The 144,179-nt window shown below is 42.7% G+C and overlaps 1 protein-coding gene and 1 pseudogene across 20 annotated transcripts; both read left to right on the top strand.

Moving 5' to 3' along the window:
* The first annotated feature begins 47,284 nt into the window (after positions 1-47,284).
* On the top strand, positions 47,285-127,259 carry BACH1 (BTB domain and CNC homolog 1). 20 transcript variants are annotated; one of them, XM_069578149.1, is made up of 8 exons: positions 47,285-47,456; positions 74,349-74,642; positions 78,187-79,524; positions 81,180-81,386; positions 89,817-90,024; positions 90,421-90,590; positions 90,929-91,759; positions 92,267-93,657. In XM_069578149.1, exons 2-6 carry the CDS (start codon positions 74,409-74,411, stop codon positions 90,477-90,479), a joined length of 2,046 nt encoding a protein of 681 aa, XP_069434250.1. In that variant the 5' UTR covers positions 47,285-47,456; positions 74,349-74,408; the 3' UTR covers positions 90,480-90,590; positions 90,929-91,759; positions 92,267-93,657. The 20 variants fall into 20 exon arrangements, with proteins under 20 accessions (XP_069434250.1, XP_069434239.1, XP_069434169.1 ...); XM_069578138.1 differs by having other exon boundaries at positions 90,421-90,834; XM_069578068.1 differs by having other exon boundaries at positions 89,817-90,339.
* On the top strand, positions 126,672-126,762 carry LOC138431499 (U6 spliceosomal RNA; annotated as a pseudogene).
* Positions 127,260-144,179: the final 16,920 nt, after the last annotated feature.

The raw sequence follows: 144,179 nt of genomic DNA, 5'->3' as shown, positions 1-144,179 counted from the left end.
AAGAGTCGGACAACTGAGCACGTATGAATTCTTAATAAAAGTTTTAAAAACACCTTTTTACCTAAATTGCAACATGAACAAAATACAGTTTTGAAGATTTTTCAAAGGAAATAACCCTCATAAAAATATTTCATATTTATTGGAGTTTATTTCCTTAAATTTTTTTCTTTAACCCTACTGCTGTCTTTGTGAAGTATGAAGGAAGAAAATATTCTCTTTTTCCCAAGGACTTTAGACTGAAGGACTTTAGAATGAGATGTAGTGGAAAAAAATGTAGACTTCGGAATTGGACTGAGGCTTTACACTTGACTTTGATACTTCAAGTACTTTGGGGAAAGCGTCTAAATGATACCCTCGACCCTCAACTGTAATGGGAGATAATCCCATTTCCTTTGCAGGATATAAAAATTAAAGCAACAAGACACCATATGAAGAATATCAATCTCAGAGCCTAGTGCACAGGAGATGTTCAGTAAATGTTGGTCCTTCCACTGTGCTTCCTTTTGTAGCCACGCTTATCTCACTAACACAGATATTCCAGGGGGAATGAGGATGAAGCACAAAGCAAAGATGCAAAGAGCTAGTCCTGTTTTTTGACCTCTGATCAGGAACTAAGATCCCACATGCTGTGAGGTGTGGCCAAAAAACAAACGAACAAGAAGCAAAAAAACCCCACAAATGCGGTGTGACGGCCCACAGAGCGCGGGGGGCTGTGATGGTGCACATAGCGCGGCCCAGAGGAGCTGCCTCACGGCTGAGGTCAGGGGCGGTGGCTGGCAGGAGCTACCCCCGCACCCGAGGTCAGGGGAGCCAGCCGGAAGGAGCTGCGCCACATCTGAGGTCAGGGGCGGTGGCCCGGAGGAGCTATCCCCCACCAGAGGCCAGGGGCAGTGGCTGGGAGGAGCAAACCCATGTCCAAGGAGCGGTGGATGCACGGGGGGCGCAGGAGGGCCTAGAAGACCTACTCCATGTTCAAAGTCAGGAGGGGCGGCAGTGAGGAGATAACCCTTGTCCAAGGTAAGAGAAACCCAAGTAAGATGGTAGGTGTTGCAAGGGAATTAGAGGGCAGACACACTGAAACCATACTCACAGAAAACTAATCAATCTAATCACACTAGGACCACAGCCTTGTCTAACTCAGTGAAACTAAGCCATGCCCTGTGGGGCTACCCAAGATGGGTGGGTCATGGTGGAGAGGTCTGACAGAATGTGGTCCACTGGAGAAGGGAATGGCAAACCACTTCGGTATTCTTGCCTTGAGAACCCCATGAACAGTATGAAAAAGCAAAATGATAGGATACTGAAAGAGGAACTCCCCAGGTCAGTAGGTGCCCATATACTACTGGGGATCAGTGGAGAAATAACTCCAGAAAGAATGAAGGGATGGAGCCAAAGAAAAAACAATACCCAGCTGTGGATGTGACTGGTGATAGAAGCAAGGTCTGATGCTATAAAGAGCAATATTGCATAGGAACCTGGAATGTCAGGTCCATGAATCAAGGCAAATTGGAAGTGGTCAAACAGGAGATGGCAAGAGTGCACGTTGCCATTCTAGGAATCAGTGAACTAAAATGGACTGGAATGGGTGAATTTATCTCAGATGACCATTATATCTACTACTGCAGGCAGGAATCCCTCAGAAGAAATGGAGTAGCCACCATGGTCAACAAAAGAGTCTGAAATGCAGTACTTGGATGCAATCTCAAAAATGACCGAATGATCTCTGTTCATTTCCAAGGCAAACCATTCAATATCACAGTAATCTAAGTCTATGCCCCAACCAGTAACGCTGAAGAAGCTGAAGTTGAATGGTTCTATGAAGACCTACAAACCTTTTAGAACACACACCCAAAAAAGATGTCCTTTTCATTATAGGGGACTGGAATGCAAAAGTAGGAAGTCAAGAAACACCTGGAGTAACAGGCAAATTTGGCCTTGGAATGTGGAATGAAGCAGGGCAAAGACTAATAGAGTTTTGCCAAGAAAATGCACTGGTCATAGCCAACACCCTCTTCCAACAACACAAGAGAAGACTCTACACATGGACATCACCAGATGGTCAACACTGAAATCAGACTGATTATCTTCTTTGCAGCCAAAGTTGAAGAAGCTCTATACAGTCAACAAAAACAAGACGGGGAGCTGACTGTGGCTTAGATCGTGAACTCCTTATTGCCAAATTCAGACTGAAATTGAAGAAAGTAGGGAAAACCGCTAGACCATTCAGGTATGACCTAAATCAAATCCCTTATGATAATACAGCAGAAGGAAGAAATAGATTTAAGGGACTAGATCTGATAGATAGAGTGCCTGATGAACTACGGAATGAAGTTCGTGACATTGTACAGGAGACAGGGATCAAGACCATCCCCATGAAAAGAAATTCAAAAAAGCAAAATGGCTGTCTGGGGAGGCCTTACAAATAGCTGTGAAAAGAAGAGAAGTGAAAAGCAAAGGAGAAAAGGAAAGATATGAGCATCTGAATGCAGAGTTCCAAAGAATAGCAAGAAGAGATAAGAAAGCCTTCTTCAGGGATCAATGCAAAGAAATAGGGAAACAACAAAATGGGAAAGACTAGAGATCTCTTCAAGAAAATTAGAGATACCAAGGGAACATTTCATGCAAAGATGGGCTCGATGAAGGACAGAAATGGTATGGACGTAAGAGAAGCAGAAGATATTAAGAAGAGGTGGCAAGAATATACAGAAGAACTGTACAAAAGATCTTCATGGCCAAGATAATCACGATGGTGTGATCACTCACCTAGAGCCAGACATCCTGGAATGTGAAGTCAAGTGGACCTTAGAAAGCATCACTACAAACAAAGCTAGTGGAGGTGATGAAATTCCAGTGTAACTATTTCAAATCCTGAAAGATGATGCTGTGAAAGTGCTGCACTCAATATGCCAGCAAATTTGGAAACCTCAGCAGTGGCCACAGGACTGGAAAAGGTCAATATTCATTCCAATCCCAAAGAAAGGCGATGCCAAAGAATGCTCACACTACCGCACAGTTGCACTCATCTCACATGCTAGTAAAGTAATGCTCAAAATTCTCCAAGCCAAGCTTCAGCAATACGTGAACCATGAACTTCCTGATGTTCAAGCTGGCTTTAGAAAAGGCAGAGGAACCAGAGATCAAATTGCCAACATCTGCTGGATCATCGAAAAAGCAAGAGAGTTCCAGAAAAACATCTACTTCTGCATAATTGACTATGCCAAAGCCTTTGACTGTGTGGCTCCCAATAAACTGTGGAAAATTCTGAAAGAGATGAGAATACCAGACTACCTGATCTGCCTCTTGAGAAATTTGTATGCAGGTTAGGAAGCAACAGTTAGAACTGGACATGGAACAACAGACTGGTTCCAAATAGGAAAAGGAGTATGTCAAGGCTGTATATTGTCACCGTGCTTATTTAACTTCTATGCAGAGTACATCATGAGAAACACTGGGCTGGAAGAAGCACAAGCTGGAATCAAGATTGCTGGGAGAAATATCAATAACTTCAGATATGCAGATGACACCACCCTTATGGCAGAAAATGAAGAGGAACTAAAAAGCCTCTTGATGAAAGTGAAAATGAAAAGTGAAAAAGTTGGCTTAAAGCTCAACATTCAGAAAATGAAGATCATGGCATCTGGTCCCATCACTTCATGGGAAATAGATGGGGAAACTGTGGAAACAGCGTCAGACTTTATTTTTCTGGGCTCCAAAATCACTGCAGATGGTGACTGCAGCCATGAAATTAAAAGACGCTTACTCCTTGGAAGAAAAGTTATGACCAACCTAGACAGCATATTCAAAAGCAGAGACATTACTTTGCCGACTAAGATCTGTCTAGTCAAGGCTATGGTTTTTCCTGTCATAATGTATGGATGTGAGAGTTGGACTGTGAAGAAGGCTGAGAGCCAAAGAATTGATGCTTTTGAAGTGTGGTGTTGGAGAAGACTCTTGAGAGTCCCTTGGACTGCAAGGAGATCCAACCAGTCCATTCTGAAGGAGATCAGCCCTGGGATTTCTTTGGAAGGACTGATGCTAAAGCTGAAGCTCCAGTACTTTGGCCACCTCATGCAAAGAGTTGACTCATTGGAAAAGACTCTGATGCTGGGAGGGATTGGGGGTAGGAGGAGAAGGGGACGACCGAGGATGAGATGGCTGGATGGCATCACTGACTCAATGAATGTGGATCTGAGTGAACTCCAGGAGTTGGTGATGGACAGGGAGGCCTGGCATGCTGCGATTCATGGGGTCGCAAAGAGTCGGACACGACTGAGTGACTGAACTGAACTGAACTTATGAAACAGACAACTAATGGGAACCTACCGTATAGGACGGGGAGTTCTGCTCAGTCCTCTGTGATGACCCAAATGAGAAGGAAACTTAAAAAAATGGGAGTACATGTATATGTATCACTGATTTACTTTGTTGTGCAGCAGGAAACTAACATAACATTGTAAAACAACTATACTTCAGCAAAAATAACAACAATAACAGTAATAAAGAAGATATTATAAAAGATAAAAAACAGCTAGTCCTGTTGTGACCATTTATACAGAAAGTGATGCTGTGCAGTATTTACACATGTGGAACATCTCAAACCAACATAATTTACTAAGCATTTAAAATATAGTTCCAATCTAGAAAGATGTTGCTGATGAATTTATTTGCAGGGCAGCAATGTAGAAACAGATATAGGAAACAGGCTTACGGACATGGTGGGAGAGGAGGGAAGGGAGGAAGGAGAGGGTGGCACGTATGGAGAGAGGTAACACGGAAACTTACATTGCCATATGTAAAATAGATACCAGTGGGAATTTGCTGTATGACTCAGGAAACTCAAACAGGGGCTCTATATCAACCTAGAGGGCTGGGATGGGGAGGGAGGTGGGAGGGAGGTTCAACAGGGAAGGCGCAAATGTATACCTATGGCTGATTCACGTTGATATTTGGCAGGAAACGACAAAATTCTGTAAAGCAATTATCCTTCAATTAAATTAAATAAATAAATTAAAAAAGATAAAATACAATTTCAAAAGTGTAGGAGGGAAGAGACATGGATGCTAGAGGATGAGGCAAACCCAGGGCTCGTGACTGATTTCAGGAATTCTGTTTTCTTCTGAAATGAGTCAATGGAAGGTGGAATTAAATTTATGTAATCGGAGTAGCTGGAATTTGGGTGCAGCCTCCTGGCACGTGTTTATCCTGCGCTTCAATTTCTGGAGGCTATGCCTACGTGATTTTACCTGTTATAAACCTCAAATCAATCATCTCTCTCTTTTTTAATTGAAGCAAATTGTGCAATCCTTTCTTCTTTGTTTTCATTAGGGTTTCTTCTACTTTATCCCTAGTAGGAAAAACTGATCCCTTGAGATTTCCTCTGGGATATGATTATTTGCAGCGACTACAGTTTGATGAATTCTTGATGATTTCCTCCAAATTTATCCTCTTTTTTTTTTTATCCTTGAATACAATCCCTTTGTTCTTGACTGCTTTTCTCTTAGATGCTTTTGAGTAATTAAATACACCCATGGTGTGTATGTGCTACAAATATTGTTCATTACATTTAGTATTTGTGGTTCATTATTTCTGTGTGTCCTAGCGTTACATCACAAAGTAATAATCTGCCACTTCTTGTTACCTCCAGCACAGTCAGTTCAGCTCAGACTGTTAAAATCTTTTGCTCCGATGACCATATCGGCCTCCTAGCTGTTCTCGTTGGTCCTCACTCGCCAGTCTTTTAACACATGTAAGCCAGAGCAATCTACTTTAGAGGAGAAAATGCTCTTATTTGCTCAGTATCTTTTAAGGGCATCCTCAGATTCAGGGAGCATGATCTGGCCTCTGCCTGGGTTTCCTGCCACTCTCGTGCATGTTCACCTTTATTCTATGTCCTGGTTACCCTGTCCACTTAAGAATCACCTTTAGACTTTTTATCTTCCTCTCTCACCTCCTGCTCTCTGCCCCTGTAATTCTCTCTGCCTTGGGAAGCTCACCCTTAGCCCGCAGTTTCTTTTTTTCCTGCTTGTTCAAAACCCCATGTCTCGCTGGGGACTTTATCTCATGTCCTCCAGAATGGGTTATGCGATTTTTCATCAATCCCTTTGGCTGTGCCTGTCATGACATCGTACTCCTTTCAAATTATTTGACTGCCCCATCAAAGCAGAGGCCCTGCCTTAGGAGGTGCTTTCATGCTCAGTGGCTTCAGTCATGTCAGACTCTTCGTGACCCCATGGACTGTAGCCCTCCAGGTTCCTCTGTCCATGGGATTCTCCAGGCAAGACTAGCATAGTGGGTTGCCATTTCCTTCTCCAGGAGATCTCTACCCAGGGATCGAACCTGAGTCTTCTGCATTGCAGGAAGCCTGCCTTATGAGGTAGGCACCAAATCAATATGTGCTACATGACTGAGTCAATGAATGAAGACAGTGCCTGGAGGCAGTGTGGACCAGTGGGTAAGGAAGAGGGTAAAGCCAGACCAGAGTCTGGCTCCTGGCTCCATCCTAACTAGGCATGTGATCTATAGCAAGTTAAGTCACCTAAGTTTCTTAGTAAAATAGGGATAAGAATAGGAAACATCTGGTCAGATTATTGTAACCATTAGATGTTAACAGGTGTAAACAGAATGGTAAGGGCCCAGGATGTTTTAAGTTAGTTTTATTTATTATTCCCTAGCTTTCTTCTTGGAGAAGGCAATGGCACCCCACTCCAGTACTCTTGCCTGGAAAATCCCATGGACAGAGGAGCCTGGTGGGCTGCAGTCCATGGGGTCGCTAAGAGTCAGACATGACTGAGTGACTTCACTTTCACTTTTCACTTTCATGCATTGGGGAAGGAAATGGCAACCCACTCCAGTGTTCTTGCCGGGAGAATCCCAGGGACAGGGGAGCCTGGTGGGCTGCCGTCTATGGGGTCGCACAGAGTCGGACACGACTGAAGCAACTTAGCAGCAGCAGCAGCTTTCTTCTGGCAACTTAGTAGCCAAAGTAGAAGACCCAGCTTCTCTGTGGTCTATCAGGAATTGTCTATTTAGCTCTGGAAGAGTTCACGAGACCTGATGTATAAAATGTTGGATTTCTACAACGTAGAATGCTGCAAATGATTAACTGTAACATATGATGTTGATGTTGTATATTATAATTGAATATTGTAATTGTGAAGAAGGTATGTCATATCTTTGCTTAAACCACAAGAATACTGGAGTGGTTTGCCATTCCCTCCTCCAGGGGACTGCGTTTTGTCAGAACTCTTCACTATGACCTGTCTATCTTGGGTGGCCCTGCACAGCATGGCTCATAACTTCATTGAGTTACTCAAGCCTTTTGAGCACAACAAGGCTGTGATCCATGAAGGGGAAGTTTTAATACATACTGGTTAAATATGCTGTAAGGAATTAGGATCTACCATAAGCCAAACTATAGTAATGCAGTCTTGATGGCAGAAAGAGGTATATACTAGGGGTCTTTCTCTTATTTGAGATACTGATCAAAACTTGGCTAGAGGAAGCTACAGAATTTTTCAGATGTGAAACACTGATGAAGTCTTAGAGGAAAACTGTTAGGGAGCTCATAAACTGGAGAGAGATCGTGTTTCACTGAAGTCAGTGGTGATGGTGTGACTAATATTTCTTGTTTCAGTGCATGGAGAAATGAGAGACAAAGGAGAGAGAGAGGCAAGGAGGGGAGGACAGAAGGAAGGAGAGAGAAAGAGAGACATGGAAAGAATATTTTCATCACGAAGTATAGAATCTAACTACAAACCAGAGTTTTTAAGGTGATCAAAGGTTGGCTGAAACTGCTTGTCAAGTCTCTGAACACAAAGATGCCAAGAAGACAGATAGGCTTCGGAAAACTCGTTCTCCAAATTAAGAGATTCAGCACAAATTTGAATTGCTTAAACCAGAGGGAGGAAAGAAAAATAGAATTCAGTTCAGCAATGATTCAGAAATGTTAGAGGTTAGTAACTGAGATAACTATACCTAGGTAATAATATCAATGATATTGAATGTTTGAGTGTAATGTTCTTTAAAATGTATATCTTGGTTATTTTGGAAAAAAAATCAAGAAAATGAAAATAATATGCTATTACATTGTCTTGGGCTTAGTTATGTCTGTCTGTAGGAAACAGCTTTTTCAATGGGAAGGCAGTGTTCAATAGAACACCAGCTCCTAGAATGAACAAGTAAGAAATTCTGTACTTGCCTTGAGGCAGGGTTGGGCAGTGGTTAAAGGCACTGCAGTAGGATGTCCTGGGTTTGCATTTTACTGCAAGCCAATGAATTAAAAGGATGCTTCAACTTCATTAATGATACATTTATAAAACTAAGCCCAAAAATATACTGAGTTTTGTACGTATCATAATTGTGATGATCTCTAAGAATGGAAACAGTGAGAGACTTTATTTTTGGGGGCTTCAAAATCACTACAGATAGTGACCACAGCAGTGAAATTAAAAGACACTTGTTCCTTGGAAGAAAAGCTATCACCAACCTAGACAGTATATTAAAAAGCAGAGACATTACTTTACCAACAAAAGTCCATCTAGTCAAAGCTGTGGTTTTTCCAGTAGTCATGTATGGATGTGAAAGTTGGGCTATAAAGAAAGCTGAGCACCGAAAAATTGATGCTTTTGAACTGTGGTGTTGGAGAAGACTCTTGATATTCCCTTGGACTGTAAGGAGATTCAACCAGTCAATCCTAAAGGAAATCAGTCCTGAATATTCATTGGAAGGACTGATGCTGAAGCTGAAACTCCAATACTTTGGCCACCTGATGCAAAGAGCTGACACATTAGAAAAGAAACTGGTGCTGGGAAAGATTGAGGGCAGGAGGAGAAGGGGACGACAGAGGATGAGATGGTTGGATGGCATCAGTGGCTAGACGGACATGAGTTTGAGCAAGCTCCGGGAGTTGGTGATGACAGGGAAGCCTGGTGGGCTGCAGTCCATGGGGTCACAAAGAGTTGGACATGACTGAGCGATTGAACTGAGCTGAACTATCTATTTAATAGAAGTTTAAAGCCTGTGTAACTATTTAGGAATTGAGCAGGCATTTAAGCCAGATTGGTCCACACCTCGTAGCCACTCTCCCACTGATGTCTGCATTTCCAAAGGAGGCTATGCAGACTTTAGTATGAGGCGGTCTTAGAAAACTATTCTTCTGTTCAACCTCTGGTTTCCAGGTTTTGTATTTGGAGAACCTGATTAAGAAATTCATGGTATATTTAGTTATAGTGTTAGTGCTCAGTACGCAGTCTTGTCCAACTCTTTGAGACCCCATGGACTGTAGCCCACCAGGCTCCTCTGTCCATGGGCTTTCCCAGGCAAGGATACTGGAGTGGGTTGCCATTTCCATCTCCACGTCTCCTGCATTTCCTGCATTGGCAGTGCCACCTGGGCAGGCATATATACTTATAGTTTGTCCCAAAGGCAAGTATATACTTTCATTAAAGTAAGTTTCATTAATGAAATTATGTCTTTCTTGGGATTTCATGATAATATCTGTTCATTAAATATTCTCACCACAGAGTGTAATACACATCACATTCAAATACATTGGGCTTCCCTGATAGCGCAGATGGTAAAGAATCTGAGACCTGGTTTCAATCCCTGGGTTGGGAAGATCCTTGGAGCAGGGCATGGCAACCCACTCCAGTATTCTTACCTGGAGAATCCCAGAGAATCCCTCTGTCCCTGGGGGCTACAGTCCATGGGGTCCCAAAGGGTCAGACACAACTGATAGACCAAGCACAGCACATTCAAACAGGCACAAAACTGTTAGCAACAACTATTTAAGAGGTAAACTGAATACATTTTAACAAGTCAAAAACTTATTGATGTAAATCCTAGACATTTTGGTTTGAAACAAAGCTTAAAAGTCTAAAACAGTTTTCCAACAAAGTCTGAAACAATTCAAAAGTTAGGATTGCCTTAAGGAGCTTGGAGTTGACAACAGCAACAAAACCCACCATGCCAACCCCAGACCCTCCTCTGAAGTATGTGTTTTCGAAGTGGAAGAATAGGCATTGTTTGGAATTTCCCCAGGTAATTCTAATGGGCAGTCAGGGCTGAGACTCTGGTCTAAAGGAAAAGCAGGAGCTCATAATTGAACAGGACAATAAATATTTGCTGAAGTAAATACACAGGGCTAGAAAACAAAATCAAAACCCGTATCTGTCAGGCATTCATTAGAATCCTCCTTTGATCTTGAATTCTCTTCAGTTGCTTTTTACTTCCCTCAGATACTTGTCTCTTAACAGCAGAGGCCACTCCGGTCTTATTTCCTCACTTCTCAACCCCTCTAAAGCCAGCAACCATGATTTCCACCCTCCTGAACCTTAACTTACTGAGCCTCTATCAATATATCATCAATACATTATGCATAATAGCATAACCAAAACATAATATATGATAATATCAATATATATTTCACAACTACCTGAAAACTTCCCAGGTGGCACAGTGGTAAGGAAGCAGCCTGCCAGGGCAAGGGACTCAGGAGACACACGTTCAATCCCTAAGTCGGGAAGATCCCCTGGAGAAGGGAATGGCAATCCACTCCAGTATCCTTGCCTGGGAAATCCCATAGACAGAGGAGCCTGAAGAGTCCATGGGGTCTCAAAGAGTCAGGCATGACTGAGCAACTGAGCACATACTTGAAAACTGCTATGGGTCATAAGTTGTACTATATTTTTAAAACAAAACTTTATTCAGACTTCCTTACTTAAAAAAAATTATTTGATTTAGGTTGTGCTGGGTCTTTGTTGCCGCGAGGGCCACTCTCTAGTTGCGGTGTGTGGGTTTCTCACTTCAGTAGCTTCTCTTGTTGCAGAGCATGGGTTCTAGGTCGTGGGCTCAGTGGTTGTGGTTCCCGGGCTCTCGAGCACAGGCTCTATAGTTGTGGTGCACAGACTAAGTTGCTCCACAGCAGCTGGGAGCATCAGTGTCATCTGAGAGTTGGCTGGAAAGAGAGAAGCTTGGCAACCACCCAGGCCTACCGCAGAATCAGAATCTGCACTTCCACGTGACTGCTCCCCAGGTGACTTGTGTGTACAGTAAAGCTTGACAGCAGGTTTCTGTTGCTTAGTGGCCAGGATTCATTTTTTTCTCTTCCCTTTCTGATGCGTGCACACATTCTTACACACACACGCTGCTTATATATATAAATATATATAAATATAAAAATATATATATAAATATATATATTTATATATATAAATAAAAAGATATATATATAAAAGGATAATGTAGACTTTGCCTTTTGAAATATCATGTTATAAAATAAAAACATTCCTGCTTTATTTGCAGTGTATTTTCAGAAACTTCATCCTTTAAAAACAGTACTTTGTCATAGGTCTAATGATATAATTGGAGGTTAAATTGCTGATTCAACTTGAAATGACTCATAGCTCTGAGTAAAATCATCATAAAAGAAAGGCTGTAAGTAAAATTTCTATAGGCCTCTTTAAAATATGCAATTTAATGCTTCAATTCCAATTAAAATATACCATAACATTAATTATATAAAGAACTTCAATTTGCTGCAAAATATGTAGTATATAGAAATGACTCCAACATAAATTTGCTCTAAATTAGTATGCCAATTATAAGCATTATTTAAGCATTTAATTAAATGACTGTTCTCATTTTGAAGGGAAGAGTTATAATTTTCCAGATCACTTTAAAAAAACATCCAATTTTATTTATGTTTATACAATGTTATTTTTTTCCCCTGAGGAAAATTCCCTATAATAAGTAATGTTCAGAGTCAAACCAATTACTTAAGGGTTATTAGAAATGACTACTTAGAATATAGAAACATTATTTCAGGAAAGATTTGTGGCTTGTTTCTTACCAAAATCATTTAGAAAACTGAAAACTACCCAACATCTCTCATCTTTGCACTGCCTACTCCCCAGTTTCCTCTGAGCTTTCATGTAAAAAAAGACAAAAGCCACTGGGCAAAAAGAAGTACCAAGGTACTATGTCATGTAAGAGCTAGCTAGACAGTCATCAGTGAGAGGAATCCCCTCAACCCAGTTTCCCCAGGACTTCCCCTGTCTGTCTAGCACTGACTATCCCAAACCCCAGGAACCCTCTCTGTCCCTGGAAAATTGGAATGATGGGTTGCTCAAAGTTGTGAGCAACCTAGACAGCATATTAAAAAGCAGAGGCATTACTTTGCCAACAAAGGTTCATCTAGTCAAAGCTATGATTTTTCCAGTAGTCATGTATGGATGTGAGACTTGGACTAGAAAGAAAGCTGAACACTGAAAAATTGATGCTTTTGAACTGTGGTGTTGGAGAAGACTCTTGAGAGTCCCTTGGACTGCAAGGAGATCCAACCAATTCATCCTAAAGGAAATCAGTCCTGGGTGTTCACTGGAAGGTCTGATGTTGAAGCTGAAACTCCAGTACTTTGGCCACCTGATGTGAAGAACTGATTCATTTGAAAAGACCTGATGCTGGGAAAGATTGAAGGCAGGAGGAGAAGGGGACAACAGAGGATGAGATGGCTGGATGGCATCACCAACTCAATAGACATGAGTTTGGGTAAACTTTGGAAGTTGGTGATGGACAGGGAGTCTTGGAGTGCTACAGTTCACGGGGTTGCAAAGCAACTGAACTAAACTGAACTGAAATCACTTAAAAATAAAACTAAAAATGAATTTCAACACTACAATTATAAAATTGTGAGCACAATATTGTATTTTATTTTGTTACTTTCAGTGAAAACCCCCAAAGAGTTAAAATTCAATATCGAATAGTACAGATTATAATTTAAAAGTATCAAAAGAATAGAACAGATATTGGGGGAAAAGTATAGAAATTGCCATCCCCTTCTTACCTTTCTTAATACTGTGGTGTAGCCTGTTTGAGAGAAAGATAAGAAAAGAAAGCAAAAAAAAAAAAAAAAGCATAATACTAACTATTCACCAGACCACTGGGCTCCAAGCTAGAGGTAAACTAAGAAAATATTAGAGAGTCCAGTTTTAGCTAGTTTGCCAAAAACTTAAAAAAAAAAGCAACTCAGCTTTACTCATATGTAGTGGGCTTTCTTGGTGGCTCAGTGGTAAAGGATCCGCCTGACAATGCAGGAGACTTGGGTTTGATTCCTGGGTTGGGAAGATCCCCTGGAGAAGGGAATGGCAGTCCACTCCAGTATTCTTGCCTGGGACATCCTATGGACAGAGGAGCCTGGAGGGCTACAGTCTATGGGGTCACAAGGAGTCATACAAGACTGAATATGACCATGAACACTATACAGGTTAATACCACAGAAGTTCCTGGCTCAAGTTTTGCCAAAGTAATTAAAAGATGTATTGAAGATGGCACACATCACTGAGTTTTCCTGTAAAGATAAGTGGCAGTTAGAATCATGCTATTTAGCAGACTTTTGACAAACACACACACTTAACTTGTCTCTTCAAAGTAAATATGACATTTCTACATTATGAAAGTGTTTTTCAAAAGAAATGTGTGATATGAAAAAAAGTCTTTTGAAACAGTTTAAAAACATTTCCAATGTGAAATTATTTTATCCCCCAAATAGTGAGATCACACAAGAAAATCCAAGACACACCCACCACTAAATAGTGCTTATTAAATGGAAGTACACACACTTATGAACATGTTAGTAAGAACAGATTAACACAATATAAATATGTCACATGATTTCATATTATCAATTGTGCTCAAACATCAGTGATAAAAATATTATTTATATTGGAGCAAAATGGTTATATTTTTGGAGTAATGGCAAAAAATTACATGAAATATCAAACTTCAAATGAAATTTGGAATTTGTACCATGTTCCCAGCCTTGGTAAGAAGGGTTGGGAAGAAAGTGTAAGAGGGACTACTGCATGTCCAATTTCTTATCATGGGCACATTAAAAAAATGTTTGAAGGAGTTGTCTGGTGGTCCAGTGTTTAAGACTTCAAGCTTGCTTCCATTGCAAGGGGCACGAGTTTGATCCCTGGTCAGCACTCTAAGAATCCACATGTCTCAAGGTGGCAAGACCAAAAAAATAAATTAAAAAAAGAAGTTTAAAATTAAAAAAAAATTTGAGTTTTACTGTTGCCCTGTAAGGAGTTATCATGACATTTATATAATAATAATATCTTAGAATTGCTCTTTAATTGTTTTAGATATGATTTTTCTTCTCATTTAGATTGTGTTCTTCTCCAAGACAGGGCTATATTTCTCACTTGCTTTTAAGGAAAATATTAAGGTCATAGCAATTTCTAATTAAAAAAAAGAAAGTCTTGAATAGCTGTTGAATGTTTTATGTGTTACTAGTTCCGAAGAATAGCAAGAAGAAATAAGAAAGCCTTCTTCAGCGATCAATGCAAAGAAATAGAGGAAAAGAACAGAATAGGAAAGACTAGAGATCTCCTCAAGAAAATAAGAGATACCAAGGGAACATTTCATGCAAAGATGGGCTCAATAAAGGACAGAAATGGTATGGACCTAACAGAAGCAGAAGATATTAAGAAGAGGTGGCAAGAATACACAGAAGAACTGTACAAAAAAAATCTTCACGACCCAGATAATCACGATGGTGTGATCACTCACCTAGAGCCAGACATCCTGGAATGTGAAGTCAAGTGGGCCTTAGAAAGCATCACTAAGAACAAAGCTAGTGGAGGTGACAGAATTCCAGTTGAGCTATTTCAAATCCTGGAAGATGATGCTGTGAAAGTGCTGCACTCAATATGCCAGCAAATTTGGAAAACTCAGCAGTGGCCACAGGACTGGAAAAGGTCAGTTTTCATTCCAATCCCAAAGAAAGGCAATGCCAAAGAATGTTCAAACTACCACACAGTTGCACTCATCTCACATGCTAGTAAAGCAATGCTCAAAATTCTCCAAGCCAGGCTTCAGCAATACGTGAACCATGAACTTCTTGATATTCAAGCTAGTTTTAGAAAACGCAGAGGAACCAGAGATCAAATTTCCAACATCCGCCGGATCATGGGAAAAGCAAGAGAGTTCCAAAAAAACATCTATTTCTGCTTTATTGACTATGCCAAAGCCTTTGACTGTGTGGATCACAATAAACTGTGGAAAATTCTGAGAGAGATGGGAATACCAGACCACCTGACCTGCCTCTTGAGAAATCTGTATGCAGGGCAGGAAGCAACAGTTAGAACTGGACATGGAACAACAGACTGGTTCCCAATAGGAAGAGGAGTAAGTCAAGGATGTATATTGTCACCCTGCTGTATATTGTCACCCTGCTTATTTAAATTCTATGCAGAGTACATCATGAGAAATGCTGGACTGGAAGAAACACAAGCTGGAATCAAGATTGCCAGGAGAAATATTAATAACCTCAGATATGCAGATGACACCACCCTTATGGCAGAAAGTGAAGAGGAACTAAAAAGCCTCTTGATGAAAGTGAAAGAGAAGAGTGAAAATGTTGGCTTAAAGCTCAACATTCAGAAAATGAAGATCATGGTATCCGGTCCCATCACTTCATGGGAAATAGATGGGGAAACAGTGGAAACAGTGTCAGACTTTATTTTTGGGGGCTCCAAAATCACTACAGATGGTGACTGCAGCCATGAAATTAAAAGACGCTTACTCCTTGGAAGAAAAGTTATGACCAACCTGATAGTATATTCAAAAGCAGAGACATTACTTTGCCAACTAAGTTCCATCTAGTCAAGGCTATGGTTTTTCCAGTAGTCATGTATGGATGTGAGAGTTGGACTGTGAAGAAGGCTGAGCGCCGAAGAATTGATGCGTTTGAACTGTGGTGTTGGAGAAGACTCTTGAGAGTCCCTTGGACTGCAAGGAGATCCAACCAGTCCATTCTAAAGGAGATCAGCCCTGGGATTTCTTTGGAAGGAATGATGCTAAAGCTGAAGCTCCAGTACTTTGGCCACCTCATGCGAAGAGTTGACTCATTGGAAAAGACTCTGATGCTGGGAGGGATTGGGGGCAGGAGGAGAAGGGGATGCCAGAGGATGAGATGGCTGGATGGCATCACTGACTCAATGAATGTGAGTCTGAGTGAACTCCGGGAGTTGGTGATGGACAGGGAGGCCTGGCGTGCTGCGATTCATGGGGTCGCAAAGAGTCGGACATGCCTGAGTGACTGAACTGAACTGAACTGAGTGGGCATATATACAGATGTTATCACTTTGGAAAATAGACTGGTATTATCTATTAATGCTGAATTAATACATCTATCAGGTAACCTGGCCGTTTACCTTTAGGAATATATCCAAGAGAAGCTTGCCTGTATATGATGAGCAAGGTAAGAATTCTCTGTAAGAATATTCCTGGCAGTATTGTTCACAATAGCGAAAGCCTGGAAACAGCCCCAGTGCTCAACAGGAGAGTGGATTAAAGAACTATTGTATAACCACACAATAGAATATTATATAGCATTCTTAACTAATAAAATGCTGCAATACTTAAAACAGGATAAATACCACAAATGTAATATCAAGTAGAAAATACCAAGTGCCAAGAGATTCGGAGAAGGCAATGGCACCCCACTCCAGTACTCTTGCCTGGAAAATTCCGTGGACCGAGGAGCCTGGTGGGCTGCAGTCCATGGGGTTGCTGAGGGTCGCACACGACTGAGTGACTTCACTTTCACTTTTCACTTGCATGCATTGGAGAAGGAAATGGCAACCCACTTCAGGGTTCTTGCCTGGAGAATCCCAGGGATGGGGGAGCCTGGTGGGCTGCCATCTATGGGGTCGCACAGAGTCGTACATGACTGAAGCGACTTAGCAGCAGCAGCAGCAGCAGCAGCAGCAAAGAGATTATCTACAGCATGCTATCATTTTTAAAAATAAAGGTGAAAACAAAATGAAGTATATATGTGTTAGAAATACATACAGATTAAAAGTTAAAAAATACTGTTGAATGTAACATAATTTTAAAACTGATTTTTTTCATGTAGTACTATATTAGCACTGGATTTTTTTTTTGGTAAATTAATTTATGTATTTTAATTGGAGGCTAATTACTTTACCATATTGTAGTGGGTTTTGCCATGCATTGACATGAATCAGCCATGGGTGTACATGTGTTCCCCATCCTGAACCCCCCTCCCGCCTCTCTCCCCATCCCATCTCTCAGGATCATCTCAGAACACCTGTCTCATGCACGGAACCTGGCCTGGTGATCTGTTTCACATATGGTAATATACATGTTACAATCTCTCAAACCATCCCACCCTCGCCTTCTCCCACAGAGTCCAAAAGTCTGTTCTTTGTATCTGTGGGAAGGCAAACTAGCTCAGCATTAGATTTTACTTAAGGTTCGTGGTTGGCAGCCTCGAAGATGATCCCTAATGATCCACAGCTCTTCATGCTCATGTTCTTTTGCAGTCTTCTCCCACTTTGATTAGGATGGTATTGTGCAACCTACAGGATGTTGTGAAATAGGCGTGTGTGACTGCTGAGGCTAGATTATAAAAACAATGTGGCTTCTGTCCTGCTCTCTTGGATGGCTCACCTTTGGGGGAAGTAGCCCCCTAAATGCTATGTCATGAGGATATTCCAGCCGTCCATGGAGAATTCCAGAATTGGAGCATATGAAGCTTCTTGCCAAGAAATAGTAGTAGGTGAGTGAACCATCTTGGAAAAAATCCTAACCCTCATCCAAGCCTTTAAATGTGACTGTGACGCTGGACACTATCTGGACTACAGCTTCAGGAGAAATCATCTGCCAGGACCCCAACTAACTGCTCCCAAAGTCCTGACCTACAGAGACTGTGTGATAATAAATGGTTATTGCTATGATGAGCTGCTGTGATTTACAGTAATTTGTTCACAACAATATACGCCTGATATGAAGTTAACTAGTTATTATTCTTTTAAGCCCTTGCTTCCTGTGTTGTTTTTTTTCATACCGAGCACCTGGTGTTCACATATTAATAATGAGTTGTTTCAAAATACCTCTTGCTTTGTTATGTTTATAAACATTATGTTCATAGTTTATAAACATTATTCAAATATTTCAATATGACAATGAGTTTAATTTCTGTACAACAGATGAAGGAAACAAAAGGATTTAGATTAAATATCTGACTATAACATAATTACCTTTCCTTTAGCCATTTAAAAATTCTATTAAAAAGAAACAAAAGGCTTCAACATTTTTCAGCTAGAATGGCTACAAATTATTGGAATTGTACTTTTAGTGAATACTCCTAAAGGGTTTTCTGTTTCTCATGTTTCAAACTGATTGCTTAATACCTCTAGATTATCCATGGTTCTGCCTTACCAGAAGTCTTGGTTTCTAGAAATTATTTATATAATGAATAATAGCTGGCATTTTTTGAGCACTCACCAGGGGTAGAGATTGTGCTAAGCCCTAAAGACTCATCTCTTTATTTAATTAGAAGGATGAGAAGAGCTAGACCTACAGAAAGGAAGAAACATTATCCAGAAGCCAGGATCAAATAAAAGATGCATGCCATACAATAATGTAATTAACCTCCAATTAAAATAAATTTATTAAAAAAAGACGCATGTCAAATTATGTTATTTGTTTTCTTTATTTTTTATGGCTCCTTGAAAGGCATTTATACTGCTCCATAAAAATATATTTAATTTTATATTTCATTTTTCTTAATTGAAATACTTGGAAACATTTTGTCACTTAGCAGGAAGTTCACTAAGTTTAAAATGTATTTCACTATAACTAGTAATTTGTAGTTTATATTTTAAAAATTATCTTTACAATGCTAATATTTTTTCATATACTGTGAAAGTTCAAGTTTTATTTTAGCATGGTAAAGAGTAAATTTCTTAAAGATTATTAATCAGCAGCGGATAGGGAAGCCTGGCGTGCTGCAGTCCATGGGGTCACAAAGAGTCGGACATGACTGAGCAACTGAACTGAACTGAACTGAGTCAGCAAAGAAGAGATAAAGGACTGCCTTGAGGGTAATGCCATTTAGGGTGAGATAATAGTAGGTGAATCTGCCTGCAATGCAGGAGGCCTGAGTTCGATTCCTGGGTTACAAAGATCCCTGGAGAAGGAAGTGGCAACCCACTCAAGTATTCTTGCCTGAAGAATCCCATGGATAGAGGAGCCTGGCAGACTATAGTCCATGGGGTTGCAAGAGTCGGACACAACTTAGCAACTACACCACCACCACCAATAGTAGGTGTAAAAGCACAGAGCTGATTGTCTCTATAGTAGCAATAAACTGAAAAGTAAAATAAAAAATAATACCATTTATAATACCATCAAGTGTCATAATACAGAAAGAATAAATTTGATGAAATGTGTATGAGACAATCGATTTTTGGCTATTAATCCTGTACTCTGTGACCTCACTAAATTTATTGATTACAAAATGTATTTCTGTATTTATTTTTGGCTGTTCTGTGTCTTCGTCGCTGCTCAGGCTTTTCTCTAGTGATGAGTGGGGGCTGCTCTCTAGTTGCGGTGTGGGCTTCTCATTGCAGGGGCTTCTCTTATTGCAGAGCACGGGCCCTGCAGTGAGAGGGCTTCGCTAGCTGCAGCTCCCAGGCTCTAGAGCAGGCTCAACAGTTGTGGCACGTGGGCTTAGTTGATCCATGGCACATGAGATCCTCCTGGACCAGGGACTGAACCTGCGTCTCCAGCATTGGCAGGCAGATTCTTTACCACTGAGCCACCAGGAAAGTCCTACATTTATTCATTAATTTGGGGAAGCTAAATTTTTTTTTCTTATCTTTCTCTATATAGAAAGAAAGTGAAATTGCTCAGTTCAGTTCAGTCGCTCAGTCATGTCTGACTCTTTGAGACCCCATGAATCGCAGAACGCCAGGCCTCCCTGTCCATCACCAACTCCCGGAGTTCACTCAGACTCAGGCCATCGAGTCAGTGATGCCATCCAGCCATCTCATCCTCGGTCGTCCCCTTCTCCTCCTGCCCCCAGTCCCTCCCAGCTTCAGAGTCTGTTCCAATAAGTCAACTCTTCGCATGAGGTGGCCAAATTACTGGAGTTTCAGCTTTAGCATCATTCCTTCCAAAGAAATCCCAGGGCTGATCTCCTTCAGAATGGACTGGTTGGATCTGCTTGCAGTAGTCATGTCCAACTCTGTGTGACCACATGGACTGTAGCCTGCCAGGCTCCTCTCTGTCCATGGGATTTTTCCAGGCAAGAATACTGGAGTGGGTTGCCATTTCCTTTTCCAGGGGATCTTCTTCCTGACTCAGGGATCAAACCTGGGTCTCTTGCATTGCAGGAAAACTCTTTACCATCTGAGCCACCAGGGAAGGTCTTCTCTACATAAAAAGCATGGTAACTGTTAACATTTTAAGTCTATCCATTTTTTATTCCTTTTGTTTATTTTTCTTGCTTTATTGAACTGGTATATTGTAAACTACAAACCATTGCAGTGAAATACTGAAATATATTTAAGTAAATATGAAATATGTCATGTTCATGTATTGCAAAATTCAAGATTAAGCTATCACTTATCCCCAGAAATGATCTATAGACTTAACACTATTCAGAATAAAATTTCAGAGTGCTTTAAACACTTTTCTTTTACATTCTAAAATTCTTATGTACTGTAAAGGACCAAGAATAGCCAAACAGTTCTGAAAAAGAAGAAAAGCATTGGAGAGTTTACATACTTGATTTTAAAATGCACTTTAAAGCTACCATAATTGAAATAGTGTAATATCAGTGTAAGGATAGACCTAAAGAACTGAAGGAGAGAATAGCCTAGAAATTGTTCCACTGTTATATGGTAATTCTTGACAAAATGCCAAGCCAAATCAATGGGGGAAATAATTTCAATAATTGATGTGGAAAATTTGGATATCTATATGGGGAAAAAGGGTTTCCCTGGTGGCTCAGACAATAAAGAATCTGCCTGCAATGCAGGAGACCAGGATTTGATCCCTGGGTCAGGAAGATCCCCTGGAGAAGGGAATGGCAGTCCATGCTAGTATTCTTGCCTGGAGAATGCCATCGGCAGAGGAGCCCCCATGGGTTACAGTCCATGGGGTCGCAAAGAGTTGGACACAACTGAGTGACTAACACACACACGGGGAAAAAATTAACCTTGATCTCTACCTCATGCCATCCACAAAAATCTATTTAAGATGGAAAATAGACCCCAATGTAAAAGCTAAGATGATAAAACTTCTCGAAGAGATAAAGGAAAAAACAGCTTCATGATTTTGCTGTTGGCATAGATTTCTAAGATGAGAATCAAAAAACACTAATCATAAAAAGAAAAACTGATAGATTGGACTTCAGAATAATACACCAACTAAAAAAAAAAATTAAAAGGCAAACTACAGACAAGACTGGAATCAAATGTTCTCTCTCTCTCTTGCTCTTACATCCAGAAAACAAAAAGAACTCTTAGACATCAACAATAAAAGAATAAATAATCAATAGGCAATGGGCAGGACTTGAAAAAATACTACAGAAAAGAAAATATGAGGATGGCAAACAGACACTTGAAATGGTGAAAAAATTACTATTGGTTGTCACTGAAATGGAAATACATCGCAATGTTTAATAGATTGACAGTATTAAGTATTGGAGGGGATATGTAGCAAATGAAATGCTCATACATTGCTGATGGAAGTGTAAAATGTTACAAAACTTTGAAAAAGTTTGGCAAGTTTGGCAATTTCTTATAAAGTTGTATATACACCTACCCTATTCCCAGAAATTCCATTAGAGAATAAGGGAGCTAAAAATATATATCTACCAAAAAAAAATGTATAGGAATATTTATCGTAGCTTTATCTACAGCCTCCCTGCTGGCTCAGATAACAAAGAATCTGCCTGCAATGCGGGAGACCTGGGTTCAATCCCTGGGTTGGGAAGATGCCCTGGAGAAGGGAACGGCTACCCACTCCAGTATTCTTGCCTGGAGAATTCCACGGACAGAGGAACCTGGCAGGCTACAGTCCATGGGGTTGCAAAGAGTCGGACACGACTGAGCAATTTTCACTTCACTATTTACAACAGTGCAAAACTGAAGCAACCCAAAGGTCTTTCAACAGGTGAACAGATAAACAAATCGTGTTTCAGCCATACAAATGTATACTCAGCAATAAATTGAATGAGTTATTCTCACACACATTAACATCGTTGAATCTACTTTCTTGTTCCTTTACATAAGGCTTAAGATCAGACAAAATTAAGCTGTGATAACAGAAGTCTGATCAGTGTTGCCTGGAAGAGGAGGACAAGGTAAAAGAGCATGAGGACTTTTCTGACATGCTGGAAATGTTGTAAACTGTTGGCATTACCCATGTGCATACATTGTCAAAAAATCATAGGACTGCACACTTAAAATCTGTGCCTTGCATAAATTTTACCTCCTTAAAGTTGATTGACCAAAACCAAACTCAATTAAGAGATTGAAAGGCAAGCCACAGGATGAAGGGAAAAAACAAACAAACAAAAAACTGGACAAAGACATATGCCCAGAATAACATACCTGAAAAAAAATCTTCTTAGGACCCCAGAAGAAAAATTCAGATAATTCAATAGAAAATAACAAAAGACTAAAATAAAACCTTATAATAGGACTTTGAATGGTGAATATATTTATGAAATGGGATTAACATCATGAAAATGCAACTTAAAATCACAAAGAAATATCATTACAAGACTACCAGAATGGGTAAAACTTTAAAAATGGACAATGCCAAGTGTTTCGATGGATGTGAAGCAATTGAAACGCTTATGCATCACTAGTAGGAATGTGCATTTAACAACCATTTTGGAAAATTGTTAGGCAGTATCTACTAACTCTGAGCATTTGCATTCCCTTTGACTTAGCAATTCTACTTTTAGGTGTATACTCAATACAAATGTGTTTATTCATTCACCAGAAAACTTTACACATTTGTTCATAGTAACTTTACTCATAATAGCCTCAAAGTAGAAACACCCCACATGCCCACCAACAGTAAAATTAATACATGGCAAATAGATGGGGAAACAATGAAAACAGTGACAGACTTTATTTTGGGGGGCTCCAAAATCACTGCAGATGGCGACTGCAGCCATGAAATTAAAAGACTCTTACTTCTTGGAAGGAAAGTTATGACCAACCTAGACAGCATATTCAAACACAGAGACATTACTTTGCCAACAAAAGTCCATCTAGTCAAAGCTATGGTTTTACCAGTAGTCATGTATGAATGTGAGAGTTAGACTATAAAGAAAGCTGAGCACCAAAGAATTGATGCTTTTGAACTGTGGTGTTGGAGAAGACTCTTGAGAGTCCCCTGGACTGCAAGGAGATCCAACCAGTCCATTCTAAAGGAAATCAGTCCTGAATATTCATCAGAAGGCCTGATGCTGAAGCTGAAACTCCAATGAGTTTGAGTAAACTCTGGGAGTTGGTGATGGACATGGAGGCCTGGCATGCTGCAGTCCACAGGGTCGCAAAGAGTCAGACAAGATTGAGTGACTGAACTGAACTGAACTGAACTGAATGAAATATGTAAATTACAGCTATTTCTAATAACAGGGACACATTTTGCAGAAATAGCATAAAGGTTAATAAGCCAGATACATGATTGTATACCATACAGTCTCGCTTATACGTGATTCAAAAAACAGGCAAAATTTATGGTGTTAGTTTAGGAAAGAGGTAATTATTGGGAGGTGACACCAAGAATTCATCTGGGGTCCTGGAAAAATTTTATATATTGATCTAGATGGTGGTTATATACGTGTATTCAGTTCGTCTGATCTTTTCAAGTTTTGCTTTCAAGATTTGTTAAGTGAGACAAGAGCAGTCTTTAGCTTTCCTTGTAGCTCAGTCGGTAAAAAATCTGCCTGCAGTGCAGGAAATCTTTGGGTTGGGAAGATGCCCTGGAGAAGGAAATGGCAACCCACTCTAATAACCTTGCCTGGAAAATCTCATGGACAAGAGGAGACTGGTGGGCTGCAGTCTATGCGGTCACAAAGAGTCGGGCATGACTGAGCAACTAACACTTACTTACTTACCTACTGAGGCAATAACTTCCTGAGTGCTCTACTCAAGGCCCCACGAATTATGAGATTTTCTCCTCGGGCCTGTAGAAAACTGAACTATTCTCAGTCCTGCATGAGGTTCAGTATTTGCTCCTTTTGCTCCTTGTGGGTGGCTTTCCCCCATCCTCCAGCATTTTCCTCGCAGGCATGCCCCGACCATTACTAAGCTGAGGACTTGATGGTGACTATATGTAGATTACTGGAGTTCTCTCTCTGTATAGCTCCCTGCCTTCAGCATTCTGCGCAATGAGTTCCAGCTGGCTTGGTTTCTCCAGCCTACCTCCCTGCAGCTCCATCTCCACAACTCATGTTGACCATGAGGCTCCACCTACGGTGATGCTTTCTAGGTAGTAGTCTGGGGCACACGTGGGCCTCATCTTGTGTGTTTCTCCCCTCTCAGTTAGCACTGTCCTATGTTGTCAGAATCCAACGTCTAAAAGCCATGGTTTCATAATGTTTTCAGGTTTCGTGGTTGTTTCTGGTGGGAGGGTAAATCTTGTCTCTGTCTTTCCATCTCGGTCATAAGCAGAAATCCAGATGCCTTCTTCTGCAAATGTTTTTGTTTCCTTTCTGCTTTCCTTTGAAAGAATGTAGAGAGTAACTTGTCTCATCCTTTTCCCATTGGCAGCCTCATAAGCTTTACATATTCCTATTTAAGAATAAGCAGTAAACAGGCCACACCTATGTGACTTTCTTCCCTGGGGAACCAAAGGAGGTGTACCTTGCATTTCTAGTATCTCCTATCATTGAATTCTATCTGTGTGACTGATACTACTTTCTGAAAGAATGTTTAGTTATCTCATTCCTTTTTTGTTTTCAGTGCCTTTTCAGGTGCTCCCAATACTATCTGATTGAAATACTGAATTTACACTGATGGAGTGGCTAAGAGTACAGATGCTGGCTTCAGTCAGGGTTGGATCAAAGTCCTGCCTCAATGATCCAATAACAGTAACATGCTTTGGTCTCTTAATACCTGGGCAGGCACTGGGTTGAGGGCTTTAACAGGAATTATTTCCCTTAATTCTCAAGACAGTGATACCTAATACCAAAGTTGGTATTATAATTAGAAGTTGCAAAATGGTGATCAGGAGTTGAAATGCCTGTGCTGAATCCTGGCATTACGCCTTACTAATTTTGTATTATTGGAGGAGGCGTTTAACCTCATGGAGTTGCTCTGAGGAATATAAGAGAAAAAAATAAATGAGATGTTTAGCACACTGATTGGTACATACAAGTGCTCAATAAAGGGTGACTAGTTGTATTATTTTTCTGTGAAATGTTGAAAATAAAAGGGATGTTACTTTATAACATTCAGAGATTTTTTTGAAACTCAGTAAAGTGGCCATGAGAATGTACTTCCTAGACCTTGAGCTGCACAGCATTATCTGCAATGGCGCAAAGGTCTCATCTGTGAAGCTTTGAAATGTGAAGATACCTTTGTTCAAGACCACACTTCCCATGGGCTGCTCCTGCCAGTGATGGAGTGTAGAGGGGAATACTAAGGTAAACCTATTCATGGAACCACGAGCCTCCTACCCGTGTCAGTTGAGGGATATCCTGATGGCTTCATTGAACCGTCATTAGACTGTACCACATTTCTAGAACACCTCTATGCAAGTTTCTCTCCTGCTCTCCTTTGCTCGAGGTCAGGCTTTTGAAGAGTTATGACTCTGCTAGTCTCTTCTGTTCATGGGGTTCTCAAGGGAAGAGTGGTTGCAAAATGCTGGTTGCAAAAGAGTGGTTCAGCAAAATGCTGAAGTGGTTTGCCAGTGCCTTCTCCAGTGGACCATATTTTGTCAGGACTCTCCATCATGACCTGTCCATCTCGGGTGGCCCTACACAACATGGTTCATAGTTCATTGAGTTAGGCAAGGGTGTGATCCATCGCAATCAGTTTGGTTAGTTTTCTGTGATTGCAGTTTTCATTCTGTCTGCCCTCGGATGGATGAGGATAAGAGGTCTGTGCAAGCTTCCTGATGGGAGGGAATGGCTGTGGGGAAACTGATGTCTTGTTCTGGTGGGCAAGGCCACCAGATTCAGTTTAGGTCAGTTGCTCAGTTGTGTCAGACTCTTTGCAACCCCATGAACTGCAGCAAGCCCACTTGCTCAGTAAGGCCATTGGATTAAGTATTTAATCCAATATTCTGCTGATGGGTGGGGCTGTTTTCCCTCCTTATAGTTTGGACTGAGGTGAAAGGCATAGGAGAAAAGGAAAGATACACCCATCTGAATGCAGAGTTCCAAAGAATAGCAAGGAGAGATAATAAAGCCTTTTTAAGTGAACAATGCAAAGAAATAGAGGAAAACATTAGAATGGGGAAGACTGAGATCTCTTCAAGAAAATTAGAGATACCAAGGGAACATTTCATGCAAAGAGTCAACACGACTGAGCAATGGAACTGACTGAAGGGAATACTTCATGCTAAGATAGGCACAATAAAGGACAGAAAAGGTATAGACCTAACAGATGCAGAAGATATTAAGAAGAGGTGGCAAGAATACACAGAAAAACTATACAAAAAAGATCTTAATGACTCAGATAACCACAATGGTGTGACCACTCACCCAGAGCCAGACATCCTGGAGCATGAAGTCATGTGGACTTTAGGAAGCATCACTTCAAACAAGGCTAGTGGAGGTGATAGAATTCCAGCTGAGCTATTCCAAATCCCGAAAGATAATACTGTTCAAGTGCTGCACTCAATATGTCAGCAAATTTGGAAAACTCAGCAGTGGCCATAGGAATGGAAAAGGTCAGTTTTCATTTCAATCCCAAAGAAGGGCAATATCAAAGAATGTTCAAGCTACCACACAATTGCACTCATTTCACATGCTAGCAAAATAATGCTCAAAATCCTTCAAGCTAGGTTTCAGCTGTGAGTGAACTGAGAACTTCAAGATGTACAAGCTGGATTTAGGAAAGGCAGAGGAACAAGAGATCAAATTGCCAACATCTGTTAGATCATTGAAAAAGCAAGAGAATTCCATAAAAACATCTACTTCTGCTTCACTGATGATGCTAAAGCCTTTGACTGTATGGATCACAACAAACTGTGGAAAATTCTTAAAAAGATGGGAATACCAGACCACCTGACCTGTCTCTTGAGAAATCTGTATGCAGGTCAAGAAACAACAGTTAGAGCAGGACATGGAACAGATTGGTTCCAAATTGGGAAAAGAGTATGTCAAGACTGTATATTGTCATCCTGCTTATTTAACTTCTATGCGGAATATATCATATGAAATGCTGGGCTGGATGAAGCACAAGATGCAATTAAGATTGCCGGGAAAAATGTCAATAACCTCAGATATGCAGATGACACCACCCTTATGGCAGAAAGTGAAGAACTAAAGAGCCTCTTGATGAAGGTGAAAGGGAAGAGTGGAACGCTGGCTTAAAACTTAACATTCAAAAAATGAAAATCATGGCATCTGGTTCCATCACTTAATGGCAAATAATGGGGAAACAAACGAAACAGTGACAGACTATTTTCTTGGGCTCCAGAATCACTGTGGATGGTGACTGCAGCCATGAAATTAAAAGACTCTTGCTCCTTGGAAGAAAAGTTAGGACCAACCTAAACAGCATATTAAAAAGCAGACACATTACTTTGCCCACAAAGGTCCATTTAGTCAATATAGTCCATATAGTCCCCATGGACTATAGCCTACCAGATTCTTCCATCCATGGAATTTTCCAGGCAAGTGGGTTGCATTTCTTTCTCCAGGGGATCTTCCCAAACCAGGGACTGAACCCTGGTCTCCCGCATTGCAGGCAGATTCTTTACTGTCTGAGCCACCACCCTGGTGGCTAAATAGAAGCCCTAAATAGAAGCACTTGTTTCCACTTGGTTTCAAACTGAGGACTTCTCACAAGTTAGGCAAGCATGATGACCACTACACAATGGAAACTCACAAAAGTGAAAGTGAAAGTCCCTCAGTCGTGTCCAACTCTGTGACCCCATGGCCTATACAGTCCATGGAATTCTCCAGACCAGAATAATGGAGTGGAGATTCCCTTCTCCAGGGGATCTTCCTAACCCAGGGATTGAACCCATGTCTCCCACATTGCACGGGGATTCTTTCCAGTAGTAATGTACGGATGTGAGAGCTGGACAATGAAAAGGCTGAGCTCCAAATAATTGATGCCTTCAAACTGTGATGCTGGAAAAGACTTGTAAGAGTCCCTTGGATAGCAAGGAGATCATACCAGTCAATCCTAAAGGAAATCAACCCTGAACATTCATTGGAAGGACTGATGCTGCAGCTGAAGGTTCAATACTTTGGCCACCTGATGTGAAGAACTGACTCACTGGAAAGAACCCTGATGCTGGGAAAGATTGAAGGGAGGAGGAGAAGGGGACAGCAGAAGATGAGATGGGTGGATGGCATCACTGACAAAACGGACATGAGTTTAAGCAAGCTCTGGGAGTTGGTGATGAACAGGGAACCCTGGCATGCTGTAGTCCATGGGGTTGAAAAGAGTCAGCCATGACTGAGCAAATGAACAACAAGTCTCTGCTGGCTCTCTCCTTGCTTCTTTTCACATAGGCATTCCTCCTGATTGAATAGCTGCATGTTTAAGCTCATCTTGGAGTCTGCTTTTTGGAGGGCCTGTACGGACTCACTTGAGTTCATGTTTGATTTACCCTGGTAATTATTCTAATCACAACTTGCAGAGAGTTTTTCCTGACCCCAAATCTCAGGAAATGGTCTCTATGGTTCTCCTTAGAAGTTCTCTCCATTCTTCCAATGGTTCCTTTGACTTCATCCCTTAATTTCCCTCCATATTTTAACATTGAGATTCCCCTCCCCTCAAAATACATCATTTTCTGATTTTTCTTCTTGCTAGTTATACTTAGTAGACCAGTCTCCATCTGCTCCCTTTTCTCTCTCTCCTGGAAAGGTGTTTTTTTTTGTTTGTTTGTTTTTTTACTTTATTTTACTTTACAATACTGTATTGGTTTTGCCATACATTGACATGAATCCGCCACGGGTGTACATGAGTTCCCAATCCTGAACCCCCCTCCCACTTCCCACCCCATATCATCTCTCTGGATCATCCCCGTGCATCAGCCCCAAGCATCCTGTATCCAGGAAAGTTTTAATTGCCATCCTTTAGTAGACTGTTCAGTGGGGTCTGCTTCCTATACCTTTATACCTTCTCAACTTAGAAAAAATCTTGTGATTGAAGAATTTTATTTCTCAGCATGTTTCTCTTCCATTGTCTCAAAGAGTTGAAAGGGTTTACACTTGGGAAAACAGGCACATTTATTTCTTCATCTTTACTATTTTTATGTAAAGACATGCACATATGTTAACATAATTGATTTCCACTTAAAGCTTACCATTTGCTGTAAACTGTAGAAAAGAAGCTTGTCTTCTAAAAAATACAGCAGACACATAATTGATAAAATAGAAAATTCCCATGGGAGGAAAATTATCTTAAAATAAGATAATTATTATGTGATTGAATATCCCAATTATGCTTTTCTTTGATAACAGCCAAATATATATATTAAAATTTTTTTATTAAAGGATAATTGCTGTACAGAATTTTATTGTTTTCTGTCAAACCTCAACATGAATCAGTCATAGGTATACATACATCTCCTCCCTTTTGAACGTTCCTCCCATCTCCCTTCCCATCCCACCCACCCCTCTAGGTTGATACAGAGCCCCTGTTTGAGTTTCCTGAGCCATACAGCGAATACCTGTTGGCTATCTATTTTACATATGGTAATGTAAGTTTCCATGTTACTCTTTTCATACATCTCACCCTCTCCTCCTCTCTCCACATGTCCATACGTCTATTCTCTATGTCTATTTCTCCACTGCTGCCCTCAAAATAAATTCTTCAGTACCATTTTTCTGGATTCCGTATATGTGCATTAGAATACGATATTTATCTTTCTTTTTCTGACTCACTTCACTCTGTATAATAGGTTCTAGATTCATCCACCTCATCAGAACTGACTCAAATGCATTCCTTTTTATGGCTGAGTAGTATTCCATTGTGTATATGTACCACAGCTTCTTTATCCGTTCATCTGTCGATGGACATCTAGGTTGCTTCCATGTTCTAGCTATCGTAAATTGTGCTGCAATGAACAATGGGATACATGTGTCTTTTTCAATTTTGGTTTCCTCAGGGTTTATTGCTGGGTCATATGGTGGTTTTATTCCTAGTTTTGTAAGGAATCTCCATACTGCCTTCCATAGTGGCTGTATCAATTTACATTCCCACCAACAGTGCAAGAGCATTCCCTTTCCTCCACACCCTCTCCAGTGTTTATTATTTGTAGACTTTTTGATGATGGCCATTCTGACTGGTGTGAGGCGATATCTCATTGTAGTTTTGAGTTGCATTTCTCTAACAATGAGCGATGTTGAACATCTTTTCATATGTTTGTTAGCCATCTGTTTTCTTCTTTGGAGAAATGTCTGTTTAGGTCTTTTCCCCACTTTTTGGTTGGGTTGTTTGTTTTTCTGGCATTGAGTTGTATGAGCTGCTTGTATATTTTGGAAATTAATCCTTTGTCAGTTTTTAATTTGCCATTATTTTCTCCCATTCTGAGGGTTGTCTTTTCACCTTGCTTAGTTTCCTTTGCTGTGTAAAAGCTTTTGAATTTAATCAAGCCCCACTTGTTTACTTTTGTTTTTATCTCTGTTACCCTAGGAGGTGGGTCATAGAGGATCTTGCTTTGATTTATGTCATTGAATGTTCTGCCTATGTTTTCCTCTAAGCTTTATAGTTTCTGGTATTACATTTAGGTTTTTAATGCATTTTGAATTTATCTTTGTGTATGGTGTTAGGAAGTGTTCTAATTTTGTTATTTTACATGTAGCTATCCAGGTTTCTCAACGTCATTTATTGAAGAGGCTGTCTTTGCCCCATTGTATATCCTTGCCGCCAATGTCAAAAGTAAGGTACCCATAGGTGCATGGGTTTATTTCTGGGTTTTCTATCTTGTTCCATTGGTCTATATTTCTGATTTTGTGTCAGTACCATACTGTCTTGATGACTGTACTTTGTAATATAATCTGAAGTCAGGAAGGTTGATTCCTCCAGCTTCATTCCTCTTTCTCAAGACTGCTTTGGCTATTCCAGGTCTTTTGTGTTTCCATATGAATTGTGAAACTTTTGTCCTAGTTCTGTGAAAAATGCCATTGGTAATTTGATAGAGATCACATTGAATCTGTAGATTGTGTTTGGTAGTATAGTCATTTTCACAATATTGATTCTTCCTACCCAGGAACATGGAATATCTCTCCATCTGTTTATGTCATTTTTGATCTCTTTCATTAGTGTCTTACAATTTTATGTGTACAGTTCTTTTGTCTCCTTAGGTAAGTTTATTCCTAGATATTTAATTCTTTTTGTTTCAATGGTGAATGGGATTGATTCCTTAATTTCTCTTTCTGATTTTTCATTGTTAGTATGTAGAAACGCAAGTGATTTCTGTGTATTGATTTTGTATCCTGCAACTTTGCTAAATTCACTGATTAGCTCTAGTAATTTTCTTATAGTATCTTTAGGGTTCTCTATGTACAGTACCATGCCATCTGCAAACAGTGAGAGCTTTATTTCTTCTTTTCCAATCTGGATGCCTTTTATTTCTTTTTCTTCTCTAATTGCTGTAGCTAGGACTTCCAGAATTATGCTGAATAACAGTGATGAAAGTGGACACCCTTGTCCATGATCTTAGGGGGAATGATTTCAGTTTTTCACCACTGAGAATAATTTTGCTGTAGGCTTATCATATATAGCCTTTACTATGTTGATGTAGGTTCCTTATATGTCCATATTTTAAAGAATTTTATTATAAATGGGTGCTGAATTTTGTCAAAGGCTTTTTCTGCATCTATTGAGATTATCACATGGTTTTTATCTGTCAATTTGTTAATATGCTGTGTAACATTGATTTATTTGCTTGTATTGAAGAATCCTTGAATGCCTGGAATAAACCCAACTTGATCATGATGTATGAGCTTTTTGATGTGTTGCTGAACTCTGTTTGCTAAAATTTTGTTGAGGATTTTTGCATCTATGGCCACCAGTGATATTGGCCTGATTTGTGTGTTGCCTTTGTCTGGTTTTGGTGTCAGGGTGATGCTGGCCTTGTAAAATGAGTTTGGAAGTGTTCCTTCCTCTGCAATTTTTTGAAACAGTTTTAGAAGGGTAGACATTAGCTATTCTCTAAATGTTTGATAGAATTCTCCAGTGAAGCCATCTGGTCCTGGACTTTTGATTTTGGGGAGATTTTTGGTCACAGCTTTAATTTCAGTGCTGGTAGTTGGGTTATTCTAGAAATAATTTCTATTTCTTCCTGGTTCAGTCTTGGAAGATTGAACTTTTCTAAGGATATGTCCATTTCTTCCAGGTTATCCATTTTATCGCCATATAGTTGTTCTAATAGTCTCTTATAATCCTTTGTATTTCTGCATTGTCTGTTGTAACCTCTCCCTTTTCATTTCTAATTTTGTTCATTTGATTCTTCTCTCTTTTTTCTTGATAAGTCTGGCTAAAGGTTTGTCAATTTTGTTTATCTTCTCAAAGAACCATCTTTTAGTTTTATTAATCTTTACTACTGTTTCTTTCCTTTCTTTTTCATTTATTTCTGCTAGGATGTTTACAATTTCTTTCCTTCTACTAATTTTGGGGTTTTTTTACTCTTCATTTTCCAGTTGTTTTAGGTGTAAAGTGAGGGTGTTTTTCTTGTTTCTTGAGGTAGGATTGTATTGCTATAAACTTCCCTCTTAGAACTGCTTTTGCTGCATCCCATAGGTTTTGAGTTGTCGTATTTTCATTGTCATTTGTTTCTAGAAAATTTTTGATTTCCCTTTTGATTTCTTCACTAACCTGTTGGTTATTTAGAAATGTGTTTTTTAAACTCCATGTGTTTGTGTTTTGTTGCAGGTTTTTTCTTGTAATTGATATCTAGTCTCATAGCATTGTGGTTGGAGAAGATGCTTGATACAATTTCAATTTTCTTAAATTTTTTGAGGTTTGATTTGTGACCCAAGATGTGGTCTATCCTGGAGAATATTCCATGTGCACTTGAGAAGAAGGTGTATTCTTCTGCGTTCGGATGGAATGTCCTGAAGATATCAGTGAGATCCATCTCATCTAATGAATGATTTAAGACTTGTGTTTCTTTATTAATTTTCTGTTTTGATGATCTGTCCATTGGTGTGAGTGGGGTGTTAAAGTCTCCTACTATTATTGTGTTACTGTTAATTTCTCCTTTTATGTCTGTTATTGTTTGTCTTATGTATTGAGGTGCTTCTCTGTTGGGTGCATAGATATTCACAATCTTATGTCTTCCTCTTAGATTGATCCCTTGATCATTATGTAGTGTCCTCCCTTATCTCTTGTAATCTTCTTTAAAATCTAATCTTGTCTGATATGAAGATTGCTACTCCAGCTTTCTTTTGCTTCCCATTTGCATGGAATATATTTTTCTGTCCTCTCACTTTCAGTTTATATGTGTCTTGAGGTTTGAAGTGGGTTTCTTGTAGACAACATATATATGGGTTTTGTTTTTCAGGCAAATAATAATTAAAATAATGAAATATACACACATATATATACACTCATGAGTAAAGTCAACACAGTCCAACAAAAATAATGTACAATAGATTGACCCGGCAAACAAAGGAAATAAATTATTTTCACAAGTTAAGAACAAAACTAACTAAAGCACAAACTGGAAAACAAAACTAAAGCAAGGTGCGAAGTGGGGATTAGAGCAATGAAAGCAAAACTAACAAATATGCTGAGAGGAAATGAAAGAAAGAAAAGAAAGTAAGAATAGATATGTAAAGTTAAATAGAGGTGGATGAAGAAGATTTTTGTACATTAAAGATTAACTGCAAGGGGAAAAGAACAGTAGGAAAGGCAAACGAAGGAATAAATGTAGAAAAAATATAAAAGGTTTAAAATAATTGAAAGTTAAAATTATAGAAAAGAGAAAAGAAGAAAAAAGTGAAAGAAAAAAGGAAAACTTCACAGAATAGCAAAAGCCCAATGTAGATGCAAAGGTTTATAACAACAATAAAAAGTGTGACTGACTACACATATATATACTTATATACCCATAAGCAAAATCAAAATAGCCCAACAAAAATAAAGTACAATAGATTAGCCCAGTGAACAAAGGAAACAAAAATTATATCTGCCAGTATAAAACTAACTAAAGCACAAACTGGAAAACAAAATTAAAGCAAGGTGCCGATTGGGGAATAAAGCAATGAAAATAGAACTAACAAATATGTTGAGAGGAAAGAAAAGAAAGAAAGAATAGATATGTAAAGTTAAACAGAGGTAGATGAAGAAGATTTATATATATTAAAGATTAACGGCAAGGGTGAACAAACGGTAGGAAAAGCAAACAAAGGAATAAATGTAAAAATAAAATAATTGATTAAAAAAATTAAAATTAAAAAAAGAGAAAAGAAAAAAAAAGGCAAACTCCGCAGAACTGCAAAAGTCCAACATAGAGGCAGAAGTTTATAACAACAATAAAAAATGTGACTGAGACAAAAAAAAGAAAAAAAAGCTCAAAAGCTTAATTATTTTCAAAGTGCCAATAAAATCGACAACTACAACAGAGAGGGGGGTGAAGGAAAAGAAAAGAAAAAAATCTAAAAGAATCTACGGAACAAGTCAAAATGTAAGAATAATAAATGTTTTTCTTGAGCTGCTGCTGTCAGAGTCCTTTCCCTCCCTGGGAGTCACAGTCCACCTCACCTCCCTAGGATGCCCTCTAACACTGTGCTGATCTCTGGACCTGTTGTGTGGGCTGCTCAGATTCTAATCTGGTCCTGTTCCTCTGTGTTCTTGCCTCCAGTGTCCACTGCTATCTGAACTACTGCGTTTTCTTTTGTGGGTGCTCTCAATGACCTTTTATATATTCCATAGACACAGAGTCTGCCTAGTTGATCGTGCAGATTTATTCTGCAGCTTATACAACTGGTGGGAGGGTTTTGGGTCTTCTTCCTTAGTCACACTGCCCCTGGGTTTCAACTGTGGTTTCATTTCCACTTCTGCATGTGGGTCGTCCACTGGGGTTTGCTTCTGAGGCTGCCCTGGAGGACTTGGCTTTACCCCTATGAGGGCCAGGTGTGGAGGTGGTGCAGCTGCTTGGCTCACAGAGGTTCTGGCAGCACCAGCCACTCAGGGGAGTTGGTGGCTCAGGTAGCAATATAGCGCTATAGCAATATAGTGCTCTTGAAGGCTATGGCAACCCGTATTGGCCAATATGCTCCAGTATTCTTGCCTGGAGAACCCCTCTCCCTGACAGAGAAGCCTGGCAGGCTACAGTCCACAGGGGTGCAAAGAGTCGGACACGACTAAAGCGACCCTGTATGCATAGATGCAAGGCTTTTGTTTTGCCTGTAGCAGCTCTGCCCCAGTGAGAGCAGAGTGTGAAGGTGACGCAGCTGCTTGGCTTTTGGGGACCCTGGGGGTGCCAAGTGCACAGAACATGGACTGCCTCCACCACAAGAGTTATGGAGCTATCAGAGTCTTTTTTCAAGCCTCTTGTAGCTGTCGATCAGGAGCCCTCTTTGGCCGGACTTTCTCTGTAGCTCTGCCTGTTCAGGTACTTAGAGAGTTTCCTTGCCTGGGGTCCTTCTCTGTTTTTCCGTGTGTCAGGCACACAAAGGGCCCCCCCTGGCTGGGGTCCTATTCTGTAGATCAGTGCATCAAGCACTTCAGGGAGCACCCTGGTTGGGGTCCTACTCTGTAGTTCAGTGCATCAGGCGTTTTTGTGGGGCCAGCATCTCTATTGTTCAGCTACCAGTGCTGGCATGTGGGGCTGCTGCTGCTGCTGCTAAGTCGCTTCAGTTGTGTCCGACTCTGTGCGACCCCATAGACAACAGCCCATCAGGCTCCCCCGTCCCTGGGATTCTCCAGGCAAGAACACTGGAGTAGGTTGCCATTTGCTTCTCCAATGCATGCAAGTGAAAAGTGAAAGTGAAGTCACTGAGTCATGTCCAACTCTCAGAGACCCCATGGACCGAAGCTTACCAGGCTCCTCCGTCCATGGGATTTTCCAGGCAAGAGTACTGGAGTGGGGTGCCATTGCCTTCTCCTGGCGTGTGGGGAGACAGAGGCTATGGTGATGATTCCACCCTCTACGCTGACTCAGCAGTATCGCCTTGCTTCCATAGCTGCCCGGCTTTCCTCCACAGGCATTTCCCACCACAATCTCCTCCCTCACATCCCCTCAATCCAGCTCCCCATAGTCAACAGCCACCCTCGCTCCACAAGGAGCATGATTGCTCCGCAATCCCTAAACTCCAGCTCCCAGCCGCTACATCTTCCAGGGGATCTGTGTTTCTGTCCGGGATATGCATGGCTGTGTAAGGACTGTCTGATTCTCATCGTATTTAGGCTGCCATGCATGGATCAGCTCTTTCACTCTCACCCTTAGATGTTTCTCTTCTGACTCAGACAATTGCTCTCGTGTGTGGGTTGGACCCCTGGTTCAGTTCCCCCACCCGCCAAGGGCACCTTCTAACACTCCTGTTTTTCTTTCTAGTTCCTTCCTCCTATCAAGTTTTGCGTTGGTCTATATATTCTCTTCCACTGGTCAGGCACTCCTGCCCGCTCTCAGCTGGTGTTCTGCATGCACTTCTGTGTCTGAAGGTGTATTCCTGATGTATCAGGAATCCCTCCCAGCATCAGGGTATATGCTATCTAGGTTGGTCATAGCTTTTCTTCCAAGGAGCAAGTCTCTTTTAACTTCATGGCTGCAGGCACCATCTGCAGTGATTTTGGAGCCCCCCAAAATAAAGTCTGTCACTGTTTCCACTGTTCCCCATCTATTTGCCATATGAAGTGATGGGAGCAGATGCCTTCATCTTAGTTTTCTGAATGTTGAGTTTTAAGTCAACATTTTCACTCTCCTCTTTCACTTTCATCAAGAGCCTTTTCACGTTGTGCCATAAGGGTAGTGTCATCTGCATATCTGAAGTTATTGATATTTCTCCCAGCAACCTTGATTCCATCTTGTGCTTCATCCAGCCCTGAATTTTGCATGATGTACTCGGCATGTAAGTTAAACAAGCAAAGTGACAATATACAGCCTTGATGTACTCCTTTACCCAGTTGGAACCAGTTTGTTGTTCCATGTCCGGTTCTAACTGTTGCTTCCTGACTTGCATACACAATTCGCAGGAGGCAGGTCAGATGGTCTGGTATTCCCATCTCTTAAAAAATTTTCCACAGTTTGTTGTGATCCACAAAGTCAAAGTCTGGCACAGTTAATAGAGCAGAAGTAGATGTTTTTCTGGAACTGTCTTGCTTGTTTGATGATCCAGTGGATGTTGACAATTTGGTCTCTGGTTCCTCTGCCTTTTCTAAATGCAGTTTGAACATCTGGGAGTTCACAGGTTCAGGTACTGTTGAAACCCGGCTTGGAGAATTTTGAGCATTACTTTGCCAGTGTGTGAGATGAGTGCAGCTGTGCAGTAGTTTGAGCGTTCTTTGGCATTGCCTGTCTTTGGGATTGGAATGAAAACTGACCTTTTCCAGTCCTGCGGCCACTGCTGAGTTTTCCAAATTTGCTGGCATATTGGATTTGAAATAGCTCAACTGAATTCCATCACCTGCACTAGTTGTGTTCGTAGTAACACTTCCTAAGTCCCACTTGACTTCACATTCCAGGATGTCTGGCTCTAGGTGAGTGATCACACCATCGTGGTTATGTGGGTTGTGAAGATCTTTTTTTGTGTAGTTCTTCTGTGTATTCTTGCCACCTCATCCTAATATCTTCTGCAGCTCCACACCATTTCTGTCCTTTATTGTGCTCCTCTTTGCATGAAATGTTCCCTTGGTATCTCTAATTTTCTTGAAGAGATCTCTAGTCTTTCTTATTCTATTGTTCCCCTCTATTTCTTTGCATTGATCACTGAGGAAGGCTTTCTTATATGTCCTTGCTATTCTTTGGAACTCTGCATTCAAACAGGTATATCTTTCCTTTTCTCTTTGCCTTTCACTTCTCTTATTTTCTTAGCTATTTGTAAGGCCTCCCCAGACAGCCATTTTGCCTTTTTGCATTTCTTTCTCTTTGGGATGGTCTTGGTCACTGCCTCCTATAGAATGTCATGAATCTCCATCCATAGTCCTTCAGGCACTCTGTCTATCAGATCTAATCCTTTGAATCTATTTGTCACTTCCACTGTATAATCGTAAGAGATTTGATTTAGGCCATACCTGAATGGTCTAATGGTTTTTCCCTACTTTCTTCAATTTAAGTCTAAATTTTGCAATAAGGAGTTCATGATCTGAGCCATAGTCAGTTTCCTGTCTTGTTTTTGCTGACTGGTATACAGTTTCTCCATTTTTGGCTGCAAAGAATATAATCAATCTGAGTTTGGTATTGACCATCTGGTGATGTCTATATGTAGAATCATCTCTGGTGTTGTTGGCAGAAGGTGTTTGCTATGACCAGTGCATTCTCTTGGCAAAACTCTGTTCACTACCTATTTACTGAATAGGAAACATTAGTTCCCAAAAGCTGTGCCAGCTCCTGGCCGTAATTCTGAATTGGTCTCTGTCAGTATCCTGCTATTTTGCATCTAATGCCCCTCAATTGCTTTTCCTGACTGCATCACAGTTCTTTAAGTGGCATAGCTCCTCCTAGGTATAGCTTCCAATTTTCTTCTATTTACTGCTACTTTCCTGTCGAAATGCATTTCAACCCCACACACCATGAGTATTTTTATAAGTTTATTCTTACTAGAGTAATTGTGATTGTCCTTAAAGGCAGCTTGATGTACTTGTCCTTTGAAGCAATTTTTATTTTAACAGATAACTTCTGAATGTGCAAAACCTTTATCATCCCCAAATTAATCTCCAAGGGATTTCAGACACCAAATAGAGAAGTACAACGGGCAAAACTTGATCTCTCTGGATCTGGTAACAGAAGTATGGATTTTGCCTATTAAAGATGATAAAAAAAAAGTCTATGTTTATTTTTGCTTCCTTTCTATGGCAAATCATGTGGTGCTTGCACATGGTTTTATGCTTGACTTCTCATTGCTAAGGATAAAGAATTAAACTATATTAGAGCTTGTTTTGGGAAACCCATGGGGCACATGTAGTTAATTAGAGATATGCCCTAGGTTTCCTTTCCTCATTTATCCTAAGGGATATAAAACACATCCCAATAGAGTTTCTTCTGGAAATCTTATTTAGCCAGGAGGCAATTTTTTTTTTTTTAATGTTCTCATCAGTTTAAATGGATGCTTTTAGAATGCTAAACTTAATATTAATTCTAAAGTTTCCTTTTACTTAGGAAAAAATTCTCAAATTATTAGTGTGAAAAGACATTTTGTTTGACTAAATGTGATTCAACATCTCCTAATTCTTATAGCTTCATGGCATAGATGTGGATTGCCAGGGTCCAGCCTCAGCAGAGTCCAGGGATACCCTCAGGATGAATGGTGTTGGCAACGGAATGAATGATATGGGGAGACCAAGCTTCAGTGAGTGAGGCCTGTCACTTTATTTTCAGAGGGAGCTTTTATACCCTGAGTTGTACATTGAGCAAAGTGAAAAATGCAGAGTCATGCAGAGTCAGCTCAACATTCCATCAGTATTAACTTTTATCAATACCAGGTTTCTTCCTGCATACCGTTTCATAAACAAGGGTCTTATTTTTTTGTACATTATCTTCTGGCCCGGAAGCCTGTTGACATTTTATGACCCCTTTTTGATAAAGGTTGGTTAGCTAGAACACTTACTTTCCCTTGAAATGTTTTTTCTTACATTCCTTAGCCTGTGTCACCCTTAAAGTACAGAGTTACATTTTTATGGAACAAAGTTTCAGTGGGTGACAGCAAAGAAAGAACTTATTAATTCAAAGTCTAATGTTGCTAATGCTAAGGCTACTACTTGTTTTTTCTACATCCTAACTATATGCACTCCCAGGAACACAACGGATAAGGGATGTGGGAACTTGGCAGCAAGCATTGGCTCAACAATGTTGTAGGAGTCTGGATAAACCTGCCAAATAAGCTAGAATGCTAACGGGTTTTGAATTGAAATACTCCTTTCATGCCCAGAAGATTTATCAACTAGAGCCCTAAGTTGATTTTCTCCAAGAAAGGTGGTCAAGGATAGCCCCATGTTAATGCCAGAAGAGTTGGTGAAAGGCATAACATAGTAGACAGTAGACAGACAGATTTTGGTTTGGGGTAGATGCTCAAGCAGGTTCAGGGAGTCCCTCGAGTCCTGATCCGCCTTGCCTGTCAGGTCTCTTCTGTATGAGCTTGTCATGGGTGGGATCTCCCGTGCTGGCTCCCGGCAGTGGATTTCTTTATTTTGGCTGCAGTAAGTTGATATGCTTCTTTCAATTCTTATAATCTAACTGCAATGCAGACTTTGATGGTTCAGTTATAAAATGCATATTAAAAGAGGAAGAGTTTCAATTATCAAAATAATTCCCTACAATTCCGTATGCTTCTCAACGTTTTTGAGGAGCTAAAATCCATTGTTCTGAACAATTTTAACTTCCTTCTTGCCCCTCTTGGGCAACCGTCGCACATTTTAGAAGAGCTATTTCCTGGAATTTTATCAGAGAACTTTTACTGACTTAACTGCACCTCTCTTTTCTTATTTGTGACCTAGTTATACCTAAGAGGATATGGCAATCCAGAAGTCAATAATGATACTCTGCAATTTCATAATGAAATCGATTTTTTGTCCTTTTAGTACTCTCAACACAATCATACTACTCTTCACTGCCATTTGTTGGCTAGCTTTCGGGGTCATATGCATAGTTTGCATATGATCATAACAACTTATTCATTCCCACATAACTTAGGATATGTGACTTAAGGGTTCTCAGGATGTGCTTCAAACAGAGTAGTATGGGGGACCTGGCAAAGCCTGGAAATAAAGAAAAGTTATCCGTTAAGGCTGCCTTTGGCTTCATTGAATCGACACTCAACTCTACAAGCCTGACTGAATAGGGTTTTTTTTTTTTTCTGGTATGATAAGAAGAGTGAACCCCACAACCGGGACTGGTCAGCTGCTCAAGAAAACTGCCAAGGACTTGAGCTTTTTACTAGCTTCCTGGTCTGCTATCCTTAGAGTGTGGTTCTCATCTTCAGGGATGAAAGAAAAGAGCCCCACCTCCAATCACTCAAGGCAGGGAAGGCACAAGGCAAAACTGCACATTGGCTGATTTGGTCTTCTGTTATCAGAAAAGTAAGTGCTTTCATGGAACTTCTACTGAGTGTATACACACTTTTATCTGGTTGACCAAGACCTAGGTCACAGGGCTATGGGAGTCTGGGGTGGTGTTTTCAAGTGTTTTTAAGTGCACATTCAATCAGAATTCCCTGGTGGCTCAGAGGGTAAAGCATCTGCCTGCAATGAGGGAGACCAGGGTTCGATTCCTGGGTTGAGATGATCTCCTGGAGAAGGAAATGGCAACCCACTCCAGTATTCTTGCCTGGAGAATCCCATGGATGGGGGATCCTGGTAGGTTACAGTCCGCAGGGTTGCAAAGAGTCAGACATGACTGAGCGACTTCATTTTCAACCAAAATAGAAAGAAGAAGGGGTGATGGATATTGGGTAGACAACTAGCCGTGTCCGCCAAACAGGGATTTAGGGAAAGAGAAGTGAGTGGTTGACATAGTGTCCCTGATCTAAAGCTCACTAGCAACGAATACAAAGAGAGTTCTTGTGAAGTAGGGGACTTGGGACAGGTCACCCTGGGCTTTACCTTGTCACACTCAGTAGAATTCTATACTTGCAGACAGAAAACCTGAACTCTACTCCTCTCAGTGACTCTGTCTTTAACACTCACTCACTCGAAGCTGTAGAGGCAGGAAGACAATCAGAAAGATTATTTATTAGTTTATGATGAGAATATTGCCAACAAACATACCAACTGTTGATGCTCACTAGTGAAATAATCTTTCCCCATAGGTAGATGTATATGTGAAGCAAATCATTTGAATGAAATCAAAAGGCGATGTAAATAGGATGACTTTGGTGGCTAACCTAGTGGAACTAAGACACGGTAGCCTTTAGCTCCCCATCCTCCCCACGACCTGTATGTAACAGTACCTGGGAATAAAATACAATTTTCCTCACCTGAGAGAAAGTAGAGTGTTCCTATGAAAGCTTTCATAAGCTGAAATGGCATAAAGTTAACAGTGGAAACAGTGTCAGACTTTACTTTTCTGGGCTCCAAAATCACTGCAGATGGTGATTGCAACCATGAAATTAAAAGATACTTACTCCTTGGAAGGAAAGTTATGACCAACCTAGATAGCATATTCAAAAGCAGAGACATTACTCTGCCAACAAAGGTCCATCTAGTCAAGGCTGTGGTTTTTCTAGTAGTCATGTATGGATGTGAGAGTTGGACTATAAAGAAAGCTGAGTGCTGAAGAATTGATGCTTTTGAACTGTGGTGTTGGAGAAGACTCTTGAGAGTCCCTTCGACTGCAACAACATCCAACCAGTCCATTCTAAAGGAGGTCAGTCCTGGGTGTTCTCTGGAAGGAATGATGCTAAAGCTGAAACTCCAGTACTTTGGCCACCTCATGCGAAGAGTTGACTCATTGGAAAAGACTCTGATGCTGGGAGGGATTGGGGGCAGGAGGAGAAGGGGACAACAGAGGATGAGATGGCTGGATGGCATCACTGACTTGGATGTGAGTTTGAGTGAACTCCGGGAGTTCGTGATGGACAGGGAGGCCTGGCATGCTGCAATTCATGGGGTCGAAGAGTCGGACACGACTGAGCGACTGAACTGACTGAACAGACTAAGAAGTAATTACCTTCGGATATATATTGCTAATGAATGCTCAAAATAAATTGAGATAAAACACAGATGCTCGGATACAATTCAGAGCTGTGGCAACCTAACACTGAGATGCTGAGTGCAGCTCTCAGGGGGTGAGCTGGGTGGCGCCACTCTTGGCGCACAGGATGTGCGCTGCCTCTATAAAATAAAAGTGTTAGTTCCTTAGTCGTGTCTGACTCTTTGCGACCCCATGGACTATACCGTCTGCCAGGTTCCTCTCTCTGTGGAATTCTCCAGGGAAGAACACTGGAGTGAGTAGCCGTTCCCTTCTCCAGGGGATCTTTGGGACCCAGGGATCGAACCCGGAAATCCTGCATGGCAGGCAGAATCTTTACTGTCTAAGCCACCAGGGCAGCCCTGCCTCTAGGAAGGCTCACTGCAAAACCAAGTGTTAGTCGCTCAGGCCGGCTCTTTGGGACCCCATGGACTGCAGCCTGCCAGGTTCCTCTGAAAGCTGAATGCTATTTTCACCTTTTTTCCGTAAAAATAAAAACCTTCTTCAGATTTCTTTTGGTTAGTAAAACTAAGTACTCATGCAGGTGTTCTGTAAAAATCAAAGTGGTATAAAGCGGACTTTTGAAAATCAGGAGATACCTGTCACCGCGCCCTTGGCTGACGCGCCCTCTCCCTCACACCCCAGTGCCAGCATGTGTTGCCTGTGTTTGCGTTTCTGGCTCCCCTCTTCTTGGCTTCAGATTTTGATGAGTTCCTCTTTTTGACAGTTACATTCTTTCCTTGTATGTGTTTAATATATTCACTCTGGTTATCCCCAAGACTCAACCTGGTGAATAAATCTGGGGACTGGGAGGAAACAGATAGGAAATGGACAGCAGTGCACCCTGAGGCTCAGAGAAGGCGATGGCACCCCACTCCAGTCCTCTTGCCTGGAATATCCCATGGGCGGAGGAGCCTGGTGGGCTGCACTCCATGGGGCAGCTAAGAGTCAGACACGACTGAACGACTTCCCTTTCACTTTTCACTTGCATGCATTGGAGAAGGAAATGGCAACCCACTCCAGTGTTCTTGCCTGGAGAATCCCAGGGATGGGGGAGCCTGGTGGGCTGTCGTCTATGGGGTCGCACAGAGTCGGACACGACTGAAGCGACTTAGCAGCAGCAGCAGCAGCAGCAGCACCCTGAGGCTAGCCAAGGTGGAGGGTTAGCATCAGCCCTAGAATCATGTTGCTTTGGTAGTAGCTCCAGCTAAAGGCTGGGCTTCCCTGGTAGCTCTGGTAAAGAATCTGCCTGCCAATGCAGGCAACAAGGGTTTGATAACTGGGTCAGGAAGATATCCTGGAGTAGGAAACGGCAACCCACTCCAGTATTCTGGAGGAACCTGGTGGGCTACAGTCCATGGGGTTGCAAAGGGCGGACACAACTCAGCCACTTTCACTTTCTTCACTTTACAGAGGCAGAGGGCATCCTGAGTGTCAAGAGCTGGACACGTCTTAGTGACTGAACAACAGCATATGTATATGTATATATATATGTGAAGAACAATTTTTAGCATTAACTTCTGAGAGAATAAGAATTTCTCTACTTAATTCTATCAACACAGCAGACTGAAGGAATTTTGGGGCACAATTAATTTGTAATTGAGGAGAATCTCAAGGGTCATCTCAGATCAAGGAGCTTGACACAGGTTTAAAATGAGTCTCTTCTACATATTTCCTGTTTTATTTATTTGAACTTTCCTCTCAGCCTTGACACTGACTTTATGAGTTTTCTTACAAATTTAACTACATTTTCATGCTCTACTCCATTACCAGACATTTTCCTTAACCAAACCACTCTAAGACTTAGTGGCTTAAAACAGCAATCATTTTATTATCTTATGTTTTTATGAATTCATTGGACCCTATTAAGAGTTTTTTGGTTTTGTTTTTGGCTGGGGTTGGAGTCATGTTTAAACTTGACTAGAACAGAACATTAAAGGTGACTCACTCATGACACATTTGATACCAAATATTGGCTGGTTTAGAGACATGGACAGCAGCCTGCCTGGGAAAGACTGAGGGCAGGAGAAGGGGGCCACACAGGATGAGATGTTACATAACATCACTGACTCATGGGTGATGAGTTTCAGAAGACTCCAGGAGATGGTGAAGGACAGGGAAGCCTGGTGTGCTGCAGTCCATGGGGTCACAAAGAGTCGGACTCGACAGAGACTGAGAAACAATAAATTGGCTGCTTGCTCTGCTGGGGGCAGTTGACTAGAGAGGGTACACATGTCCCATGCGGAGCTTGTCACAGCATGGTGACTTGTCCGAGAGGGAGGGTCCCAAGAAAGAGGAAGTGGGAGATGCCAATCTAAAGACTAAACCCAGAATTAACAGAGCATCATTTCTGCAGTGTTCTCCTGGCTATGCAGTTATAGCATCAGATGGTTGGAAAACAAATTCCCCTCTTGATACAGAGAGTGACAACAGAGTTTTGCTATTTTTAATCCCCAACTGGTTTTTGGAGCCACAGGAATTTTTCCCTACTCAGACCCTACACTGAACCACTTAGATTGTCATTAAATCTGGTATTCCAGTAGCACCTCTTTCACCAATTTGGCCCCTGTCACATTAAGCTCTTCTGCTCCAGTATTGTCTTCTTTATTACTGCCTTTTAAAAAACTGAAGTATAGCTGATGTTATACTTATATATTATTGTTATAATATGATAACAATATTATATGTTATATGTTACAGGTGTACAATATAGTGACTCAGAATTTTTAAAGTTATAACTCATTTATTGTCATCATAAAATAAGTATGGCTGTATTGTACAATATATCCTTATTGTAATAGCTTATTTTTAAATTATTTTTGCCTGTTTTAAATCTTAGAAGTTGTGAACATCCCAAGTCAGAGACTACATTCCTTTCACTTTACTTACCATTTTAATATTAAATAAACACAAGGCTTTCCCAGATGGCGCTAGCAGTAGAGAACCCACCTGCCAATGCAGGAGATATAAAAAATGCGGGTTTGGTCCTTGGATTAGGAAGATCCCCTGGAGAAGAGGATGGCAACCCACCCCAGTATTCCTGCCTGGAGAATCCCATGGATGGAGGAGCTAGCGGGCTTCAGTCCATAGGGTGACTTAGCACGCATGCAGGCACGAACTCAGGCAGCCTGAAATGCCATCTGCCTTCTCCCTTTAGATTGTTGCATACAGTCTTCCCTCCTTGGCTTATAGGGTCCTATTCTTCAATACAAATGTCACCTCCTGTCCAAATTCTAGGTTACAGTCAATCACTTCGCCGATTGGACCCTGCACAATTTCACTCGTCATTTTCTCGTGTATTTTGGATATAACTCAAATGTCCTGTAGTCTCAGTCTGTGAGTACAAATGTAGTCACATTAGTGACAATATCTGACTTTTGTTAACTAGGTAGTCTTTTTTGCACTGGGAGGTGCAGAGTTGTCTTCCTTCCTACCCCAGAATGAGCCTTCACCTCCTGGTGCTGATGCTGTCCAACCATCAGTGTCTTGTGTTTCAACCTGAATCAAACGCCGATCGCAAAATCCCAAGATCCGGCCTCCAATAGATCAGCACAGTGAAAGGGACACTCGGGTCTCCCGTTAGATTCGGAAGTGTAGGCTTTTTGTCAGGTGGGCGTCTCTGCCCACAGTCAGTGCTTTGAACTGCAGAGATGTCTACTTAAGTAGACTGGGAACTTAATTTTAACGCCGACAGCTGGATAAACACCAGAATAAACAGCAGAAGAGATGAATGTCTGACCTGGGGCCGAGATGAGCTGGCTGACACCACCAGAACACTGAACCCGGTTCCAAATTTCCTGGCATAAAGGGGACACCTGCGAGCCGACGCTGTTGTTTTCACTGTCAGACACCAGGGCTGCCAGATGCTTTCTACAAAATCTTGGGTGCACTTGATGCATCTTTATCAGCAAGCTCAAATACCTGCGAACCTGGGCGCCCCGCCACACTCAGGAGAAGGCAGAGGAGCGTGCTGCCAGCAGCTACCTCTGATGGGGTCTGGTCTGGGGAGAGGGACGTGGGCCGGCGCTAGTCTTCTCCTCCTGGTGTCCGCTGGCACTCGACTCCGGGTGTCCAGGCAACACTTCGAGAGAGCAGGCCATCAGGCTTTTCCTTTCCTCTTGAAGCAGGGAAGGAGGAGATGATGGTCCTCAGGTGTTTTTTTTTTTTTTTTTTCAGACAGCGGGCTATGCCTGCAAAGGGGCGACGCCCGCGGAGGTTTCAAAGACACCATCGCCTGCACTATCCTGCCATGCCCGGTATCCGCGTATGGTCCCTCCCTGCATCCGCGTCCGGTGGGCTTCGGGCTGCAGGGAGCAAGGTGCAAGGACCCGCAAAGCCCGATTCCCGGCCAGCGTGTGGGGCGGGCTTTTCGGGAGGGCGGGGTTTAGGCGCGCTGGAGCGGGAGGGGCGGGGCTTCGCGAGGTTGGCCTACGGGGCGGGACCTCGTGAAGCGGGTGGGCGGGGCTTCGGCCCCGGGAGGGGGCGGGGCGGTGGCGGCAGCGGCTTCGGAGAGAAGGGAGGGGTGGGGCGCGGAGGGGGCGGCCGGCCGCGGGGAGGGAGTGAGTCACCTGATCGCTGCCCGCGCGGCCGGTCGGGCTCGCTGGCCGCCGTCAGTCGGGCCGCGCCGCGCCTCGGCTGTGGTGAGTGGCTCGCCCGTCCTGAGCGCCCTTCGCCCGGAGGGTTCGGCGCGGCGGTGGCGCGCGGTCGGGGCCGTCGGCCGGTGAGGGGCGATCTTCGAGCGGGTCCGGAGGAGGCGGCGGAGGGGAGGACGCGGGGCGGCGGCTCTCTGGGTCTGGGCGGCGGGCGCGGGGGGCCTCTGAGCGGGGCCCGCGCGGGGCAGCTCGGGCTCGGTTTCCTGGAAGGGGCCGCGTCCGCCGGAAGGGGCGAGCGGCCCGGCGCGCCGCCGCCAGCGCCGCTGTTTACGGGCCGGCTCTGTACTTTACCCGGCGCCGCGGGGCTGGGGGGGGCCCTTCGCCGCTTCCCGGGCGCACCCCACCCCCGCCCCGATGCCGCGCGCGGTGCACCCGGCTGTGACACCTCAGCAGCGCCCGCCCCGGCTCCGTATTGTTCTCCGCCCACCCTCGGCGGCCGCGGCCCGCGAGCTGTTGGCCTCCCTTCTTCCCAGCCTGGTCGGGGGTAGCCGGGGAGTGTAGGTGGCGGGTGTGATCGCGGACTCAGAAAGGCCGAGTCGGTGGCTGGAGCACAACCACCACCTTGCGGGGCTGGCTGGGTTTAGCCAAGACTGGTTTAGGGGGGAGCCCCTGGGGGATCCCAAGACCCCCTCCCCACCCACCCCCCACCCTCTTTGTTGGGAGTTTTGCCCAGCAGGCTGTAATCAAAGGCTCCCACAGTCGGGTGAGAGTGGGTGTTGCTCGTAGAGACGCCAGCTTTGTGCGTGTTTCAGGCGAGTGCCGTCGCTCGCGCGTCCTTGCGCGGCAGTTTTGTGTCATTGAGTAGAATCATGCAGAAAGGCTTTTGTGCAAAGTGAGCGTTGGGTTCGGGCTGATTCCGAGGTACAGCGTAGTAGTCATTGTGGAAGAAACTGCGTGTGGGAGAGCAGGGGGAAACAAGCTGCGAGGTCAGGCTCGGCGGAACGAAGGCTGTTTTGTAGGGACACCTTGTCTTTTGGGGGAGAATTCTGTCAGTATCGGGTGTGGAGGGCTAGATCTTGGGTTCCTGTGTTTTGACAATCCTTATAGCCCGGAGGGGTTTGCCTGTCCCGCGGCAGTTCCGAATAGTAAAGGGGTGGAAACAGCCGGGCGTGCGAGTGACGGAGCGCGATTGAGCGCTTCACATGGTCAAGCAGAGAAGTGGGAAGAGGCCGGCTGGCTTCTTCCTGGTCTTGGGTAGTGGTGCAAGGGCTGGCTGGACTGGAAAAGGCTTCCTACTTCAGCCTTTGGAGTAAAGAAAGATGTTAGTCGTTCAGTCGTGTCTAACTCTCTTGTACCCCGTGGTCTGTAGCCCGCCAGACTCCTCTGTCCGTGGAATTCTCCAGGCAAGAATACTGGAGTGGGTTGCCATTCCCTTCTCCAGGGGAATCTTCCCCACCCAGGGATCGAACCTTGGTCTCCCACTTTGCAGGCAGATTCTTTACCATCTGAACCACTAGGGAAGCCTGGGGGCGGGGCGGGGCGGGGTGGGGGAGACACCTGGTGAGTCAGCTTGCAGTAGGACGGCCTTGGTTTAAGTGATAGCCTGGCATCGTGTGTGATTCTTCTTGTTTAACCTATAGCCCTGTCAAGTGCTTTACTATTGTTCAGTTTGTTGGTTGGCTCGCAAGGTAGATGACTCCTTAAAAAGAAAGTTGGGCTGCTGAGTCATTCGCCCCAGCCTGAGAGGTAATTAGGAACAGCTGGTGCCGGTACGCTCATCACATGCCTCCACTATAAAAGGCCAAGGAGCACTCCAGAAGGGTTGCCTCAGAGGCCCGAAGCTGGGGTTGTGTGTGTGTGGATGCAGGTAATCAGTGGGTGAGGTGCCAGCACTCTTAGGAAGCGGCCAAGTAATGCTGAGGTGGTGTTTAAACACAGAGCTGCCTCGTGACCTACTGCCTGAGAAGTTTGTGCCAGTGAGAGCTAAAACAGAGGAAGAAATGTGCAGCTAGGAGTCACCTCCCAACAGTACTGTAACAGAAATATTCATTTCTCTTACTGCACTCAGGGTTTTTTGTTTGTTTGTTTCCCTGTGGTTTTGCTGTTGTGTGGTGTATACATCTCAGAAAATGCGCTTAATCTGTTCTTCATGAAGATTTGGGTAGGAGAATGCCAAAGGAGCCTGCCTCCTGGTTTTTCGTGGACCCTGGCTTTTCAGGCATTCAGTAGTAGTTTCTGGTGGAGGAGAGGAGGACGTGGGTGGAATTAACAGGTCTCTTTGGGTCAAGTCTAGAAAGCGCTGACTGATGGAAGGCAAACCATATGGCTGTCTGTCTTATTGTCTTAAGAGTGATGACGCTGGTGTCTTTCCAAGTTGGATCATTACTTATTGCTTTAAAAAAGAGCCCAGGACCCAAGCATACAGTCCCTATTGTCTACAAAGTTTAGGGATGGGAAATGTGAACTGGGAGCAGCTGGCCCTTATCTGTGGTCACAAGAATGAATGTTTTTTCTTTTTGATAGGCTTTTATTTAAGATATTTTGTAGTAGAAGATGGTGCTTTATGTTTGCAACTAGAAGAGATTAGAAATCATGAATTTTTTAGGGATTTGGGCTTCTAAGGTGGGTGCCAGATGATTCATTTGGAAGAAAATAATAAGCCCTTGGATTTTTTTAAACATCACTTCTATAAAATAAGAAAGACATTAATTTTCAAGGTACAGACTAACAGTAGTACATGCATGTTTTATAACGTAGATTTTTTTGCATGCCCCCCTCACCCCGTTGGGAACATAAAGAGTTTGTTAACCACTGTTAATAGTACTCTTTCAACAACTAGGGTGTTGTTTTTTTTTTAAACTTGTGATTTCCTCTTAAAAGCTATCATTCTTTCAGATGTTCTTAATTTTTATTTCACATGTAGTTTTTTTTTCTAATCCTGTATATTAAAGATTTAGAAGCTTGAGGGTACATTTCATCATTACATTGTTGATGTTGAGAATGGAAAGAACAAAAAGTGCAGAGTTGCCCATTACCTATGATACCATGTATTTTGAATTTGGAGACAAGTCAGGAGGTTGGTTTGTTTCATGGATAGGATCTGAAGTGTAGTAATAAGTGAAAGAGTATAATGGGACCACCGGAAAATAATCTGCACACTGGAGTGTAATTTGTATGTAACATATTCTTTGAAAAATTACTTTGTGCTGTTACTTCTCGAAGTCTGCATTTTTAGGGGGCCAAGTTTACAAGGGGCCCCTTTAACAAGGGTTAAGGAGACTACATATTGAGCAGATCACTTGGAAAGTGGCATTTCTCCCCTTAGGAGAATGTGATTTACTCAGAAAGTCAGCCTTCTAGGCATGCTGGGGGATGGTGAGTATTTACCATTCAGTTAAAATCTTGTAGGCCATATACCTTTTGCACTCCTGTACTGTGAGAAGTGATGTTGAAAACCCCTTTAAATGGCCAGTTGTCAGATTCTCATCACAGTGCTGATCCTCTCCAAGACTTAGGTTTAAGGAATCATCTCTTCCTTCCAGCTTTCTGACCAGTGTTTCTGTTAATGGTGGAATCGTCCTATCCCTAAACTCAACTTCCTGAGGCTTCCATGTAGGAGACATAAGAGACGCAGGTTTGATCCCTGGGTTGGGAAGATTTCCTGGAGAAGGGAATGGCAACCCGCTCCAGTATTCTTGCCTAGAGAATCTGCATGGACAGAAGAGCTGTACAGTCCGTGGGTCACAAAGAGTTGGACATGACTTAGTACATGCATGCACACACTGCTAAATGGTGTATTTTATACGGTGGAATGGATGACCTATGAAACTATTAAAAAAAAAATATGCCAAATAAGGTAATCTGCCCAAGCCCAAGGTATGGGTAATTTGAGCACTAATTGCCAGAATCTAGGCCCCTTGGAGAAAGCAAATGTTTCATGACTGCAGATAAAATAGAGCTGTACGCCCACCATGAAACCTGGGCTTCTGGCTGCCGTAGTATTGACAGAACTGAAGTGGTGGGTCTGATCACTGTACAGTTGACAGAGAAGCAGTAAGCAGAGTTACTGAAAGTGAGTCACCTAAAGCCAGACTGCTGAAGGTCAAGTTCTTGCTCCGTTACTTACCTGCCATGAAGCCTCAGACAGGTTACTTCACTTAGTCGTGTCTCCTTTTCTCATCTGTAAAATGGGATGATGATAATATAATCTGCGTCATAGAGGTGGTTGCAGATTAAGTACATTAATATGTGTTAAGTGGTTAGAACAGCGCTGGCTCCACGGTAAACATCAATATGGTTGGTTGTTATTGTCTGTTCTTTAGTTCATTGAAGTACTTGGTTGCAGTCCCGTCTTGCTGCCTCCTTGAGCTGCTTTCACCCATTGATCAGAGGAGAGATTGAAGAGAAGCGCTTGGGTGTGCCGCACATGGCTGCTACTGGGAAAACAAGTGAACATCCTGACAAATCGCTGGCAGCATCTCAAACAGAGACCACTTCTGAGGCAAAGAACACAGGACATGGCTTTTTATTAAAGGGATCAGCTGATTAAACAGTCTCAGCCAAATGCTGTAGAGGCAGTTATAACAGTTAATTGGAATTGGCTTTTTAATAAGTGAAAACACCTGCCATCCTGCATCTAATTTATTTATTCCTCCCTTTATGGTTGAGGACGCTGTGGTCCAGCAGGTTAGTAACCTATCTGGTCTCTTCCTGCTTATTAACATCAAGACAGAACTGATTTATTAATATCGATTCTCATTTATGGCTTGTATGTTGTGAACATTTGCAATGTAAATTTACCTGCCAATTACATCTAGGTGGTGTACTTTTTAAAAAATGACGTCCCTGCATTAATATAGAAAGGTATCGATGATGAACAGGGGATATATTTAGCACATAGCTTCTTGCATCTATTAGTAGTTCAGAAAGGTCATGTCAAAGGTTTTGACCATCCTTTTGACTAGAATGTGTCAGTTTCTTACTGATAATGATATATGTCTTCTGTTTTATCTCCATGGAACATTGAATGTGGTTTGGCTGTGTGTGTTCAGTAAACTGTCAGATGCTGCATTGGTGGTATAATGTGGATTCATTTTAGTTCTGTGCTTTGGAAATTGGGAATTTTTGAAAGAGTGAGAGAAAGCAGTGTTTGCTGCACTCTTAAGTTACTCGAAATGTGTACCAAATTAAAACTCCCGATCATTGAGAATTCTGCTTTCCGTTTCCATCATGGGTGTGAGGATTGAGGAAGCAGCTGGATTTAAATCATTCTTTTAGTTCATCTCCTAAGATAGAAAAAAAATTTATCTTGTGACTTCTTTGTCCTTGTAATTGACTTAGGATTAGATTGGGCAAAATATAATTTGGGTTGTCTGGCTACTATTCTCCTTTAATATGATCACCCCTCTAGAACCGATCCTTTGTCTTATTGAGGATCAGGGCCAGTTTAGAGAATATTAATAGCATCATAAAAATTGTCCCCAAGCAAATGTAAGGAACAAAGACAGAGCGGCTGCCAGGATCTTGGTTGTTAACGACTGTCCTAGAAGCACAGTGGGCATGCCGTGGAATCAGCGGGCTGCTGGCTCCTTTCTCAGTCCTCTCACCGTTTAGAGAATGTTACCTCCATGCAGCTGAAGCTCTGTGCAAGTCGGCCTTTTGAAAAATAAACGTAAGTCATTTTCTTAATAGCGTAGGAAGCTTAGTAATCAAAGGATATTTTTGTAAGGAAATAACAGTCCCCCAGGTACTATCTGGTAAAGTCATTTTTACTTTGTCATTTCTTAGATTGGATCTTAGTCATCGTGGTCAGCTGCACTCCATTTCCCCATCCCCTGTTAAAGTAAAATTATATTAAAAAGCGCTTTATATCCTGGGGTCATTTTTTTCCATTTGTTTGTAGCCTGGACATTGGTAATATCCCACCTCTAAGGATATAGACTAACCATGGTATGCGTATAGGGAATGCCTTGCCTTCTCCTTCTGCCTCCCTCTTCCCCTACACACACACTGATCTCTCTCTCTACTGACTGGTCAGCCTCTAGGATTCCCAAGGGAGATGTTTTTGCCTAAGGAGGTGACCTCCTAGGACCCTGTTGGAATGGTACGACCCGTCCACTTCACTTCCTACTTGCTGCTATCTTCATATCCTTAATACCTTATTCTCCTCAAAAGTGTGCCAACGTCTTTTGGAAGTCAGTTAAATCAGTGAGGAGACGTACTTGTCCTTCAGAGAGTTTGCTGTAAAATGGGCAGCTACAAAAGACTTATTAGTCTTTCAATGAATTGATTAGGTTTCAATGATTAGGTTGTCTTTTTGGAGTAAGTGGTGTTTGGTAAGATCAGTAATTTCATTAGATCAGTAATCACTGATTTCATTAGTATTTTGCACTGAACTGTTTTATAAACTGTGGTTGTCAGATCTTGGCCCAAGACACTTTTCGTTTTCAAAGAATCTTGTTGTTCAGTCTCAGCTGTGTCCAGCTCTTTGTGACCCCATGGACTGCAGCACATCAGGCTTCCCTGTCCTTCACTATCTCCTGGAGCTTGCTTAAACCCATGTCCATTGAGTTGGTGATGCCATTCAACCATCTCATCCTCTGTCGTCCCCTTCTCCTTTTGCCTTCAGTCTTGCCCAGCATCAGAGTCTTTTCCAATGAGTTGGCTTTTCACATAAGGTGGCCAAAGTATTGGAGCTTCAGCACCAGCCCCTCCAATGAATATTCAGGATTGATTTCCTTTAGGACTGAGTGATTTGATCTCCTTGCAGTCCAAGGGTCTGTCAAGAGTCTTCTCCAGTACCACAGTTCAAAAGCATCAATTGTTCGGTGCTCAGCCTTCTTTATGGTCCAGCTCTCACATCCATACATGACTACTGGAAAAATGTCTAGTGTCTCTTTATGTACTGTTTTTCTGAGGAGTGTTCCCAGCATGGCCCAGGACTCTCCTCCAGATAGGATTTATTACTAAAATTAGAAAGGGAAGTAAAAAAGCCATTGCCCTTTTAATCAGTTCTTTCACATTCGGAAGTGACTTTTGAAGTAGAAAAGCATTTTTGCTTAACTGAGTAGAGGTCTTTGCTTACATCCCTTCATTCCTAGTTGTCATACCAAAGGAAGTGCTGGGTAGGGCTGAATCTGGAACTGCCACCAACTTTGCCTGCTTCGTTGTCTCTTGGACTGTTGCAAGTACAGTTTAAGCTCTAAATGTATTTCTTTGGTTTGTGTGTGTGTGTGCGTGCGCACGTGCATGCTTGGCCTTTGAGGTGTGCTGGTTGTCACTGGTCAGATTCGTTGCCAGCTCCAGGCCCCGGGAGGGCTGGGATGCCCCTTCCTCCCTGGCGCAGGTCGGCAGCAGTGCTGGCCGGTGGCAGAGTCGCCCAGATCCTGGCACACCTTCTCGCCATTGGTTCTGAGCTACCGGTGTGGAAACGCCCTCCCCTCTGCTACTGAGTTAACTCTGACCAGCCCTCTGATTCCTGTAGAGTAAAGAAGAATTGTCTTCAGCTTTCAAGGCACTGTGCTCTCTTGCCTTCCTGAGCACTTGTCCTTCTTCCCAGCTTAACACACACAAAGGCATATTCTGGTGTGTGTAGATCGTAGGGTTGCTACACTCATTTCAACATTCGGGATATGCCTGTTTGTTAGGCATTGGATTTCCGTTTCATTAATGAAACAAATATTTGTGCTTTATATGCCAGGAACTTTTCTGGATATTGGCAGTGTTTTCAGAGATTATAATCTGCAGGGCAAACCATTACTGTAGCGTGTGTTCATTGCCAAAATAGCAACGTGTCAAATGTGCCTTGAAAACGTAGGATAGAAGAAGCTTAACTTTTGGGAAATTAAAAAAGCCTGGGAATGTCAATGATGAGTGCATAGTTTAGTGGAGGAAACAGCTTGTTTTGACAGCTTTTTTGAGAAGAGTAGAGAAGAGAGAATGGTTTTAGTAGGGGGAGGTTGGGTCAGAAAGATGTGTCTGTGTGTATATGTTTTTAAAAGTAAGGTCAGTGAGAAAAAGTTGAAAATGCAGGATATGTGTTTATTTTGCCCACGGCTAGTTCCTCTTATGGTTGCAAGATGACTGCCACAAGTTCAAGTGTACAAGTAAGTATGACTAAGTTTCTTGGAAGAAGACTTTTTTTTTCCTGTGATGTCTCTCTATCAGTGATAAAAGCCTTTCCCGAAGACTTCATAGTAGATGCTACCCCAGCTTCTCCTCTGTTGAGTCAGCATTGCATAAGTTTACGTCTAAACCAGTCAGTGTCAAGGAAAGGAGGACCACAGTGACTGGCTGGAATGGATTGTGATTCGTCTTAGGCTGGGACTAGGGTTTGCTACCCCCCGAAACTCATGGCCTCAGGTGGAGTAGACTTGTAGGCACAATCAGGATTTGGTTAGAAAATGAGGGGGGCAAATGATAGCTGGATGGCCCAAGAGGGTCATGCTTGCCTGCTGCTTATACCAACCCTACAGGCAGACGGGTACTTTTTTTTTTAATTGGAGTATATTTGCTTTACAATTTTAGTATATTTCTGCTGGACAGCAAAGGGAATCAGCTGTATGTACACATATATCCTTAACCACTTAAGCCTCCCCCCTCCCCCAAGCCCCACCAGTCCACTCCTCTAGGTCATCGAAGAGCACTGAGCTGAGCTCCCTGTGTTACACAGCAGCCTCCCACTAGCTGTCTGTTTTACACATGGTAGCGTATAGATGTCATTGCTACCCTGTAGACACATACTTCTGAGCAGAGAGAGAATATGTGGTTGTCTTTGGATTTGAGGTTTTAGGTGACTTTTTCCCCCCCCTCTTATTTTCTACTGTGATCAAGTATTATTTTTACAGTCAGATCACATAAATGTTTTATTTTAACGTGATTTAAAAGTTGTGAAAATTTGCCCATTCTACCCCAAAACTTAGGTGTAGAAGGAATATATTTCTTTCGTTCCTCAGAACAGTTGTGCAGTTCTCTGTGATCCTCCTGCTTGCAGGGAAAGGAGAAGACATAACTGTGTCTTGTAGCTTCTGATCGTATAACCCAAGAGGAACCACTCTCTCTCGGCCTCTGTAGGGCACGCCCACCTGTGATGTCTGTGGCTCTCTTGATGGTGAGGCTAGTCTGGCTTGGGGTAGTTGGTTCATTGCCTGGATCGGCCAGGACCCTTTGGAACCCACGTCCGTGAATCTGGGATACAAACAGATGCGTCCGTCCCTCTTTACACACACATTCTTCTCGGAGGGAAAGCTGTCCTGTGGTTAGCTTATTTGCCATACCTGTCAGACGTCAAAAATAATTCCACTGCAGTTTTGCAGTGTTTCTGTTACACTGTAAGTTCGCAACACTCTGAAATGTGTTCAGAGGACTTTGTTTCATTCTTGTTCCTTCTTCTCAGTCCCAGTTTTTGGTGCTTTGTTTGGGCTTCCCTGGCGGCTCAGATGGTAAAGAATCCATCTGCAATGTGGGAGACCTGGGTTTGATCCTTGGGTTGGGAAGATCCCCTGGAGGAGGGCATGGCAACCCAGTCTAGTACTCTTGCCTGGAGAATCCCCATGGGCAGAAGAGCCTGATGGGCTACAGTCCTTGGAGTCGCAAAGAGTCAGACATGACTGAGGGACTAAGCACAGCTCACAGCACAACCCTTCCCATAGGAAGGGCAAACAAATAGCATAAGTAAAGAAACACTTAGTGTTGTAAATTCATCAAATACAGAGTAACTGCTAATAGGTTTTTTTTCCCCCTAGTCGAGAATAATGAATAGCTGTGATAGATGGTTAGGGGAGGCTTCTGAAATGGTATTACTTTTTTGGGTAGAATTTAGAAAGACAGTACTGCCAAAACACTTTCCATCTCAGATGAAAAACAATAGTATTTGCCTAGTCAGTTGTTCCTCAAATAATATTTGAACCTAGGAATATTTCAGCTTTTTAAAAAATAGGCCTCAAATTAATATTACATAGCTGACTAAATCTTGGTATTAAATGTTGGAAAGTAGCTCTTTGAAGGCTAGGTGGAAAGTCTACAGCTCGATATTTTCCATTTTAGAGATGGTAATTTTGACTTCCAAGTTAACATCAATAATGAGAAACAGATTTTAAAATTGTAGTTGTAGCTATGTTTATTGAGATACCTAGCACTGTACTGCCTGCCAGGGATTAGTGGATTAGGTTATCTTTAAATAAAGCATTTTGGTTTAGTGCCTCTACTAAAATTAGAAAGTTTCGTATCTGTGATTCATGTTATAATTGCTTTACTGCAGCTGCAGTGGTGGTGGTTGGTGATGTTAGCTGCTAAGTTGTGTTGGACTCTTGTGACCTGTGGACTGTAGCCCGCCAGGCTCCTCTGTCCGTGGAATTGTCCAAGCAAGAGTGGGTAGCCATTCCCTTCTCCAAAGGCTCTTCCCTACCCAGTGATTGAACCTGGGTCTCCAGCTTTGCAGGCAGATTCTTCATCAACTGAGCCACCAGGGAAGACCTCCTATAACTGCTGCCGTATACAATTAACATTGTTACTTAATGTTTTTCCTGTTAATCCGTTTTTATTTTTTTGGCTCAGATTTATTAGGCGTCGGGATGAGAAGGTATTTCTGGGATGGTTGGGAGTTTCAAGGGCCCCTTTCCCGTGGTTTGCTTGTGCTTTCAGTTGCTTTGCATACTATATTTGTCAAGTCTTAGATCTACAGGAGGTCATCCTGACCGAGGTCTAGTTTTGAGGCTCTCACTTCCTCTAGGCGATCAGAAATCATGTAAATCACGGCTATAATTTTTACAGCTTGAAAACAAATGCCGTGAATATTTCATTATGAATGTAGGACAGGAACACTTATTATTCTGTATTGAAAGTAACTTTTGGTGAAATATCTCCAGCACTGTGTCCTTCTTTTAAATTTCTACGGATATTTCATTGGGTATAACTTGACTTTAGTTTAAGTTCGGCCTAGTTTAGTGTCAGATTCTTTTTAATGATCTATGAGAGTTTTAATCTATGTAATTCAAGAAATGTTGATCAGAAATTAACAAACCGAATATTACGTAATAAGGGGAAATGTCTGCTCCCTAAATGTCCTTTTAATCTTTGTCTAATGTTCTCATCACACTCAGAGGACACTTGAGGCATTGCCCTCTATTCTTTGTTTTCTTCCTCCTCACTTTTACCCCTGTCCTCAACATAGCATCACTACTTAGATCATGTAATATGAGTTGAAATGTAATATTTCAGTTAAATTGAAGAAGAACTTTTTAACCTTAAGATACTACCCTCTCGGGACTTCAGTTTCCTCATCTGTAACGGAAGTGTGTAGTATTGGATGAATTTCATCTTTTAGTTGGGAATTCTTTGGGTCTGTGAGATTATCCATTCTCTTGAGCAGACTTGTGTAATCTCAATACTTTTTTATCTTGTTGTGATCATTACTAGGCTTACTCATACTTTCATTTTTAGAGGTTCCAGAATCTGTATTTTGTAGCTTAACTTTTAGGGTTTGTAGAACCTTGGAAAATGTAGTTTTCTTTAGGTCACTTGCATAAAGTTGGGAATAATAACGATAAGTCTTATGCCAGGCACTGTGCTGTTAAATGCAGCCAACCATTCAGTCCTTGACGTAAGTGTTGGTGGTGTTTTCCTTATGGGGAACCTGTAGGGTGAGGTTAAGGATTTTAGAGATAACACTGTTGGAAATATCTGCATTACCTTAATTCTCTCCCACTACTTGTTCTTTCCAATATCATGCTGCTGGTGGTGCTAAAATTGATTTTCTTTTGCATTTCATAATTCTTTGTATTTTGTGTGTAACTTTATCTTTTTCAAAGGCCTTTGGGACACACGTAGGGCAGGGACTCCCCGCTTCAGTCACAAGGATGCACATTTGCCTGTGTTCACAGAGCTAGACTGGACTTGATGAATCTTTTCTTCTTATTTTCCTGTAACAAGGTCATCTTTTCCCACATCAAAGCATCTTTTAAAATTTCTATGAAATTTAATTATTTTGTAATTACTATGAAGATATCAGTGGAGCCTGATTTAAAACAGTGTTTTAGAGTTACCCATGAGTTTTCTGGGCAATGATAAGTCAGTATCTACTGGTGACTGGAGAAAATATCCATTATAAAGGAGAAAAAGTAACTGACGTTCCTTGGGAGCCCTAAAGACAACTGCAATGGAACTGCCTTTTTTTCTGAAGGCACATTTTTTTGTTTATAGTTTGTTGTCTGTTTGAACATTTTTCTGATTCTAGAGTAATATGTGTTTATAGTTAAGAATTTGAAGGCAGAAACAGGGAAAAATTACCTAAACATAACCATGGTCAGTATTTTGATATATATATCCTAGCTGGAGGTTGAGGAACCAAGGTTTGTGGACCTGTTCAATGTGAGATGTCTGCCAGACACATACAGGTAGTGATTTGAGTGTGCAGTTGGATACATGAGTACAGAGTTTGAGCATAGGCGAGGTTAGAGCAAATGTGAATATGAGAGTACACAGCAAGTCCATCAGTGACCGTGTCTGCGCTGTGGGTCTGGATGAATTCTCGTAGGGGGTGTTACAAAGAGAAGGAGCGATGGGAGGACCAAGTCCTGGTTCCCCAGCACTTAGAGCTCTGGAGGAGAAGGGGGACTCCACCAGGTTGACAAGGGGCTGCTTGTGAGGCGATAAATCAGAAGGCCGTGGTATCCAGGAAGCCAGATGAAGAAAGGATTTCAGGGAGGGAATGATCAACCTGGTCAGTGTTGCTAAGATGCTATCTGAGAAGATTCAGAATTTCCTATTTGGCCATCTGAAGGCCGCTGATCCTCACAGAGTAATTCCCAGGGAGTGGAGGGGAGAAGGCTTGATTTTAGTGGGCTCAAATGAAGAGAGAGAGGGAAGAGTTGGGAGAGAGGGAAGTGGAGACAGTGTGAATATAAATAGTTTTTTTTTTTTTTTTTTTGAGGAGCTTTACCGTAAAGGCCTGCTCCCCAGGTGGTGCAGTGGTAAAGACTCCACCTGCTAATGCAGGAGATGCAAGAGCCGCAGGTTTGATCCCTGGGTGGGGAAGATCCCCTGGAGAAGGAAATGACAACCCACTCCCACATGCTTGCCAGAGAAATCCCACAGACAGAGCAGCCTGGGGTGCTCTAGTCCGTGGAGTCGCAAAGAGTCGGACACGACTGACCACAGCACAGCAGCACTATGAAGGAGAGCAGTAAATTGTACTGTGGTTCGAAGGGTGTGCGGAGGGTCAAGAAATTGTAAGAGCCATTGCAGTATTTTTGTATAACAATGGAAATGTTGTGTATTCCTCTTTTTGTTATAATTTTCCTTGGTGAGACTGCAGAAGCTTGTCAGTTTTATTGGTCTCCTTAAAGAATCAGCTTGTGGTTTAAATCATCAATGTTACCAAAAGCAGCTGCCAGATTTTGTTATGTGAGTGGTTTTCTTGGCAGAAATACAGCAGATTTCAGAGAATCGGTGCTCTCAGTTCAGGTGCTCAGTCTTTGCGACCCCATGGACCACAGCACTCCAGGCTTCCCTGTCCATCACCAATTCCCAGAGCTTGCTCAAATTCATGTCCATCGAGTCAGTGATGCCATCCAACCATCTCATCCTCTGTCGTCCCCTTCTCCTCCTGCCTTCAATCTTTCCCAGCATTAGGGTCTCTTCCAGTGAGTCAGTTAGACAGTTTAACAGCTTGTTTCCCTAAAAGATACCCTTAAATTTTTAAAGAATGTATTTGAATTGATATCTTTGGCAATATGGAATTTTAAGCAGTATGTATAACATTGTTCCCAAACAAGAAACCTCACTATATTTTTCTTCCCTGACTATCTCCTAGTTTTGTCAAAATAATCTAAGATTTTGGTTAAATAGATTTTTCTCTTTATCAAATTCCATTTCTATTTGAGGAATCTTTAAAAAGTTGCGATAAGACTCACAGCTAAGTTATCAGCAGTTTAGACTTGAACTGAGTTTCACTTTTTTTAAATTTTTTTATTGTCTGTTTAAACATCCTTTAGGTTTATGTTTTTACAAAGTATTACATGTTTTTGATTTAAAGCAGTCTCATCTATCGCACACCTAGTTTGGCTTCAGAGATATTATTCGTCTTTACCCGTTTCTGCTATTTAATGTTCTTTGGTGGTTACCTCTGTCTCTCTAGTTTGTTTATGCCCTCATTATATTTATGAACCTAAGATGTTATCTGTTTGCAGATAACAGTATTTAAGGCAGTATCTTTTGACTCGGTATAAGTCATAAAGAAATACTGCTTTTCCTTTGGGGCTCTGTCTGATTCTATCTCTCACCCTGTCCCCTTTATTTGTCAACGTTAATAACATTTCATTTAATAACCATGATTAAGTCTCCCATTATTTGTTCTGAAAAATGAAAACCAGTTAGCAGTGTTCATGTTATTTTACCTGTGTCAATATTGAACACTGGAAAGCTAAGTAACATGCTATTACATTTCTCTCCTTACAGTTTCAAGGTCACCTGATGCCACTCAAAAACGTTTATTTTTTATTGAAATATAGTTGATTTACAATGTTGTGTTAGTTTCAGGTGTGTAGCAAAGTGATTCAGATACACACACACACACATTCAGATTAGTTTTTTTAAATAGATTATTTGAGAATATTGAATACAGTACCCTGTGCTATATAGTACATCCTGGTTGGTTTTCTGTGTAGTAATGTGTATATGTTAATCCCAAACTCCTAATTTATCCCTCCTCCTGCCCCTCCTTTCCCCTTTCATAAGCATAAGTTTGTTTTATATGTCTATGGGTCTATTCCTATTTTATATGTAAATTTATGTGTATCTTTATTGTAAGATTCCACATATAAGTGATAGATAGCATATGATATTTGTCTGGCTTACTTAGTATGATACTGTTTAGGTTCATACTTGTTGTTGCAAATGGTATTATTTCATTCTTTTTTTAAGGCTGAGTAATATTCCATTGTGTGTGTGTATATATACACGCACACCCCCCACATCTCTCTCTGTTTCTCTGTTGATGGATATTTAGGTTGCTTCAGTGTCTTGGTTATTGAAAGTAGTGCTGCAGTGAACGTTGGGGTGCATATATCTCTTTAAATTATGGTTTTCTCTAGGAAAAAGATTGTCGGATTGTATGGTAGCTCTGTTTTTAGTTTTTAAAGGAACCTCCATACTGTTCTCCACAGTTTATATGAATTTGCATTCCCACCAACACTGAAGGAGGGTTCCTTTTTCTCCACACTCTCTTCAGCATTTATTAGTTGTAGATTTTTTTGATGATGGCCCTTCTGACTAGTGTCAAACCTATTATAGTTTTGATCTGCATTTCTCTTAATTGTTTGTGATGTTGAGCATCTTTTCATGTGCCTCTTGGCCATCTGTATGTCTGCTTTGGAGAAATGTTAGGTCTTCTGCCCATTTTTTTGATTGGGTTGTTTGTGTTTTTGATATTAAGCTGTATGAACTATTTGTGTTTTGGAGACTAATCCCTTGTTGGTTGCATCATTTGCAGTATTTTTTCCCATTTGTACATTGCCTTTTCGTTTGTTTAATGTTTCCTTTGCAGTGAAAAAGCTTTTAACTTTCACTAGGTCTTATTTGTCTTTTGTTGTTGTTTTATTTCCGTTACTCTGGGAGATGAATTTAAAAAGATATGCTCTAATTTTTGTCCAAGAGTGTTCTGCTTGTGTTTTCCTCAGAGTTTTATAGTATCCATTCTTAAATTTAGGTCTTTAATCCATTTTGCATTTATTTTTGTGTCTGGTGTTAGAGAATGTTCTAAGTTAATTTTACATTGAGCTGTTCAGTTTCCCTAGCACCACCTACTGAAGAGACTTTCTTCTCTTTTGTCTGCGTTGTCATAGATTAATTGACCACAGGTGCATGGTTTATTTCTGTGTTTTCTCTCCTGTTCTATTGTTCCATATTTCTGTTTTTGTGCCTGTACTGTACTGCATTGAATACTGTAGCTTTGTGGTATAGTCTGAAGTCTGGGAGCCTGACTGCTCCAGCTCTGTTTTTCTTTTTCAAGGTTTCTTTGGCTATTCAGGATCTTTTATGTTTACAAAAACATTTCTAACATCAAATTCAAATAATCACTAACAATTACGGAACATGGGTATGTGTCAGGCACTACTAAGGGCGTTCAGTTCAGTTCAGTTACTCAGTCATGTCCAACTCTTTGCAACCCCATGAATTGCAGCATGCCAGGCCTCCCTGTCCATCACCAACTCCCGGAGTTCACTCAAACTCACGTCCATTGCGTCAGTGATGCTATCCAGCCATCTCATCCTCTATCATCCCCTTCTCCTGCCCCCAATCCCTCCCAGCATCAGAGTCTTTTCCAGTGAGTCAACTCTTCGCATGAGGTGGCCGAAGTACTGGAGTTTCAGCTTTAGCATCAGTCCTTCCAAAGAACACCCAGGGCTGATCTCATTTAGAATGGACTGATTGGATCTCCTTGCAGTCCAAGGGACTCTCAAGAGTCTTCTCCAACACCACAGTTCAAAAGCATCAATTCTTTGGTGCTCAGTTTTCTTCACAGTCCAACTCTCACATCCATACATGACCACTGGAAAAACCATAGCCTTGACTAGACGGACCTTTGTTGGCAGAGTAATGTCTCTGCTTTTGAATATGCTATCTAGGTTGGTCATAACTTTCTTTCCAAGGAGTAAGCATCTTTTAATTTCATGGTTGCAGTCACCATCTGCAGTGATTTTGGAGCTCCAAAAAATAAAGTCTGACACTGTTTCCACTGTTTCCCCATCTATTTCCCATTAAGTAATGGGACCGGATGCCATAATCTTTGTTTTCTGAATGTTGAGCTTTAAGCCAACTTTTTCACTCTCCTCTTTCACTTTCATCAAGAGGCTTTCTAGTTCCTCTTCACTTTCTGCCATAAGGATGGTGTCATCTGCATATCTGAGGTTATTGATATTTCTCCCAGCAATCTTGATTCCAGCTTGTGTTTCATCCAGCCCAGCGTTTCTCATGATGTACTCTGCATATAAGTTAAGGTATATTATTTCATTTGATCCTCCCAGCAGAGTCAGACAGGACTAAGCAACTGAACAACAACAACGTGAAGTACTATTCTTGTCCCTTTTCCCCCTCCCTCCAAAAAAAGGAATTGTTAGAGGTATGTAATTTGCCCACTGGCAGGGTTGTCCTCCAGTTATAAAATACCGTTCCGTGCTGTCCACCTCTGATCTCTAGAGCAGACAGCGACCATATTTGCAAGGTTCTGAGAGAGTTAGTCTTAGGTGTGCCCTCTGATGATTAATCTCTGTCCTTCTTTATCTCTAGTCCCTGATTGTGTAGTCTTATAGATATCTGGGGCCAATACTTTGAAAGTGGTGTAGGAACGAAGGTACCCTTGGAAGAGGCTGAGTGAGTTTGGGAATTTTACTGTTCAGGGGGAACTGTTGGAAGTTTTCACTGTGCTTTTTCTTTTCACTTACCCTTTGAGTATCTTGCAGGAGTCCTGCATCGTAACTACTGCACCTCTCTTTTTGCCCATCAGTTGCCTATCTTAGAAAACCCATAGTTAATGTCATATTTCGTAATGAAATATTGAACACTTTCTTTACAGGGGAATAAGGCAAGGATGCCCTTTCTCACCACTCTCACTACTGAATCATTGCAGTAAGGGGGGAAAAGTGTAAAGATGGAAAGAAGTAAAACTATCTCTATATGCAGATGACATGAATGTGTACATAGAAAATACTAAGGAATCTACAAAGAAACAGATCTAATAAGTGAAGTAAGGTTGTGGAGAATTCAAGGTTAATATTTAAAAACATCAATTTTATGTCTATATTATCGAAGAGAACCAGAAAGTGAAGTTTAACAAACAAGTCTGTTTATAGTAACTATACAAAAAAAACCAAAATACCTAAGAAGTTTAACAAAAGATGTACAAGGTCTCTTTCCTAAGAAACTTCAGAATAATGCTGAGAGAATTAAGGAAGCCCTAAGTAAATGGGGAGATATGCCGTGTTCATGCCTCAGAAGACTCAGTTTGTTAGATGGCAGTTCTCCCAAAATTGTTGTTTAGATTCACTGCCATGTTGATCAAAATTCTGCTGGCCCTTTCAACTCGAGAAGAAGACAGTCCAGTTAAAAATGGATAGAATAATTGGACAGACATTTCACAGAAGAAGATATACAGATGGCTCACAAGTGTATATAGAGATGCTCAACAGTATTAGCCACCAGGAAACGCAAACTAAAACCACAGCACTGTTGTTAAATTGTCCATTCGTGTTTGACTCTTTGCAGCCTCATGGACTGGAGGCTTCCCTGTCCTTCACCATCTCCTGCTGTATCACTGTATATTTGTTAGGATAGCTAAGATTAAAAAGACTGACATTCCCAAGATTGGTGAGAATGTGGAGCACCTGGAGTTCCCACACACTGCTGGTAGCAAGAGGAGGATACAATTACATTGGAAAAGTATTTAGCAGTTTCTAAGAAGCTAAACAGAAACTCACCATATCACTCAGCTTCTCCACTTCTAGGTATTTAGTTACCCAAGAGAAATAAAGTATATGTCTGTGAAGGTGTTCCCTGAAGCTTTATTTGAGCAACCCCGAAACTGGAAACAGTACATCTTTATTACAGGCTTCCCAGGTGGCGCTAGTGGTAAAGAACTTGTTGGCCAGTGCAGGTAGATGTATGAGTTCGATCCCTGGGTCGGGAAGATGCCCTGGAGGAGAGTACGACAACCCACTCCAGTATTCTTGCCTGGAGAGTCCCATGGACAGAGGAGCCTGGTGGGCTACTGTCCGTGGGGTGGCAAAGAGTCGGCCATGACTGAAGTGACTTAGCACACGAGCACGCATCTTTATTAAAATAAATAGTGCATCCACAGTTAAATGGGTAAACATATGGTGATATGTACATATAATGGAATACTGTTCAGCAATAAAGAACCCAAACATGGAATGTACACATCCTGATTGTCATTAAACCGAGTGAAAGAAACCCAAGGCCAAAGTATGTTCTGTTTACATAAATAGAATGTGTTATTCTGTTGACACAAAAATCATGGAAAATGCACACCGATCGACAGTGACATAAAAGCAAATCATTGGTTACCTGGGACCAGGGAAGGAGAGACCTCAAAGAGGCATATGGAATTTTGAGAAGTGGTGGAAATTTATCCTGATTGTGGTGGTGGTTTCATCCAAACATACAAGTATCAAAACTCCCTGAATTCTGTATTTTAAATTTAAAACTCATTGAGTTCATTCAATGTAAATCCTGCCTCTTAGTTGGTAAATAAAATAGTGAGCGACAAGTGCATGATAGACAATATATAATTCAGTAAATAGGCCATATTGGTATGAGCCAATTCTAGTTGCTAGGTCTTGTTTTCAAAATGTAGTCATACTCCATTGAGATATAACAGTCCCATTAAGAATTGAACAGCTGCCACATATGTTACACGAATCAGAGGCTTCGCTGTTTCTTACATTCGTTGTAGTAAGAGGATATAACTAGTAAGAAGAATCTGTTACTCTTCTTTTGGTTCTGGAACTTGGATTTCCTATGTTCTTTCTTCCTTTGTTGTCCTTGACTCTCTCAGGCATGTCTGACTCTTTGTGACCCCAAGGACTGCAGCATGCCAGGCTTCTCTGTCCTTCACTGTCTCCCAGAGTTTCCTCAAATTCATGACTTTGAGTCGGTGGTGCTATTTAAGGGTCTCATCCTTTGCTGCCCCCTTCTCCTATATTCCCCTTCCAATTAATTGAACATTATGGTTAAATGAGAATTGACCAGAAAGTAGTTTTTATTTGAAGTCTTACTGCAGATACCTTTAGGAACTGCCCACATTCCTGTGTAAGTTGATTATAGTGATCATTGTCATATCTTTCACTCCAAGGTATCATTTTCATTTCAAACATTTCCAGGCTATCTTCTTCTTAAATGTGTGGACTGTCTTTTTTGTGTGTGTTTTCACGGCACCAGTCTGCTATATGGCACAGGTAGGCACTTGTAGAGAGAGCATTTGTCACCCTTAAGTGAAAGATGAAGGATGTTTGGATGATGGTCCTTCTCTCTTATATGAGTCCTTGGAGTTAGGTTACTTCCCATGCCCTTCTACATTGAGAATTAAAAAACAACCAAGTTGTGAAACTTTTCACTGAAGTGAATAAAAGTCCAGCTCTTTTGTGCACAGGGAACTTCAACTTCATTCTGAATTTCTGTTCTGAAGCATTATAGATCTGGTTCCATGATGGAATATTCACCTCAGGATTTTAAAAGTTTGTATATGTTTTCTTTAGATAAATTACCTTAAAGTTATTAAAATGTGGGAAAGCCACAGGAACTTTTTTCATTAAAAAAAAAAGACTTGGAAAGCAAAATATCAAGAGGTGATTTAAAATTTAAATTGTGTACTGAGCAGAGAGCAGAAGTTATTTCCAAATTGAGATGCAGGAAGCTTTAAAATGCCTGTTCATCCTTTATCAGCATTACAGAATGAATCAGCAGTTTGCTCAGGTCAGTGAACCTTTGTTTCGAATTATAACAATGATTTCTATTTCTAAGAACATAGAACATGCTGCTGCTAACATGCTGCTGCTAAGTCACTTCAGTCGTGTCCAACTCTGTGTGACCCATAGACGGCAGCCCACCAGGCTCCCCCGTCCCTGGGATCCTTCAGGCAAGAACACTGGAGTGGGTTGCCATTTCCTTCTCCAATACATGAAAGTGAAAAGTGAAAGTGAAGTCACTCAGTCGTGTCTGAGTCTTAGTGACCCCATGGACTGCAGCCCACCAGGCTCCTCCGTCCATGGGATTTTCCAGGCAAGAGTACTGGAGTGGGGTGCCGTTGCCTTCTCGTAGGAATCTAAATTTGGAGTTAATAAATTCACAGAATTTTAGGCCCGGAAGACTGTGGGGATGTTATAGCTTACTGTTTATGTTTGAAAAATGTCAGAAGGTGACTGAGTGTGCCATTCTTAGCTAAGTTAGTTATTCCTTAATGTTACTTGGTAAAAATAGATTACTGACCACCTAGATGGTTTTCAGAATGAGGAAAGTTGAATTTGAATTTCAGAATAACTTTGTGTAGGGCTCCACACTAGTGAGGCCAGGGTCGGGTGATTGTATTTCTGACTCTGGAAAAGCTATCCAAGGACTTTTCTCTGAGTACTTGGCTCAGCGGCATTGTTCCTCTGTGTGTTGGAGTGGCTGACTATGCTGTGTCTGGAAGATGAAGTTAGACGATCTGCGTTTTGGGTTTATACTAAAAATGCTGTCATTCATTCAGAAGCAGGTACCTGCATTGGGCCCTCTGTTACAAGCTTGAGCTGTGACAGAGAACAAGTCAGGCAAAGTGTTGACATTGAAGCTGAGACCTAACAGGTGAGGAGTTGGCCAGCTGAAGAGTAGCAGTCCAAGGGCTGGGGACAGCATATGCAGAGGTCCTGCAGCTGGAAGGAGCTTGGTGCCTGTGGAGCGGGAAGGAGGATGGTCAGGCTGGAGAACAGCGAGAGAGGGAGACGAAGGCTTTGAGGCAAGGCTGGGTTAACGGACAACCTGGCCGCGCAGGTCTGGAGGACATGCTAAGGGTTTAGAATTGAGCATAAGGAATTTGGAAGACATTGTGTGGTTTTTAGCAAGGGAGCTATAACTTTGATGGAGGGAAATAAATTGGAGGGGATTCAAGGGACTGAGGCTTTTGTTATTTTTATTATTATCATTGTTAATAGCTGCTAATATTTAAAATTTGTTGGCTTTGGGCCAGACACTGTGCTCAGTCCTTTACCCTCATCGTCTTCATGTAAACCTCACAACCTAGTGAGGTGCTGCTGTTAACCTTGTTTGAAACCAAGACGCAACCCAGCAAGGCTAAGCAGGTTGCCAGGGCCACATAGCCAGTAAGGGACAGAGCTGAGATTTGAACCCAGGTGCTGTATGATTCTAGACCCTGTTCTGTTAGCCAGTGGTCTTATGTTTTCAGCATGTGAGGTCATGGTCCATTGTTGGTTCTTAAAATTTGAGTGGATCACAACTGGATTTTTTTTTTAATAGAGTAGAAATTGGACTATGTTGCACTAGTAAGGATAAAATATTGCTGTGTGAACGTCTGTGTCACTTTTTATTTCACATAATTATAGTTGTACATGTGTGAGCTTGTGAGGCCTTGCAAGAGGATACACAGCATTTGTCTAGGCAAGAGCCAGTGTGGCTTGGACTGGAGTTGTGGCAGGACAGATGGACACAGGTGGGTCTTAGCTGCAAGGGACAGAGGCACCAGGGCTTGGGAGGAGACTGGACCCCAGGGCCGAGCATGGGACGTCTCAGGGTTCTGGGAGGAGTCAGGTTAGTCCACTTAAGAGGAGACCTGACCCTTTTAAGAGGGATCGTCCCAGGTGGCTGTTTGACTCCCTGATTTTCTAGCTTCTCTCAGTTGCAGCTGTTGGAACTTGGTGTTGGCATACGGCCCAAAGCTGTAAGCTGGCCATGAATTTATGAGGTAGCCTGTCAGCCAGAACTGCCTGAACAAGGGGACTGAGCCAAAAATAAACTCTCTTGAGGTGAGTAGTGAACAGACTAGTCGGAGCAACATTAATGGTTGGATTACATGTGGGCTGATAGCAGCTCTGTGGGGCCTGGGCCTTGCTTGTTTTAGGCAAAAATCCCTCTCTGTTTATTATGTGTTCTTCAGTACAGCTTTTTTTTTTTTTTAATTGAGGTAAAATTGGTATATAAACATTATATAGCAATAATGTTACTCAGTGGCATCTGATTCTTTGTGACCCATGCCCTGCAGCCCGCCAGGTTCATGGGATTCTCCAGGCAAGAATACTGAAGTGAGTTGCCATTTTCTTCTCCAGAGGATCTTCCTGACCAAGGGATCAAACCCGGGTCTCCTGCGTTGCAGGCTGATTCTTTGCCCTCTGAGCTACCAGGGAAGCCCGTTCCCCTCTAGTAACCAGCAGTCATTGCAGGCTGATTCTTTACCCTCTGAGCTATCACAGAAGCCCGTTCCCCTCTAGTAACCAGCAGTCTAGTCTCTGTGTATATGGATTTTATTTTGTTTTGTTTGTTTTCTTTAGACTCCATATATGAGTGAGGATCACACAGCAGTTATCTTTCTCCATCTGACTTATTTCACTTAACGTTATACTGTCAAAATGGCAGGATTTCATTTTTTTATGGCTGAGTAGTGTAAATGTACATCACATCTTTATCTGTTCATCCATTGATGGGCATTTATGTTATTTTCATATCTTGGCTATGATAGATAATGCTTCATTGAACATGAGGGTGTGTATGTTTTATAGTTGGTGTTTTCATATTCTTTGGATTAATACCCTGAAGTGGAATGGTTGGACTATACAGTAGTTTTGTTCTTCATTTTTTTGAGGAATTTCCCCAGTTTTCCATGGTGGCCTCACAGAATATGAGGGTAGGATTTATGTAATTTTATATCATCATCAGGGCAGATGATAGGACAGAATAAGAAGGCTGGGGACTTGTCCAGGAACACTGCAAGGTACACGGTCACTGTTGAATCCGGCTTGGCTGGGGAGGTGGACAATCTTGGATAAAGTGGAAGGCAGTGGTCCCTGCAATAGCACACACCAGATACACAGTTTCATTGAATGATAGCTCCTCCCCACTACTCTTAACAAAAGTTCCTTATGTTGATAGCTGAAATACCAAGACCAATTGCGAAAGGGAACTTACTACCCTTTCAATGTGGGCACAACCCGAAAATCAAGTTAGTCCTTGGACGTGGTTTTTGAGTTGCCATGATTTCATGCGGTGTGCTGAATCAGTAAATAAATGATAGATTGTGATCCTTGACCTTGGGAAAAGTTTAACCACATAGTGAGAGATTTTATTTTCATTGACTGTTTCTGAGGAACTTAATATTTCAGCTATAATGAGCACCTGAAAAATGAACACATAGGTAGAGTGGAACTCGGATGCATGTCTTGTGTGGTTACTGAGACACTGTGTCTTTGAGGTGGATTCACCTGACTGGGGCTTTCCAGGTGGCGCTAGTGGTAAAGAACCCGCCTGCCAATGCAGAAGAGGTAAGAGATGCTGGTTCGATCCCTGGGTTGGGAAGATCGCCTGGAGGAAGAAATGGCAACCCACTCCAGTATTCTTGCTTGGAGAATCCCATGGACAGAGGAGCCTAGCGGGGTACAGTCCATAGGATCACAGAGACTGGGACACAACTTTGGGCCTGTTCTGTCTGGATTTAGTAGTTTTTACTTCTCCTTTCATTTTTGTTTGGCCTATAGCAACTGTGAAAACAGTAATGTTTATTCAGTCATATAACATTTGAGGACCTTCGTGTTTTGGGACATGAGTAAGGTTTAGAAGAAAAACAGGGATCACCCTGTGAGGAGCTTGTGGTCCCTGGGTCAGGAAGATCCCTTGGTGCAGGAAATCGCGGCCCACTCTAGTATTCTTGCCTGGAAAGTTGCATGGACAGAATAGCCTGGTGGGCTCCATTCCATGGGTCAGATAGTCGGACACAGTGTAGCAACTAAACTGTCCTTTTTTGGGGGGTGGCTGGGTCAGTTCAGTTGCTCAGTCCTGTCTGACTTTTTGCAACCCAATGGACTATAGCCCACTAGTCTCCTCTGTCCATGGAATTCTCCAGGCAGGAATACTGGAGTGGGTTGCCATTGCCTTCTCCAGGGGATCTTCTGACCCAGAGATTGAACCCAGGTCTCCTGCATTGTAGGCAGATTCTTTACTGACTGAGCCACCAGGAAAGCCCACAGTTGTTCATATGTATGTTGGGTATATATACGATCAAAAATGTTTGGAGGCTACTGTGTATTAGTATGGGCCTCCCAGGTGGCACTAGTGGTAAAGAACGCCTGCCAACGTAGGAGACATAAGAGACGCGGGTTCAATCCCTGGGTTGGGAAGATCCCCTGGAAAAGGGCATGGCAACCCACTCCAATATTCTTGCCTGAAGAATCCCATGGACAGAGAAGTCTGGTGAGTTACAGTCCGTAGGGTCGCAAGGAGATGGACATGACTGAAGCAGCAGCACGCATGCACATATGTTAGTATATGGTTTTAAAAACATATGTTTTTGATAATCTTCTCTTCTGTTTTAGCATTTTGAGAAAACCGAGAGTTCCTCTGTGTGGTAAACCATGTTGTTAACGATGGAGTACTCCTGTTTGTTACCTACATTTTATAGTGTTAAGTAAGACTTGTTATGTAAAAAGATTCATTGCTAGGATCTGGCCTGGCAGACCTGAGTCTTTAGATCAAGGAAATCCTCCTCTTCTTGGTGTTGGAGGAGCTTTGGCTTTTGTAGAACGTGCCCCTTGTTCTGGACCACACCCTCCTGCCTGCTGTCAAGTGTTGGGAAGTGGCGGACACAGAGAATGTGGAGTGCTGTGTGCCTGTTCCACCATTTAGCCCAGTCCAGAGTGTGACCTCCGGTGACCTACACGCACCCATTAACGTCTTAAAGCAACGGATTGGGATGCCACCCAGAAACTTTTCAGCCTTACCAGTTTGCTCATTGGAGGCTTTTTCTTTGTACAAAATTTCTCATTTCAAAGCCATAAAATCCTTGCTTCAAAAGGTCTTCCCCTCTTCACCCCCAAGAATATGTTTCCTATTATAAAAATTGCTTATCAAAAACCTCTATTAAATGAAGTGAATAAATGCTTCCAGGCTGTCAGGAGCCTTTTTTCTTTTAAAAGGTTTCTTTTTATTATGTGTAACTTAGGCAAACCCCACTCCAGTACTCTTGCCTGGAAAATCCCATGGACGGAAGAGCCTGGTAGGCTGCAGTCCATGGGGTCGCTAAGAGTCGGACACAACTGAGCAACTTCCTTTTCACTTTTCACTTTCATGCATTGGAGAAGGAAATGGCAGCCCACTCCAGTGTTCTTGCCTGGAGAATCCCAGGGACGGGGGAGCCTGGTGGGCTGCCGTCTATAGGGTCACACAGAGTCGGACATGACTGAAGTGACTTGGCAGCAGCAACATAGGCAAAATTGTCAGTACATTTTTAAAGTATTTCACGTGTTCTGATTTTTTCCACCGCCAAATCACCGTGTTTCTCCAAAGTCATAAATCTTTGAGATGAGATAGCCCTTTAAAATTTTTTTGCTGAATCTACAGTTATCATGTCTGTCAGCCTACAATTCTTTTAGTTGGGCCTCTTTAATCTCCAGTGGAATATGGACACACTTTAAAATTGTCCACCTGTAATCTTTGGGATCCAATTTCCTCAAGCAGTTTACTTTAGGAGTGTGTTTAGGGTCAGGAGATGGATCTGCCGAGTTCTGAATTTGAACACCCTCAAAAAATGTATTAAGTTCAAATCACATTCATTCCTAGGCTATCCTGCCCTAGAGCAGTACAGATCATTGGGGTATGCCAGTACCTTTTTAAAACCAGACAGCCGGGTTCTCAAGATAAAATTTCTAAAAAAAGGAAGCCATCTTTGTTTCATGCCAGCATTAAAATTAGAGTACTAAATCAATACAGCTGATAATTTAAAGGCTTAAGCTAGGAGGGGAAAGCATCAGCTCTGTAGTTCTGGACGCCATGGGTATAGTCATTGGTGCACACCCATCACTTGACCCTGAGTCTGCTTTAGGTAGAAGCTTTTGTTTTCATTTGGGTTTTAGTGATGAGTATTTTAATCTGATGGGGGGCTTCGCAAGTGGCTCAGTGGTAAAGAACCCACCCGCCAATGTAAGAGAGGTGGGTTCGATCCCCGGGTGGGGAAGATCCGCCCGGAGAAGGAAGTGGCAACCCACTCCAATATTCTTGCCGGGAAAATCCGCATGGACCGAGGAGTCTGGAGGGCCACAGTCTATGAGGTCGCAGAGAGTCGGACTGACTGAGCGACTAAACAGCAGCCACGTGTTGATGGGTACCTGCCGGGGCTGTCGGGACAGATTTCCTTCCTAGCCGTTCCGTGAGTGACCGCAGCCTGTGTCTCGGCAGGGTTGACAACCGTCAGAAGCATGCTCTCTCGGATCCTCCCGACGCCGCCCCGGACGCAGAATGTGGCTGGGTGAGAACGCGGTGTTCGCCTACGAGTCGTCGGTGCACGGCGCGCACGTGCTGCGCTGCCTGGACGAGCAGCGGCGGAAGGACGAGCTGTGCGACGTGACGGTGCTGGTGGAGGGCCGGCCCTTCCGCGCGCACCGCGCCGTGCTGGCCGCCTGCAGCGCCTACTTCCACGCCCGGCTCGCCGGCGCGGCCGGCGCAGAGCCACGCATCACGCTGCCCGGAGAGGTGGGAGAGCTCGCCCCGCGTTCATGCAACCAACTGTCTCCCCTGGTTGATCCCGTTAGGGCAAAACCCCGCCTTGCCGGTCATCCTTGCCCGTGCTTCTGCAGCCTCACATTTAACTTGCTTCAGCATTTTTTGTGTCAACTGGTTCACTTTATTATTTTGGCTGCACCTCAAGGCAGGCGGAATCGTAGTTCCCCCACCAGGGATCAAACCCCTGTCTCTGGCAGTGGAAGTGTGAAATCTTACTTAACCTCTGGACTGCCAGAGAAGTCTCTGATAACTTTGGATGTTAGTTAATATATCTTGGGCCGTTGAATAACTTGACCCTCTGTTATGTTTTAATGAAATGCCTCACCAGTGGATACGGGCATTCGGAGAGGTCGCACACCTGGGCGGGACTCCCCCTTTGGACCTTTTCCTGTGATGGACAGGGATTAGGGTCCTCCCAAGCCTGCATTTGACTATGACCGACCTGCCTTCATGGACAGGACTGAAAGGGAGTTACTGGGGACAGCCTTCCTATGCCGCTCAGTTTTATTGTTTTAACTATGAGTCCAAGTTGCCAGATCTCTTCGTTTTTAAAGCCAGATGTTTTAGAATTTGGAGAAAACCTGAAAGATTATGCATTCCAGCCTCCTCATTTTGTCTACAAGTGGCTGTTAGGTACTCCAGAAGGGTTCTCTCCCTTTTTTCTTTCTTGAGATTGAGACAATGTGTGGGTAGAAGAAAGGTGATTTTGTGTCATATTTATAGAGCCTTGTACTTACACACCTTTCCCCCCAAGCCTATTGTGGAGCTCGTGCACCTAGACACTTAGGTTCTTGTTACCATCCTGCCACTAAGAGACGGCTCTTAGGGCGGGAGTGCTGGGTACACTGACTGTTTTAACTGTTTGGTTTCATTAGTGATGACAGCTAGAAGAGTGCTGAGGCTTGTGGCATTGGGACACATTTTGTTCACTGTTAAGTTGTATCTGACAATTTGTGACCTCAGGGACTGCAGCAGGCCAGGCTTCCAGGCCCTTCACTGTCTCCCAGAGTTTGCTTAAACTCAAATGTCCATTGAGTTGGTGATGCCATCCAACCATCTCATCCTCTGTCATCCCCTTCTCCTCCTGCCCTCAATCTTTGCCAGCATCAGGGTCTTTTCAGCTGAGTCAGGTTTTCACATCAGGTGGCCAAAGTATTGGAGCTTCAGTCCTTCCAGTGAATATTCAGGACTGATTTCCTTTATGATTGACTGGTTTGATCTCCTTGCAGTCCAGGGGACTCTCAAGAGTCTTCTCCAGCACACATTAGAAGTTGTTGAAAGGAATTTGGACAAAGTATATAGAACCTGTCTATGTACAACAGGTTTGTGTGGGCTGTTCTGTGATGACACTGAGTCTACAGTTTAGCTTATTGCTGGCCATGCAGACATACATCCATGAAATGGTAGCTACAGGTGGTCAGTTCTGTGGCAGAAGTTGGAACAAATAATATAATACTAAGGCAGTGGCAAGAAGGGCCGGCTATTGGTCACCCGTTGTTCTTTAACAAGTAGCAACACATGTCCTAATGGAGATATCCTCTTTATGATCTGTAGTTTCAAATTACTTGAAAAGACTTTCCAAGCAGAAAATAATTTGATTCATGTATATGGAAGGAAAGATACCTGCATGCACGTGTGTATATATACATTCATTCATTCTAATTTGAATATGAGATACAAATTTTCAGATATTTGAAGTGTCTCATCATAATGACAGATTGAAAAGATCATTGTGTAGCTGTCTTTAAAGCCTCTTGATTATTTTATTTAAAAATTCTCAATTAAAACATTTATTGAGATCATTGTAAATTCACATGCAGCTGTTAAGGCAGAGAGCCCCTTTGCTGCACTCGGCTCAGTTTCTTCCAATGGTGGTGGTTTTGCAAAATTGTATGTCACAACCAGGATTTTGATAGTAGCACAATTCACCCATCTTAGGCTTTCCTGGTTTTACTTGTACTAAATTGCGTATGCTGTAAAATTCTATACAGTTTCGTTTCCTGGGTGGGTCCATGTGTCCACTGCCATAGTAAGGAAACTGAACAGTTTCAGCACCTACCCGAGAATCCCTTGTGTTGCCCTTTTATAATCCCACTCACTTCCTTTCTAGTTTCCATCCATACTCCCTCACCCCCTCCCTCCATTCCTAATCCCTGGCAACCACTAATCTGTCCTCCTTTCTTAAAGTTTTGTCATCTGAAAAATGTTACATAAATGGAGTCATACAGTAGGTGACCTTTTGGGATTGGCCTTTTTCCTCTTACTGTAATTTCTCTGAGATTTATCCAAGTCTTAGGCATCCGCAGTGTATTCTTTTCTATTGCTGAGCATTCCTTACTGTGGGTATACTGGTTTTTATTTAGCTGTACACCTATTGAAGGAAATCAGGCTGATTCCAATTTGGGGCTGTTACAGATAACACTGCAGTGAGCGCTTGTGCAAGATGAGTTTTCATTTTTCTGGCATAAAAGAATAGGAGTGCAGTTGCTGGGACATATGGTGGTTGCATGTTTATAAGAAACTGCCAAACTGGTTTGCAGAGCAGCTGCACCATTTTACGTTCCTACCAGCAGTGTGTGAGTTTTCCTGTTTCTCCACATCTTCACCAGTATTTGGTATTGCTGTTTTTATTTTACTTTATTTTTTTAGCCATTTAAAAGCTAATTAAGTATGCCCAGTTTAGCAGGTGTTTAAGAGAATCACAGAAAAATTATATCTTGATCACTCTGATTGGAATTCAGTGTTCTAAAATTAATTTTTGTATTTTGAGCCTAGAATGAAGCTTTCCATGCCCTCAGTAGGTGTCATCTCCCCCTCTCTCTGCAGAGGCAGGTTCAGTGTAAATGTACAATTTTCAGCTTAAAGGTTTTATTAGCTAGGGTCCTTGAATCTTTGCTGAGACTGTACTAGGCACAAGTTTTAGGTCTTCACGTAGATCACTTTGTAAATCTGAATCTTTAAAAATTTTATTAGAAACTCGAAGATAACTGATAGTTAGCCATTGACTGTCCACATGGTTAGGAGTACTTTCATTGCTTTAGCTATTTTGTTCTCCGGCCTTGAATATTCCACGGTAGTAGTTTATCACGGCTGAGGAGTTGTTTGGAATATGGTAACCACGTGGACCTAGGATGGCAACAGACCCCAGCACTTGAAACAGTGTGTTGAACGTTTATCCGTGTTGCTTTATTCCATAGATGCCTTCTTTCCATTAATGTGGAAAGTTGTGGTAATGTTTATATCTTTATCTCATATGAGTAAATCATACTCCATGGATCACCATGAGTGGATATCTATAAAGTGGAGAGTGTGGTCCCAGTGAACAGGATGTGAGAAGCAAGCTTTTCTAGATTCCCTTAGCTTTACATTTCTGAGAAGATTTTTTTCTCGCCAAATTAAAATCCCTGTTTTATAAGTATCACAAAGAGGTTTTCATCTTGCCACCCTGCTGCTTCTCTCGTCCTTATCTGCTAGACAGCTTTTCATATGATGTGTTTGTTTTGTATATTAACAGGTGACAGTTAAAGGATTTGAACCTTTAATTCAGTTTGCCTACACTGCTAAACTGATACTCAGTAAGGACAATGTGGATGAGGTGTACAAGTGTGTGGAATTTTTAGGCGTACCTGATATTGAGGAATCCTGCTTTCAGTTTCTCAAATACAAGTTTCTGGACTCCACTGCAGACCAGCAGGAATGCCCCAGAAAAAAATGCTTCTCCTCACCTTGCCAGAAACCAGATTTTAAGTTTTCACTTTTGGACCAGAAGGATTTAGAAATTGATGAGGTGGAGGAATTTCTGGACAACAAAAATGTCCAAACCCCTCACTGTAAACTGCGTAGGTATCAAGGCAGTGCAAAAGCGACTCCTCCTCTGCAGGACAGTGCCAGCCAAACATGTGAATCCATGTGCTTAGAAAAGGACGCTCCCCTGGCTCTGCCGTCTTTATGCCCCAAATACCGAAAATTCCAGAAAGCGTTTGGAACCGACAGAGTCCGAACTGTGGAGTCCAGCGTCAAAGACATTCAGGCTGCTTCTGTTCAGCCACATGAGCCGTCGGAAAGTGAGTGTCTAGGAGGAATCCAGGACTGTGCAGACTTGCAGGTGATTTTAAAATGTGAAGAAAGAAAGTCAGTGATGGAACATGAAGAAGCCAAGAAGAAAGATCCCGCTTCCCAGGGCTCATCCGGAAAAACAGAAACGACTCCCTGCCCCCCCAGTTCTGCAGACCCCCACGGGCTCTACTCTCTGTCTCTCTTACACACGTACGACCAGTATGGTGACTTGAATTTTGCTGGCATGCAAAACACGACAGTGTTAACGGAAAAGCCTTCATCGGGTTCCAGTGTGCGAGAGGAGAAGGCTTTCGGTGAGAGTCCGGATGTGAAATCAGACTCCGGCCCCAGGAAGGAGAGTGGCCTTGCCGCGAGTGATCTGAGCAGCGTGGAGCGAGAGGTGGCGGAACACCTCGCGAAGGGCTTCTGGAGTGACATCTGCAGCGCGGACTCTCCCTGCCAAATGCAGTTGTCACCTGCCGTGGCCAAAGACGGCCCAGAGCAGAACTACCCCCAGAAGCGGTCTGAGTGTCCCTGGTTAGGTATCAGGATCAGCGAGAGCCCGGAACCGGGCCAGAGGACTTTCACGACCTTGAGTTCTGTCAATTGCCCTTTTATAAGCACTCTGAGTCCCGAGGGCTGTTCCAGCAGCCTGGAAATTGGAACCGATGACTACGTTTCAGAGCCCCAGCAGGAGCCTTGTCCCTACGCTTGTGTGATCAGCTTGGGAGATGACTCGGAGACAGATACCGAAGGGGACAGTGAGCCCTGTTCAGCCAGAGAACAAGAGTGTGAGGTGAGTGGAAAAGGAGTGTGTGCTCAAGTCATTGTTTGACCACCGTTAACTGGACTGACTGTGTCTGCTCCTGTTGGGAATGTGATCTGGCTCAGGGAGGGAGGAGGAAACCCATACTCAGTTAATTATACCACCGTATGAATGTGATCTGGCTCAGGGAGGGAGGAGGAAACCCATACTCAGTTAATTATACCACCGTATGATACATACCAGGAGGGGGTGATGAAGTTGGAAGGACTGCTGTGTTCCTTTATTTCAAGTGGATGTATTTGTTCTGTTAACCGGGGAGTGGATTCCCGCATTGGCTATGTAACTGTTTAAATCAAGTGCCAGGTCCCAAGAGGAAAAAGAATAATGATTCTCTAGTCATTTGATGATTAACTCCTGGTTAAATACAGCATATATTCAGTCTTATTCACTGCCACAAAGACGTCTAGACGTGGGACTTAGTCACTTAGCAATGACTTAGCGATGACCAGTTGCAGGAATGTGGCTTCTGGTCCAAAGTTTTCTTTATACTAGTTTCTCATAGCTATAAATTTTTTTCTTATTTTTCCTTAGTCATTTCATCTATTAATTTAAAGAATGTCTTAATAATTTATAATGAACTACATGTAACCAGTATGTTATTAATCACACTAATCTTGATCTGTGTACTTTGTGTATAAATGTTTGTATTTGATAGATGTTTTTTTGTAAAACTTGACTATATAGTTCCAGTAATAATAAAGGCTTGTTAATTCTTTATCATCACAAACAATGAAGAGGTTTTTTCCCCCCTTGGCTTTGGAAGGAGGTCTTTCATTATTTAATTTAAGAAGTAATATGTAAGCATGAAATTATATATATCGATTTTTGTATGACATTTGTATATGCAGTGCTTGAAACTATGACAAAGTGTTTAAATGAAACATGTAAGAAATTTTAGAATATTTTATGTAACTAATTTCTGTAAGCTTGAAAGACTAAGTAGGTAGCCAGAGAAACTTAACAAATGTTTCATTTCTTTTTGATAATTAAACTTTCCCATAGTACTGTTTTTTAAAGATTATCTTATTATTATTATTTGAAATTTAAATATGTTGAAAATGACTGTAAAATATTTATAAGGTTTTTCTAACCATTTCTGCATTGGCAAGTAAAATGAATTATGTGAAACTGCCATTTTTCTGACAGAAAAATAAATTTTAAGAAATGCCTTAGAAATTATTGGTGGTGTTATACACAATATTAAGTCAGTGCTACACAGTAATAGAAGTCAAAGAACAAAACAGAATTTTTTTGGTTTGAGTAAGAATACATTTAAAACACTTTAGAAAATGCCTTAAAGATCTCTATGGGGTATTGACATGACCTAGTAAAATAATTTAAATTCTGTTTTCTCACCGTAAGTACATTAATATTTGTGTTTATGATGTTTGATTTGCAAAAAAAATCTGCTTCTCAATTTCTCTTCTAAACCCTCTCAAAAATAGAACAGAAATAATGAAGGAAAAAAAAAAGAGAAATGTATAGAGATTGGGAATAGAGGGTTTTTTTTTTTTTAAGTCTAAATAAAGTTCCCTGGAAAACATAGATGTATATTTTCCACTTCCTAGATTTAAGTAAAACCAGAAAATGCAGCAATAATTGCTAATGTTTATTTCACCTTCTAGGTAAAATTGCCATTTAATGCACAACGAATAATTTCACTCTCTCGAAATGATTTTCAATCTTTGTTGAAAATGCACAAACTGACTCCAGAACAACTGGATTGCATCCATGATATTCGGAGAAGAAGTAAAAACAGAATTGCTGCACAGCGCTGTCGCAAGAGGAAACTTGACTGTATACAGAATCTTGAATCAGAAATTGAGAAGCTGGTGAGTCTAGAAGTTTCTTTTTACTCTAATTCCAACAGTTCATTCTGTCTTTTTTATAGGAAATAGCTGTTTCAATTCCTAAGTCAGATGTAATGTTCAGTTATTTTAAAATTTGCCAATTAATATTAAGAAATAAATTATGTGACATTTTCAGAAAGATAAGCAGATAAAAAACAATGAGGATTTTCATAATTTTACCTAAGCAAGTGTTTTATGTATATAGTGTGATACTGTCATATGTAAGTTGAACTATTTCTGTGTGTCTTTGTAAAAAATGATTTATAGAGTAAAGATAATTTCACTATCTAATTCTGGTGGTTGAGTAAAAATGAAAGAAATGATAAAACACTTTAATCTCTTTGTGTTGTGCTTGGTGTCTGTAAATGCTAATGTTTCAGTTGTTGGTTTTAATGAACCAGTAACTTGTTTTGGTTGATAGCAGAGTGAACCAGCCAACTTGAATCTTTCATCTAAGGGAAAAATTCATGTGCTAATATAAATAGAAAATTGTAATACCTAATGAGAGCCTCAGGGATAAGAATGCCTACTTTGTTACATCTTATTTTTTATTCCAGCATCAAAACAGAAATTAACTAAAAAATGGATTAATTTTCACCAGTGTTTCTTTGTACAGTAGTGGTTGGTACTAATAGAAGGAAGTGTTGTGAGGAAAGATAACTGACAGTGCAAGCTAAAACCCTGGTTAGAGACGACAGTAGGGACAGTGTCCAGATGCAGTAAAAACGTTCATTGGATGTTCTGTTTTCTGTGTGTGCACGGTGTCGCTAAGTTGTGTCTGACTCCTTTTGACGCCCTAGAATGTAGCACACCAGGTTCCTCTCTCCATGGCATGCTCTAGGCAAGAATACCGGAGTGGGTTGCCATGCCTTGCTCCAGGGAATCTTCCCCACCTAGAGGTCGAACCCACATCTGCAGCTCCTGCATTGCAGGTAGATTCTTTACTGTCTGAGCCACCAGGGAAGCCCGGGTAACTCTGGGCAGGCTATGTAATACCTTTGTCCCTCAGTTTTCTCCTCTGTAAGATGGGATAATACCAGTTATTACTTTACAGAAATGAGTATTCATTTATGAAGATTATTGTTGTTTAGTCTCTAAGTCGTGTCCAACTCTTTTGTGACCCCTATGGACTATATGTAGCCTGCCAGGCTTCTCTGTCCATAGGATTTCCTAGGCAAAAATGCTGGAAGTGAAGTGTCTCAGTTGTGTCCGACTCTTTGCAACCCCATGGACTGTGCCAGGCTCCATCTGTGGGATTTTCCAGGCAAGAATACTGGAGTGGGTTGCATTTCCTTCTCCAGTTTATGAAGATTAAATGAGCTAATACATCTAAGTCTTTAGAAAAATGCCTGGCACATAGTACTCAATAAATACTACTTTCTTCTTCTTATTGCTGTACTATTATTCATCAATTTTCAATTTTCTCTCCCTTGATTGTTCCTTTCCTAATGTCTCTGCCTATGCTGTAGACTCTGGGTTCGGACCTCACTGTTCATATTGCCTCTCTCATTATAGAAAGATTCCTTTCATGTTGTCGGTGGAATAACTCTTGGTTAATTTTCAATAGAAGGGAATATTTGGTTTTCCCATGGTTCTTAGGAAATTTTTGTAGTTGCTTCTAAGAGTAATAGCCTAATAGACTGTGGATGGATCAGCACGTGAAAAAATATTTTGATTACAAAATGAATAATGATTTGAAAATAGTATTTTTAAGGTGGGTCAGTGAGATAAAAACCATGTGTGAAGCATGCTTCAGTTCAGTTCAGTCTCTCAGTCATGTCTGGCTCTTTGTCCGATTCATGGACTGCAGCACTCCAGGCCTCCCTGTCCATCACCAACTCCTGGAGCTTGCTCCAACTCAGTGTCCATTGACTCAGTGATGCCATCCAGCCATCTCATCCTCTGTCGTCCCCTTCTCCCACCTTTAGTCTTTCCCCAGCATCAGGGTCTTTTCCAATGAGTAAATTCTTCACATCAGGGAGCCAGAGTATTAGAGCTTCAGCTTCAGTATCAGTCCTTCCAGTGAATATTCAGGGTTGATTTCCTTTAGGATTGACTGGTTTGATCTCCTTGCAGTTCAAGGAACTCTCAAGAGTCTTCTCCAACACCACAGCTCAAAAGCATCAATTCTTTGGCACTCAGCTTTCTTTATCGTCCAACTCTCACATCCATACATAACTACTGGAAAAACTGTAGCTTTGACTAGACGGACCTTTGTCAGCAAAGTAATGTCTCTGCTTTTTAATACGCTGTCTAGGTTTGTAGCTTTTCTTCCAAGGAGTAAATGGCTTTTAAGCATGCTTCAGGTGGTCATTATATGCTGGGAAAGCCAAAGGGAGATGTTAATTTGAATTTAATAAATTGACTTCAACAAGACGTCCTGTCGGAGTCTGTCAGTAACCTTTGAAGAAGAAAAAAGGCGGGTATTTCTTTGGTTGATAAATTGATGGTATTGACTCTTAATCTTTATTTAAAATTTGATAGTATGTTAGACAGAGAAGGCAATGGCAACCCACTCCAGTACTCTTGCCTGGAAAATCCCATGGATGGAGGAGCCTGGTGGGCTGCGGTCCATGGGGTCACTATGAGTCAGGCACGACTGAGCAACCTCCCTTTCACTTTTCACTTTCCTGCATTGGGGAAGGAAATGGCAGTCCACTCCAGTGTTCTTGCCTGGAGAATCCCAGGGATGGGGGAGCCTGGTGGGCTGCCGTCTGTGGGGTCACACAGAGTCAAACACGACTGTAGCGACTTAGCAGCAGTGTGTTAGAGGTTAGGTATTAATTCAGTATTGCTTTTACTGTACGAATTGAATATCTATAATTTACAAACCAAAATCATGACTTTTCTTTTACTAGTAAATATAAGATCTTGAACAAAGTTCAAAAATCATTCAACTTGTTAACGTGTTTGACTTACAAAGCTGTCATCTTTATAGGATTCTTCTCAAGGTCTATGTTTGTTCTGTGCTGTAAGATGAAATCAGAAGTTAGAAAATATCTGTCTCTGATACCACTGTGGTCTCAGACAAAGGTAACCTTGAAGTAAACTTTGCTTTTTAAAGAAAAATAATAAATTGCCAAAGTGTAATTTCTCTTAGAAGAAATCAGACATTAACTGATATCAACTTATAAGTGATCAGAAATCACAGTATTCACAAAGTTCTGGAACTCGGGGTTGAGACATTCACAGATTGTTTTGTTTCACTGCCCTTGTCCAGGATGATGGTGTAGGAGTCAAATTACCTCATCTGTCTTTGTGAAGGGAAAGTGTTAGTTGCTCAGTCGTGTCCAACTGTATGCGCTCCCATGGATTGTCTCCAGGCAGGAATTCTGTAGTGGGTAGTAGCCTTTCGCTTCTCCAGGGGATCTTCCCAACCCAGGGATCGAACCCAGATCTCCTGCATTGAAGGCAGACTCTTGACAGTCTGAGCCAGCAGGGAAGCCCAGTCTGTCTTTACTGTTTTGAATTTTGTCGTGAAGATTATTGTGTTAAAACAACCCTTTTCTGGTCACAGTCTAGCTACGGCTCTCGTCACATGTGCACTGCCGTCTCCAGTGGGCCCCCTGGGGCCTCCCGGCTGCCGCTCTGTGAGGCCCTTGAGCAGCGTGTCTTGAAATGTGGCCTGTGTACAATTGGCATCAGAGTTACCCAGGAGTCCGCCTTCAGAATGCTCCCTCTGGAGCCCCATCCCAGACCTGTGGGAGGGGCCCAGGAACATGCATTCTGCAGGTTTCCAGTGTGAGTCTTTATTACGCACACAAAGTTTCTAGAACCTGCTGCACTAGAATATAGAAGTCAGATGGAGGCTTTGGAGTCAAACAGCTGAAAACTCTGCCTGGCCCCTTGGTGGCTTTGGAGAGGTCGTTGCCTCTCCAAAACCAATCCCCTCATCAATAACAAGAGATAAGGGTAGTATCTCCCTCAGGTCTGGTGCGAGGATGAGATGCAGCCAGAGATGGAAGGCTTTTTGTCCTGCCCCGCACATGTTCAGGGCTCAGTAAAAATCAGTAGTTATGTTTTCTGCGAGTATCTGCTTTTCATTCCATATTAAATGTACTGGGTACCAGGGGAATCAAAGATCAGTGAGACATAGCCCTTGCCAATAAAATGCTTAGAGTCTCATAGGGAGCCAGCTTTATGTGTTTTTATTTGTTCTTCAGAATCATCTTCCTCCTCCCCATTCTAGAAATTTCAAGCTTGCAGGGCAGTTAAGTGGATAGTGTGGTAAACAACCATGTACTTCCCGGGTGGACTCACCAGTCACTGACATTTTGCCATCTTTGCTTCCTGCCTCTTCCTGTGGGCCCTGGTCTCTGTCTCTCTGGCCAGGTCTGTGTCCCCCTGCTCCACTTGGCTGGTCTCTGGGGCTTTGTCCCCCTGTCCCTGTCAGCCGGTCTTGGATTCTTTGTACCTGCAGTTGGGTGATCTTCTTACTATACTCCCTGTCCGTCTTTGTGGCTCTTGCTTTGTGTTTTGAATCATTTGAAACCTACCACATTATGACATTTCACCCCTAAATACTTAAATAGGAATCAACTAAAATGACATTTTTTTGATATCTTTATCAAATATTTACGAATATCTTTGTCATACCTGAGAAAATTAATAAGTCTTAAATAACATAATGTAATTCCTATTCAAATTACCCTTATTGTCCCCAGGTATACTTTATATATATTTTTTCTTTGCAAAGTAGGAGCCAATTCTCACATGAAGTTTTTAGTTTTGTCTTTAGTCTCTCAGTCTAGAACAAATCCTCCCCCTTCTCCCCCCATTTTTCTTAATTAAAAAAAATTTTTGTTTTCTAGGAGAGTATAGTTGATTAACAATGTTGTGTTAGTTTTAAGTATAGCAGTGGGTACCTGTCAATCACTTGCTCACTCACTTGTGTCTGCCTCTTTGTGACCCCATGGACTAGAGCCTGCCAGGGTCCTCTGTGGGAATTCTCCAGGCAAGAATGCTGGAGTGGGTCGCCATTTCCTCCTCCAGGACATGTCAGTATGGCTGAGTAATGTTCCATTGTGTGTGTATATATATATATTAGAACTGAGTCAAATGCATTCCTTTTTATGGTGAGTAATATTCCATTGTGTATATGTTCCACAGCTGCTTTATCCATTCATCTGTTGATGGACATCTAGGTTGCTTCCATGTCCTAGCTCTTGTGAATAGTGCTGTGATGAACACTGGGGTACATGTATCCTTTTCAGTTGTGTTCCCTCAGGGTATATGCCCAGTACTCCCCTAAGAGTCCAGGCCAGCGTTCTCATGAAATGTCACACTTTCAATGTTTGTCTGATCATTTCCCCTTGGTTTTATGTAACTCCTTCCTGCCCTCTCTGAATTTCATGTGAACTGTGAAAGTGTGTGTTCTAAGATTGGGATTGAACATTCATTGTTGGGTCCTTCATACTGGGTCACTTGGGGAGATACCGTGTAAGGGTGTTGTTCCACTTGAGTGCATGGAGGCAGATCATTTCCAAATTTGTTTTTTGTTTTTTTTTTTTTTGGCCTTTTTGTTTGTTTTCTGTGGACTGCTAATTAGGCACTTTGTGAATATCTGGTCCCCCAACACTCCTTTGTCCTTTGGTTCTAAGCATGTGATGATGGCCTTTATAATGGGGACTGCAAAATCGGAATTTTTCCAATTCTGTCATTCCACTTACATTTATTGGTATTCTTCTTTAAAAAGAACTTTCCTTCCTTCCTCTTTTCCCTCCCTCCGACCACATCCTTTTAGTGTCACAGTGGACTCATGGATTAATTTTTTTCTAGTTTAATTTCTTAGAACTCACAATAGTCATTGGTCTTCTTGATGTTGATATTTTCCCAGGCTTGCCAGGGAGAGCCAGCCTCCTCAGCCAGCTGGTGTGTGCTTTTGCCATGACCCCGTTGGTGTGCCTGTGCCGTTTACAACAGCGTCTCATAGGTTTACCTTGCGTCTGTGTGCGTGCTCAGTCATGTCTGACTCTTTGCCACCCTGTAAACTGTGGCCCGCCAGGCTTCTCTGTCCATGAGATTCTCCAGGCAAGAAGACTGGCGTGCGTTGCCATGCTGTCCTCCTGGGGATCTTCCCGACCCAGGGATCAAACCCAAGTCTCCTACGCTGACAGGCAGATTCTTTACCCCTGAGCCACCTGGAAACCCTTCTCTTGTTCCAAGATGGGGAGCCACCCCTTTCTGTAAAAATCCCTAGTTTCTTATAGCAGGTATTAGACTCCAGAATGCATGCTTTCTGCTGGAGAGTTGCTCCGTGTGTGCGTGTGTGCGTGTGTGTGTGTGTGCGTGCGTGCGTGCGTGTGTGCGTGCGTGTGTGTGTGCGCGCGCGTGCGTGTGCGTGTGTGTGTGCGCGCGCGTGCTGGAGAGTTGCTCCGTGTGTGTGTGTGTATGTAATATCATGTGTTCATTCAGGATATACATCATGCTTCAGTAAATAGGGGCTTTCCTGGTGGCTCAGACGGTAAAGCGTCTGCCTACAGTGCAGACTGGGGTTCGATCACTGGGTTGGAAGGATCCTCTGGAGAAGGAAATGGCAACCCACTCCAGTATTCTTGCCTGGAAAATCCCATGGACTGAGGAGCCTGGTAGGCTACAGTCCATGGGGTCGCAAAGAGTTGGACATGACTAAGCAACTTCACTTTCACTTTCAGTAAATAGAAGTATGTACCTTGCAATAGAAAAATTCAGTGTTTCTTATTCAGTGCAGTTTTTCGAAGTCTTAAATGGCCCCGAAATATTTAAAACCTGACTATCCATAGTTGGAGGCACCCACTAAAACCTGACTACCCATAGTTGGAGTCACCCACAGTTTTGTAGAAAAACTTTAATATAAAACCACAGCAGTACTTTTGTGCAAAGTAGGTTTCTTTTTTAACCTTTTAACGATTTTTGTCTCAGAAGAGCATCTATTTAAAGGTTGGCCATTGTAGATGGCTTCTGTGAAGCAACCTGTCTAAATGTTTAACTGGCAACATTTAACAGCTCCAGCTCCCCTGAAGTTGCCAAAGAGCAGAAGGCCAGGAGATTTGTCATACATTTCACAAGAGAAATCTTTGACCCTCTGTCAACATTTATTTACTCTTACCTTGTAACCAGCTTGATGATTTGGTTTTCTAGCTAGATTAGGCACAGTGCAGAGGTAGAATTGGAAGGATGAGGTGGTACAATGATAGGAAAAAAGACACGCTGTCCGCAGTAACCAGTGATGGTGGACAGGGCGGCTGGGACTGGGAAAACCTGAGCAAAACTTCATGGTAGGCTTTCTTACAGGGATAATCATTTAACATGAAAATAATAACAGGACCAATAGGAGTAATAATTGTGCTCAGTCGTGTCCGACTCTCTGTGTCTGCACAGATTGTAGCCCACCAGGCTCCTCTGCCTATGGGATTTTCCTCCTCCGAGGGATTTCCTGGCCCAGGATTGAACCTGAGTCTGTTGGCATCTCCTGCATTGTCAGGCAGATTCTTGGCCAGTAGTGCCCCCTGGGAAACCCTGGTGGCTCAGTGGTAAAGAATCCACCTGCAGTGTAGGAGATGTGGCAGGAGCCTTGGGTTGAGTTCCTGAGCTAGGCAGATCCCCTGGACAAGGAAATAGCAACCCACTCCAGTGTGTCTAGTAAGTCCTATGGAAAGCCCAGGGTCACAAAAGAGTTGGACATGACTTAGCAACTGAATAGCAATAATAGTAATTAATAAACACAATTCCCCTCCCCCTCCATCCTTCACATGTCAGTAACTCTGGGCATGTTACAATCTGAACCCCATCTGTAAAATGTGTTTGATATTCCTGAAATCAGCAGTCATTGTGAGGATTACATAGTTGAAATGGTATGTTTGGAAACATTTAGCACAACGTCTGGCACAGCTAATGTCCAGTTGTTATTAGAATCTTTGGAGTTATGACCACTTCGCTTCTGCTTTTGTGGAGGTTGTATTTCATCCCCAGAGTCCGCACTGGTTTATCTGCAGTCCACAGATCCAAAAAACTCTGAAAACCGTGCAAGTCAGTTGCGACTATTTTGGCCAAAAAACTGATGCAAGGCTAGATCAGGGTACCCAGTCATTATGTGTCCTACTCTGTCTATTGATGCTTTCGTGTGTCTTATTTAGAAGTGGGAAGGTGTCTGAGAGTGGGGTGCTGCTTCAGATGCTGCTGGAGGAATTATGTGTGCATCTATACTTTCTCTCCAGAATCTGAGAAGTTCTGAACCCCAAGATATGTGTAGGCCTGTTAGGGATGAGGGCTTATGGACCTCAGTATTGAGTATATTTTGGAATGGAATTGGCAGGAAAAATTTCCCGTGACCTTACATGAGGAGGAGGTGCCGTGGATATGAATGAATGCACACCCTAGCCATGCTGATGAGCTCATCAACACACCTCACCGTATGCTCTTTCTCGCCTACAGCAAAACGAAAAGGAGAGCTTGTTGAAGGAGAGGGATCACATTTTGTCCACGCTGGGCGAGACCAAGCAGAACCTGACCGGGCTTTGCCAGCAAGTCTGTAAAGAAGCGGCTCTGAGTCAAGAACAGATACAGATCCTCGCCAAGTACTCAGCCTCCGACTGCCCGCTCTCCCTGTTAATTTCTGAGAAAGGCAAGAGCACTCCTGATGGTGAGCTCACATTACCCTCGATCCTGAGTCTGTCTGAAAGTCCTGCGGCTGGGCTGCCTGCCGGGGAGCCCAGCCCATGTTACCCCAGCACCAAGGGCGGCGAGGCGGGTGGTGTGCGGGGCCAGGAGTCCCAGACGGCTGCCAGCACCCTCTCGGAGCCGAGGGAGCCCTGTCGCCAGAGCGGGGGCATCTCAGACTTCTGTCAACAGATGACCGACAAGTGTACTACTGATGAGTAAACGCACCTCCGGCTGTTTCCTACTGACGTTTTGACATTGTCTTAAAAGCCTGATACGGCCACCCGTCTCTTGACAAGTATGGTTTGTCTTCCCTCATACTTTGCTCTTAAGGGAATTCCTTTGACATCAGCCTTTGACTTTTCCTTCATTTCCACAGGAGAGGCAGAAATGATCTGCCACTTGGATGCCGAAAATTCCCACGTGGAAATGCAGTAAGGCTTTGAAAGAAAGAAAGAAAGTGAAGTCGCTCAGTCATGTCTGACTCTTGTGACGCCATGCACTGTAGCATATACCAGGCTCCTCTGTCCATGGGATTTTCCAGCAAGGGTACTGAAAACTTCTCAGTTTTAAAGAATAACAGCTATTAGCAATGATTCTTCCCAGTGTTCGAAGTAAATAAGAAAGTGAAAAACATATCAAACAGTAGTTAAACAGGTTGAAACCTCTGCAGACACTTCTGCTCTAAAGAAATAGCCTGCAAAAGATTAATCATCTGGCCTTCTTACAACATACTGGTTTAAAAGAAAATTTTCTTCCAAGTAATGCTGGCAGAGTTCCATGCTACTGAAAAGTAAGGTGTCACCTCCTCGGGCATACTGCTGTAGGCCTGAAGTGGGAACACGTAGAGACCATCGCTCCTGAACCTTGGCGTGTTGCTCTTTCAGCTCTTGCTAAAAGTGGAGACTGGTTGGCCTGCAGCTGTGATCCTGGGCGATGTTGGAAACAGGAACCCCAGGCAGGAGGCTGGCCTCTGGCAGAGGCTCCTGATCCTCCTCAGTGTCGACTTTAAGAGTCCTGGCTGCATCAGCAGTAGATAAGTGTCATTTCCCTCCTTTCCTCTTCATCTCTTCTATATCTGGGTCCAGCATGATCTTTCTGTTTTCTCACATTCTCATCCTTTTGGGAGGAGAAATAAAACTCAGGACACAGTGGCATGAGCTCCTGCAATGGCAGCCTTGGCTTAGCCTCCCTGGAATCTGGAGTGCTCACCCGGGTCAAGGCTGGGGGCCTGCCCGCCGAAGGCCACTCGTACAAGGGAACCCGCTGTCGCAGGGAAAGATGGCCTGCGTTTATCAGGAGTGGCAGTTCATTTCCCATCCTGTCTCTGAAATTCTGTGGTTTCTTTGTAAAAAGCATTACGATAGATCAAAATGTGTCTACGACAACCATGCAGGTTTGTGAGATAGGCTAAAAACATAATTTTGCTCCATTTGTGGGTTTGAATTTGAAAGCCAGATTTAGTCTTGCTCTCCTCCCCAAATCTAGTACGTAAGGGCACACCCATCATTTTGGACTCGGGCATTTTAAAATCGGTCTTTGTGTTTATTCAATCCTGTTTTAAGATAGTTTTCTAATAATCTGAACCCTTATCCCATGCCATTATGCAGTGGTTCTTAGCCATTCTGCTGTTACAGAAAGCTGTGGACCTGTCAATGATGAAAGCAACATTGAATATTTGCATTCAGAGAAACATTTGCAGAATCCAGTTGGAAAGGGTATGGAAAGTAATTTTTAGGGTTTGGATTGGAAAGTACTTCATTTCACTGAGGTTAGACACCTGACCTCTATAGATTGCATCTTGAGTCTGGCAGAGGGCTTGTGTAGTTAACGTGTAGGACTGGGTCTGAAGCCAGTAGGCCTGTGAGGCGACGTGGGGACCAGGCTTCCCATTTCAGAGTAATTCGTCAAATGTTACCCTTTTTCACGGGGGCGGGTGTTGTGGGAGCTATTGCCACCATCTTTTCAGTGGTTTGTATGTTATTTCTATTATCAGCTTAGCTGTTGTAGGAGAAAACTAGTTGGACTTCTTTATTTTCTAGAGGCTTTTATAAGTACATCTAAGAATTTGTCAGGGAGAATATAATTCTATGATAATGAATCCCATCCTACAAAACAGTGATCAATTGTGTGTGTGTGTGTATGTGTACTCCCATCTATTTCTTTGATACTTGTAATTTTAAATTCAAAATATAAAATAATATGAAACCTTTTCTGGTTTACAGCGTGTAAAGTCTTACCAAGCCGATGGACTCCTTCATTCCCTACCTCAGTGTGCACTCGGCTGTTTTCCGCACTGGTCTGTGTATGTGCAAACGTCAGTCTTGTACTTTAATTGCTACTGTAAATAACTGCTTTGAAAGATTACTTCCTATTTTATGATGAAACCTAGCTGTCTCCAGAGTTTAAATACAATTTTTAAGGCACTTGGATTAAATTTCTCGCTACATATAAACAGTTTAGCATTAAGATTTATTTTAATGATACTCTAATTATCAGCCAAGTGTATTATTTCATAAAATAGAGCATTACTTTTAATAACCAGCATGTAATACAAGTAACTACACTACCTCATACCTACATGATTTTCAAGTTGTAATCCAGAGGAACAGAGAGATAAAAATTTTTTTATCTTTGTCTTTTGGCCATAAAGTGGGGAAGTTTTTTATATATTGCATAGCATTACACATTTATGCCTATTTTAACATTAACTTCTAAAGAAGTTTTTTCTAAGAAAATTTGTTTTAAATTGATTTTTTTTGATGCTGCCGAAGACAAATGACAGGATTATGTGTATACAGTGTATATCTTTTCCTTCATGCAGAGTTTTGCAAAGGTGATTTTCAGTTTGTATATGGTGTGTATTTACACGATTATGGTTCCTTATTTTATGAGTTAGCCTTCTCACTGCTTGATGATTTTTAAAAGCTGTTAGGTCTAACTCAGTAAAATAACCATACCTTAAAGCGTTTCTCATTATTTGAATCCTGCAGCTGTAGCAAATAATTTGTTAAATTGCTATATTCAGAACAAACATGGATATAAATCTAAGTACTACATCTGTACATCTTATAATTTACTATAGCTTAATGCTTAACTAATTTAAAATAAGGAATCAAATATATTTGACACAGTAGACGATACAGGTTGCATGTGGACATTCAGCCACATTAACAACTTGGAGAAAAAAAATTAAAAAATGGCAATGTTATAATGAATTCTCAGGTGAACTTTTTTCAGTTATGAAACATCTATTTTGAATTTGTAAATATTTTAACTGTTTTATTAAAGCGTGTAATAAACTATTCTTTGAAACCTGTTGGGCAGAATGAAAATTTAAAGCCATAATGGCAAAAGATGGCGTACCGATTGTAAAATAAACAAATAATAACAGCTATTGATTTTTTTGTATCTTTCATAATATAATTTTCTAACAATGCAATAAAACCACTAAATTTATATATCCATATCCTATCAAGGTCATGTTTCATTAAAGGTGAACTTTCATAGTACTTAATTTACATTTTCTTCCTAATGTGCTTACCCAAATGTAGCGAAACTAGAAATGTTAGATGTTGATAGTAAAATGACAGTTCAATAAAAGTCTCGAAAACTGCTTCTGATCGACTAGATTTGTACATTCCATTTCCATTTTCTCACCTCATACGAATTTACTAAGTTCGGTCTTTTGGTCAATAAACGGTATGGCTCTGGCATCTGTATGAAGGAGTCTTTTTCATTAGTTGATTATCATGCCTGAAAAGAAGGTTCTCAGCAATCATCAGGTGTTTAAAGAAGCACAGGTTTTAACCTTGTTTCTGATTTAATTTTAGTCTTCGGCTAGAGCTGTAGGGTTATTTAAGGGGTATCTCTTTCAGTCCTCAGTTTTCAAAAATTTATCTGCAGAATGAAATCAACCAGGTTACATTCAACGTCTAACCAGGCCTTTGTAATCATGCTTCGGGCAGCTGCTCAGAGTTACCAGCAATCCAGATGAAGGTCTTCTGGTCTAGTTATTGTGAGTCTCCTTTGGGGATAATGTTGCATGGTGGGTGGAGGCTTAGTTTTGACCTTAGGCACTGACTGTTTCTGGGGGAGAGACTTCACCATTGCATAATACCTTCATGTGCTCTTATCCTTCCGAGGGGTTTCTGGCACCCAGGGTAGATTGAGGGAGAGCTCCCCCTAGGGGCTTGGAGGCTACATCCTATGCTGCTGCTGCTGCTGCTAAGTCGCTTCAGTCGTGTCTGACTCTTTGCGACCCCATAGACGGCAGCCCACCAGGCTCCCCCGTCCCTGGGATTCTCTAGGCAAGAACACTGGAGTGGGTTGCCATTTCCTTTTCCAATGCATGAAACTGAAAAGTGAAAGTGAAGTCGCTCAGTCGTGTCCGACTCTTTGTGACCCCGTGGACTGCAGCCTACCAGGCTCCTGTGTCCATGGGATTTTCCAGGCAAGAGTACTGGAGTGGGGTGCCATTGCCTTCTCCACATCCCTATGTGAACAGGCATATTCAGATTGGAGCCTCAGAGATGAGTAGGCTGCCCCTTGCAAATCATGTTTAGACCTAAGAAAGCTGCCTTCCCAGGGATGTTTTCTCCTTTACATGGACTTAAGCAATCCAGAGGCACCTACAGACAAGCCACGTGGGATTGCTGAGGGACCAGCCTTGGATCCTCGGTCCTGCATACAGACTGGAATTGGGTGGCAAGCGTAGGGTCAGTGACACTGGCCTGGCACTGCCAGTTAAAAGCTAGAACCTTACCAGCACACTGTAATGCACTGGGACCCAGCTGCCTTGAAAAAAGCAGGAAAGCAGCACACATGCTTCCCAGTTCTAGCAGCCCTGTGAAGTCCTCGCTGGAAGTCATGCCTTGAGGTTGCCTGCCCAGGCTGAGGGCTCACACTGCAGGGCTTTGCTCGCAAGGCTGTTGTGCTCTTGGTGTTGCATGGGACCCCTACAGTTGTGCTGCTGCAAGCTCATTTTTTCCACGTTGCACACATTTTCTAAGGCCCTTTTGCTGTTTTTCAGTTGCTAAGTTGTGTCTAACTCTTTTCAACCCCATAGACTGCAGCACGCCAGGCTTCCCTATCCTTCAGCATCTCCTGGAGCTTGCTCAAACTCATGTCCATCAAGTCAGTGATGCTGTCTAACCATCTCATCTTCTGTTGCCCCCTTCTCCTCCCACCTTCAATCTTTCGCAGCATCAGGGTCTTTTCTGATGAGTTGGCTCTTTGCATCAAGTGGCCAGAGTATTGGAGCTTCAGCTTCAGTAGCAGTCCTTCCAATGAATATTCAGGACTGATTTCCTTTAGGATGGACTGGTTGGATCTCCTTGCAGTCCAAAGGAGTCTCAAGAGTCTTCTCCAACACCACAGTTCAAAAGCATCAATTCTTTTCCACTCAGCCTTTATGGTCCAACTCTCACATCCATATATAACTACTGGAAAAACAATAGCTTTGACTGTACTGACCTATTTTGGCAAAGTGATGTCTCTGCTTTTTAATATGCTGTCTAGGTTCGTCATAGCTTTCCTTCCAAGAAGTAAGTGTCTTTTAATTTCATGGATGCAGTCACCATCTGCAGTAATTTTGGAGCCTAAGAAAATAAAATCTGTCACTTTTTCCACTTTTCCCTTTTTTGTTTGCCGTGAAGCAATGGGACCAGATACCATGATATTCACTTTTTTGAATGTTGAGTTTTAAGAGAGCTTTTACACTTTCCACTTTCACTTTCGTGAAGAGGCTCTTTAGTTCCTCTTCGCTTTCTGCACTTGAGTGGTATCATCTGCATATATGAACTTGTTGATATTTCTCCTGGCAATCTTGATTCCAGCTTGTGACTCATCCAGTCTGGCATTTTGCATTATGTGCTCTGCATATAAGTTAAACAGGGTGACAAAATACAGCCTTGATGTACTTCTTTCCCAATTTTGAACCAGTCTATTATTTCATGCCTGGTTCTAACTGTTGCATATTGACCTGCATACCGGTATCTTAGGAGCCAGATAGGGTGGTCTGGTATTCCTATCTCTTTTAAGAATTTCCCACGGTTTATTGTGATCCACACAGCTTTAGCATAGCCAGTGAAGCAGAAGCAGATGTTTTTCTGGAATTCCCTTACTTTTTCTGTGGGCAGGGGTATTTCTGTCAGCTGAATTTAGGTCCATAGGCAGTAGAATCTGGCAAGTGGGCACTGAGTGGTATCAGGGAAACTTGAGTCAAGGAAACTCTCTGGGGTACTCGTTGTCTGCCACAGCCTTTGGGCACACTGGGTATGTGTTCTGGGCATGTAGCTGTGCTAATGGTTGGATATTGGCTCAATTTCAAAACCAAGTGGCACAAATAAATGCTACTCGTGTGTGTCATGATTAACTCTGAGTCACTTTAGAGTCTTGGCATGGAGCTGTTACCACTTCTGAGTCTCCAAAGGAGTGCTGTTGATCCTGTGAAGGGTGACCCGCACCTCTGCTGAAGTCCTGGCACCTATGGCTTAAAGATGTTCACTCAGCCTTTTCAAAAGCCCACAGAGGCAGTTAGGACCCCACAGAAAGTCATATTTTACAAGTAAAATATAAGCCACAATGACCGTCCAAATTCAAAAGGCTCACAGTCTGGTTTAAAATCTCTTACCCAAGCCACTTGTGCTAGCTACTGTGAAAACCCACTGGGCCCAGTGCAAGCCTCCAGGCAACACCAAAGTTAAGATCCCCTGGCCTCCACTGTGCGCCATGGTGCCAGGAGTTTCCAGATCACATGGGTCCTTCACCACCCAATTCTGTTCTGATTGTGGTTTCTCAGTATCTCTAAACACTGCCCTCCACCTGCCCCCTACCACACCCCCACCGAATATTTGGTATCTGGGAGTCCCTTGCTGGGTGATGAGCAAGTAGAGAAATAAAATGAAGGAATGGTGGGTGGAAAACCAAAAGGAAACAATAAACCATAGTTGAAGATGTAGCTTAGAGAGAGATCTGGGTGTGAACTCTGGGACCAGGCAAGTTTGTGTCATCAGTTCCCTGTTGGAGGAAATGAACGTTTCCCTGCTCCTGGTTTCCACAAAGATTTTGAGAGATTTCCTCTAAGCAGCGGCACACTGCGCGTACTGCCTCTGCTTCATGTGCAGTGGGGCTGAACACAAGAGGTGCTGCATGCGTATCCCAAGAGGAAGAAGGTCCATGCCCAAGTGGAGAATAGCCAGTTATTTTTCCAAATTCATGAATCAACTCCCACCTCTCCAGAGATGGAAGGGGTAAAGAGGTTAACAAATGATCTTCTCCCAGAAACCAGAGTGTAGGAGATTAAAGTGGAAATGTGGGAAGCAGCTATGTGGAGGCAGTGACTGGTGGAGAAGGCAATGGCATCTCACCCCAGTGTTCTTGCCTGGAGAATCCCAGGGACAGGGGAGCCTGGTGGGCTGCCGTCTCTGGGGTGCACAGAGTCAGACATGACTGAAGCGACTCAGCCGCAGCAGCAGCAGTGACTGGTGACTTGGGAAAGCTTATGCTGTTACTGGGTGTGTACTCAGTCGCGTCGGACTGTTTGTGACCTTATGGAAAGCTTCCAAGAGGAGAAACAGCAAGATAGAGAAGCAGGCCTCGGTGAAGGTTGTGAGCTCATGTTCCCAGCCTCCCCACTTCCTTCTCTGCCTCTAGAGGTTCAGGGTTAAAAACAAAGTGTCACCTTGTGCGTAAGCCCAAACATTTCTTTTTGCTCTCCTTCACCTCTGTTATCTACACTGTTCTAGATTTTGGATGTTTATTTTCATTTTTTAATTTTTTTTAAATTCTGGCTGCACTGGGTCTTTTCGTGGTGGGCAGGGCTTTCTCTTGGAGAAGGCAATGGCACCCCACTCCAGTACTCTTGCCTGGAAAATCCCGTGGACTGAGGAGCCTGGTGGGCTGCAATCCGTGGGGTCACTAAGAGTTGGGCACGACTGAGTGACTTCACTTTCACTTTTCATTTTCATGCATTGGAGAAGGAAATGGCTCCCCACTCCAGTATTCTTGGCCTGGAGAATCCCAGGGCCGGGGAGCCTGATGGACTGCCATCTGTGGGGTCGCACAGAGTCGGAGACCACTGAAGCGACTTAGCAGCAGCAGCAGCAGGGCTTTCACTAGTTGCGGTCCACGGGCTTGGTTCCCCCCTCAGGGACTGAACCCATGTCCCCTGCACTGGAAGGTGAAGTCTTACTGTTCTAGAAGTGTAAATGAAAAGAGAATGGAAAGGATTTTAAAAACTGTCACATACCCTCTCTTCATTTAGAAAGAACTGTCTTTTCAGCGGACACTGTTTCCCTTCTCCCCCTTTAGTTTCCATTACCCACTGTCTGGAAAGCCACTGTTTCCTAAACAGTTAACTTCCTTCTTTCAGGAGACTGGACCTAAATAATTTTCTAGATACTGTCTTGTTAGGCATGTTTCTGGTGTGATAGTAATCTCTTTTGAGGCAGTCTTGCAAATAGTACCCAGAGCACGATTAAATATGGAAATATTCACTGTAATTTAATCTTTCTAAAATAAAACCTCTTTGATCCACCTCAGAAACTTTGAGTCTTTTTGCTTTGGACTATTAATTTCAAAGAATTTTCTTTTGTGAAATCACTAAACTTCTGTTTGGTTTGCTTTGATTTAAATGATAACAACCTTAAATGAACAGGACCACTACCAGTACCTTTGAAATAAATTTTTCTTTAAAAAAAAAAAATTTTTTTTTAACATCGTGTTTCAGACTTCTTTGAGATTTTTATTTGCTTTTTTTTTTTTTTAAGAAGACCTCATCTACTGTGCTCAACATCTGATATTTGAGGTGTCTGTTGTAAATTTAGTTTGCCAAGAAATCCTTCATACCATGCCTAGAAATCTGGGTATCTGCTCAGACAGCCCTGTTGTGGCTCACCAGATACATTAGTATAACCTGGGAGGGGAGCTTGGTGTGGAGTCAAGAATGGAGTTTGAGAAGAATGAGGAGTGGAGCATGTATAAATTAAAAGAGTTCAAGCTGCTAAGATAAAGTAGGAGAATTTGGCTAGTCCAAGCACTTCATAGACGGGCCTTGTTTTCGCTAGGGTCTGGCGGAGCTGACAGCTGCAACTGTGTTTTAAATAGGCTAAAAAGGAAGTATGCCCTTCAGGATTAAAGGAATTGCACAGATTTAAGTAATGACTCAGGCAAAAGTCCAGGTCTTTTCAGAAGGAGGACGATGGGGACAGAAGGAACATGGACCTGGAGTGAAGACGCTGAGTTTTTAAGCCAGGTTTTGACACTCCATTACTGAACAGCTGTAGGAAAGTGCATTTAATTTCTCCTGTTGCTTCTTTATCTGTACATATGCCATACTGGGTCTTCTGGCCCTTGAGACCAGAGTCAGATTGACTCAAACTTTCATTCATATTCTTTGAAAGTCCTAGTCAGCTATTCAACACATAGTGAGTGAATACTCTCCTTAAATTGGGAAGGAACGGTATTCTGGAGAGTGAACGTGGGTATTTGTGGTGCAATTGGCTTAGAGCCTCATGGTGATTCTGTCTTAGGTACATCAGTTCAGTTCAGTTGTTGCTCAGTTGCATCCGACTATGGACCCCTCTGTGGACCCTATGGACCGCAACACACCAGGCTTCCTGGTCCATCACCAACTCCTGGAGCTTGCTCAAATTCACGTCCGTCGAGTCGGTGATGCCATCCAACCATCTCATCCTCTGTCGTTCCCTTCTCCTCCTGCCCTCAATCTTTCCCAGCATCAGGGTCTTTTCTGATGAGTCAGTTCTTTGCATCAGGTGGCCAGAGTATTGGAGCTTCAGCTTCAGCCTCAATCCTTCCAATGAATATTCAGGGTTGATTTCCTTTAAGATTGACTGGTTTGATCTCCTTGCTGTCTTAGGGAGTTTCTTCCATCCAAATAGTTCACTTTATCATTTCTTGTGCTATATTTTAGATATTGTTGATAAAGTCATTAAAGTCAATAGCTTTCTTTAACTTCATAAGTAAGCAGGTAAGTTAAGTAAGGAAGCAAACGAAATACTCCCTGGATATGGGATTAAGAGGTTCAAACTATTACATATTAAAATAAGCTACAAGCATATATTGTGCAGCAGAGGAAGTATAGTCAGTATTTTGTAATAACTAAATAGAGCATAACCTTTAAAATTGTCACTGTATTGTATACCTATAAAATATAATATTGTACATCAACTATACTTCAGTAAAAAACTGCCTCTGGCACTAGAGCTGAATAGGTAGAGTAGGCTTTATTGCAGTTTGGGGGAATATACTTATTTCACTATCATATAGACAGCTTCAGTGTAAACACTGTACAATAGCTCCGTCTTGAGGTCTCCCCCTGCCCTGGGGGATTTTCACAGCCTGCCCGGCCTCACGTGGGGTCTCAGCCACATGCCAGCTCACCGACTCTTGCCTCTTCCCTCCTCCCCCTGATTGCCCTGGGGAGCCCACGTGCAGCTCTCTCCTCTCTCAGTCTCTGAAGATGGCTTTGGACCATCTCACTTGCAAACCCCGACAAGGGCTCAGCAGAACAGTGGGGATTTCATGGAGCAGGACTGTCTCTTCTAGAAGGTAGCTCATTCATTCATTCAACAAAATCATAGTAAGCTCCAAGAGGAACCACTAAACACTGTTTTGGCTCCAGTGACCCATGAGAGAAAGAGAGATGAAAATCTCTATCCTCACCGAGTTTACATTCTAGTCCAGACAAAGGGACCAGAAGCAGAAATATAAAGCATTGAGTATATTAGAAGGTGAAAAAGGCCTTGAGAAAAATAAGCACAGAAGCAGAAGATCAGAGTGGGAGCTTTGTACAAAGTGGCAAAGGAAAGTCATCTGAGAAGGTGCCATTTGAATAAAGAACTGAGGGGAGTTAAGTGAGCTTTAGTTGGTTATACTTTGAAGATTATTTTTTTACTTATGATGTAAAAAATGGAGAAGAGATCAATCTTGTATGGCTATAGTAAGAATCAAATAAAACAATGTATGGAATAATTCCTTTTAGAAAACCAGTTAGTACATAAAATGAAAGTTGCTCAGTCGTGTCCGACTCTTTGCCACCCCATTGACTGTAGCCCACCAGGCTTGTCTGTCCAAGGAATTCTCCAGGCAAGAATTCTGGAGTGGGTAGCTGTTCCCTCCTCCAGGGAATCTTCCCAACCCAGGGCTTGATCCCAGGTCTCCCACCTTGCAAGTGGATTCTTTACTGTCTGAGTCACCAGGGAAGCCCAATTAGTACCTAGCTAGCATATAGTAAATTTTAGTCTTATTATATAGAGTGGTGCCCTCTAATACAGTACCTACTAGCCACAAGAAGCTGTTTAAACGTACGTGAATTCAAATGAAGTAGTATTAAAAATTCAATTTCTCAGCCTCACTAGTGACATTTCAAGTTCTTGACAGCCACACGTTGCTGCTGGCTGCCACTGCACAGTGCAAGCATGGACCATTTCTATCACTGTAGAAAGTTCTATTGCATACTGCTAAATAGAGAGTCTAACGCTGATACGTCAAGGAAAATACAGTCTTGTCATGGGACATTGTTGTCTTAGAATTTCAGCTCAACCCCCATAGCTGAGGACAGGGGGAGACATTGATTGCACACATTAAAGAGAGATGTCAGCATACACATGTGTACAGGGCTTACTGCACACGTGTGTGCTCAGTTGCTCAGTTGTGTCTGACACTTGCGGCTCCGTGGACTGTAGCCCATAAGGCTCCTCTGTCCATGAGGTTTCCCGGGCAAGAATACTGGAGTGGGTAGCCATTCCGTCCTCCAGGGGATCATCCCGACCCAGGCATCGAACCTGCGCCTTCTGCATCTCCTGCATTGGTGAGCAGATTCTTTACCATGGAGTCACTTGGGAAGCACCTCCAGGGTTTACTAGCAGAGGCCGGATGAGAATTCTGGCCAATCTGGTCTCCAGTCTAGATAAGCCTCGAGGTCCATGAGAGACTAGATGCTTTCAGGTGAGTTCATCAGAGTGGAGGCTGCTGTGGGGCACGGATGGGGAGTTTCTGATCCTCCCAGTTAAGTGAAAGGGGACCAGGAGAACCTCACCCAGATGGGGTGTCTCTGGAAGGGGAGGCCAACATCTGCTCCCAGCTGGATGCATCTGACCTGAGATACTAGTGTGTTTCCCCCTGGGCTGGTCTCCGAGGCAAGTACGAAAGGGTTCTTGTGGAATCTTGTGGCGCCCAGAGGCCAAAAGTATGAGATGGGCTCGAGGGGCCTTAGACACAGGAACAGAAAGTACCAGATCCTTGTCACCCTTCCCCCTGTGTTGGAACCGTTGTGGAATTTTTGAGCACTCCCCGGGCACCTGGCTCGTCCCTTTCCTGTCAAATAGGAAAGGTATTTGTCCTGTTCTTCTCCTTCCCTGTATAAAGAAATTAAACGTATCCCACCCAATCAGCAGATGACTCACAGGCTTCCTACTCCATTCCTTTGTTCCCTGGCTACCAAAACAGGCAGATGACCCATATTTGTCATGGGCTTCCAGGTGGCGATAGTGGTGAAGAACCCATGTGCTGATGCAAGAAACATGAAACGTGGGTTCGATCCCTGGGTCTGGTAGATCCTCTGGAGGAAGGCGTGACAACCCACTCCAGTATCCTTGCCTGGGAAATCTCATGGATGGAGGAGTTCATGGGGTCACAAAGGGTCAGACACAACTGAAGTGACTTAGCACACACACTCCCTAACCATTGGAAAAGCCGGCCTGCTCACAGCGTCTCCTGCTCTAATAAGCTCTATTCTCCTTTCATTCTGTCTTGTGTCTGGAAGTTCTTTTCTGACCTGTGCATGGACCGTAAAGAACCTGATGCGTGCTGTTAAGAATTTTCCGGGGGGAGCCGGCCATCTGTGTGCAGGGAGAGGTCCCAGCTCCTCAGGGGAGAGGTCTAATGATGGGAAGGCCCGCTGAGCTGCAGGTGAGAGTGGGCTGGGCAGAGAGACAGCAGGGCAGCCTGCCCTGTTACCACAGAGGGGCCCACCTTGCTGCCAAGTGTGTGCCACGGCAGGTAAGTAGGCTGGAGCCCTGTAAGGACCTGCCTTCATCCTGTCTCTCAGTTGTGTCTGACTCTTTGTGGCCCCATGGACTGCAGCACGCCAGGCCCCCCTGTCCATCACCAACTCCCGGAGTTTACTCAAACTCATGTCCATTGAGTCGGTGATGCCATCCGACCATCTCATCCTCTGTCATCCCCTCCTCCTCACAAGGGACAAGACATTTGTACAGTGAAGGCGAGTGTCAGATGGAGCAGTAACTGTCAGATGTTGCTTGGAAGGTGCCTCACCCATGTCCCTGTGGGAGATCCCTGAGGGGACCACGGAGATGCACCCTCTATCCCCAAGGGAAAGCTGCTGTCTGGTTGCCTCCCTGGATGAAAGGGATCAACAGTAAAGAGAAAATTAAAAACAGAGGCCCAAGGAGGAGGAACCAGAGCCAGGGAGTAAAGAAGACGCCATGTGTCCATTCTGGGGCGGGTCCCAGAGCCGGGAGACCGAGTAGATGTGGTTAAGGCAAGTCACAGAACCAGACGAGCAGGGCTGTGGTATTCACCTCGTCCAAAAGGGGCAAGTGCTCCTCTGGGCCTACCGTCTGTCGCAGGGCAGGTCAGCTGTTACCAGATCTTCAGGTTTTCTGTTCTTTCTGTTTTTTGATGTAAATCATTTTGAAAGTCTTTACTGAATTCATTACTGTGTGGCTTCCTGTTTATGCTTTGTTCTTTTGGCCACAAAGCACGTGGGGTCTCAGCTCCCCGACCAGAGATTCAACTCATACCTCGTGCACTGAAAGGTGGTCTCAACCTCTGGACCGCCAGGGAAGTCCCCAGGTGTTTTCAAAAGAAGCCAGACCTCTGGATTTTGGTGTGAAGCTATGCTATTTTTGAAACGCAGTGTATATTTTGAATAGATTCTTTTCCAGGGTTTTGAACACCTGAAAATAAAAACTAATCTTTGAGTCAAAAACAATGGTACAGTTTTGAGATTTGCCCGAGCTGCCACCAGGGGGTAGGGAAGAGACATCGCAGAGTATAACAAGCGGTGGAAGAAAGAGTGAACGTTACAGGACTGTCTTTTCTGAATCTGGCCCATGTAATGCACCAGGTATGTACAGTATTTAACTAAAAGGTTTAGTTTTTATTTCCAGGTCCGGGATATATCGTTGCACAGAGGCTTTCGCTAGTAAAGTGTGCAGATTTTGTTCTCTGTTCCCTGATTGAAGTCTTGCGGTCTGACTTTTCTCTCCATCTACCCCTTATGGAGCTAGTTTCTCGGAGTCACTCTTAAATTATCTGTTCTTGCTTGCTCTTCTAGGCCTCCACCATCCAGCAGGGACTCGGGTTGTCCTGGGGAGGCCCACAGATTCTCTGACACTCCTCCATTGACAAATGGGATCTATGTCATGGCCCCTCTTCTTGAATCTGGGTGGACTTGTGGCTGCACTCACCAATAGTTACTGTCAGTTGCTCGGTCATGTCCTTTGTGGCCCCATGAACTGTGTAGCCCACCAGGCTCCTCTGCCCATGGAATTCTCCAGGCAAGAATACTGGGGTGGGTTGCCATTTGCTTTTCCTGGGGATCTTTTGGATCTAGGGATCGAATCCTGGTCTCCTGCATTGTGGGTGGATTCTTTACCATCTGAGCTACCAGGGAAGCCCAATAGAACTCATTCTATGAGACTTCTGAACATAGCTCTCAAAAGGCCATGCAGGTCCTAATTTTTTTTTTTTAATATACCAGAATACTTGTTTTTGGAACGCTGGGTCACCATGAACAAGCCCAGATATTCAAGGCCCTCAGGCTGTGAGGAGGCCCAGGTCACACTGAAAGGCCCTATGTTAGGCATGTCCATTGATGGTACTGGCTGGATCCAGGCTCAGAGCCACAGTAAAGAAGCCTCCAGATGACCCTAATCCCCAGTCATTCAAGCCACGTCCAGCTGTTTGAGTCTCCCAAACTGAGATCTCAGATACCGAGGAACAGAGACAAGCCGTCTTTGTCCTTGACTCACAGATTCCATAGGATTTCCCAGGTGGCACCACTGGTAAAGAACCCGCCTGCCAATGCAGGAATCATAAGAGACACTGGTTCGATCCCTCAGTTGGGAAGACCCCTTAGAGAAGGGCATGGCAACCCAATCCAGTATTCTTGTCTGGAAAATCCCATGGACAGAGGAACCTGGTGGGCTACAGTCCATGGGGTCACAAAGAGTCAGACTCGACTGAAGCAACTGGGCACGCACAGATTCCATGAACACAAAGAAAAATTATAGTTATGTCATGAAGTTTTGGGGGTGGTTACATAGCAATATATAACTGGAATGAATGCTAGAATATCTGGACTCTAGACTCCAGGTGCCTTCCTGAGATTTACCCTCAGGTACAGAAACTGGGGATCCCACGTGGTACCAGTGATAAAGAACCCACCTGCCAATGCAGGAGACATGTAAGAGATGCGGGTTTGATCCCTGGGTGGGGAAGATCCCCTGGAGAAGGAAATGGCAGCCCACTCCAGTATCCTTGCCTGGAGAATCCCATGGACAGAGGAGCCTGGCAGGCTACAGTCTGTAGGTGTCACAACGAGTCAGACATGACTGAGCACGCACGCACACACAGACACTGAGGAGGGACTGCAGGAGCCAACCAATGAAGTTCTGGAAGGTAAACAGGAAGCTGTTTAAGGGGGCTGGAGAGGAGTGTTCTGAGCCTAGATGACCACACCTGGGAAAGCTGAGGGACGAGAGAGGACCCTGGTTTGTTTGTAGACCTGAAATGTGTGCCTAGCATGACTGAATGCTGTACGTGTGGCCCCTGTGATGAGGATTCCAGATTGGAGGAGGGGCACGCCATGAGCTGGGAGAGGGCTGAGAAGAGTCCAGGCCCTGATAAGTACATGATGGGATCTGGAATTTATCTTAAAGACAGCAGGTAACTTCTGAAAGACGTGATATGATCAGTCCTGTGTTTTAGGAAGTTTGCTTTGGCTGTTGTGAGAAGAGCTGATTGTGGAGAGAAAGAATGGAATGGAGGAGATGGATAAGAGACCAGGGCTGTAGTCAAGAGGAGGGATCATGGTGGGCTGGACTAAGAAAGTGCTAGAAGGCAAGTAAGCAGAAGCCAGATGCATGAAACAGGTAGGGAGATGAATAAGAGACCAGGGCTGTAGTCAAGAGGAGGGATCTTGGTGGGCTGGACTAAGAAAGTGCTGGAAGGCAAGTAAGCAGGAGCCAGATTCATGAAACAGGTCGGAAAAGGGAGACTGCTGTTGGGTGGGAAGGAGGATTGGTGAAAAAAAAGGACAGAAGAATCGTGGACTATTCCCAGATTTCCTTCTTGAATGACAGAGTAGAAGTGGTTGCTAGTCAGTGAGACTGTTCAGAAAGATCAAAGCGGGTTTGAGGAAGGTTTCAGTGATGACTGCGCAGTGTGCGAGGCACAGTGTATGCTTTTGTGTGGAGAGGTCTCGTGCGTAGTTGATACGTAAGGCTTGGGTCAAGGAGGAGGATTTGCACCAAAGCTTTACGTTTCTGCCTTTAACATGTGATCCACTTTTGAAGTCATGTTTGTGGACATCCCAAGGTGAGTTCTGGGAAACAGAAACAGTGTCCTACTTGGGAAGTGATTATAGTAGACCACGCACTGTTTGATGTATCAGTATTGCACCAGCCCCACCAAGGAAAATTAGGTTAAGGCTTTGCAATTGTGACACTGTATAACCTGCTTCTTCGAGGCTTTATTTTGCTGGAAGTCAGTGTTTTACAATGATTTTAACATGGGGAAGGTCCATGAGGAAGGTCCAAAAATATTTATTTTTAATTGAAGGGTAATTGCTTTACAGTATTGCCTTAGTTTCTGCCATACATCAACGTGAATCTGTCATAGGTATACATATGGCCCCTCCCTCTTGAAGTTGTATGTTTTTGTAACGCATTTTGTTCTAACCTTTTTTTTTTTTTTCCCTCTCACTCTAACTCTTTTCAATAGTGTGGCTTTGGCAGAACTCCACACAGGATCCTTTTTTCTTTCCAGCCGTAGGTGGCAGCACACCACTGCCGACAGAGCAACTGCGTTTGTTAAGTCAGAGCTCTTGGTCAGGAGAGAGCAGCTAATGAGTAATCAGTCCAAGCTGCATGGCAAATTAATGTCTTTATTAGGTGAACTAACCGGTTCCCTTTATAAACAAGGTCAGAATATTTATAACCCAGTGCATTTCATAAAAGCAAAATTCATCTGCATTGTTGTGACTTCACTAAGGAACCCATGATTTATGGGCAAGGAGCATATGCAAAAACTCACTTGGAAAACCATCTTTTATAATGACTGGTACCATTCTGAGGTAATCATTAATAAAAGGCACCCTTGCTAGGTAGCCTCATTTTTCTCATACAAGGTAAATGAAAAAGTGATTACCTTAAACAGGAACCACTATTATAAGATGATATTGGGTGGCCTGTTCCAAATTGAGTTCTTAGTAATAGAAATAAAGTGTGATCCTTATTGATCAAATATATCTTTTGTCACTTTTGTTGTTCAATCTCTTAGTTGTGTCTGACTCTGCGACCCCACGGACTGCAGCATGCCAGGCTTCCCTGTCCTTTACCATCTCCTGGAACTTGCTCAAAGTCATGTCCATTGAGTTGATGATGCCATCCAAACATCTGATCCTCTTTCACCCCCTTCTCCTCTTGCCTTCAATCTTTCCCAGCATCAGAGTCTTTTCCAGTGAGTCAGCTTTTGGCGCCAGGTGGCCAAAGGACTGGAGCTTCAGTTTCAGCATCAGCCCTTCCAGTGAATATTCGGGATTGATTTCCTTTAGGATTGACTAGTTTGATCTCCTTGCAGTCCAAGGGCCTCTCAAGAGTCTTCTCCAACACCACAGTTCAAAAGCATCAATTCTTTGGTGCTCAACCTTCTTTATGGTCCAGCTCTCACATCCATACATGACTACTGGAGAAACCATCTCTTTGACTATGTGAAACTTTGTTGGCAAAGTAATGTCTCTGCTTTTTAATATGCTAAGCTTGTCATAGCTTTTCTTCTGAGGAGCAAGCATCTTTTAATTTCATGGATTCAGTCACCATCTGCAGTGATTTTGGAGCCCAAGGAAATAAAGCCCATCACTTTTTCCACTGTTTCCCCATCTATTTGCCATGAAGTGATGGGACCAGATGCCATGATCTTCGTTTTTTGAATGTTGAGTTTTAAGCCAGGTTTTTTTGCTCTCCTCTTTCACTTTCATTAAGAGGCTTTTTAGTTCCTCTTCCCTTTCTTAGCTTTTCTTTGCCATAAGGGTGGTGCTATCTGCATATCTGAGGTTATTGCTATTTTCCCCAGCTATCTTAATTCCAGCTTGTGCTTCATCCAGCCTGGCATTTTGCATGATGTACTCTGCATATAAGTTAAATAAGTAGGGTGGCAATATACAGCCTTTGTCACTTAGATTAGACAAAGCCTTATTTCACATTTAGAGTAGGTTGCACAGGTATAAAGTTTAATGTTTACCATCTACTGCATGTTACATTTTAAGTGAATCAAATGCTTAATTTTGCCTTCATTGTCAGAGAACTGTATGAGATGCTCAGAATATCTTCTCACAAAGTGACCAGGTATCAGGGACCTGGTGAATTTCAGGTTCTAGAATAGTGCTGTGGAATAGAAATCTAAGGCAAGCCACACATGCAAACTGCATGTGCAATTTAAAATTTTCTTGATGCCACATAGATTGAAAAATGTTAAAAGAAAGAGAAGAAATTAATCTTCATTCTGTGTTATAGTTTCTTTAACCCAATATGTCAAAAGTACTTAGCAGGTAATCAGTATAAAGATTATGGAGGTATCCTACATTCTTTTTTTTCACTCTGCGTATTTGAACTCTGGTGTCTTTTTTACATTCACAGCTCATCTCTGTTCAATCTAGCCACATTTCAAATGCTCAGTATTCACCTGTGGTTGGTGGGCTCAGCTTTAAACACTTAGTTGTTATGGATTGAAACATGTTTCCTCAAAATTCAGATGTTGAAGACCTAAATCCCAGTACCTCAGAAAGTGACCTGATTTGGAGTTGAAGTCCTTACAGAGGTAATCAAGTTAAAATGAGGCCATTAGGCTGCATCTGACCAAAGGTCCGTCTAGTCAAGGCTATGGTTTTTCCAGTGGTCATGTATGTATGTGAGTTGTACTATAAAGAAAGCTGAGTGCTGAAGAACTGATGCTTTTGAACTGTGGTGTTGGAGAAGACTCTTGAGAGTCCCTTGAACTGCAAGGAGATCCTACCAGTCTATCCTAAAGGAGATCAGCCCTGAGTGTTCATCGGAAGGACTTATGTTGAAGCTGAAACTCCAATACTTTGGTCATCTGATGTGAAGAGCTGATTCATTGGAAAAGACCTTGATGCTGGGAAAGATTGAAGGTAGAAGGAGAAGGGGAGGACTGAAGATGAGATGGTTGGATGGCATCACCAACTTAATGGACATAAGTTTGGGTAAACTGTGGGAGTTGGTGATGGACAGGGAGGCCTGGGGTGCTGTGGTTCATGGGGTCACAAAGAGTCAGACACGACTGAACGACTGAGCTGAACTGAGCTTCCTCAGTAGCTGCTTGGTAAAGAATATGCCTACAATGCAGGAGACACCGGAGATGCAAGTTTGATCCCTGAGACAAGAAGATCCCCTGGAGGAGGAAATGGCAACCCAGTGCAGTCTTCTTGCCTGAAGAATCCTATGGACAGAGAAGCCTGGTGGGCTACAGTCTGTGGGGTCGTAAAGACTGGCTACGACTCGGCACATAAGCACACAATAGTGCAGAAAGCATCCTAATCCAACGTGACTGATGTACTTAAGCAGCAAGGACCTCTGGAGGAGACAGACTCACATGCAGAGAGAGCACCATGTAAAGACGAAGACAGAGATGACTGCTGCGCCTACAAGCCGAGGAGCACCAAAGACTGCTGGCAAGCAGAAGCTAGAAAGGGTAGACTCTTCCGCACAACCCCTCAGAAGGAACTAACCCTGCTGTCACCTTGATCGTGGACTTGTAGCTTCCAGGTATGCGAGACAATCAATTTCTGTTAGTCACCCAGCTGTGAAAACAAATACCGCTCGTGCTGTTGGCAGCGGGCACTTTGTTCTGAGCTTTCCTTTTCTTGCCTTGAACCTCTTCTTCTCTTTCTGCACCTTTTCCTCTGCTCTCACCACCCAGCCCCCAAGCACCCTCTCATGGAGCCTCCGAGAATCTCCCTCCCAGCAGACATGGAGACTGGGAGTTTCCTGCTCAGTAAGCGCGAGAGTGACACACCCTGAGCAGTGGCAAAGAAGCCTGGTTCACTTCAGGTGTCCAGCGGGGGTCATATTACCCCCTAGTTGGTGCCCCTTGTAGTTGTTTATTTGCTAAGTCGTGTTCGACTTTTTGGCGACGCTGTGAACTGTAGCCCACCAGGCCCCTTAGTCTGTGGGATTTTCTAGGCAAGAATACTGGAGCGGGTTGCCATTTCCTTCTCCAGGGGATCTTCCTGACCCAGGGATTGAACCCGTGTCCCCTCTGTCTCCTGCTTTGGCAGGCAGATTCTTTACCACTGAGCCACCTGGGAAGCCTCTAGAGCCCCAGGTGGCCCCCTAGAGCTGCTGTTATGCAAGTCAAAATGCTGACCCACAAAGTGCTTTTGAAAACCATAAATAACTGTATAGATGAGAATGAGTATTTTGTAGATAGGACGAATGGTTTTCAAATTATTTTAATTTCTTCTCCCTGTAATTATGTGAGCTCACCACTTTGCAGAAGGAAAACGAATTCACGGGGTAAAGGCCCTGACACTTTCTTGCCATCTGGCAGCGGTGGTCTTCTATTGGTTGTCTCTCTAGCCTCTAGGGTACCTATATCCAGCCAGCGCGGAAGCACCTCCCTCCCCACCTCACAGAGCAGGTGCTGTGGGTGACATGGATCCCACCCCATCTCTAGAAACGGGTCCCAGTGTGTGTGCATATACATGTGGGCACACACACATATCCTGTTAGTCTGTCTCTGTTTCTCTGGAGAACCCCGACTGATATAACCATTGTTCTGGTTAATTCTTGGCAAGTGCTCATAAATACTTAAAAAGATAAAAGACAAGGGAGGACACCTTTCACATTTAACCTGATCTCCTGCTGCAGATATCAAAAGTTGGATCAACATACGTCCACAGTTGTAAAGATGTTGTTTAGTCGCTAAGTCATGTCTGACTCTTTGTGACCCCAGGCTCCTCTGTCCATAGGATTTCCCAGGCAAGAATACTAGAGTAGGTTGCCATTTCCTTCTCCAGGGGATCTTCTTGATGGGACTGAACCTACATCTTGTCTCCTACATCCGTAGGCGGACTCTTTTTTGCTGAGCCACCAGGGATGCCCTATAGAGATGTTGAAGTGAAGTGAAATTGTCAGCCGCTAAGTCATGTCTGTGGAGAAAGCAATGGCGACCCACTCCAGTACTCTTGCCTGGAAAATCCCATGGATGGAGGAGCCTAGTGGGCTGTTGTTCATGGGGTCACTAAGAGTCAGACATGACTGAGCGACTTCACTTTCACTTTCCACTTTCATGCATTGGAGAAGGAAGTGGAAACCCACTCCAGTGTTCTTGCTGGAGAATCCCAGGGACAGGGGAGCCTGGTGGGCTGCTGTCTGTGGGGTCACACAGAGTTGGACACAACTGAAACGACTTAGCAGCAGCAAGTCATGTCTGACTATTTGAGATCCCGTGGACGGTATCCCACCAGGCCCCTCTCTCCATGTGATTTTCCAGGTAAGAATACTGGAGTGGGTTGACATTTTCTCCTCCGGGGGATCTTCAAGACCCAAAGATTGAGACTTTATCCCCTGCAGGCAGATTCTTTTACCATGGAACCTTCTCAGGGGACACCTAAATGGTCTCTCTTTGGATTAAAGAAGGCATGGACAGGTTTATGGGAACTACAAAGTTATTTCAAGGTATTTTGAGCCCAATTAAGAAAAGAGAGGTGCTTTCTGTCATAAACCTCCTCCTTTTCTAATACAAATTCCCTTTTCAGCCTCTCATCATCTTAAACCCTTCCAAGAGGAAGTTAAAAAAAAGGTATACATTCTCAAATGTATGAAAATGATTTGAGAGAGGGAAAGTTACCTTTTAACTCTCCCCCATATTAACCTATTTTCTACTGCCCAGCATTGAAGTCAATCAACTACGGGAAAACCTTCCTGTATGAAAAGAACCACTCCTCCCAGTTACAGATTTTTTCCCCGCAGTTCAAATGACAATGTCGCTTGATAAAGATGTTACATGATCTTTAAAGTCTTTAGCGGGACAGTCCTGAACAGTGCCCAGTTTTCAGTCTCTGCTTTGCCCTTGCCCATCCCAGCTGATTCTACTCTGTACTCTATTATCTGCAGGCCGTTTGCAGTTCATCCTGGATCTCAGGAGAGGCATGGGGGAGCATATCAATAGAACTATCTTTGGAAATAATGACATTTAGAAATGATTTTTGTCTGCTTCATAACTGAGAGCAATTGCTCCCTGAAATGCCCTTCTCAGGGTGGCGAGCCTGCTTACCCAGCCTGTTTCTGCATGGTTCTCTTAAATGCTTGGGTTTCAAGCCCTGTGTGCAATTTCCCTAGACAGGGGCTGGCATCGCCTCCCCTCCTGTGAACTTCATTCCTCTGGATCCTGTTCTTGTTGATCCTGCTTTGCTTTTGGATGGATTTCTTCAGAAACAGCTGTCCGATGTTCCAGGGTTCTCTGCTCTGCTGTGGTCTGCCTTGCTCACCAAAGATCGCCGCTGTGGTCGTTCCTGGGCCCTGGGAACCAGGGTGCGCGTGCAGCTCTTCTCTGTGCTCTGTCTGGCCGTGAGTCTCAGCCCTTGCTCTGTTTAACCCTGGTACTATTTCTTTCTCCTTTGCCTCGCTTTTCTAGCTGGTTTCCTTCTGCATCTTCTTCCACGAGGTTAGCTCACCTGCACTGTTGTGTGTGTTCAGTCGATCACCTGCATTTGGCACCAAATAGTATGGGGTCGCACAGAGTCGGACATGACTGGAGCGACTTAGCAGCAGCAGCAGCAGTTTACTCTGAACCCTTGCTGGGAGCTGATGCTGGTGGCCAGATGGCAACAAGAAGACATTAAAGGCAGCCGTTTAACCTGTGACTTGAAAGACACTTTACTTCCCTTGGAAAACAGTTCCTGTTTTTCCTCAGATGTGGTAAATGATGTTCTAAAAGACTACATCTTTTTCACTTGGATTTTAAAATATGTTTATTACCAAATACATATTTTAAGATTTTTTTTTAAAATCTAAAGAAACGTTGTTTCTCAGACTTTTGGTAAGTATTATGTTTTGTTTCTTCTTTTCCTTTTTCTTTCTTTAGAATTGCTGGCCGTAATGGAGATTCCAATTACATATAGTTTTATTATTTGGGCCTTCCTCTGGTGGGCTCATCTGGTAAAGAACCCTCTTGTCAATGCAGGAGACTCGAGAGACTCAGGTTCAATCCCTCCGTCAGGAAGATCTCCTAGGGAGGGAAATGGCAGTCCACTCCAGTATTCTTGTCTGGAAAATTCTGCAGATAGAGGAGCCTGGTGGTCTACAGGTATTTATTATTTACTGTATTAACTAAGCTCACTTTTTATGTTAGTTTTACAAAAATGGATTGCTGTAATATTTAAAATTTAACTCAAGAAATAGAAGTACATGCAGCTGGGAAATCTCTAGTCCACACTTCAGGTTTCCACATCTGTTCATTAGTCTTAACTTCCCGCAGACTTGCGGGGAATGTGCCACAAAAGAGCAAGCAAGAACATACAAAGTATCAGAGATGTAGTCTCAGAATCTGTCATTTCCACCCACATGTTATTGGCCAAAGCAAGTCACGTGCACCAGCCCAAAGCCAGGGCAGACAAATATACTGCCTGTGATCAGGTCATGGCTAATATGTGGCTGCGCTGAGGGATGAAGAATTGGAAGCAGTCTTCCAATATGCAAGAAACAGCTCGTTTCCTCTTTGGGTGGGGAACTGTTGGGAATGGCTCCAGGTGCAGACATCTGTCTCCAGCAGGAGAAGATGAAGCAAGGTCCAGACAGAAGGAGATGGAAGAGAGTTTTAATAATATTCTAATTCTTTTGTTTAATTTTAAAATTTATTTTTAATGGGAGGATAATTGTTTTACAGTATTGTTTTGGTTTCTGATTCTTGCATAAATTAGTGTAAGTTTGGTTTCTGTTACTTGCAATCAAAAGGTTATCATACGCATATAATTTGTGTATATCCGAAGGCCTTTATATAAAAAGAAGCATCCTTTATCCCAGTGCAAATATCTATAGGCTAATTCTGGAGGGGTTAAAATTTCTTCATATTAGAAGTAAACTATGTGTATTTCATTGAGTTTATTAGTTGATCAAATTAAAACTGAGCTACACAAGTTTCAAATAAAGATATTATCTAATATTGCAGTAAAATTATTCATAATCAATGTAAATTGAGGAAGGCATATAAAACTAGGACAAAGTAATAATATTTATATTATTAAGTCAGGAATTTTATAGTTTTTAACCATGTTAATTAAGGCAGTTGTGTGAAATATTGAATTTATCCCTGGAAATTTTCCTCAGTAAAATAATCTCGCAGAAGCAAACACTCATGAGCATGAAGCAGTTTATGACAACCTCATTCATAATACTAAATAAAGCAAATGATTTAAATTAAGAGAATGCTTTATTAAGTCACGTCAGTTTTTCAAGATGGACTATTGTATAGTGGAATATTGTATTGTATCAGGATGGAATATTGTGTCATTTTTAAGCATGTTAGGAGAATTATATAAAATATTGAAATATTTTATATATTTAAATATTTCACCTAAGTGAAAAAGCAAAACATAAAATAGTATTTACATGAATATTCAAACTATATAAATATGAACACCCAAGAAGTACTCTGGAGCCAATGCATGGGGGCTGGGAAAGACCCTGCCCATGGGTCTCTGGCACCCCATTGGCATCAGAGCGCCGAGTGGAGGGTTGCAGACTGCGGGTCGTGCAGAGGACCAAGACAGGTTGGCTACTGATAGACTCTCTCCACAGTGCTTCTTTGTACCATGTGGACTCCTATAAGGACAGTGAGCATCACAACTTCCTTTGAATTTGATCTGGACAGGCCTGATAATCTATGTGAGCCTGCTTCTGCTGACTCCAAAAATCCTGAGTCTGCAGTTTGATCCTCAAGTCAATGCCTTCCTGTCCTGGGCTCACTCCTACGCTGCCTTCCACAATTGATCCAACTGCTGGGTCTGCAGAGCACTCCCCTCTTCATCAGGGGAGAGCTTCCCATGGTGGGCATCTCCACTTCAAGGAAAGGAATTCCTCCAAGTCTGCGAATACCTTTGACAACAACAATCATGTGATGCCTCTTCTTACTCTGATGACATCTAACAATCCAAAGATGGACTGGCGCAACACCCTGTACCTTAACTATGGACATAACGTGACTTCTAACTTAGCTGATTGTTCTGCTTTTGCTGTTTGCTCCCTACATCTGTAACTGTGTCACTGGATTTGTTTCTAGTCACATGAAGGCTTTTAAGTTACAAATGGTTGCTCATACTCTTGCTGCTGCGGCAGCTTCCTCGAACTTGGGGCCCCTGGATCAGAGATCCTCAATATGAGGGTTAGGAGAATATGTTGCCTCACCAATTTAGGGACAACACCCCTTATCAGCTCAGAAGCAGTTATGAAATGAAAACGATGCCCCTTTCTCTAGGCAACATAATTCTCCTAAAAGAAAAGGGGAGAATGAGAGGGTAACAGGCAGGAAATCTAGGGGTCTCCAAACAGAGGAAATAGGCTGCAAGTGTCAGACGTTTTTTATTTCTCTTTTAAGCAGCAGAGGAAACAAACTACAAGGGTCAGATTTTTGGCTTCCCGGGTAGCTCAGTTGGTAAAGAATTCCCCTGCAACATGGGAGACCTGGGTTCGATCCCTGGATTGGGAAGATCCCCTGGAGAACGGAAAGGCTACCCACTCCAGTATTCTGGCCTGGAGAATTCCATGGACTGTATAGTCCATGAGGTCATAAAGAATCAGTCACAACTGAGCGACTTTAAATGTAAAATGTAAAAGAAGTACTCGCTTTACGCATGCATATCCATGTCCACAATAAGCACAACACAGACACAGGGACACACACATAGTCATTATCTTTTGGAGTGCAATGGAGACAAATTGTATTATGAATGCAGCTGTAATTTCCTCTTACCCAGGTAGAAGATACTCATCATCTTTGAGTACAGTTACTCTTCTATGGGCTCATTGTCCATGCAAAAGTCAAAATTCTCTCTTAGAATCAAGAAATTGAAACTGTAGATACGAAACAACTCTGAATAAAATAATCAGAGCGGAATTTTGTGAGCAGAATCGAATCTCTGTGGGGTTATGGTGGGGTTTGAGTGAGGATATGATGAATAATGTCTCTCAGTGAGAAAAAGTGGGGTCAGGACTATTCCCTGGGGACTGAGAATAAATAAAAGGGTTATAGGTGGGCTCGGGGAGCCCATAGAGAAGGAAAACTAGTGGAGGGGATATGGCTGAGGGGCTCAATTCAAGGACTAGTGTATATTTCCTATCCAGTATTATTGTTTTCTGTCGTGTTTCTCCTTTATGATTTCCTTGTTTTCTTTAAGCCTTCAATAAATTGTCTTAAATGCTCATCCAGGCATTTGTTGCACTGTTAGGAACTGAGGGAGGGGCTTGCAACTCTCCTCGAGTACAGCAGAAGCCTGGCTTGTGTGGAGTAGTGGTAAGAAGTGCAGAGGGGAACTGAAGGGAGGTCCTTGCAGCATGGTCTAGAGGAGAGTTTATCTGGGGACCCCATCAGAATTCCGTTAGCATGGTAGAGTGAGAAACATCTTTTTCTATTTGCCTAATACCTCATTTTTTCCTCCATCTTTTGCTGTGGAAGGATTTTACTTTCCCACCATGCTGAACTCAGGAGAGGCCATTTGACTTGCTGCGGCCAGTGAGATATGTTTGCAAGGAACATGCATCACTTCTGGGCAGAAGCGCTAAGAATCAGTGCATATTTCTCCTATGTTTCCCTTCCCTCGGTCCGTCTCAATTGGTCCTGGAATGTTGCTCCTCCTCACTGTGGGTCATTGAGTGAAGGTGAGGGGGTCAAAGCCACAGCCAACTTTTGTTTGACATGTTATATTGGTGTGATGGTTAATTTTACATGTCAGCTTGAGTGCACCACAGGGTGCCCAGATATTAACTAAACATTTTTTCCAGATGTGTCTGTAAGAGGGTTTCCACGTGATATTAGCATTCAGATGATGGGACTCAGTAAATTTACCTCCTCCGTGTAGGTGGGTATCATCCAACCTGTTGAGAGCATGAACAGAACAAGAGGAGAAGGAAGAATTTTTCGTTTTCTCTGTTTCAGTCCTTGAGCTGGGACATCTCCTTTTATCCTCTCCTGTGCCGGGGCTGGGATTTCTACCATGAGTTCCCCTGGTTCTCAAGCTTTCAGACTTGGACTGAACTACACAACCAGTTTTCCTCCGTCTCCAGGTTGCAGATTTTGGGGATGTCTTAGACTCCATAATCGCATGAGCCAATTTCTCATTCTCTATCTACAATTTGTTCTGTTTTTACTGGAAAATCCTGACCAATAAAGCAGGCAATAGGTAAACATTTGTAGCAATAAGTTATTGAGACTTGGGGTTACTTGTTACTGCAGCATAGCCTGGCCTATCCCGACTCATAAAATGGGACTTTTCACAAACACAAAGAAGTAGCATATGCAAGCCTAAACCTCCTGTGTCATCCAGGAGGGAGAGCTGATCTATATTATTTGGCATCTGCAATTCAAGTCCTGTGAGTCTTTGAGTTAAACTTTGACTTGTACTTGCACTTGGCCTACCATGTTCAGGCCAAGAAGTATATTTTGGTGCCTCTGAAAAATGTCTTTTCTTCACCATAAGTGGTGTATTTGCTAACTCTCTCACCAGCTCCAATCTCAACTTTTGCTTCTTATGTTTTCCTCTTGTTTTACATTCAGGGACTCCAGTGATAACTGTCTAGTGAGCTCTCTACTCTAATTCAGAGACAGTGTTTGATGAATGTTGGTTTGATTTGTACAGATTTGTCAAAAGTGACATTTAAGAAAACAACTGCTGCCTTGACGAAACCTGATTGTTTCTGTCTTGACTCCTTCCCAAATTCGTATGTATATTATCAAATTGATCTGAGTATTATGTTTTCCAATGAAATGATTTGATTTTAGGCAGATAATTTCATGTACATTAAAAAAAAAGACAAACCATGTAATTCTGCAAGAGCAGGGACCCAGATTAATTAGAAAGGCCTCATTAGTTCCGGTGGGGAGGAGGGGAAGTTGATAGGCATGTCCCACTGACAATGGAGAAGTCACCACACCGAGATGAGCAGCCTGAAGCTGCACTCAGCAGGCGGCCCCGTAAATGCTCTAACTGCTCACTCTTCTGCCCAGGTGTCTCTTGGCAAAGGCAGGTAGAGGACGCAAAGCAATTACTCAGATAATTAAGGAAAAACAGACCTGTGTGTGGCAGGTAACTTGGGGAACTTTTACTCAATTTTCTAGGCAACCATTGAAATTCTTTGCCTCCCTGTTGTCAGCAGGAATATGATCTGGCTCATAACAGCTACTTTAACAATTATAATGCTCTCAGTTGGTAAATATCCCTTCCTAGGAACTCTTGTTCTCATCAATCTAGAGTTTGAAATAGCTCGTGGGATCTCAGGGCTGTATTGTTCCCACTGATACATGGCGAAACCCCCAATAACTGCTGTGAAAATGTTAGGCTATTTGTGAAACTTTGGAAACAGCTTCTGGCAACTCTTGTTTTGTGATTCTGGGTAAGATGAGACGTACACCTTCACAGGCTGGGCAAATGAGATTCCAGCTGTGATGGAGGCCAAGGAAGAAGATTGACTGTCAATCTCTGTACGAGGCATTTGCTACGTTTTACCTCCAACACCTTCCTAGGAGGCAGGTCCTACTATCATCACTTCAGAGATGAGAAAATGCAGCCTTAACCAGGCACACGCTGGTGAGTGATAAAACTGAAATTTCCACCCAGATCTTTTTGATTCCAAAGTTATTTTTACTCTTCCAGTGGCCCTGAGAGAATCCAGGGCACCTATAGACAGTGTAACAAAAAGCAGAGACATCACTTTGCTGACAAAGGCCTGTATAGTCAAAGCTATGGTTTTTCCAGTAGTCATGTATGATATGAGAATTGGACTATAAAGAAGGTTGAGCCCTGAGGAACTGATGTTTTTGAATTGTAGTGTCTGAAAGAGTCTCTTGGAGTCAAGGAGATCAAACCAGTCAATTCTAAAGGAAATCAACCCTGAATATTCACTGAGGGGACTGATGCTGAAACTGAAGCTCCAATACTTTGGCCACCTGATGCGAAGCACTGACTCATTGGAAAAGACCCTGATGCTGGGAAAGATTGAGGGCAGGAGGAGAAGGGGACAACAGAGGATGAGATGGTTGGATGGCATCACCAACTCAATGGACATGAGTTTGAGCTGACTCCAGGAAATGGTAAAGGAGAGGGGCGTGCTGCAGTCCTTGGGGTTGCAAAGAGTCAGAACTGACTTAGTGACTGAACGACAACAGCAACATAGTTTAAAAAACCTCATGGGTGTTTCTGGTGTCAGTGGGATTGGAAATTATATGTTAAGGCAATTGTTCTCAAAGTTTAGCATGCGGTAGAATCATCTGTAAGACTGGAAAACACATTGATGTCTGGTACCACACCTAGAGAGTGTCTCATCTGGTCTGGGTTAGGGCCCAAGTATTTGCACTTCTAACAAGTTCCCAAGTGATGCTGTTGCTGACACCCAGGGACCTTACTGTGAGAACCAGCACTACATTCAGGAACTCAGAGAACTCAGAGAATTTTATGTGACAGTCAGCATAATGGGAATGAAATCAGACATCTGCAAAATCACCTTAGAAAGAATGGTTGCGATATAAGTCCTGACCAATAGTGAAACTAACACATTCTAGAGAGAATATGGGGGAGTTTGTAATTTCTTTTTTTATTTTTACTTTCACTTTATTTTGCTTTACAATACTGTATTGGTTTTGCCGTACATTGACATGAATCCGCCACAGGTGTACATGAGTTCCCAATCCTGAACCCCCCTCCCACGTCCCTCCCTATCACATCTCTCTGGGTCATCCCCGTGCACCAGCCCCAAACATCTTGTATCCTGTATCGAACATAGACTGGTGATTCATTTCATATATGATATTATACATGTTTCAATGCCATTCTCCCAAATCATCCCACCTCTCCCTCTCCCACAGAGTCCAAAAGTCCACTCTACACATCTGTGTCTCTTTTGCTGTCTCGCATACAGGGTCATCATTACCATCTTTCTAAATTCCATATATATGTGTTAGTATACTGTATTGGTGTTTTTCTTTCTGGCTTACTTCACTCTGTATAATAGGCTCCAGTTTCATCCACCTCATTAGAACTGATTCAAATGAATTCTTTTTAACGGCTGAGTAATACTCCATTGTGTATATGTACCACAGCTTTCTTATCCATTCATCTGCTGATGGACATCTAGGTTGCTTCCATGTCCTGGCTATTATAAACAGTGCTGCGATGAACATTGGGGTACATGTGTCTCTTTCCATTCTGGTTTCCTCGGTGTGTATGCCCAGCAGTGGGATTGCTGGGTCATAAGGCAGTTCTATTTGCAATTTTTTAAGGACTCTCCACACTGTTCTCCATAGTGGCTGTACTAGTTTGCGTTCCCACCAACAGTGTAAGAGGGTTCCCTTTTCTCCACACCCTCTCCAGCATTTATTGCTTGTAGACTTTTGGATTGCAGCCATTCTGACTGGTGTGAAATGGTACCTCATTATGGTTTTGATTTGCATTTCTCTGATAATGAGTGATGTTGAGCATCTTTTCATGTGTTTGTTAGCCATCCGTATGTCTTCAAGGAATCAACCTGCCTGACTTCAGGCTCTACTACAAAGCCACAGTCATCAAGACAGTATGGTACTGGCACAAAGACAGAAATATAGATCAATGGAACAAAATAGAAAGCCCAGAGATAAATCCGCACACCTATGGACACCTTATCTTCAACAAAGGAGGCAAGAATATACAATGGATTAAAGACAATCTCTTTAACAAGTGGTGCTGGGAAAACTGGTCAACCACTTGTAAAAGAATGAAACTAGATCACTTTCTAACACCATACACAAAAATAACCTCAAAATGGATTAAAGATCTAAACATAAGACCAGAAACTATAAAACTCCTAGAGGAGAACATAGGCAAAACACTCTCCGACATAAATCACAACAGGATCCTCTATGATCCACCTCCCAGAATACTGGAAATAAAAGCAAAAATAAACAAATGGGACCTAATTAAAATTAAAAGCTTTTGCACAACAAAGGAAAATATAAGCAAGGTGAAAAGACAGCCTTCTGAATGGGAGAAAATAATAGCAAATGAAGCAACTGACAAACAACTAATCTCAAAAATATACAAGCAACTTCTGCAGCTCAATTCCAGAAACATAAACTACCCAATCAAAAAATGGGCCAAAGAACTAAATAGATATTTCTCCAAGGGAGTTTGTAATTTCATCGGTTCTGTCTTGTTGCAACAAAAATTTGAAGCGATGGACAGACCAGTGTTACGGCCCTTGGATGGACCAGTGTTACAGCCCTCGGAGGAACCAGCGTTACAGCCCCGTGTTACAGCTCTGTTTATTTAGAAAGCAAAGGAAGATACATCCTGGAGGTGTGCGGGATGCACACCTAAAAGATGCAAAGAGAAGGGAAACCCCCGGCCCGATTTTGGCTCCTTTTTATACGTCTTTCCTCCTCCCCCGGGCCTGCCCTGTGTAAACTGGGCCAGCCAGGGTGCTGCTTGTTCTCCCCGAGGTCCTCACTCTGGTCCTCACACCTTCCTTTGTTCTGTTTTCACGGGCTTTCCCCTTCTTTGTCTTTTAGCCACCACCATTCTGGACTTTTTCCCCCCTATTCTAACTACCTAACAGTTAGAAGAGAGGCATTAATTATTAATAACAGAACAATTTCCCTCTGAAAGGAAGAAGTGATCAAACGGTCCGTTTCTGCCTTTCGTACTGATTCTCTGGACACTAAGCCACCTTGGTGGCTAAGTCAGACTAAATCATGTCTGACTCTTGCGGACTCATGGACTGTAGCCTATCAGGCTCCTCTGTCCGTGGGTTTTTCCAGGCAAGAATACTAGAGTGGGTTGCCATTTCCTTCTCCAGGGGATCTTCCAGACCCAGGAATCGAACCTGGGTCTTCTGCGTTGCAGGCAGATTCTTTACCGACTGAGCTACAAGGGAAGCAAGCAACCTTATGAACATTAATTCAATTAACCTATTTGATTATTTTATTTTATTTTTCCAGGTGTCTGATATCTGGAGAGGTTTCAAGCAGGATGATTTTTCAGGAGTACCACGCTGCCTAATCCCCGCGGATGCCATTTGTATTGAAGTCTATGTAAATGGTGCCCCCTGCAGGAGTGGAAAGGAATATCATCCTAAGTGAAGGATCTAGTGTTGTTCCTTAAACATGATTTGTATGCCCCTAGATTCTACTCTCACATTAAACTAGAAAACTGAGGACCTATGAGCACAGTCGCTCTGAGAAACTTTCCCTTGAGAAAGACTTTTCTGGGCAATATTCCAAGTAACGCAGGATCTACAATTCTTCAAACAAGTGAAAATGGTAGGAAAAGATAGTTAACACATCCAAACGCTATCAGGATGTGTATCTTGCTTCTCTGTTTTGTGGGGATAAAATTATTGCAAGATTTGACTTTACAAAGTAGAAATTTTGACTGAAACTGAAACAAATGTGTGTCTTTTTGAGAGAGCAAGAATCCTCTTGGTTGGAACCCTTTGGTACAGAAGGGTTATTCTATGCCATGAGCCATGAGCATAAGATGTCATGAGCATAAAACCTGGAAGAGGCTCTGCATAAGACCCAGTGATGTTCCATGTCTCATGACCCTCTTCCCCCCATTAGAAGATCAGACTTATTCTTTGTGTCATGCTTTACTATGACCTGCTAATTTTCCAAGATCCCCTGTATTCAAAGTATATACTTAACAGCTGTGTGTCCTTACTTATCCTTCCCGGTCTCTCTTTCCTTGTTTATGGGATGATTACAAAGATTACCAATAGAGAGATATAGGTTGATAAAGCTGAAGACAGTGATTGACACACCCTGGCATCTATAAATGTTACTTTTACTGTTATTATTCAGACATGCTTACGAAGAAGGCCCTGTGGATGACTTGTACATATTGGATATTTAAGGGATTGGCTTCCCTTGTAGCTCAGTCAGTAGAGAAACCACCTGCAGTGCAGGAATCCACCTTCAATGCAGGAGACCTGGATTCGATTTGTATGTCGGGAAGATACCCTGGAGAAGGAAATGGCAACCTACTCCAGTATTCTTGCCTGAAAAAAATCCCATGGTCAGAGGAGCCTGGTGGGCTACAATCCATGGGATAGCAAAGAGTCGGACACGATGTAGTGACTAACCCACCAAGGGATTGGAAACTGTTTAATTAGTGGAGATAATATTGCGTGGGCTTCCCTTGTGGCTCAGCCTGTAAATAATCCGCCTGCAATGTGGAAGACCTGGGTTTGAACTCTGGGTATGGAACATCCCCTGGAGAAGGGAAAGGCTACCTGCTCCAGTATTCTGGCCTAGAAAATTCCATAGACTGTATAGTTCATAGGGTCGCAAAGAGTCAGACATGACTGAGTGACTTTCACTTTCAATGTTGGGGGCACACGGGGTTGGACATGACTGAAGCAACTTAGCAGCAGCAGCAGCAGCAGCAGCAGCAGCAGCGTCTAATTCATATCTACAAGGGGGAGAGTTAGAAAGGCATGGAAGATAGTTAGATAAGAGAACCAGTAGAGAGATGTAACCTTGAACTCATCTGGAAAGCAGGTTATCAGGAGTAAATGATTCCAGGGATTTTCCTGGTGTTTCAGCAGTAACCACTCCACGCTCCAAGTGCAGGGGGCCCAGGTTCGATCCCTGGTCAGGGAATTAGATCCCACGTGCCCCATGCCACAGCTAAGACCTGGCACAGCCAAATAATTAAAAATAAGCATTTTAAAAAGGAATACACGATTCCAATCTGATGAAAGAAGAGGCTGTGGACATGGGAATCGTATTTGGGAGAGAAGAAACAATTGTTGTCCATGGTGTGTGACCCAAATTCCGTCTTAAGAGTCATCTTGCTCTAATGAGGGTTGTTCATACTGCCACTGGTAGACTACTAGGATCTGGAAATCAATTTATATGAGCTGTGACCTGCATTTAAAAAAGAGAACAGAATGTAAAAGACCGGTGTCCCTTCATTGCACATAGCGAGTAAACATTGTTTCACGAATCTTAGTTATACATGTCCATGTGGCCAGGGTCATGGTGCACAATGTGGCTTTTTTTTTTTTTTTAATCATGGATTTTGGTACAAGTCACTGCTCTAGGGTATTCACTAGGGTAGGGAGTTTTCTCTGCTCTTGCAAGGTCTTCTTTATCTATTCTCCAGGCTGCTTTTTTTCTCCCCAGCCTTTTCTGAGCCAAAGCAAGTACCTACTTCTTGCCCTTCTAGTGGGGGAGCCTGGCCTCAGGGTACCTTCTAAAGTGATTGCCTCACCTCTGCAAAATCCTGGAGGTGATGGCGAGCCTGCTGGGGATCAGTTCCCCTCTTTTTTTGTTTTTATGATCCAGTTGCTCACATATTTCAAATCTTTCATTAACATTTTGGTGAAATACTTTAAACTTTGCTGCTTACCTTTAGTTTTCCTGAAGTCTAAGAAAACAGTGGCCTGGAACTGAAATCCTGTGCAGGGGTCACTTTTGCCATGCTCCTGCTTCATCAATGTGATTCCCTGACCTCAGGGCTACACGCCTCAGGGCTGGAGAGCTCTTCTTGCAATTTACTACCTGCAAATGTTTATTCATTTGGGGAGGAAAATGCTGCCTCATAAAGAGTTCCATGCATTTTTTATTTACTTATGAATATTTTAAAATGGTGGGTCAAGTTTAAAATATTTATTTTAGATCCATCTATCTCCCCTCCTTCTCCTGGCCCTGGCCATCCTTTTCCAATGGGTCTTAGAGGAAGAAGAAGGCTTGGTCTCCTTTTTTACTCCTTATCTCTCATTTCTTGGGGCACTTTTCTTCTTGATTACAGAGGGGAGATGGAAAGGGATGGATCTGTTATTCCTGGTGTGCACTGGCCAACCCTTGGCTATTGCTTCCTGTTTTAAACAGTTGTTTATTTATCTATGGCTGCGCCACGGCATGTGGGATCTTAGTTCCCTGACAGAGCATCAAACCCTTGTGCCCTGTAGTGGAAGCATAGAGTCCTAACCACTGGACCTCCAGATAATTCCATTGGCTATTCCTTCTTAGGTTGAAATGGACCAAGTACAGATACCCACTGAGGGTGGACATCCCACACAGCTTCCTTCTTGGGATACACGTGTGAGTTCTTTACACACCTCTTAGTATGAACCCAGAGCTCCATCTCTTGTTTCCATCAAGTTTCCTGCCAAGGGAGACTAACTAGCTCAAGTTCTTTGAACCCCACTGCAGCTTTCACTACCAGTGATGCACCCTGCCATTCTTTATCCATCTCTGGGGACACCAACCCTGTGCGTGGACCTCTTGTTTGGAGTGCAGCAAGCATGGCTTTAGCCCAGCTACCTTCTGCAGTCAACCGTGAGTCACTGCAGACTCAGGTTTCCTGGAAGTGCCAGGTAGCAGGAGGGCTGGTTTTCCCATTTCTAGTCTCTCTCTCTGCCCTCTGAGTCCTCCTCTCCCCTGCTCAGAGAGGCTCAGAGATTAAGCAGCTCAGCACAACTGTCCCATCAGCCTGTGTCCCCTGGGGATCAAGATGCCCACCCCTCTTGTTTCTGACACCCCAATATCTGTGAGTGTTCCCCTTTTTCCTTCCTCCATGGAAAGTACTGAGGCCCTCACCTTTTCACTGATGACTCCCGATAGGCAGTCTCTCCTCCCTCTCCTCTCCATGGTCTCATGCTTGCTTAGGGCAGGGGAATGGTTGAGATCAGTACAGCTTGTTGACTCCAGTCTATTCAAATGTTCTGCAGGGGTTCACGCCTCCAGCTGTTGGCAGCGTCTTTAGAGTGGAAGGTGCTTTGTGTGTCTCTGCCTTCTGCTCCAGGTCTCAGTTAACGATTCTGAGACAACAGAATTACTGTCTTCAGCACCCCACTGTGTGCGAGATGAGGGATCTGTATCATCTACTCTATTCATATTTTAAGGAGTTAAGTTGGTTGTTCACTTTGGCAGCACTTGCACTAAAATTAGGGCTTCCCAGGTGGCTCAGCAATAAAGAATCCACCTGCAAGGCATGAGACACAGGTTCGATCCCAGGGTCAGGAAAATGCCCTGGAGAAGGAAATAGCAACCCACTTCAGTATTCTTGCCTGGAAAGCTCACAGAGGAGCCTGGTGCGGTATACAGCCTGTGGGGTCACGAAACAGTTGAACATGACTTAGCAAATAAAACAACAACAACAAATACTAAAACTGGAAGGATACAGAGAAGATTAGCATGACCCCTGCACAAGGATGACATGCAAATTTGCGAAGCATTTCATAAACTTTTTTTTACAGTGGAATATGACTCAGCCATAAAAACGAATGAAATAGTGCCATTTTCAGAGGCATGGACCTAGAGACACTCATGCAGAGTGAAGTCAGTTAGAAAGAGAAAAACAAATATCATATATTATCCCTTATGTGTGAAATGCAGAAAAGTGGTATAGATGAACTTACTGACAAAGCAGAAATAGAGACAAAGATGTGGGGAAGAAACTTATGGACACCAAGGTGGGGGGAAGACAGATATGGGATCAATTGGGAGACTGGGATTGACATGTATGCACTATTGATACTGTGCATGAAACAAATAGCTAACAAGAACTTACTGTTTAGCACCAGGAACCTTACTCCATGATCTGTGGGGATCTAAATGGGAAGGAAATCTAAAGAAGAGTGGATATATGTATATGTACAAGCGACTCACTTTGCTGTATGCCTGAAACTAACACAACATTGTAAAGAAATTACACTCCAATAAAAGTTAATTAAAAGGAAGAAATAAGTAAATTGGGCCTTGAAAAAAAAGAGTTAAGTTGGAAGGCTCTGAAACTGAAATTCTGAAATGTCTATAAACATCCCTGAACATATTGCCAAGAGATGGTGTCTTTTCTTGAGAGAAAAGCTGTTCTGATTGGAAAGGCTTGTGGACTTGGAATTGGATCTGGTTCACATGGCAGCTGCAACACTGTCCCCGAGCAGATATACTGTGCTAAGTCATTCAGTGGTGTCTGACTCTTTGCGACCCCATGGACTATATAGCCTGCCAGGCTCCTCAGAATGCATGGAGATTCTCCAGGCAAGAATACTGGAATGGGTTGCCATGTCCTCCTCCAGGGGATCTTCCCAACCCAAGGATCAAACTCAGGTCTCCCACATTGTGGGTGGATTCTTTACCATCTGAGCCATGAGGGAAGCCCAAGAATACTGGAGTGGGTAGCCTATCCCTTCTTCAGTGGGTCTTCCCAACCCAGAAACTGAACCAGGGTTTCCTGCATAGCAGGTGGATTTTTTACCAGCTGAGCTACCAGGGAACCCCCTCCCCCCTCCCCCCCTCCCTGCAGATCCTTCTCAAAATTAAACGGGGGAAACTAAAAATGCACAAAAGAAGGGGAGGAATAGGCAAATCTATCTTAGTCTGTAATGCATATCCATTAAATAGAAGTAACTAGAAGAAAATAACATCATAATTACTCTCAGTAGTTTTTTTTTCAGGAATCATAGAATTTGTGGGATTTCAAACATTGACTTAAAAAAAAAAGGTATTTTAAAAACTACCTTTATATTATTTGGCTATTTTAGTAACTAGTTTACCATCCTTATGGCATGTCATGTGTTAATTTTGGATATTTTCCCCCAAATAGCATCTGTTCATTTACTGCCATACAAATGGACTTAACTATTATGAAACATTCAAATGGTAAAAAAGGTTTGTTAAATGTCCATCCCTCTTTTTTTTTTAACCTAAGGTGGATGTTAACCTGGGAGGATGCAGGGGAAAATTAACATATGAGGTGGGAAAGACAGTGTCTCTGCTCTGAACATACACTCAGAAATACCCCTGCATTGTCCATCACTGTGACTTCTTGACCGAGTCACATTATCAGTGAAGTATGAAGTGAAGTCTCTCAGTCATGTCTAACTCTTTATGACCCCATGCACTGTAGCCTACCAGGCTCCTCCGTCCATGGGATCCAGGGGGGACTGGCAATTCTCTTGCTGAAACTCTCAGAATTAATGCTCTTCTTTATCCTCTTCATTCTCTGCTCTGAAGAGAATGGCCTCCCATCTTTCTTTCTTTATTATTATTTTTTTTTCCATGCAGGATCTTAGTTCCCCAACAAGGGATTGAACTTGTGCCCCTTGCAATGGTAGCATGGAGTCTTAACCACTGGACCACCAAGGATGTCCCTGGGCTTCCATTTTGAAAGCTTCTGCAATGACTTCAGTTGCAGCATTGACACAATCCCTTCCATGGCCACAGATCCCAAGGAGTTACCCTTCAACCTGCCCTGGTGACACGAGTGTGCGATTTCAAAATTCACTCAACAAGGAAAGTGTACCTTCTTCTTCCCAGGGGTACTTTTCTTTGATTCCTTCTTTCAGCTTCTCATACCTTCTGAGCTCAGATCAAGCTTGAGTCAAGTTACCCAGCATCTAGACTGAAAGTACATGAGTCCGAGCAAACTCTGGGACATAGTGAAGGACAAGGAAGCATGGCATGCTGCTGTCCATGTGGTTGCAGAGTTGGACATGACTTAGCGACTAAAGAACAAGAAGATCGAAAGGAAACAGTATAGTTACAAAACTACATCCCAGATAGTTTATTCTTGGTAACCATTGGTTGAGGCTACATTCTGGCGCTCACTTTGGAGTGGGGGTGATATTCAAAATGCATACTTAATGACCAGTTATCTTGGCACCATGATGGAATGGGGAACTGACTAATTGCTAGGTCAAACCAGTGCACACAGGCTGAATATCAGATTGGACAGGGGTCCCAAACGGGCAGGCCTTCAGGCCATGTTGCCAGTGGATGAGTTTTGTTAGGTATGCAGAGCGGTTTTGGACTCTGTTTCTGAGCCTTTAGGCCTTTAGAACACATGTCCTCTCGCATTTCCAGCCATGAAATTAAAAGATGCTCCTTGGAAGAAAAGTTATGACCAACCTAGACAGCATATTAAAAAGCAGAGATGTTACTTTGCCAACAAAGGTCCATCTAGTCAAAGCTGTGGTTTTTCCAGTAGTCATGTATGGATGTGGAGATGGACTATGAAGAAAGCTGAGGCCCAAAGAATTGATGCTTTTGAACTCTGGTGTTGGAGAAGACTCTTGAGGATCCCTTGGACTGCAAGGAGATCCAACCAGTCCATCCTAAAGGAAACCAGTCATGCATTTCATTGAAAGGACTGATGCTGAGGCTGAAACTCCAATACTCTGGCTACCTGATATGAAGAACTGACTCATTGGAAAAGACCCTGATGCTGGGGAAGATTGAAGGCAGGAGGAAAAGGGGACGACAGGATGAGATGGTTGGATGGCATCACTGACCCAGTGGACATGAGTTTGAGTAAGCCTTGGGAGTTGGTGGTGGACCGGGAGGCTTGGCGTGCTGCAGTAAAGAGATGGGCGTGACTGAGCGACTGAGCTGAACTGCTCTTGTCTCATGCCTTAGAGCTTACTGGCTTTGCTGATTTGTCTTACCTCTGCTTTCTGCAAACCATCTGCCTGTTCCAGACATTTTTTCAAACCTTTCTTTGTGGTCCCATCGTTGTCCCGGGGTGGTTCACTTCGATTTGTGTCTCAAAAGATCCCAGATTATCGTCACTCGGACAGGTCCTCATACACGTGGGAATTGTACAACACCTCTTCTGATTGCTGGGCCTAAATTTCCACAGAGGTAGGCGTCCCATTCTGAATCTGAGCTACATCAGTATTGCGGCTACTCGTTAAATTATAATTGACTTGGAAAGGAGAAACTAAACATAGAAGCAGACAATGGCCAGGCCCTATATAAAAATAGAACTCTGACCCACAACCTACAACAAACTTGCCCAGGAAACCAACCCCTTTACTGACAATAAACTGTCCAGGAAGCCAGTCTGTCATACATCAGACTGCTGACTTGTTCAAAGTCAGACTACTATTTCTAATAACAATCTAGGCAGCGTTCCCTGTGGTCAGACTCCAGGCTTCACTGCTGAGGCCTCAGGTTCAATCTCTAGTTAGGGAACTAAAAATCCCACAAAATGCAAGGCCAAAAAAACAACAACAACAACAAAAACCCCCACAAAACCAGCAACCAAACAAAAGGCAAGACAAACAAAAACCCCAAAAGAAACAGTCTAGAAGGCTACACAGTAATTTTTGAAACAATCAACCCCAAATGCCCAGAATTCGATTAAAAATAGCTTTGCAAATTTTTGTCCCACTTCCAACTGAGGGTCAACCAGAAAAACCCAAAAATGTATCCTTAACCGCTCCCAGAAGGTCCTCTGCTGATTTAGCCCTCCTCCAGCTTTCCTGAGCCCACAGCCTCCACTCAGAGCACACCTGAAGCCTCTCTGCTTTGTACCATCAAGTTTTCTACTTCCTGCCTGCCTTTGCGTCTTTGCCAAGATGCCAGGAGCACTTCTTATCCAAGTTCTGAATAAATAGCCCTTCATTGTTCTCATTTGATTGGTCTTTGTCTATTTCCACAGAAATACATTCAATTCTAACTCTTTAGATGTCATAATGATAATAAAAGCCTTCAGTAAAATTTAGGCAAATTATTTTAGAAAGGAAAAATTAGATTTTTGTTTTTTGCATTTCGTAAATGTTTAAGGAGGGTGGTATGGAGGGAGGAAAATGTCCCCTTTAGCATTTTTTTTTAAATTTATGTTTACATTTATTTTTAATTGGAGGATAACTGCTTTACAATATTGTTTTGGTTTCTGCCATACTTTAACATCTTTTGAATCTCCTGATTCAATTTTCTGATTTTTCCTACTACCTCATAAATTTGCAGTGAAACAGCCGACTGTAAAATGTTGAACTTTGCTACTTTTAAGCTGAAAACTTTTTTGAAGCTTAAGGCAGTCATTTCTGCAAAAGATGGCTTTTGGGTTTATTAATTAAAAAGAAGGCAGGGAGTATTTGAAATATTATCATCTGGGTGACTTTATTCTACATTTATAAATACAGCCTCACCACGATGAAGAGAAATTGAAAAGAGTTTGGAATATGGTGATAGCTTAAAACTGAAAATAATTCTTTTTAACATGAATAATTATCCCACCAGTTTTATAACCTAATAAAAATCAAAGAAAAACCCTGGGCATTTTAATTATGAGAAATCATATGTATTTTGGGAAATTAGAAACATAACCCACATACTTGTACTTCAGAATCCTCACTTCAGAAATTCTCTCCCTGGAGATTTTCCGAAGAAGTGGATTTCGTGAACTGGCTTCTTGGCAGGATCCAATAAACACAAAGTTCAGTAAGAGACATACTGGTTTTGAGTTCGAGTTTAGCAACAATTTCAGTTCAGTTCAGTTCAGTCACTCAGTCCTGTCCGACTCTTTGTGACCCCATGAATCGCAGCCTGCCAGGGCTCCCCATCCATGACCAACTCCCGGAGTTCACTCAGACTCATGTCCATCGAGTCAGTGATGCCATCCGCCATCTCATCCTCTGTCGTCCCCTTCTCCTCCTGCCCCCAATCCTTCCCAGCAACAGAGTCTTTTCCAATGAGTCAACTCTTCGCATGAGGTGGCCAAAGTACTGGAGTTTCAGCTTTAGCATCATTCCTTCCAAAGAAATCCCCGGGTTGATCTCCTTTAGCATGGACTGGTTGGATCTCCTTGCAGTCCAAGGGACTCTCAAGAGTCTTCTCCAACACCATAGTTCAAAAGCATCAATTCTTCGGTGCTCAGCCTTCTTCACAGTCCATCTCTCACATCCATACATGACAATTTACTTTGCGCTAAAAAAAAAAAAAAATTAAAAGTTTTATTTGGCTTCCCTAGTGGCTCTGATGGTAAAGAATCTGCCTACAATGCAGAGGACCCAGGTTCGATCCCTGGATCTGGAAGATCCCCTGGAGAAGGGAATGGCAACCCACTCCAGTATTCTTGCCTGGGAAATCCCTTGGACGGAGGAGCCTGGTGGGCTGTAGTCCATGCTGTCATGAAGAGTCAGACACAACTCAGCAACCAAACAACAAATGTTTTATTGGAGTATAATTGCTTTACAATGTTGTATTAGTTTCTACTGTACAGTGAAGTGTATCAGGTATACATATGTCATGTTCCCTCTTGGGATTTCCTCCTAATCCCCGAACCCCAATCCCATGCATCTAGATCAGCACAGAACATGGAACAGAACACTCCGTGCTACATATCAGGTTCCCACTGGCTATTTCACACATGGTGGTGTATATATGTCAATCTGATCTCCCAATTCATCCCACCCTCCCCTTCCCCCACTGTGTTCACCGGTCTGTTCTCTATGTCTGTGTTTATTTCTGTCCTGTAAACAGGCTTATCTGTACCATTTTTCTAGATTCCATATATATTTGTCAATATATAGAGAGTAAAATAAGTCAAAAGGAGGAAAACTTCACATTGAACTGAGATGTGGAGTAGATGTCTTCGGACACTGTTTCCATTATATTTGTTCCTTTTAAAATATAGATTTTTTTTCTTCTATATGCTAGACAGAGGCAGAGGAGAGAATACCCTGATAATTTTCTCACTTTCTAATAATCCCTCTAAAGCTTACTCTAATGTCTCTTATACATATTGCTCATATTATGATGTAATTCCTACACCCTTCAGGAAATTCCCCAAAGACTCTCTTTCTGGGTGTCTCCATTGGTGGTTGTGCTTTGAAGAAAATGACATCAGAGGTGTTCAGTTGGCACTTGTTGACAAATTGATTCAACACAAACTAATGTTACATTAACCTCGATTTGGAAGATATGCTGAAACAATAACAATCATTTAGCACTTATTTTGTTAACACCGGTTTTGGACTATCTGGCCTGTTTTCACCCCACCTCTGTATTTTCTCCAATGAATTCACATTGACGATGTGTCTTTTGATTTCTTAATTATTCATTTTTGTTCTTGTGTAAAATGAGAATGTCTTGTACTCACTCAGCCCTAGATTTATTTATTGACTTATCTGTGGCCGCTCTGAGTCTTCACTGCGGTGCTCTGGCTTTCTAAAGTTGCAGTGAGTGGGGTCTCATTGCCGTGCATGGGCCTCTCATTGCAGTGGCTTCTTCTCATCTCACAGCATGGTCTCTAGGCACTCTCGTGGTTAGTTGCCCCCAGAGCATGTGGAATCCTCCAGGACCAAGGACCGAACCCATACACCCTGAATTGGCAGGTGGAGGCTTATCCACTGTCCCACCAGGGGATTCCCAGCCTGAGATTTTTAAGGATTAAAAAGACTTTCAGTGTTAATCTCCCAGCTTACCCTTTGTTTACAGGCATGACTCTTCTCTACTTTCTACTTTCTACACCGTGCCTAGAAAGCACTTGGAGGATTTATTAAAACTTGGAGTGTTAGCCGCCAGCCCAGAGCTTCTGCTTCCCTAGGTCTGGGGTGGGGGGAGTCCAAGAATTTTGCAAATTTCGGGAGTTTCCAGGTGATGCTGCAGGTCTTAGCACCGTACGTTGAGATCTATTTCCACTGTATCCTGTGCGAGAAGCAGGAATTCCTGTGTGTGTGTCTGTGTGTGTGTGTGTGTGAGTGGCGATGGAAATGGTGGTGGTGGTGATATAGAGGTACAGTTTAACCAGGGCCACGTGTGGACGTAGATCATTGTGAGGAAACTGCAGGGCTTTTGGAATGAGTCCAGGTCCCAAAGGTGTTCAGGAGAGGGGAAAAGAGGAAGAGAAAGCCTGATATATTCCTCACAGCTGGATGCTTCTGCCATTTGGATTTCATTGGAATGAAACTCCTAAATGGTGTAAGCACCCCAGAGGGGCTGCTACATTGTCATATCTCAGACACACATACAATATTGGTATCTGCAGTTTATGCTGTCAGACTACATCATTAAAACTCTCTGCAGTGGTGGAGTAGCTAGATAAATATTTGTACATCTGGCTGCACACAGCCACTATTTATGTTTCCTTATTCTCCTGTTTTGTCTCTGAGTCAGATGGTGTAATTGGCTGTGAAGTTGAATCCCACCATCATAGTCATTCACCTGCTTAAAGATGGAAGTGGATGAATGATTTAGCGAGACTTGTAACCTGTTTATTGTCTGCCAAATGGTAAAGACAAGCAGCTCTTCACAGATTACTGGATGTCTCCAGTTATTATGGATTCTTATAAAGACACTGCAAACAGGTGAATGTCAGTTCAGCAGAATAACAGTACACATTGGTATTTGGACCATTCTTGCGTACTATAAAATTGCAAGTGATTTCAGATTCTGAAAGGACTTTATAAGCTTCAGGTCTCAAGGCTCAGATTTTAATGGTACATTGTCTTTTCCATTTCAACTTTGTTTAAAGTATTTTATTATGGAAACTTGCAAGCATATCCGGAATTAGAGAGAAGAGTATAATAAACTTTGATGGTACTATCACCCAGATGCAATAATTATCATTATTTTGCCAACTGTGTTTAACCACTCTGCACTCTTGGGCCACAGTAACTTTACTAGTAAATTCCTCATTTCTGAGGCTTCTCAGGTGGTGCTAGTAGTAAAGAACCTGTCTGCCAATGCAAGAGACATAAGACACATAGCTTTGATTCCTGGGTCAGGAAGATTCCATGGAGGAGAACTTGGCAACCCACTCCGGTATTCTTGCTTGGAGAATCCCGTGGACACAGGAGACTGTTGGGCTACAGTTGGTAGTGTCTCAAAGAGTTGGACACAACTGAAGAGACAGCATACATGCACGCACCTCATTTCTAACACATAAAGACTTTAAAACAATATACCCACAATAGTATTATCACACTGAACAAAATTATTATTTGAAATATTATTCCAATACATGTTGAAAGTTTTTCAATTGTTTCAAAATTTGTTAATTGTCCTATTTGTTTCATCAGGACTCAATCAAGTTTTTTTTTTTTTTAAATAGAGTTTGGTTGGTTTATCTTTTATGCTTCTGTTATTGTTTAACAGTTTCCTCCTCCCCACCTCTTTGTTTTTTAACAAGCCATTTAATTTGTTGAAGAGATGAGTCATTTTTCCTGTTGATTTCCTGCAATTCTGTATTTGTTTGATTATTCTCTGTGGTCCAGTAGTCATGTATAGATGAGAGAGTTGGACCATAAAAAAAGGCTGAGCACCAAAGAATTTATGCTTTCAAATTAGTGTGCTGGAGCAGACTCTTGAGAATCTTTTGGACTGCAAGGAGATTAAACCGGTCAATCCTAAAGGAAATCAACCCTGAATATTCATTGGAAGGACTGATGCTGATGCTGAAGCTGAAGCTCCAATATTTTGGTCACCTGATGTGAAGAGCCGACTCATTGGAAAAGACTCTGATGCTGGGAAAGACTGAGGACAGGAGCAGAAGGGGACAACAGAGGATGAGATGGTTGGATGGCATCACTTACTCAATGGGCATGAGTTTGAGCAAACTCCAGGAGATGGTGAAACTGCAACCCAGTCCATGGGTTGCAAAGAGTGAGACACGACTGAGTGACTAACAACAACAGCCCTCATAAGGCACTGCTGCTGCTGCTGCTAAGTCGCTTCAGTCATGTCTGACTCTGTGCGACCCCATAGACGGCAGCCTACCAGGCTCCCCCATTCCTGGGATCCTCCAGGCAAGAACACTGGAGTGGGCTGCCATTTCCTTCTCCAATGCATGAAAGTGAAAAGTGAAAGGGAAGTCGCTCAGTTGTGTCCGACTCTTCGCGACTCCATGGACTGTGGCCCACCAGGCTCCTCTGTCCATGGGATTTTCCAGGCAAGAGTGCTGGAGTCACTAACTTCACCTTTTCCCTCCCTTCATGATGGGGGCACTTTGTTCCTCTTGGCCAGTGACAGGTCTTGCCTTTATCCTCTGGATCCAGTGTTCTTTGACTTGTAAAACACCTCACTTTGGTTTCCTACTTTTATGAAATTTTCCATTCTTTCCCAGATCAGGTTTAGAAAAAAAAAAACAAAAAACATTTCTTTATTTATTTGGCTGCACTGGGTCTTAGCTGTAACATGTGAGCTTTTAGTGGAGGCTTGTGAAGTTTCAGCTGCAGCATGTGGGATTTAGTTCCCTGACCAGGGACTGGACCCAGGTCCCCTGCACTGGGAGCGTGGAGTCTTAGCCACTGGACCCACCAGGGAAATTCCTTTACCAGATCAGTTTTGTAACTATATTCTAATTTTCCATCTTTATCTTAGAAACAAACAAACCTTGGTTCCATAGCTCCTTAAAGATTTGACTTCACTCATTTTCTGTTATTCTGTATAACCCAAATTCTTAAGGATGGTTAACTGTGTTGGTTCCACCTCCTGAGCTTTTCTTTAATATATTTCAGTATGGCTTCTACACTGCCTCACCACTGTACTGAAATTTCTTGTCTCAGGATCACTGACAATCCTCACACAGCCATTTGCAGTGTCTCCTTCTCTGTCCTCTTATCCACCCCTTGGGTATGTGATGGGGTTGGCCACTTCCTTCTTGAAACACTCTCTCCTCTTGGCTATCACTGCACTATTGTTTTCTGATTTTCCAAATGCACTGGCTTCCTTAGTCAGTTTTCTTCTCAGCTGGCTCCTATTCCTCCCTTGAAGTATTCGCATTCCTCTGGTTTAACTTGTGGATCCTCTTTTTTTTTTTCATTTTCATTTTACTCTTTCTCCCTGAGTGATCCTATTAATTCTCTGTTTTTAAAAATCATTATGACTCAAGACTCCAAAGTCTGTATCTCCAACCTAGATTATTTCTTTTTTTCTGAGCACCGTATGCAACTTTGCTTACCTGACAGCTCTGTATGTCTTACAGACACTTCAAATCATAAGATTGTTATTGTTCAGTCTCTAGGTTGTGTCCGGCTCTGTGACCCCATGGACCGAAGCATGTCAGGTTCCTCTGTCCTTCATTATTTCTTGGAGTTTGCTCAAATTCATGTCCATTGAGTGAAAGTGAAAGTGAAGTCGCTCGGTCGTGTCCGACTCTTTGCGACCCCATGGACTGTAACCTATCAGGCTCCTTGAGTAGGTGATGCTATCTAACCATCTCACCCTCTGCCACTCCCTTCTCCTTTTGCCTTCAATCTTTTCGAGTATCAGGGTCTTTCCAACTTGTTGGCTCTTTGAGTCAGGTGGGCAGAGTATTGGAGCTTCAGTTTCAACATTAGTCCTTCCAATGAATACATCTAAGATAGACCTTCTCATTTCTTTTCTGTAAGTGAATACCCACCCCCATCTGTTCCATACCAATAAATGGCACAATTATCCTTTAGTTACTCAATCCAGGGGCTTCCCTGGTGGCTCAGTGGTAAAGAATCTGCGTGTAATGCAGGAGGCCCAGGTTCGATCCCTGTATTGGGAAGATCCCCTGGAGGAGAACATGGCTACCCACTCCAGTATTCTTGCCTGAAGAATCCCATGGACTGAGGAGCCTGGCAGACTACAGTCCACAGGGTCATAAAGTGTCAGACATGACTGAAGTGACTGAGCACGCAGATACTCAATCCAGAAACCTGAATCAGGCCTGATTTTGTTTTCCCATAACCCTATCCAAAGCATTGGTAACTTCAACTGACCCTACTCTCCAAACTGTCTCGACTCTCTTCTCCCTCTTTTTGATTCTTGGTCATAGCCCATCCTTCATAGACTATGCTGTTATCTCTGTGATGGTCTCTCTGATTCCACATTTGCTCCTCTATAATCCATTTCCACATCACAGGCAAAAGTAATCATCTTCCAGAACATAAATCTCCTTTAGAAACCTTCAGTGGCTTTTTATTTTATTTGTAACAAATTCAGCTTCTTTGTAAGTCTTGTTGGTTCTGTAGCTCTATCTGATCTGTCTCTGCTGGTCTCTCCAAACTTAGGCTGCACTATGCCATCACTACACCAGTGTTTCAAACACACCCAAATCTTTCCTACTTCAAGATGTTCACACATGCTGCTCCTTCCGTTTTTTTCTCTCCACTGTTGACTCATGTGACTTGTCTGTTGGAAATCAGCTTTAATATTGTCTTTGATGTGGATGGCTTTTCTGATCAATCAGACTAAAGTAGGTAGCAATACTATTCCCTCTATCTGTGAGTGATCTAAATATCTTTCAAATGACAATTGCTTATTTTCAATCTATTCTCAGAAAACAATTCTTTCCCTAATAGTGATAAAAATCCCAGTGATCTATTCTTATAAAAGCCAGTTTAAATATAAAATACTGACTGTGATGTGATTACAGTTTCATGACAATGGATTTGGATTCAAATTTGAGCTTAAACTTGTTGCTTTAACCAATACAGTATTGTAAAGTAAAATAAAGTAAAACTAAAAAAAATAAAATATTAAAAAAAAATCAGCTCTTCCTTCCTCTGTTTCTTAATTAGCAGATAGGTGATAAATCAAACAGAATGAAATAAAGAAGAGATAGAATACAACTGCTGAATGATAAGACAGCCTCGTAAGACTTCCTGCATTCAGGAACAGAGGAATCACGAGGAAAGGGTCGAACATTCCTTAGATGCTTGCTCTGTATTGGGCAGTATGCATGCCTGCATGCTCAGTTGCTTCAGTCGTGTCCGATTCTGTGACCCTATGGACTGTAGCCCACCAGGCTCTTCTGCTCCTCTGTTCATTCTCCAGGCAAGATTACTGGAGTGGGTTGCCATGCCATCCTCTAGGGGAACTTCTCAACCCAGGGATTGAACTGAGGTGCCCTGCACTGCAGGTAGATTCTTTACCACTGAGCCACTGGGGAAGCCCCGTTAGGTACTATACTAGGTACTTAAGTAGCTGTTCTGACTTTACAGCATTACTAGCCTAAAGTCAGGGCCACTGTTGTTGCTCAGTCACTAAGTCGTGTCCGACTCTCTGAGACCCCATAGGCTGCAGCACGCCAGTCTTTCTTGTCCTTTACTATCTCCCAGAAGTTGCTCAAACTCATGTCCATCGAGTCGGTGATGCCATCCAACCATCTCATCCTCTGTCGTCCCCTTCTCCTGCCTTCAATCTTTCCCAGCATCAGGGTCTTTTCTGATGAGTCAGTTCTTCGCATCAGATGGCCAAAATTTTGTAGCTTCAGCTTCAGCATCAGTCCTTCCAAAGAGTATTCAGGGTTGATTTCCCTTAGGATTGACTGGTTGGATCTCCTTAGAGTCCAAGGGACTCTCAAGAGTCTTTTCCAGCACCGCAGTTCAAAAGCATCTTTGGGGCTCAGCCTTCTTTACGGTCCAACTCTCACATATGTACACGACTACTGGAAAAACCATAACTTTGACTATATGGGCCTTTGTTGGCACAGTGATGTCTCTGCTTTTTAATGTGACGTCTAGGTTTGTCATAGCTTTTCTTCCAAGGAGCAAGAAGTCATGGGCTATTAACTCATACTATTTTAGAGTTGGAGAGAATCTCAAAGATCAAAGATCTTTTAGTTTATTACGGGATGAACATGCCCATTATGTGATTCCTTTAGCAATAAATGATCTAATGCTTTCCTGGTCTCCCCTTGAACTCTCTACCTCCCACTGCAGCTCATTCCATGGTAAATAACTCTAATTACCAGAATGTTTTAGCCCAGTGGCCTGTAACTCTCTCCATGTAACTTCCACTCACTATACCTATTTCTATGCCCTGTGGCCCAACAGAGTGAGATGTCTCTGTCTACCCCATGAGTCCTCCATGTATTAGAAGGTGGTCATCAAGTGGCCTTCAGGGCGCCTCCAAGCCAAATGTTATCAAGATGGTTTTAGACTTAGGGTTAGTGTGATTTGAGGCTGACTGACCACAACTAGGATTCCTGCAGACTTCCTCCCTTCATTTCCACCCCTCCACCCTGGCCCCCGTGCCTCTGGGCCAGGTGAACATAGTTGGGATCATTTTGCAGTTCCTTCTCTCTACATAAATACTTTTTTAGGTGTAAGGATGCTCCTATTATTGTTGTCCATAGAATAGCTACTCTTTAAATGCTGGCATTTTATTTGTGCTGCTGCTGCTGCTAAGTCGCTTTTGTGCTAGACATATATTAACTTTAATCCAGTGGCTTCCCAGGTGGCTCAGTGGTAAAGAATCTGCCTGCCAGTGCAAGAGACACAGGAGGCGCAAGTTTGATCCCTGGGTTGGGAAGATCACCTGGAGGAAGAAATGGCAACCCATTCAAGTATTCTTGCCTAGGAAATTCCATGGACAGAGGAGGCTGGTTGGCTACAGTCCACGGGGTTGCAAAGAGTCAGACATGACTTAGCAACTAAGCGACAACAAAAACAACTTTAACCCACACAGTATCCATGGATGGTAGGTAATAGTTTGAAACATATGAAACCATCATTTTTACAGGTAAAGAATGGCTGACTAGCAGAGATATTACTTTGCTAACAAAGGTCTGTCTAGTCAAAGCTATGGTTTTTCCAGTAGTCATGTATGGATGTGAGAGTTGGACTATAAAGAAAGCTGAGGGCCAAAGAATTGATGCTTTTGAACTGTGGTGTTGAAGTAGACTCTAGAGAGTCCCTTGGATGGCAAGGAGATCCAACCAGTCCATCCTAAAGGAAATCAGTCCTGAATATTCATTAAAGGGACTGATGCTGGAGCTGAAACTGCAATACTTTGGCCATCTGATGCGAAGAACTGATTCATTGGAAAAGATCCTGATGCTGGGGAAATTGAAGGTGGGAGGAGAAGGGAAAGGCAGAGGATTAGATGGTTGGATGGCATCACTGACTCGAGGGACATGAGTTTGAATAACCTCAGGGAATTGGTGATGGACAGTGAAGCCTAATATGCTGCAGTGCATGGGGTCACAAAGAGTTGGACACGACTGAGTGACTGAACTGATCAACAACTTTAAATGGTGCAATTATTACTAATCTGATTTTACAGAAGAGAAAGTCAGAGACTTGGACATGCTACATAGCTTATTCAAGGTCACAAAGCCAAGAGCAGGGCGAGGTCTACCCCTACATCTGTCCGGCTTGACAAGTGGCTCATTGACTTCAAGTGCTGCTTCCTTTATGCATCTATATGCCATTGCAGGTACAAGAAATCTAGGTAAAGGGAAGGAGACCACAGTCTTCTGTGACGCGACATGACAGAGTGGAAAGGAAACAGGAATTGAGGTAGCTGTATATTCGCTAATTAAGTCATTATCCCAACACTTACTGTTTGTGTGACCTTGAGAAAGTTACTGAACTTCCCTGAAAGCCAATTAGCGTATCTCTAAAATTGGGTTATTAATATTTCACTTGCAGTGCTTGTGTGAAGATTCCGTGGGTTGACATTCTCTCAAGCTCCTGCCCAGCGCCTTCCTGTTGTCTGGCATGTCTTGCTGTACAGTCTCAACCCACTCACTCTCATTCTCCTACATGAAGTCAGTTTTTTCCTAAAAGGCCATTAGTAGATATTACAGACTTTGTGAGTGGAGAGGAAATATCCTGAGCTCTTCAAGCACCTGTTCTCACTAAAAGGCTATAGTTATCTTTACATTTTACTTGGAAAAAATGTAAAAGTCATTCTTAACTCATGGGCCATATAAAGAGAGGTGGGCCAAGGGGCTGGGGTTTGCCAGTCCCAGGGATGGGGGACCCTGGTGGGCTGCCGTCAATGGGGTCGCACAGAGTCAGACACGACTGAAGCGACTTAGCAGCAGCAGCAGCAGCAGCTACTAGCTGGCTATTAGTGTAGTTTGCTCTCTCTTCTCAAGTCTCCAACAGTTTCTCACCCATGTGTGTTTTTGCTTAGTTGCTCAGTCATGTCCAACTCTTTGTGACCCCATGGACTGTAGCCCATCAGGCTCCCCTGTCTAAGGGGATTTTCCAAAAAAGAATACTGGAGTGGGTTGCTATTTCCTTCTCCAGGGGATCTTCCTGACCTAGGGATTGAACCTGTGTCTACTGCATTGGCAGGCAAATTCTTTACTGCCAGGAGCCAGCATGGGAGAGCCCACCCATGACAAGATCATGCAGGACTCGAGGGACTCCCTGGGCCATTCGACCCATGACAAGGTCATGCGGAAGAGTCCTGATAAGCAAGGCCTCAGGACTCGACAGACCCCCTGGATCTGCTCGAGCATCTACCCCTAAACCAGAATCTGTCTGTCTTATTATTTTATGTCTTTCACCAGCTCTTCTGACATTAGCAGGGGGCTGTCCCTGACCTAAAGAGTTAACTTAGGGCTCTAGTTGATAAATCTCCTGGGCATGAAAGGAGTGTTTCAAACCCTCTGTTAGCATTCTAGCTTACTTGGCTGGTTTATCCAGACTCTTGCAACATTGTTGAGCCTATGCTTGCTGCCAAGTTCTCACATCCCTTATCCATTGTGTTCCTGGGAGTGCATATAGTTAAGATATAAAAATAATAAGCAGCAGCTTTAACATCAGCAACATTAGACTTCGAGTTAATAAGTTCTTTCTTTGCTGTAACCTGCTGAATCTTTGCTCCATAAAAATGCAACTCCATACTTTAAGGGTGATGCAGGCTAAGAATTTAAGAAGAAACACTTTAAAGGAAGATTATTGTTCTGGCTGACCAACATTTATCAAAAAGAGGTCATGGAATATCAACAGGCCTCTGGAACAGAAGATGATGTACAGAGAATAAGACTTACAAGAAGGAACCTGATATTGATAAAAGTTATTACTGATGGAATGTTGAGTTGACTCTGCATTTTTCACCTTGCTATATGTATAGCTCAGGGTATAAAAGCCCCAAGAAAAATAAAGTAAATGGGCCTCGCTCACTGAAGCTTGGTCATCCCGTGTTGTCTCTTTCTTTATCTCTTTATCTATCTTCATTCGCCGATGTCGTCCATCCTGAGGATATCCCTGGACTCTACTGAGGCTGGACCTCAGCACTTTACCACTAAGCCACCTGGGAAGTCCCTCTCACTCACGCTCACTGTCTATGATTATATTGCTTCTTCTTTCATTGAGAAAATAGAAGCAATAAGAGAAGATGTAGCAGCAGCTCCCCTGGCCTCACCTCCCTTTATTGTGCTTCAGTCTCCTCCTTGTTTCTATGACTAAAGAGCTCTCTGGGCTCCTGACACAAGCCACCACTTCTGCCGATGCTCTCAATTCCATTGCCTCCTACTCAGAAAAAAATGCTCCAACAACTTCCCCCTAGCTCCTTTAAGGCATTGACATTTCTTTCTCTGCTAGGTCATTCCCATCAGTGAGAAAACATGCTGTGATTTCTCTCATCTTAAGGAAACTCTCCCTTGACCCCACTTTCTCCTTCACTTACCACTCACTCCCCATTTCTTGCAGTAAAACTCCATGATTGGATTAACTATAAGGGGAAACTCTAGTGTCTCTTTTCTCTTTCTTCACTATCAGCCCATTAATAATGACCTCCAGGTTGCCTATATGAATGAGCAGTTCTCAGTCTTCATTTAGCCTGTTTTATCAGGAGTGTTTGCCACAGGATTGTCCCTCTCTCTCTGAAACCTCCCTTCCCTAGCCTTCTTGGGCACCAGACTCCACTTCTTGTCCTCCTTAATCACTGCTGCTCCTTCTCAGGATCTTTGCTTTTCCTCCTCATCTTCACCACCTCTTAATGCTGGAGCATCTCAGGGATTGGTCCTTAGCTCTCTTCTATTTTCTATCTATATTCAGTCTTGTAATAATCTTATACAGCCTTACGGCTTTATCTATGTGTTATGACTTCCATATGTGTATTTCCAGCCTCGCTTATTTCCTGAATCCCAGATTTTTATATCTGACTGTCTGTTTAACATCTCTGCTTCCATATCTTATAGGTATTTCAAGCTCAATGAGAGTTTCA

This window comes from Ovis canadensis, chromosome 1, assembly GCF_042477335.2.
Source record: "Ovis canadensis isolate MfBH-ARS-UI-01 breed Bighorn chromosome 1, ARS-UI_OviCan_v2, whole genome shotgun sequence".
In the NCBI taxonomy this organism is placed as follows: Eukaryota; Metazoa; Chordata; class Mammalia; order Artiodactyla; family Bovidae; genus Ovis; species Ovis canadensis.
This window is presented reverse-complemented; position numbering and strand designations above follow the sequence as displayed.

What these genes read in the sequence shown, in the direction of transcription:
- BACH1 (XM_069578068.1), top strand. Translation starts at nt 74,409, where the DNA reads ATGTGGCTGGGTGAGAACGCGGTGTTCGCCTACGAGTCGTCGGTGCAC. An exon ending in CCAGAGAACAAGAGTGTGAG is followed by an intron (nt 79,525 to 81,179) that starts GTGAGTGGAAAA and finishes TTCACCTTCTAG; the next exon opens with GTAAAATTGCCATTTAATGC. An exon ending in AATCAGAAATTGAGAAGCTG is followed by an intron (nt 81,387 to 89,816) that starts GTGAGTCTAGAA and finishes TCTCGCCTACAG; the next exon opens with CAAAACGAAAAGGAGAGCTT.